Genomic DNA, 115,500 nt, shown 5'->3' with positions numbered 1-115,500 from the left:
CTAGAGGAGAAGATGTATATAAAGGGATTATCACAGCGATGTAATTAATACCATAAAAGATTTGAGAAAGGCACTTCAAGAGGATTAACTCTTCAAGAGGACTAACAGAAGCTCTGTTCAAAATTGTACTTTGAATACTATGGAGGTTTGAGAGAGCCCAACTGATAGTGTTCTCTTTCCCTGCCTCTGAGCCAATAAATTGATATTAGAGAATGTGACCTAAGCCTATGGGCAAGTAGACATTTTCATCTTCAGAATTAGACCAACTTACCCTTCTGGTCAGTTACAGGCAACGCTGGGTTTTCACTGCCCACAATGTACCTGGACCCACATTGGGGTCTGGTCGTGTCAAACTTGATTTTTGGAAAAGCCAAGCAGAATGTGTGCTTCCTGCAAAGTAGACTGCATACCAGAGAAAGAAAGAAGAAAGGATTGAGATCCCCATTCCCAGTTCTTAATCCCAAATTCACTAGTCAAAAATTCAAAAAGCCAGGAATCATAGCAGAGCTTCTCCCACGTGGAAAAACATCAGAATTGAAGAAGAATCCCCAGTGTGCCCTGCTCTCCATTTAACAAATATGAAGATCTTGTCCATTTCTATTCCCAGCATTAAACCATGAGCAGAGACCATAACTGTTCTTTCCATTTTTTTTCCAGTTTCCATCACATTACGTGGCACATAGTAGGCACTCAATAATTATACTTTTTAAAAATAATGATTAAATGTTGACTGAAAAGCTCAGAACAGGCTTCTAGAAAGGAAATGACATTTGAGTTAAGCCTTAAAGAATCAGCAGCTGAGACAGAGCAGCGACGGAGGGGAACAGCAGGGAGTTCAGTAGGGGCAGCCGGATCTGTGAAAAGGAAAGCAGGAGGTGGCACGGGAGAAGCCAGAGCGTAAAATGTCTCCTGTGCCCATCAAAGCAGTATTGGAATAAAAAGAAAAGTAAACAAGGATTAGCCATGGATTAGTGGAGTGATGTCTGGGTTAACATGACAGCAGTTGAGAATTTACAGATAGGCTTCCTCCAAACTTGCTCTTCAAATGCCCATGGAAATGCACCAGAAGACAAAATCATCCTCAACAGAGTGGACAAAAGATAAGCAAAGACTGTAAATTACATAATTTCCAGGAGATGTTCCACCCTGCCCTTTATGGAAGGAGGGGCTGCTATAAAGTACAGTCTGGAGCTTTGTCCTGCATGCTCTGCCTTAAACCAGAATAGCAGAGCCCCTAAAAGGCAGAAACCAACACTCTAACCCACTCATACTGCCTTTCCCCATGGGACCAGAAAGGGATGCCTCTGGCCCAGCTGCCCAGAAGCTGTCTGCCAGGTTAGCCAGAGCCCTGGTCCTGTTCCCACTCACATCAGCCCCTTCATCTATAGATCCTTCCTCCCAGCATAGAACATGGTACCATCACGGGATACTTGGGTGCACTGCAAATAAAAGGAAACAGAGCTATGAGAGGAATGCAGACAAGAGGGAAGGGCAGGGTGGTGGGGGATTTCTCATGGCCTTCACTCCTCAAAGAGGAGTTCCAGAGCGCCTCTAACTCAGACAGCCCATCAGTGGGAGCAGGAGACAACCACTCTGGCTCAGGCTTATCCACACTTGAAGAAGGGCAAACCTGAGGGTGAGGTTTACATCCAGAGGGGCCCCTCCTAGTATCCAGAGGAAAGTAAGTGGCACTAAAGGTGTTTCTTTCACCAGCCCTCTCGACTGGCAAACTTCAGGCTAAGCTAAGCCTCTCTCCAATGAAGGAAAAGCAAACAGAAAGAAAAACTGCACATCTAGGGAGATTCTGTAGCTTAAAGGGGAGGAGCAATGTGTTGAAGTCTAAAATTAAAACAACACTCATAATAATTTTCGATGAAAAATATCAAGTGTTTAGAAGACATCTAGCTGCTTGGCATCCTTACAAGAGGACATGAGGAGCAAATGAACTGAGATGAAGACACAGGTGGAAAGAAAGATCGTTTCTCATTGTTCATTCATCAGATATATATTCAGCACCTACTATGGGCCAGGCACTGCCCCAGGCAGGATAGAACAGTGCAACAAATCAGATAAAGATCCCTGCCCCACAGAGCTTACACTCTAGCCAGGGAGAGGGACAATAAACAAGATTAATTAATAAGGGAATTATTTAGTAAATTAAAAGGTGATACATGCTATGAAAAAAAAAGAAAGAAAAAGCAGAACTAGGTAAGGGGGATCAGAAGTGCCATGATGTGGGATAGTGGGGATGGAGCAGGTTACAAATTTTAATAATGTGTTTAGGGCATGCCTGACTGAGAAGGTGGCATCTGAGGAAAGATTTGAAGGAGGCACGGAAGTGAGCTTGTGAGTATCTTGGGGAAAGAGTTTGGCAGGCAAAGGGAACAGCCAGTGCGATCAGGGATGTGCCTGGTTGTCCAGGGAGTCCAGGATGGTTGGGGTGCAGTGGTCAAGGGGGGAGGAGCGGAGGTGATGAGCACAGAGGGGAAGGAGGGACCATCCTACTGCGGCCTTGGAGGCCCTTCACTCTTTCTCTGTGGGAAACTGGAGCTTCCAGAGTTTTAGGAGATGAGTGGCAATGATATAACTGACTCTTTGAAAGGATCACTCTGGATATTCAACCAAAGGGGTGAAGAATGGAAGCAGGGAACCAGTTTGGGGGCCATCACGGTAACCCAAGTACGAGAAGAAGCAGCTCAGACCACGAGGGCAGCAGTGGACATTGGCCTGACATACCATGAAGGAAGATCAGCACGATTTCCTGAGAGATTGCTTACGGGTGTGAGAGAGGAGTCGAGGATGACTACACAGTTTTTGGCCTGAGCAATCAGGATGGAAGGATGGAATTGCTATCAAATGACTAAGCTTTGGAAGATCTTGAGACAGCAGGTTTAGGAGCCAAAAATGTAGTTCAGTTTTGACATGTTGAGTTTGAGAAGTCCGTTCAACATACCGAGCAGAGATGTCAGGTATAAAGCTGGCTACTTGAGTGCAAAGTTCAGATGAGAAGTCTGGGGTGGAAATTTAACTTTCAGAGTCTTCAGTATATGAATGGCATTTAAAGCCACGAGGCTGGAAGGGATTATCAAGGGAATGAGTGTAATAAAGAAGAAGAAGTCCAATTTTTAGGGCTCCACAACAGCAGGCGAGGAGAGGCCAGCAGAGGAAACAGGGGAGGGATGTGACACCCTGGGAGCCAAATGAGGAAGTACAGTGATCAGCTGTGCAACGTGCAGTTAACAGGCCAGGTAACATAAGAATTAAGAAGCAGCCATTGGATAAGATCTCAGGTTGGGCTTTGGGGACCCTGACCACAGCAGCTTCAGTGGAATGATGGGGCAGATTGGAGTGGGTTCAAGAGAGAATGGGAGGAGGGGGCGTGCAGACAGAGTACAGGCTATTCTCTGAAGGAACTTTGCTACAGAGAGAAGTAAAGAATAGAACGTCTTTGGGAAAGTCAGGTCACAGGAAGTTCATCTGTTCTTAAGATGGAAGGGATAACAGCACGTGCGTGTTTGCAGCTTAGGGCTAGCAGAGAGAAAGACTGCTGATGTAGGAGAGAAGGGAGAGCTGCTGGAGATATCCTTAAGTGGCTGGTTTTAGACTGAAGCCAGAGTAGCACACTTACAGTAAAAAGAGGGCAGGCAGAGAAGGTGGGCCTGGACGCTGGTGCGGCACGGACGGGAGGCAGAACTGTCACAAAACGAAAGACTGGCTGTGAACATGGACGCTAGCGAAATGTGTGAAAGTACCTGTGAATAACTGTTGTGCACATTCTAATTCAAAGTCCGAAACTATAATGAAAAATAAGATGTACATGGTTTTACAAAAATATATACAATAAAACAACGGTAGGAATAAGAAGCAGCAGCTGAATCTATAACTCGGCTTAAAGGTTTAAAAGATTAGGAAATGAGTGGTGAAGGGAGGCAGAAGATGAAAAAGCAAACGAAAATCCTCCGATATTCAGGGATTGTAAGTCATTGTTTGGCCCTTGAATCTGATAATTGGAGAAATATAGATTTCAAGACATGTTTTATAATCTTAAAGACAACAAAACTAGTCATAGAATATCAAACAGAACTCTTAGCCTCCAAATCATTACTGAAGATAAGTAGCAAACAAAATCATCTATGTATCACCTGGAAAAGATGAGGAAGGGGGGGATAGGAGTACGTAAAACTCAGAGAGCGTATATAAAATTATACCCGTAATACCAATAACATCAGCTACATAAACAAACTTAATGTTTAAATTAACCATATTAAAAGACAAAGACTTTTAAGGTGCATAAAAGAGGGAAAAGTTGAACTATGTGATGCTTATAACATTTTTGCCTAGAAGGAAATGGCCTAAAATGGTTAAAAATGAAAAGATGGGTGAACAGATTGTTGACAACCGACCTGGAGCGCCTGGACTAGGGCAGGCGGGAGAATCGATCCACGAACACTCAGTTTGACCCCACAGCAACTAACTCCAGAGAGAATCATAACCAGACCCAGTGAAATCAAACTACCACAGTCACTGCTAATCTTTCCCTCTCCCTCCGGCTCCTTTCTTTGCCTCCTTCCACCCGTGGACCTCCTTGCCTGCCCCCGGGACCCTGGCCCACCTGGGCACGCTGTCCCACTGCTAAGGTTGCAGTCAAAGCTCTTTGACTTAGAATTGGGCACAAGCTCTTCCTTGTACAAGGCCATCCTCTTGTCCTACTAGTGTTCTCTTTCTGCCACAAAAGAGCAATGAAGTACGTGGGAGTTGTCCAACCTCGTTTTTTCCCCTACAAATCAAACTTTTAAATACATTGTCCAACCCAGAACCCCTGGGTGCTTAGATACAAAGGCAGACATGAACAAAGAGAAAGCAGGGGTGCCAATAGCCACACCAGAGGATGCAGAAAGCAAAGCAAAAGTGCACTATATATGGGACAAAGAGGATCATTTTTAACTGATACAAGGTAAACTCCACTACAACGAAATCACTGATTTTGTGGACCCAGTGAAAGAGCATCAATATTCATAAAGTGAAAACTGCCACTGCATTATCTCTGTCCCTTGCATTTCAGTTTGTATTGGGACAGCCTCCCAGCTGGCCTCCCTACCTTCCCTCCTGCCCCTCTCTAATCCCCTCTCCCTATGGAAGCCAGAACAAGACTTGTAAATGCAATCTGTGAGCGTCAGGCCTGTGATAGCAGGACTTATACCTTATACTGTTACTGCTGAACGCTCAGCACCCAGCACCAGTGCCTGGCACCTGCTAGGCCTTCAGAAACGTCTTAGAGTGAATGAGAGAGATAGAGATGGGGGGGGAAGAGGGAGGGAGGGAGGAAGGAAGGAAAGAAGGAAGGAAGGAAGGAAGGAAGGAAGGAAGAAAAAGAAAGAGAAGTGAACCACTTGGGAGAGGCGAGGACAGAGAACTAGCAAAGATCTTCAACAGGAGGAAAGAAATGGAGCAAGACCCCATCAGGACAAGGGGGAGAGTCGGTAGCTGAGTGTTCTATGAGTCTTCTGTTGCTCCTTGGCTCCCAGGAATCTTCCAAGAACAGGATAGACCTTCAAAGGGATGGAGACAAGCGAGAAAGGTCCAGTGAATGAACCAAGTATTTGAAATCAGGATACTGTAAAAATCCAGGAATTCTTGTCCCTTGTCCCCATAACCCATGTGGGACAGACCAAAGCGTACCCAGAATGAGGCTGCAGAAGTTCAAAGGGCCCCAGTGGAGAAGCAAGATAGCTAAACAGCCTATTTCACTTTCATTTTTTTCCTTCAGGGGACATGAATCATTTGTGAGACTTGCAAATTTGAAGAGAAGCAGAAACCTCAAGGATCCACTAGGTAAATAAGGACAAGTTCTGTCACCTTGGGGCCACCATCATTGCCATCCAAGATCATGATCTTGGGGCATCCATGGAGGACAGGCTGCAGGAGCATTTGGGCTCCTTCTTAAGGACAGGAAGAAGCTCACATTCCTCTTCTCTGCTCCCCCCACCCGCCCTCCCTCCCCTTCTCCCCTCCACCCTCCGTCCCTCCCTACACACACACACATACACATACACACACACACACAACCCAGCCCCACTCCTCCCAACAAACAGCTGTGTTCTCATGACTGAAATGATATGAAGTCTATTTATTTGAGGTTAAGAAGAAAATGTTTATAATTCACAAAGTCAATGAATGGTTTCCTAGCAACTTCTTGTGTAACTGTTATGAAATAATATTCTTTTGCACGTGCTCTCTCTCTCTCTCTCCCTCCCTCCCTCCCTACCCTTCTCTCATATTTTCTCCCTGACCACTGAGGATTCTTTCTCTGTTTTAAATAACAGAACGCATTGAGGGTTTGATAAAAACTGCAAACCTCTCCTGAAAAAAACACACATAAATATGCCCATCCTCACTCACACTTCTGTGCATACAATTCAAGAAGTTTATAGCACCCCTGAAACCTACCCATGGAACCCAGTTAATAACCCTTTCCTACACACAGGTAACATCCCCTTAGTTTGAGCTGTCTCTCATCCAGGCCAGGAAAAAAAAACGGCCATGGGGTGGTTATCCTTGCAAAAATTTGATGAACTCAGCTCACTTCAAACTATCTCCTCCACCCAGCCCCAACATTACACATTCTAATCCCAAAGCATCAGTGCGCCTGCCTCTCCCTGTATTCCCCCGACTAGCTAGCCAGCAGTTAGGAAATGGGAACACACTTTATGACAGTCTGAGAAAATGCTATTAACATGAGGCACCTGCAAATCTTTCCAAAGCCCAGTGCACATGGCACTGGTCTCCTCCCCAGGCTTCATTCCGCAGCTTCAGCCACCACTGGGCATTGGCCATCTGAGAATGCCCGAGAGCCATGGCCAAGTGCAGATCCTGGGATGCCCTCCTTTCCCTCATCCCTTAACACAGCCCAGGGTTGACTTCATTGCTTCATGAGGCCCAGGAGCCTCATAAATGTCAGCTGGTCTGAGGATAGCCCTAAGTTCCTGATCACTTCAATATCATCAAGTTGGAACATCTCCTTGATCCAGTCCTTTATGAGAAACAAATGGAGTAAAGGAAGATATTAACAATGATCACTTCGTATTAATTATGATTACATGCCAGGCACTGGGTTAGATGCTTGCCCTCCATATCCTTCTTTAATCCTCATAAACAGGCTTCTGAAGTATCCCTTCAAGGAATCTGTATGATGTGGGAATTAAACAGGCAACCTCTAGAGACAGAGTAACCTGATTGGAAGCCCTTCTCAGCTACACACCAGCTGTGTGACTTTGGACAAGTTGTCTAACCTCTCTGTGCCTCAGTTTCTTCATCTGTAAAATAATTCTCCTTTTACATTCTTTACATTGTTATTTAATAATGTTTAAATAAATATCTGTTATAGGATTGTCATGAGGATTAAGCAAGCCACTGCATGTAAGACATGTGGAGCAACCTCTGGCAATAGTCAAGTGCCCAGGAAAGGCAAGCCAGGACCACTCTACCCATTTTGCAGATTAGAACACAAAGCCTCAGAGAGGTAAAGTGACTCTCTCAAGGTCACACTTCTAAACTGCACTCTAGCAAGTGATTCTAAGGCCTGGAGTCATAACCACTCTGTGATGCTGCCAATCTTTACAACACTGCATCTTTCCTGTGATATTCCTGCGCAAAATGCCAAGCTGCACCTACTATAAGGAAATAGAATGGTCCTCCAAACTGAGGGCCATTCTAAAAAATAACTGGCCCATACTCCTGACAAATGTCAAGGTCACGAAAGACAAAGCCTGAGGACGATTCCATGTTGAAAGAAACTAAAGAGACATAACAATTATACTCAACACATGAGCCTGGATTAGAACCAGAACCAGAAAAAAGGTTTTTCTTTTGCGATAAAGGACATTATTAGGTCAACTGGCAAAACTGAAAAAGGTCTGCAAGTTAGAATTGATGTAAATTTCCCAATTTTGATCATTGTAAGAGATTGTCCTTGTTTGAGGGTGAAATACACACTGAAGCACTTAAGGGTAAAGGGATGTCATGTCTGCAGCTTCTTCTCAGAAAGGTCAGAAAAAGACATGATGAGATGTAGAGAGCGGGGGAATGATAAAATGAATGTGGTGAAATGGAAACTTTTGGGAAATCTAAGTGAAGAACCTTTGGGGATCTTTACACTATCCTTGCAGCTCTTCTACAGAGCTGGAATTACTCCAAAATAAAATGTCTTAGAAAAAGAAAGACAAAGAATCAGTCTTTTCCCTGCCCATGACTGCCTCGGAGCACACGAACTGTGGAGTGCACTTTCTCTATGGCCTCACCCATAGACACAGCCTAACTCCAGAGAAGGCTTCCCTGTTGATATTAAGACAGTGGATTTGCTTTTCCAAGAGAGAGAAAATACTCTTCAATCAACCATTGGGCCATTTAAATTAAAGAGAGACTTGTAAAATTAGAAGGCAGTGTTCTCTCTTGTCCGAGAGGATGTAGCAATTTCTCATCCTTTTCCCCACTCCTAAAAATACGTCCATGGCTATGCTCATCATCTGACACCCACTCACAAAACCCTTTTCTGTCTGCCAGATTTACACAGGCTCCTAAAGAATGCAGTGAATTTGCTGTTGCTGAATGTGGTTCATTTGCACAAAATTCCTCAACTCCTTTTTCCATCCTCACTTTCATCATCCGCGCCCTTTTCTCCAATAGGCCACTTAAAAACAGAACCAGAGGGTGAGGGGAGGAATGGCAAGGGCTTGAGGGGAGACTGCAGTTCATTCAGTCAGCAAGTATTCATGTAGTGAGCACCTACTGTATGCTGCCGACAGGGCCAGGGACCCAGGAGGGAAGGAGGCAAGCCTGACCTGCCCTTATAGAGCTTGCACTGGGGAAAGGAAGAAGGAGCTGCTAACCAAAGTGTGGAGAGAGCCTCAGAAGGGGAGGTACAGGGTGCTGGCAGGGCATGGAGGAAGGGAGCCAACTTACTCTGCCCAGGTCAAGGGAAGTCTTACGCCTGAGGGATGACCACATGTTAGCTGGATCAGAGGGAGTTAGGTGGGGAGCAGGGAGGAAAGAGAATGCTTTGCACTAATAAAAATAAACATTCATACTTTCTTAAGGCAAAACAAAACAGCACTGTTGGTGGGATTGTAAAGTGGTGCAACAGTTACGGAAAACAGAATGGAGATTTTTCAAAACATTCAAAATAGAATTACCACGTGATCCAGCTAGTTCATTTCTCGATGTATATCCAAAAGAATTGAAATCAAGGTCTTGAAAAGGTACTTGCACACTCATGTTCTTAGCAACATTATTTGTAATAGCCAAGAGGTAGAAGCAACCTAACAGCCCATCAGTGGATGAATAGATAAGTAAAATGTGGTGTATATGTATCAGTGGCCAATTAAAGATAAAATGAAAAAGTACAGTGAGAGGTAAGATGGGTATAGTCAAGACCCACAGCCTGGGTAGGGTAGGTGACCTACAAACCAGAGGAGAATCACAACGGCAGAGGTCCTCCCCAAAGATCAAGGGGTTTGAGCCCCACATGGGGCTCCCCAGCCTTGGGGTCCTGGAACATTTGGCTTTGAAGGCCAATGGGGCTTGCATATGGGAGAGCCAGATGGCCGTAGGAAAGAGAGTCCACTTTTTTTTTTTCCGAGATTCCACTCGTTAAGAGTGTGTGCAAAATCTCACATGCTCCAAGTCCCAGCTCAGAAGCGGTAATCTGAAAGAAGCCCAGTCAGACGTGCTTGCTGATCTTGGGGAGCCTCCTAGAGAGGCAGGAGGCAAATCAGCTTAGACATCAGTGTCTAAACCCCAGAGTGAGTCTGCGGTTTAGACAGTGATGACAGCCATTTGGGGAGCTCACTCTACCGTAAGGACACTGGTGCTGGCAGTCACCATTCTGGGGTCCACCCTCTAGCCTATCAGCGCCCAGGGCTTGCACAGCCATCGCTTGCACACCCATCAGCAGACTGGCAGCCACCACGTGAGGCAGGGCCAGGCACCCACCTGGCCAGTGGCCAGCCCCACCTACAGACACGCCCGCAGTAGTCAACAGCACCACAACAGAAGGGCCTGTGAAGCCCACCTAGGGGGCACCCTGAGGCATATAGCTCTGGTAAGCAGAGGGGAGTGTGTGCCTGAGCCCCATAGGACACCTCCTATACAAGGCCACTTCTCCAAGATTGGGCAACATAACCAATCTACTCAATACATAGAAATCAACACAGAGAATTAAGCAAAATGAAGAGATAGAGGAATATGTCTCAAACAAAGGAACAAGACAAAATTCCAGAAAAACTAAGCAAAGCAGAGTAGAGATAAGCAATCTTCCCAAGTTCAAGGTAAGAATTATAAAGATATACAGCAAACTTGGGAGAAGAATGGATGAACCCAGTGAGAAGTTTAACAAAGAGTTTGAAAATACAAAGAAGAACCACACAGAAATGAAGAATTTAATAACTAAAATTTAAAATACACTAGAAGGGGTGTATTTTAAATCTAATCTACAGTAGATTAGGTGAGACAGAGGAACAGATCAGTGAACTGAAACAGTGGTGGAAATCGCACAAGCTGAACAGAACAAAAAGAATTTTTTAAAATGAAGATAATTTATGAGGTCTCTGGGACAACAACAGATATCCTAACATTTGCATTATATGGGTCCCAGGAAGAGAAGACAGAGAGAAAGGGGCAGAAAATTTATCTGAAGAAATAATAGCTGAAAACTTCCTTAACCTGGGAAAGGATACGGACATCCAGATCCAGGAAGCACAGAGAGTCCCAAACAAGATCAAACTAAAGGGGACTACACCAAGACAAATTATAATTAAAATGACAGAAAATTAAAGACAAAGAAAGAATATTATAAGCAGCAAGAGAAAAACAACTCTTACATACAAAAGAAGTCCCATAAGACCGTCAGCTGACTTTTCAGCAGAAATTTTGCAGGCTAGAAGGGAGTCGCGTGATACATTCAAAGTGAGAAAAGGAGAAAACATACAACCAAGAATACTCTACCTGGCAAGGTTATCATCCAGATTTGAAGAAGAGATAAAGAGTTTTACAGACAAGCAAAAGCTAAGAGTTCAGCACCACTAAACCAGCTCTACAAGGAACATTGCAGGGGCTTCTCTAAGTGGGAAAGAAAAGGCCACAACTAGAAATACGAAAATTATAAAAGCAAAAATCTCATTGGTAAAGGCAAACATACGGTCAAGACAGTAGATTAACCACTAATAAAGCTAGTAGGAAGGTTAAAAGACAAAAGTAATAAAATCATCTATACCCTCAATAAGTAGTTAAAGGATGTACAAAACAAAAGATGTAAAATATGATGTCAAAAACACTGAGTGTTGGGGGAAGTAAAAATGCTTGGTTGTTAGAATGCAATCAAGCTTAAGAGATCATCAACTTAAAATGATAGATACATAGATAGATAGACAGATAGACAGAGGTGTATATATATACATAGTTATATATGAACCTCATGGCAATCACAAACTAAAAATCTAACATAGGTAGACACAAAAAACAAAGGAATCCACATATATCACTATCAGCACAGCCACTCATTACCTAAAACTAAATTGTTGTCCTGGTAGCAAGTACAGAGGGGGAAGAATAGCTGTTGGGTAGGAAACTGCCAGTGCCTGGTGCGTCCTGGTCCAGTGCCTTCTCCTCTCACAGCTCAGAAAACCTGAGCACACACCATGGCTCTAGGGCAGCACTTCTCCAACTTCAACACGTACCATTGTCACCTGGGGACAGAAGCTTCTGTGCTTGGGACCCAAGCAGATTTTGCCCTATGTACCCCTTCATCTGGCTGTTCTTTGGTGTCCTTTATCCTTTAAATAGTAATCATAGGTATAGTAATTTTCTGTTAGGTTGTTCTAGCAATTTATCAGACCTGGGACATGGGAATCATGGGACCTCCTGAATTGTAGCCAAGGCAGACAGAATGTAGGCAGCCTGGGTACCACCACTTGCTTCTGACATCTGAACTAAGAACAGTCTTGTTGGGAACCTCACGCTTTAACTTGTGGGATCTGACGCTAACTCCAGGTAGTTAGTGTCAAAATCGAATTGTAAGACACCCACTTGTTAGAGAACTGGTGTTAGAATACATTCAGTTAATCATTATACAGTTATTTTATATACATGTATATATATATATAATTTTATATATATAAATGTGTGTGTGTGTGTATATATATATAAGTCATCCCCATTTTAGAGATGAGAAACTGAGGCAGAGAGTGGTTTCACATTGCCATGATCATGTAGTAGGAAGCCGTAGAGCCCAAATTTACACTCAGACCTATCTCCAGAGCCTGATCTCTAAGTCTGGGTGACAGTTTGGCACAACGCTGGGGGTACCACTTACAGTTTGTTTATGCAGACAGTCCTCCTGCGCGTTGCACAACAGCACTTCCCCCGTGTTGGCCAGACTCGCCTGATCATCAGAATCACCTGAGGCATTTATAAAACAAGGATTCCCAGCCCCTCCCTTTGATGACTCTGATTAAGTAAGTTTGGGGTGGAGCCTGGGAATTTTTATTTTTAACAGCTCCCCAGGTGACTCTGATGGTCAGGCAAGTTTGGCAAACACTGCTCTGTGCTGCAGTTACCAGCTCCTCACTCAGGGGTGTCCATCGGCCCCAGAACCCAGCCCTTCTGCTGCCCAGTTTTTGTCTGGGGACCTGACACATTCCTCTGCAGAGTTTCTAAGAGCTGGATATAGTCTTTTCCAATCTCCATACTCTTGCTCAGTCTTCCACTTGGAAGAATTTGAATGAATCAGGCCAACTCAGCAAGGCATCAGCAGCCCCACTCCTGCTTCCTGCTCTCCCCTCTACGTTCCCCAGCTCGGCAGATGACCCAGCAGCCGCCCAAACAGGAATCGTTGGCACATCCTTGCTCCACTTTCTCCCTCACTCATTTCCTGATCACCATTGCCCAGTGAATTCTACCTCCTGCATGATACAAATCAGGCCCTCCGCTTCATCTCTTCTTTCTTACTGCCTATAGGACATTCTACTCCACTTTTCACCCAGATCAGCTTGCAGACAAGGCTTTCTGCCTTCATCCTTTGCCCCCATCTCATTGGAGGCAGATTGTACAGTCCAAAGATGATTATAATATCTCCCATCTCATACGTCCTTCTAGAATCTTGCCACTACTCCATCAAGAGGTAGGGTTTAATATCCTGTCTCTTGAATATGGGTGTGCATCTATGATTATTTCAATCAATAGAGTATGCAGAAGAGATAATACATAACTTCTGAGGCTAGTTCCTAAAGGTGACTCAGATAACACTTTGCTCACTGTGGCACTCACTCTTGATGCCTTCAGTCTCCATCTGTGCCTTCACACTGGCAGTCAACTGCCAAGAGACTGCCATGCTGGGAGGAAGCCCAAATTAACCCACACAGAGAGACCCTAAAACTACACAAAGGAAGAGAGATGTCTGACCAGCCCCTAGCTTCTCCCACGCTGCACAACTCCAGCCAGCCTCTGCCGGCAACTGCATGAGAGACTCCAAACCAGAACTGATCAGCCATGCCCCTCCAAAATTCCTAACCGAAAAAAATCATGAAAAATAATTGTTTTAAGCCAGGGAGTTTGGGGAATGACTTTTTGTTGCCGGAATAGCTAGCTGGAACCCCATTCAGTGGGCACACAGCAGCCAGAACAGCGTGAAGCAGAGCTACTCAAAGTGTGGTCCCTGGCTGAGGGCTGGAGAGTGAACTGTGTGCTGTGCTCAGCACTGTGATCAGTGCTGAAATTCAGAGTAAGTGTTTAATCACAGGGTGATTTTATGTTTGTTGAATCTAATCATTAAAAAAAAATAACATTTGTGTTTTGTCTGGATTTGGGCAGACCTGGGTTCAAAGAGCAGAAGGGAAAGCACTTTTGACTGGTTGGTCAGACATAGCCCCTTCTGGAAACTGCAGAGCACTGAAAGGGCCAGGAGAGGCCTTGAGTGAGGAGAGGGAGGGGAAAGTGGGCCAGGTAGAGGCGGGCGTAGGAGAGGAGTTCCTATCTAATGCAAGAAAGAGTGGCATGCTCAGGGGACTGAAAGAAAGTGAGGTGTCTTTAAACAAATGCTCACCTTGGGAATCCTTTCAGCTGCAAATAACAGACAACCCCACTCTAGAAAAAACTGTGGTTTATTCTTCTCATTGCATCAGAATCTTGCTGTGACACTGCTATATCTTCTCGGCACTGTGCACCCCGGCCAGTCTCCCAGAAGCTGGAACGTGTAGCTCTTTGAGGGCTTTCTCCAAAGTTGCAGGTGGTCAGTCACTCTGCCCTTGTGTGGGTTGAGAAGTGCGTGTTCCACACAGGCTCCTGCAGTTCCCCAGCAGGACTAAGTTCCAGGTGCCCAAAGAGATCGTACTTAATAACTTACTTTTCATCGCCTCCTTGTCTCAAGTGCCATCTCCCTTGTCTGCATTTCCTGGGATCACTTGCTGAATAAAACACCTGCATTCTAAAATAGCCTGAGCAAGACAGAGAATAGTAGGTGGCAATGTTACCGAGACCAAACTTGTTCTGCTCACCCCACGACAGGCCAATAAATTGGGAGACAAAGTGTTGGAGCGAGAAGTAATGACTTTACTCGGAAAGCCAGAAGACCAAGAAGATGGCAGATTAATGTCCATCTTCCCCAGGTTAGAATTCAGGCTCCTTTTATACTTTTTAAAAAGGGAAGGGGGTGTGGTTGGTTGTAACAAACATCTTGGTGTCAGAATCCTTTGTTCTTGCAGCTGTCCACCTAGGTCAGGTCATGAGGTTCCTATAAACCTCCAACAAGATACATATTATTCTCTGTTCTGTAACTCTATATGAATGGAAAGGTGTGATACCCTTAAAGGTCAGAGCCTTGAGAATGGGCTCTCCTGTATATTTCAGGTTATAGGCAACATTCTTTTACAAAAGGTGCAGAACCAGCATGACTAAGCACCAGAAACAGAGCACAGGGTTAGAGCTAAAGAAACGGATCTAGTCTGGGGTCAGATTTGTTCTTCCTATTATAGCAATGCTGGAAAAGTAGACAGGGACCAGAGAGACAGAGAGGTGCAGACTTGCCTAAGGACACACAGAAGTCGCGACCCAGCGGGAGATGGCACTCCCGGGATGGCGGGTCTGTCCATTTTACTAGGCTGCGTTGTGCTCACTAAGAAGTCAGAGGCAAAATCACCGACATCAGATTGTCTCCAAAATGAACTTGGTGATTCTTCCTGCAATGATCTCAACTGAATTTTTACTCCTCATGGCTTACTCCTTACCCACCTCAGAGCATTTCTGATACTGAGGCTATCAGACCAAAACAAACCAAAAAAAGACTTGGGGGAGCTGGGAGGGCCCCTACAAGTATATCCACATCAGGCAGCTTAAAGTGGAAGAAACGGATCACTTCAAGTCACAGACTGCTCTGCATATGCCTCCTCCATCTGCTAGCTGTGTGACTCAGGATAATTTTCCTAACATCTCTGTGCCTCTCCTGCAAGTAGACGTAAGCTCATAATGCTACCTTGCTGGATGATTTCGAAATAAAGCATATAACGTGGAAAAGGGCCTAAGTCATGGCTGACACACACAGTAGGTGCTCAGTAATGATCAGCCTCCTCTCATCTCTTCCATACACTCTCTCTTGCACAATAGATCAAAAGATTAAGTGAAGATGTATTGGCCAAATAATCAACTGCGTTTGTCTGCATGTCTCAGCCCAGTTGCTTCACATGATTATTTCCGTCAGGCTAATACCTCATTACAATAACACTGCACTCTAATACCAGTGGGCCCATAAACAGAGGCCCAACTAAAATAAAACCATTATAATCACGGTCCAGATTTAATCACTGGCTAGTGAGCTCCACAGTGGTTTGACCAAGAGCCAGGCAACAGTCAAATAATCAAACTACAGAGGCAGGGATAGCAAATCAGCTTAAATTGAAGCAGCGGCAGAGACCCAAACTAGAGAGAGGGGGAAAGAGAGATGAGGAGGGGGAGGCGTGGTCTTACACAATGTTGGCATCTCCCCTCCATGGCCTCCCAAGTTAACTGTCCCATAAAATAACCAGGCTTGTTAACGAACAATAGGCTCATTCCTGAGAGGTACCTGGGTCAGGCGGTCACTTGGGGCCTGCTGGCTGTTGACTCTGCTCTTGGAGTTGAAAGGAACCCCCGGGTGACATGAAGACAGAGGCACCGTGATCTCTGTCCTACTGACTGCCCATGGGTGCTTTGCTACTTGGAAAGAGGATTCTAAGTCATGGAACCAATCATGAGAGAGAGGGAGAGAGGTCAGTTTGGAGAGCCTGCAGCTTACACAGTTGGGGGCTCTCTTTGAGAAAAGTCAAACAAAACCATGTCTACAATATATGCTCATCCATCCAATACCACCTGGAAGGAAAGAGTGGTCACCCCAAGCCTACCCAACCCAAGAAGTGTGAGGGAGGGGATGCGGGGTGGAAAGAGCCTGCAGATTCAGCCCACTGCAGCTAAAATAACTTCCTTTTCTGAGGATTCTAGGGAGGATGTGTAGTTATGGCTTCCAGCAGCCATCTTCCTCCATCACAGGGAGTTAACCTCTCTGTAGGAGGAGAAAACAAGGCCAATGCAGAGAGAAAAGAGCAAAGGTTGAAGAAAAAGAAGATGAGTGAGGCCTGGATCCAACTATGCCTGAAACCTAATTGGACTTCCCAGTTATGTGGGCCAGCAACTCTTACTTTTTCCTTAAGCTAATTTGACTTAGGTGGGGTTTTTTTTGTCACTTTTATCAAAAAGAGTCCTAATACACTTGCCATAATATACAATCTTGACTGAACATTTTTGGCATCATTTGGGCAGATGGGTCACCATTGGGCAGCATTCTCCCACATTGCTCCATACTCAAAAGTGGTCATTCTCCTTTGTTGTCCAGCCCTCGGCTGCCAAGTGGCATGGGTGGCATCACGCCTACAGCCCTCTGCAAAGTACGCTGCCCACACCACAGCATTTAAAGCAGGAAAAGCCAAGTTGAGGCTACTCTTCTTCAGTCTATTCCAGGCACCTTTAAACTTAACAAAGGTAGTTACCTGAGGGAGTCTGCCAGCTGAACAGGTTCAGCAAGAGGGAGTGGTTGAAAAGTTCCTGCCGCCCCCATAGCTGGCTTCCAAAGCTGGTACTACATGTCTGGGGTTTGCTCTGGAGAGAGACACAGTTCATCTGTCTTGGCTCCTCTGTGCTGAGGGGTGCTTGGGGGAGGAGGAGCCAGCACCTCTATTCACAGGACACAGAGAAGTGAAGTCAGCTTGATTCGAAGACTGTCCAAGCCTTCTGACTTGGGGCCAGAGGGCACTGGCTCCTGGGGGAAACACATTCCCACGTGTTTGTTTGACGGCCCAGTGCAAATGAAACAGAGGCACTGCTGGCCCCCCGCATCACCACCCCAGCCTTGTTGGTGACAGCACATCTGGGAAACAAGAAAGCAGAACTGGATGGCATTTCCTGCCCTTTTAACCTGTGAGAGGCTTTCACAGATGTCAGCTCAACTGTGTCCCCCCACCAAGCTTAAGAACAGGAGGAGGGGACTGGGCAGGGGTGAGTCTCTTCCACGTTTTACGTGGGAAGTCGGAGGTCACAGAGATTAAAAGCCACACTGCCAGGCCCGTGCCTCAATTTCCTTGCCTCAGACCTTCCCAACTGTACCTTATCTTGGCCCACTGATCCATCCACCCCGAAACCCATGAAGGCTTGAGCAATCCCTGCAGTGTCCTGCCTGACCAGCTTGGCATGAGGCAGGAACTTTTCCAACACACAAATACCCACACACATGCACACACAGGTATAAACTCATTCCACGTCCATATGCGTGCACATATACACATGCATTCATGCACCAGGGCTTATCACAGACACATATGCAAATACCCATGCAGATACACAACAAAAGATACACACATTCTCCTCTGGTGGAGTTAGTCCCCTGGCACGCCGCCTTAGGCAACTTCACAACATGGACCCCTGGAATTGATGCCTGCTTTCCTCCAGTGAGCTGTGTCTTCCAGCCTGTGACCCCCTCCCCTCCACCCTCAAATTCCAGTGATTTCATCTGGGATTAAGATCTGAGCTGTTATTTACTTAGAGTCTCTCCCTGAGGCTCCAGGGCTATAGTTCCATCACAACAGACGGAACAAAATGTGTCACTAACATGTGTGGAAATGAAATGGAGAGGAGGTGTGATCCAGTGGAAAGACCAGGACCTCGTTCACTTATGCCAAAACCAGACAAGAAGAGGATGTGAATCAAAACCCATGGTCCATATTCACTAAAATAGATGATAAATTCCAAATAAACGTTAACAGATCAGATTTAGCTCTATAATAAAAGAAATACAAGAATCATGAAGTAAGATGTCTATTATTGAAATTCATTACATGAACTCATTCAAAACTACTTATTGTATTATTTGAACACTTACTCTTTGCCAGTTGGCTCAAGAAGAGAGCAATAGCACAAAATAGATGGAGGAATACGATCAAGCCTACAAATGTATTACTGGCTCAGGAGACTCCAGAGACAGACCCATATATAGAAACATACATACTTTTTAGATAAAGGTGACAATTCAAATCAGGAAGGAAAAAGACTATCCAATACATGGTATTGACACAATTGCTCATTTACATCGGAAAAAATAAAGTTAGATCCTACTTAATGCCACTCAAAGTAATAGATCCCAGATGCTTTAGACGTCAACATAAAAACCAAAACTACAGAGTATGCCCCAGAACAAATGAATTTAGATGTAGCACAGCCAGTGATTGGCAGTTAATCCTCACCTTCAGCCCAGCAACACCAACCCCACGTCTTAAGTCACAAAGTTTTGGGCCCCGTTTCCAGGATCATGGGGTTTAAGTATAGCAGAACAGAACACAGGAGAATATTTTTACAACCTTGAGTTGGGGGAGAAGAACTTCATAAATAAAACACAGAACACAGAAGCTCTAAAGGAAAGGCTGGCAGATATGAGTACATTAGAATTTAACGTCCTGTTACATTAACACCAAGTAAAGTTCAAAGGCAAAGAGCTATAAATAATCCAAACATTTTCAATGGAGAAATCTCTAATAAATTTGATTACATAATTTATCATACAGTCATTTTATAGAATCTTACTAGTGGTTACCAAAAAAATGATGCAAAGTTATTTATATACAAGTATGGAAAAATGTTCAAGACATAGGGCTATGTCAAAAATGAGTCACAGAACCGGCTAGATGGATAAAGAGATAGAGAGATGACAGATCCCATTCACGTTTTTTAAGTGTGGTGAAAATTAATACGGAACTCCATAGGAAATGGACAACACTCACTCATGATGAACTTAATGTTAACAGTTGTTTATGTCTGAAGAAGAGAGTGGGGTCAACAGGTAAGAGATAAATTTCATTTTTCACTCTATATGCTTCTGAATTACTGAGTTTCTACAAAAAGAATGCATTCATGCATTTCATGTAATACGTAAGAGACGAAGAAAGTCACAACGTGTGGAATCAGTCATCCCAGCTCCAACGTGTATCAGTTTTGTGAGCTCAGGCAATGGGCTCAGTCAAAATGGTGTAAGAACGCCTCCCTCATGATAATGTTCTGAGCACTGGATAAGTTATAACTATTAGTTATTGAGCACCTACTGCATACCATGCTTATTAAATGCACTATTGCCTTTAAGATACAGTATCACACTGAACTGTAGAAACAGCCTCATAGCTATTGTTCTGCATATAAAGAAACTGAGGCCCAGAGAGGTGAAGTAATTCGCCAAGGTCACAGAGCCCTTAAGCAGCGGACTTCTAGGGAAACCTAGATCTTTTCAGCTCTAAAATCAATGCCATTTCCTCTCATTTTTGCCACTCGGGGCCCTTTTGTCTTCTCTCTCAGAGGGGTGGTGCTTGCGCTGGGCTTAAGCAACACTCTAGAATAAATCTCAGCCCAGCTCCAGGCCAGCCCCCAGCCTAGACCCTGCAAGAAGAGGACCAGGAATTACTGACTCACAGTCGCAGTCGATTGCTCATAGGCAGTGTCTGGAAGCGCCCAACTCCCACTTCCTCTGAAACAGATAATGACAGCTATTTTAGCCCAAAAGGCCCCTGGCACAGACACACAGAATGGTAAACCTGGACTGAAAAAAACTCCTTGTAAAATAGCAGTCAGGGACTTGCAGTGCAAACCCCCTTACCCTGCTATAGCCAGCTGGGACCCCTACTCTGGAGACCCCCTGCCAAAGAAAGAAGAGGAAGAGCTGGAGATGGAGACCCCAGACAGAACTAGGGCTAATTAGAACCTTTAGTGGCAGAAGCTGAACAGAGGTAATTAGCCGGGAATGGCTAACTGGATACTTGAATGGTCTACGGCAGGGTACAGATTTCCCTCTATGACCCCAAAATTTTCAGTAGACCTACACATATGAACTAACCCCTTATTATCTGCCAGGAACTGTTCTAGGAATTTCCACAAATTAATCCATCTAATCCCCACAACAACTTCATTGTTATCTCAATTTTCCAGGTGAGGAAACTGAGGCACAGAGGAGTTAAGTAAGTCATCCAAGTTCCCTAAGCTAGTAAGTGACAGACCTAGGCAGTCTGACATCAGAGTCCGTGCTCTCACCACCAGGCCACGCTGCCTCTCAAACACCTGGCATGCGGGTGGGGAGGGGGTGTGCTCTGCACTGAACTCAGAGTAGGAGCTGAAAGTCAGTAGGAGCTGAAAGTTTATGTAGCTCAGGGAAGTTAGTCTCAAGGCAAAAATGCCCTTGAGGGTGTTAAAAATATTCAGAAGTCAAGAGAAGAGAGTTGGACTCCCCAGGGAATGGAATGATGTTTCAAACTGATCCTGTCTGGATCTTATTCCAGAAACCCAGGTGTTGTCTGAGTTATGTTTCTGGAGGGCTTTACCACTTTCTCTACCCCAGGTGTCTTTGGGGGTCAAGAATTCCTGACGTGCTCGGGTCCTGGCATCCTCTCATCCTTGGCAGCTGGACCCCTCCCTCCCAGTTCCCCTTTTAGCTCCCACTTCTATTATACCATTGTCCTTGCTTGGCTGTGTTAGGATTCAAAGGGATCCACCTCACTTCTGCTCCACTGCTCCCAGGGCAAAATACATCTAGAACTGTTAATATAGAAGTCAGGTGGAGACTAGACTGTCAACTGTGTTACTGGTATTGTCCAGCTGGGGAACATGGCTGATCCTCCTTGGCTAATGGGATTCCTATGACATCCCCCTCTGGCCAGCCTGGTGCTATCTGATCGAAGTTTTTATGATGATGAAAATGTCCCAAATCTGCACTGTCCAAGAGGTCACCACAGGCCACATGTGGCTATTGAGCAGTTGAAATGTGGCTAGTACAACGGAGGAAGTAAATGTCCAATTTGTACTTAATTTTAATTTTAATAGCTACATTCAGCTAGTGGCTACTCTGTGGATAACACAGCTCTAGACCTTGGAGCACAACCCATGAAGAAGAGCCAGACACCACGGCAGAAAGAATGGGAATTGCTGCCTAAGACCAATCGAGTCTGTATTAGTATCTTACTGCTGCTGGAACAAATTGCCAAAACGTTGTGCCTTAAAGCCACACAAATTTATCTTACAGCCCTGGATGTCAGAAACCCAACATGTATTTATTTTATTGGACTAAAATCATGTTGTCACAGGGCTGCATTCCTTTCTGGAGGCTCCAGAATCTGTTCTGCTTTCCTTGGCTCACAACCCCTTCCTCTATCCTCAAAACCACCAGCATAGCATCTTTAAGTCTCTCTTTCCTCATTACATCACTTTCCGTCTTATAAGGACCCTGTGATGACATCGGGCCAACCCAAATAATCCAGGACAAGCTTCTCATCTCAAGATCCTTAACTTAATCACATCTGCAGAGTTCCTTTTGCCATATAAGGTAACAAATTCAGAGATCCTGGGGATTAGGATGTGGACATCTTTGGGAGTGGGAAGCCATCATTCTGGCCGTGAACAGAGTCCTATACTGGTATAGCAAGAGATGGACTTCCAGACCTGCCTCTAAAAGCTGTCTCTGAACCCTACTCCAGGGCTGTTTACTCCAATGGCAGCTGGAGTTGAAGGAGAATGCAAGGCTAGCACCCTGCTCAACTCTAGGGTGTGCCTTTTCCCCCCTTTATAAAGGACCACATGGAGTTTTGCAGTGTACAACGTGAGCAGCTGCATGTGGAGGCGCTGGGAGAAAGCTTCCATCCTGCATGTGAAAGGAGAAAGAGAGGAAGAGGTGAGCGTACACAGCCACTTCCTTCTCCTGGTCTGCCCAAACAGATTAGATCCTTCACCCCTTGGGGGAAGATTCAGTGAGCAAAAGACAGGAAATTCATTTCCAAATACTTTCTCCTCCGGGAAAGTGGGGCAAAAGTTCCCCATGGAAAGAAACATGAGGACAGAGGAAAAAGTTTCTCCTGAAGGGATTCATGGCTTAAAGCATCCAGCTGCTAGTTGGCCGCAGCGGGATTCCACCCCTCAGCCCACATACCCAACACTTCCACACCCCAAACGCTCCTCGGACTGATGTAGCTAGAAGACCAGTAAGTCCAATAGTCCCTCGACGTGGCTAAGAGAGTGCAATCTGCTTTGAAATCAGCTGGCCCACAAAAACGTCCTGTGGCGTTGCCTTTCCCCACTGCGGAGGGCTGAGTGAAATCAGCATTCCTCAGAGTGCTCTCCGCCTCAGTCCAGTTCATCAGACCCCACCTCCCTTAAAGAAGAGGATTGGTCACTTTAGCCACAATCTTCCCCTCTAGCCAGTACCAGTAACAAACAGAATTTCTCTGGCTCCGTCCCTACTCAGTCAGGGGAGCTCCAACCACCATCAGATTCCGCGCAGTGAGCTGCCAGAGTCCTCAGCGAGGTCTCAAGTGTGCTCACCAATGTCCCCTCCCAGCCACCAGGTAGCAATGGCCACTGTCTTTCTCCTGCTCCTGCAATGACATCTGGCCCTCCTGACGTCTGGGGACATCACATCCTCTCCTTCTTCTCTGACTGCGTGGCCGACTGGAGCAGCTCACAGCCTGATTCGCTCTTTGTTCCAGCCCCTCTCACAAAGGCTACAGCGCCGAGCTGCCTTGAGTCCCTGGGGTCTGACGATAGTTATTGACATGGTTTCCTTAACATTTCCCACTATTTTGTTCCACGTCCTCTCTCTAGGGCTCTGCCTTAGACTGTGATGAGTGTTAGGAAGATGATGAAACAGGGAGATGCTAAGCGTGTGACTTGAGGGCAAAGGGAGGGCAACTTGAGTCACATGGACATGACGGACATGATGTCTTCTCTGAGGAACAAGTGTGGAGCTTAGACCTGCCTGAAGGATGAGAGGAACATCCGAGCAAAGTGCTTGGAGAAAGAGTGCTCCTCGTAGAAGGAAGAGGTTGTGCAAAGACCCTGAGGCCAGGTTGGCTTTTGTCTTAGGAACAGAAAGAAGCCCAGTGTGTCTGGAGCTCAGTGAGTGAGGAGGAGAGAGCCAGAGACAAGGTTGGAAAGTGGAAGAGTAGAAAGTGATCAGACAATGTGGGGCTTTGTGGACCATGGCAAGACATCTGAATGACTCCTAAGTTTGGGGACCTTAGAAACTAAGTAGAAAGGGAAACATTTACTATGATGGAGAAGTGGGAGGGGAAAGGAGTAGGTTTGGGATGATTGTGAGGTGGAGTCAAAAGTTCTGCCAATGGAAACAATAGGGACTGACCTTCAGGAGACTGGACACTTGGGATCGTTTGCCCAGTAAGAAAGATGGTCACCCACTGTCTGCCCCCATGTCCCTCCATGAGTAGCCAGATAACATTCTGGATGCAAAAATAGGATGAAACCCACATATGCACTGATAAATGAAATTCTCACTTGCTTCATTAACCCTAGTCCCTCAGCTAACAAACTACATCCAAAATATTAAATCAGCCACAACCTAAGTTGAATCATATTGTGCTCCTGCTGAAAATCTTCTAATGGCCTTCCATGCACTTTAAAAAAAACAAAAACAAACAAATAAACAAAACCCTCCATGCTCCTTATCCAAGTGTTAAGGCAATACTAGCAGCTATATCAAGCAAACACCCAAATCTCAGTGGCCAAACCCAATAGAAGTTTAATCCTTGCATATATGCTATGGCTGAAGGTTTGTGTCCCCATCCACCCATCCATCCAAATTCATATGTTGAAGCCCTAATCATCAATGGGATGGTGCTTGGAGGTGGGCCTTTGGGAGGTAATCAGTTTTAGATGAGATCATGAGGGTGGAGCCCCTGTGATGGAATCACTGTCTTGCTAAGAAGAGACTAGAGTCCTCTCTGCCTCTTTCTCTCTCTCTCTCTTTCTCTCTCTCTCCCCCCCCCCCACCCTTCTCTGCCATGAGAGGGTACAGCAAGAAGGCAGCCATCTGCAAGAGAGCTGGCCCCTGATCTTGGATTTTCCAGCCTGCAGAAGTGTGAGAAATAAATGTCTCTTGTTAAAGCCACCCAGTCTGTGCTGTTCTGTTGTAGCAGCCCAGGCAGACTAAGACAATATATCAAAGTCCAGACAGGTGTTCCTGACCAGTGGGTAGCTGGCCTGCAAGCTCCTTCCATCTTTTGTTTCCACCATCTTCAATATGTGGCTTCTACGGTGACCGTAGTGAAGAAAGAGCATCAAGTCCTGGGAGAGTGGGAGTGCCCTGGGCTTGAACTCAGTCACATGGCCACACGAGAGGTGCGAGGAGCCAGAGCACGTGGGGCTAGGAGACCAGGAGGAGGTGGGACTTTGTTCATGGTCTTATCAGCACCTATTATGTTCTGGGCATTTTACAGACAGTATCCCTTTAAATCTCGCAGTAACCACACAAAGTTGGTGTGATGACCGCCTTGTCATAGATGAGGACAATACGACTTAGAGAGGTTACAAGATGTAACTGAATCCCACAGTAAACAGCAGAGCTGGAATTTAAATCCACATGTGTTGGACACCAAAGCCCGTGCAGCTAACCACTACATCACGCTGGGTAAAAGGATAGGATTTTAGTGGTTACAGGGCCTCTGTGTTTTCCCCTCTCCTCCCTCCTCTTCACACCCCACAGCTGCCGGTCCCTCCCCATCCCCCTACCCTACTCTTTCCCTCAAACATCTATGGTATGTGAACAATCCGAGGGCCAGGGCGAAACAGCCTCCCTGGAACTTTACATGAATCTTGCTGCCCCAAACTCAGCATCAACCAGCAGTTCTGACGACCAGAAGGAAACCTTCCTCTCCCTCCCGAGAGTAACACTCTCAGCCTCTCTGGCCCCCTCCCTCAGCTCCCCCCCAAGGGAAGAAGGGGGAAATTAATCTGATTGGTGAGGTTGAAAGGAAGCCGTTTCCCCTTCCCTTCCTCTTGGGACCATGTGGCCCACATGGAACATCCATTCTGCTCTCCTGCCTCCTGGCAGGCTCGGACCGCACTGGGGTAGGTGGTCCGGAGCTGCCCTTGGCTGGTGGAGCCTTCTGCTGCAGGGTGAGTATTAGCACACCCTTTTCCCGCCCACAAACAGATCCAGGGACTTTCTCCCCCATTGTATCTAAGCCAGGACTTCTTAACCTTGGCACAATTGACATTTTGGACCAAATGATTCTTTATTGTAGTGGCATTCCTGTGCATTGTAGGAGTTTAGCAACATCCGTGGCCTCCTCTCATTAGATGCCAGTAGCACCCCCAGAGCTGTGACAACCAAAAATGTCTCCAGACCTTGACAAATGTCTGCTGGAGGAGAAAAAGTCATCCCAGTTGAAAATCACTGATCTAGACCAAAGCCATGAATGTTCAATCCAGCAAGTAAAAGTTGGTGGTAAAATGTGCAGCCTCAAACCCCAACATTGCCGAGGACACAGGATATTGGTGAAGGCCGTAACGTGGGTAAAAATTGGAACAAAGCTTCCAAAGTCATCATCATCTTCCTCCTCCTCCTCATCGTCCTTAAATGTTGACTGAATGGATACAGATTACTTATGAATTGCATTCAATTGCCACTAACACAGATGGACCTTCATAAGAAAGAAGTTTATTTCCCTCACACACTAAAGATGTCTAGAGGTAGGCAGTCCAGGGTAAATATGGTGAACCCATGGTCACTGGGGACACGGGCATCTATCTGTCTTTCTGCTCTCTCATCTTGCTCATCCGATGGCTTGCATCCTCAAGGTCACTTCATGGTCCAGTATAAATGCCAGAGTGCCTGCCATTTCATCTGCATCTGTGTAGGCCAGATGAAGGGGGAAATGTGAAAGACCAGAGGGAAGGAAAAACGATTTGTCCCCTCCCTTTTAAGGAAACTTTCCAGCAGCATCAAACAACACTTGTGATTACATCTCATTTGATATAGCTGGTCGCTTGGTCACACCTAGATGCAAAGGCCCAGGAAGAGAAGCTGGGAGACATCATCTTTCATTCAGGATGAGGTGCCCAGCTAGAAGTCAGGGTTTCTTAATAAGGAGGAATTCCTAACAGGAGCTGGGTGGACAGCTAGCGTTGTCTGCCATGGGAAAAGGAAAGTAGGCTTTTTGAGCAAAAACCATGTGCTAGCTGTTTTAACAGATTTTGCATGCCTGTTCCATGGCCATATAGCATGGGATACAATATGCAAATGGGTCAGAACTGTGTCTGGCCGGCCGCTGCCCCCATTCAATCCATCTACCCAGGGTCATCTCGACCAAGGACCACATGGGGTCCACCTGCCTCTTCTTTCCTTGGAAGGGATCTGAACCTTGACTTTGACCCAGCTGAAGTCACAGTGGGGAGAGCCCGAGTCATATGCTCAAGACTTAGGTGCCCTGGCTTCACGTTTTATCTCTGCCCAGTGCAAGCTCAGGACTCAAGAAAGTAGCTTCACCTCCCCAGGGCCTCAGTTTCCTCACCTGTTAAATGGAGACCTTTGTAGCCCCTGCTGGCTTATAAGGTGGATGAAATGAGATGAGGTAGGGTGATTTGTCACTTGCTGTGGGTCACTTTCTGGCTTCCCAGCCTCTGAAATTTCTAGGCCTATGACCCAGGACAGAACAATCAGACACACCTGCCCAGGATTTCAAATCTCCAAGTGAGGATCCACAGAAGCAGGGAAGGGGGAGAATTCATTTTGGCAGCTCTGACCAAGGCCATCTCATTTTCCAGGGCAGCAGTGCCCAGTGGTTGGAGGGCAGACCTGGCTGTGGTGGCAAAGCCAATGTGAGGGCAGTGCCCCGTCATGGCTGTGGCAGTCTCTCAGAAAACGGGCTCCATGGCCTGCTTTTGGCTGAGTTCTGGCTACGCCGTGTCCCTTATGTTCCCAAGCCTCCAGTTTTCCAAGCCTCATCTCCCAGACTTTCTGGAGATTCTGGGAGCTGCCCCATATTCTTTCAATTCCTTTTCTGTTCAGATGAGCTGGAGTTCCTTTCTGTTCCATGCAATTCAGCCCTGCCTGCCACAACAGCGGCAAGACTTGCCAGGTGCCTGGTCAGCTGCACGTACGTAGCGCAGGCTCACTTCCCTCAGAATCAGTCATCTGGTCATATTAGTTTGCGAGGGCTGCCATAACAGAGTACCCCGAAGTCAAGCACAGCACTCCTTGGTTAGGTGCAACTCCGACGCCCAGTTGTTATCTCATAGCTCTGTAATTCAGACGTCTGGCTTGATGTGGCTAAACTCTGCTCAGGGACTCAGGAGGCTGAAATCAGGGTATTACTGGAGGTGCATTCCTTTCTGGAAGTTCTGGGGAAAAGCCCCCTTGTGAGCTCATTCAGAGTGTTGACAGTATTCAACTCCTTGCTGCTCTAGGACTAAGGTACCCATTTCCTTGACCTGTGGTCTCCTCTACCTGCAAGCCAGCAATAACTGTTGAATTTTCATAGTTCAGATCTCTCTGATTTGATTTCCCTTCTGCTTTCTCTTTCTGCTGTTAAGGGTTCATGTGATTTATACAGGGCCCACCTGGGCCCATCTCTGTACCTTAAATTCTAAACTAACTAGAATCGCATCTGCAAAGTCCCTTTGCCTTTAGGGCTGGAACCTTACTGGAGGCTGTAATTCTGCCCACCACACCCTCCTCCCCTAAGCCACTCTGCCATGCCTCAAATTTCTCTCCTTGCTAATGAAACAGCATGTAAAACATGGACAAGCTTAATCTGGTTTTGCCTCCTTAAATAGCTTGATGGGTAAGTCAAACCTTGAGTTATTTTATAGGGACAGCACTGCACGTGGCAGGAAGGGAACCCAGGTCTCCAGGATGACCCGGAACCAAGAATCTTCAGTCTACAGAACTCAAAGAATAGAAATAGTGCCACAAGAGCCCTTAACGAAACAAGAAGTGCTTCAATAAAGAAAATCTGGCTTCCCGCAGCCCGAGTAGCTAATAAGGACTGATTCACGGATAGCCAATCAGCTTCCAAGTTTGCACTGCCCCAACCCCTTAAATTTCACCCTAGACGCTGGCTCAGCTGGCTCGGGGAGATACACTTGGGAGCTTTGCCTCCTGTCTCACAATACAGCTCCTTAGCTCCTTCTTTTCTCAAGAGATGGTGCCATGATGTTGGCTTCTGTGCATGTCAGGCAGGGAGCCCTTGCTAGGTGACACCAAGACTGTTGATATCTCCCAGAAAATGTTCTGAAGCAAAGTCTGATCTGCGTTTTAGAAAGACAACTCAGGAGGCTGCATGCAGGAGGGAGTGAGGGACTGGAAAAAGAAAAAAGCAGTCAGGGAAATCGGCTAGCGTGAGAGACAATGAGGGTGAAAACCAGGGCACTGGCAGTAGAAACAGACGTGGCGTGGAGAGTGATGGGGAGCCCAACTGGAGATGGAGGGGGAGGTGGGGGAAAGGAGGGGGAAGGAGAAAGCAAGACCAGCTCTTCCCAGTTTCTGTTCTTCTCATCTGGTGCCACTAAGTGAATAGGAAGCATAAAAGTGGGGGGAGGGGGAGGCGGGAAACAAGGAAGAAAAGTGGGCTTTAATTGAAGTGCATTTTGCATTTGAGAGGTCTGAAACATATCACCAGGAAAATGCATCCCCAGGCCCCAGGAGGAGGGTGAGGGACCTTGAGAAAACAAAAGCTAAAGCCAGAAACGGTGAAAGCAAGGGAGAGAAAGGGAGGGAGGAGGATCTCGGAGGGAGTGAGAAATACAGTCAAGGGAGGGAGGACAAGAAGCGTCTCAAACACACAGCCGGCGCTGCTGGGGAGTCGGGTAGCTGGCTGTGCCCACTCCTGCACGTGACTTAAAGTTCCCATCTGCTGTGTAATCTCTGCTTCCAAAGCACGGGGCTCCTAAGCTTCCCTGTAAAGCTGCAGCCCTGCACGGGCCTGCTGTCCTGATTTTGCAGAGATAAAGGCTGCTTTGGGGTTTTATGGAACTCCAGATGGCACTCTGGAATGCCTGCCCACGTGCCTTATGCTTCCCGGGCCCAAGAGGGCTACCACAGCCTGAATTCTCCTCTGTTCCTGCCAACCATCTCCAAACGTCCTCTGCAACAGCCCCTTCCTTATCTCTCTCATTTCCCGTCTTCCTCTCCTTCCTCATGCCCCTGCCTTGTAATACAGTAGAAAGATCACAGGCTCTGAAATTCAACAGACTTAGGTAAGAATCTTAACCAGCTGTGTGGTCTTAAGCAAATCTTCATTTCTGAGGCTCAGCTCCTTTACTCATAGACTGAAATCAGAAATAACCTGTCTCAATAGACCTCTCACAAGTCAGTTGCCTAGTGTACAGTGCAAAGTGGAAATCCTATCAGGGTCAATCCCCAGCTTCCAGCCTGGCACACAAGCCTGTGGATCTCTTCTCAGGCAAAAGGGCACAGCCAAAGGCCCTGGGGCCAGAATGACGAGGGCAAGCACAAGCTTTACAGTGGAAGGGACTGAGTTGCCGTCTGTCTCTGCCACTTCTCATTGATAGGCCCTTGGGCTCATTATCTATCTACCCTCTCTGAGCTTTGGGCTAGAGAATAGGCAGTAATGGCATGTACCTCCGAGGCTCTCCCGTGTGCCCCTCCAAATACACTCTTCACCTGTGCCGTCTGCTTTGAGCTCTTGAAAGGTGTCAGTAACATCAAAAGAACTGCCCTCTGGCTCTCGTTGAAGTTTAGCTGGGGGAGGTGGAGGGCACTGGCAGATCGGAGGAAGGAAGAAGAGCCACATAGTTTCCCAGGTCCTTCCCTGCAGGGTCACCACTGAGCAGAGTACCATGCACCAGCTGCCGGACCCAGGGGAGGGCTCTGAACACTTCGGCCAACTGCTTGGTATCAGCATTGCCAAGAAGAACACAGCACAGTCAAGAACTGGATGCAGCAAGGCTTTACTTAAACACAGAAAAGAGTCAGGGCAAGATCAGCTTCCAAGGGTGGGTGTGGGTCCCTCCTGGCCAGCAGGGCTGTCCCGGTGGCTAAAGCAGGGCAATTGGCCTATGGGCACCCCTCTGCCACCCCTCTGTGGAAGGAACCTGTCCCCTCCCTGTGGAGGATGGGTCCAACAGTGGGGTTGGCCAGTTTTGTGTGATGCACATGCTTTAGACAGAAGAGCACTCACTGCGCCTGAAGGCGGGGATGATAATCCCGCACAAAGCCGCGACGGGCCCAGCACAGCTGGGAAGGGCACTTATCTCTTGGTCAGGAAGCCTTCCAGGCCCAAGGGGGCCCGTCTTATGCAGCTGAGTGGAGGTTAAAAGACTGGGCCAGAGACTGACTTTCCCAATCGTCACCTCCAGCTGGCTGCTTCCCCTGGTGACAGCTCCTGTCTTTCCAGAGCTGGGGACCTGCTCCCTTCCTCACACTGTCCTTACTATCCCCAGGTACTTTGGAAACTGGCCTTTGATTAAACATCTCAAGTTATCCCGTTTCATGCCAGGACCCTGCCCCAAGCTGATAAGAAATGAATTGATTACTACATGCAAAAGCTTAGAAATTTTTCTGGTATAAACACTAAGTGTTACGTAAGTGTTAGCTCTTATGTTTATTTCATAGGGTTTCTCATGAAAATTCAATGAGGTCACTTTTGTCAAGTGCTTAGTGGTGTGTCTGACACCACAATTAACAACTGTACGAGGGGAATGTTTATTCCTCTTGTTTTGACAAAGGGGAGGGAACTTTTCTACTTAACAGAAGGGAATAATAGTAAGAGGGACCCATTTCATCTTTCTCTTTACCCCTTTCTGTCCTGCGGCAAAGAATGATTATTTAGTTGGTGAGACCACAAAAGGGGCGTCGGGCAAGCTCACCCGAGGCCATTTTGGAGTCACTCTCTTGCTCAGCATCTGCCCACCAGAGTCCCAGGCTCTTCCCTCGATCCCAGAAGAGGCACCCTGGGGGGACGGTAGTGGGTGGGCTGTGTTCATCCAGCTTCTCTGTCTCTCACTGCTAGGCAAGTTTACCTGAATGAGAAGGAGCAAAAAGCCCCACATGATCTAAGGGCCAAGCTGGAGTCTCTAATTTTGCTTGATCATCTATAAAGCTAACACCTGGGTCAGTTTCCCAATAGACTCAGAACCTGGAGCAGAAAAATTAAAATTACTTGTTACCCTAACAATCCTAAACTAGAAGTTGATTTGGTATCGTTATTAGCCTACTAAGAGAGAAATTGCAAACAAAAGAGAAGCTGCATTCATTGCTTGGCCTTTTGAGGAAATAGGCCATATGAGCCTCTTCTGCAAAACCTGTCCGGCCTGGGGCTTCCCATGCAGGTGGGAACCGAAGAGGCTGTGTGTTCAAACTTAACCTTCCCTAATATGGTCAACACTATGGATATTTGTCATCCTACCTGGCTGCCTAACATCTTTGAACGTTTATCCTTTGTCCAAAGAAGTCCCCCTCTTATGAGGCTTGGTGCCAGGAGAAACCAGATAATCACTTCCCTTGCCATTGGGTACAGGACGTGACCCAGTCCCCAGCAATTAGACAAATCCAGGCCTAGCTTTGATCCAGGTGCAGACCCCACATAGTCTATTCTAGGGAGGGAGGTGGCAGCTACCTCCAATTTTCAGAGGTATTTGTGACAAATATTGTATCGTTAGTGGTCTGTTCCCAGCATCACCCTGTTAGATGTTGGCAGGGCAAGGGTCAATGTCTGTGACCACTGGGGCTGGCCCAGGGAGTCTCCACCAGACCAGTTATATGACAGAATTCTGTTTCTGCACCTGCAGTCTCAAAGTCTGGCCCTTCTGAAGGTTCTGTGTTTACCAAATAGCCTTTAATTTCCATTTCTGCATAAAAGAACCAAAACTTGTTTCTAATGTTTGATGCTAAGAACTCTGACTGATACAGCCATTGAAATGACAGCCCCTTGGACTGTGAACAGCATGAGGGCAGAGGCCAAGTTTATCCTAATCACCACTGTATCACTGAGAGTTTCCTTTGGCTTTTTGTCCCAGGTCATGCTCAAAAACTGTATCAGTCAAGAATTCTTTGGTTGCAAGTGACAAAAATTCAAATCAAATTAATTAAGCCAAAAAAAGGGACTAACTCTCATAACTGAAGTTTTGGGTTAGTGTTGGCTCTAGGGACAGCTGGACCCAGAAGTTCAAACTGCTACAGTGCACAGTTCATTTGCTTTCTTAAGTTTTTTTTTTTTTTTTTTCCTTTTTCTCACTTGGCTTCACTCTCAGGTCATCTTTCTTCTCACTTGGTTATAAAAGTGCCACCATTCATTCTAGATTTATATCATTCTCATGGTAATACCAAAAAGAAAAGGAAAAAGAGCACAAACCCTTTTCCACCAGTGTACACACCTGAGGGCCCAATGGCACTGACTGGCCTTTGGGTTTGGGAGTAAACCTCGGGCCAATCATTAGGTCCAGAAGAAAGAGAATGGCAACCAGTTAGAGTGGATGAAGAGCTCACCCCTGCATTGTAGAAGGTAATTAGAGCTGGGTGATGCCCTGGTGTCACAGTGCACAGGGAGGACTATTCCCCCAAAAGAAGTGATGCAGAACATGCAGAAATGACCAAAACAGCAGATTTCCACACCAGAACCGTAAGCGGCACAGAGTTTGTGTTCAATAAAAGCTACTAGAATGGCAACTAAGTCTTCTAAGATTAATACATTTCTCTCCTTCCTGTCTCGCTATCCCACGTACACACAGAAGGAAGAGGATTCAAGCAGCCCTGGGGCAGAGGGTCAATCCCACTATTACTCAGGGGACAAAGCTAAAGTCTCCTGTTACATCAGGAGGAAAAGGAAAACCACGAACTGAAGCATAAACTTCCTAATCGTGAGGACCATGATTGGCAGGCAGTGAATACCTCCTTCTCACTCTCAAATAGACCATAAGCTTCAGGAAGCCGTCAGTAAATATCCTATTATACTGACATGAATAAAGTTGAGAAGGGGTGGGCTGTGCTGAGGCAGTAGGGCCTGAAAGAGAAAAAACTTATTTCTGATGTCCCTTTGTATCTCACTCTCACCCAGATACTGAAATTGAACCACCACCATGAGCCAAGGATCATATTCCCCAAATATCTGCCAGACATTCTTGCCATTTCAGCTTTATTGAATTACTACGTAGTGCAGCCTTAGAAATATAAATCATGGAGAAGCAGGAAATGCGTTTATTTCATTAACCCATCTAGCCTTTGTTTAAAAGGCCTGCTTAAGCCTCCCTTAGGAATAGCTTTGCAACCTCACCCTGCAAATACACTGCATTTTGTTTTCTAGCATCAACGAACCTGATGAGAGACTACCGTTTAATTCCTGCTTCTCCTCCAAAGTCCTTTCTTTCCCATTTAGTAGCCCAGATGGAGTGCAGAGATTTAAGATGAGACCATCTTTGAATGTTTTTGTTCATCATTTCTTGGTCTCCTGGGCAGTGTTGGACAGACTGGCTTTTCACTTCCATTCCATTCAGCCAGTCCCAAAAGGGGAAGAACTCACTCCCAAGATCGGCAACAAACATCTGGATGACACGCAAGAGCCCGAAAGACCTTTGGCACAAAACTTGGTGCTCTGTGGAGGGGTTGCACATGAAAAATGCTCAACTGATTGCATGAGAAATGATGACAGGGATCATTCGGTCATAGCAAGCAACTTTGCACGCTTGGATGACAGCCGAATTTAGGATGGGGAGCCCTAGGGTTAGATGGCCTGAGTCCAGATTCAGGCCACGCACGTACCAGCGGGATGACTCAAACCCATGACTTCCCTTCTCCAAGCTTCCATCTCCTCAGCAATATTTACCCTAGAGTGTTTACCTCCAGGAACAATTGAGAGGCAACTACAAGTTAAAAATGAGTATGGGGGGAGGGGGACCTGTAACCTACCAGACATCACTTATTATGAGACCCAAACCCAAGAAGGCAAGGGACACATAATTAAGTGGCTCAGCTTGAGGCAAAATTTCAGAGCATCCCTCCCACTTTCCCTGGGAGAATTCCCTTGCTTTCTCATCCTGTCCCATTTCCCAAGGGGCCTATGTTCTCCATTCTTACTCTCGGCACTTAATATATCCCTCCTGAAACACTGATGCCTGGCTAGGGTTTAGCGGCTTACTGTGTGATTCCTCCCAGGGGTACTGACATTTATTTTAATAGGGAAGGAGGCCCTAACTTCTCCTGGTCACTACAAGCTTCACAGAGTCCAGGGAGACATCCCAAAAATGTCACCATCATGGCCTTTTCCACATGATCACATTCAAGGTTTGGGAGAATGAAAGCGTTGAAATGCAACTCCACCCTTTCCCCATACGGTAAACAAAAGTTACCTTAAAGCGTATCGTGCATCTAAATGTAAAAACTCAACGCTCCCAGAAGAAAACTTAGAATCTTTGCACCCCCGTCTCCTTGTCCTGCTTTATTTCTTGGACTCATCACCGTTCATCATATTTCTGTTTGTGTATTGCCTGTCTCCTCCGCCCACTACTATTCTGGATCCCAAAAGGACCTGAGCGTGCAATAATGAGTTGTTTCTCTAAACGGGAAGGCAGCTTTCCCCAAGCCCTTCATGTCTCTTAGCTCATCATCCTGGTGCCCCAAATGGTGTTTATGAGGACTCAGCCCAAGTGGTACCCACCACCAGGGACCATCTGGACTTCACAGGGATTAAACCCACAACCACGGCCTCTCCGGAGCGAACCAGCAGGCCTGGTTCAGCGCTCTGCATCTGGCTTTCTGCTTTGCACACATCCTTTTGTCTGCGCTCCAAAGCCTAATGGCTGAAGCTTCTGGAACGCCCTAGGCACTGCTGAATCAGATGTTTTTCAGCTTCAGTGATTCACAAATTCCAATTTACAGAACTTTCTCAGGATGGCTATTTTTAGGGAGCTCCTTTTCTCCGGCTGCCTCCAAAGTGAACTGTTCCCCACCCTCAGTTTCAGCGCACAGTGAGGTAGGTGTTCCTCTGGAAGACCGGTTTGGGGCCAGGCCTGTGTGATTGCTCTAGGCTCGGAAGACATGGCGATGGTCTGCTTTTTTGTGTGAGTGATGGAAGTTGCTTTCGCAGTGCCTGACCCCAGGCAGCCCAGCCCGGCATCCCATGTTTCCATATGGTTCCAAGAAGTTGCTTTGAGCTCTCAGCCCTCTAGAAGCAGCATTCCCCTGAGACACAGCAGCACAGGAAAGAATGTGTGGAGCTCTTTGTGGGGGTGCATGCGAATACACAGCTTTTGGGCAGAAGGGACCCAGCCACAGAAGGCTTGACTGTCCCCTCCACTGGCGCACTAAGACACAGCAGGTTCCGCCCCATTCCACCTAGAGCAATTAAGGAATCAGTCAATTCTATTAGTTCCGTCTGCTGAGATTGGGTCTTCAAGAACCTGACGCCAGTGTTAGAGGACTGTTACTCTTCAGTCTGCATGTGTTTGGAGAGTGCGTGGGCTTGGGCCAGGATCTTCATTCCTGACGGTATCTGCTTAGCCTCTGCAAGAAAATGCCGTTTACGGGATGGCAACAGGATGGGACATACGGTCAAGGAGCCTGACTTGAGGAAAGACCATCCCAGGCCCACAACAGAACAATTGTCTTGGGCTCAGAAGCCGGTCAGCCTGGCCTGTATTTGAATCCAGCTCCACATTTAACTGTTGAATGACCTGGGCAACTGTTTCCAACTGTCTCCTCATCTCTAAAAATGGAGATAAGGGAACATAAGGAACATTAAAAGGTGATTTATTAAAGGGTAGGCCTGCCTGCAGCTCAGTCAGCACTTGGCTCCTACTAACAATGATGATTTTTTGTTTATGCTGGGACCCCCTCATCCATGATAAGCAGACAGAAGCTGTGTCAGAGACATTGTTATATGTCCATCTGATTCCGTTTCAGTCTGTTGATAAATTTCAATAAACTGGCAGCCAGTGGAAATATTCTCCTTTAAAATTGCATGTCTTGGCATGTCTCGTCTGGGGACCACCTGTCAAAGGAAGCAGGCATTTGTAATTAATGGTACTCAAAATCATAAATGATCACAGCCAGTTCACGCTAGAACATAGCCACATATGTTTAGCAAAACACCAGACTCCCTGGATCATGGCTTTCCTATGCCAAAGGACCAGAAATTAACCCCATAAAGTTATGTTTTGAAGACACCATCATCTTTGCACATGCTGTTCCCTCTGCCTGGAATGCTCACTCATCACATAGCTGGTTCTTTATCTTCAGACCTCTACCTAACAGTCACCTCTTCAGAGATGCCTTCCCTGACTACTCTCTCTGTAAGAGGTACTCCCTCCCTTAATTCTGACTCCTTCATAGGTCTTATTAAAATCTGTTATTTGGGGGGATTTTGTTTGTTGACTTGGTTTGTCATCCATTTCTCCCACTAGACCTAAGTAACCATGAAATATACCCTAACTCTAAAATTCCAAATATATGTGCTAATAAAGCCCCTGCGGTATTTAAACCAGTTTCAGCTGTATTTTCTGATCTTATACCCGATTTTACAGCTAAAATTTTCCTAACAAATGTATTTTCTCTCTGTAGGGTTATATTAGTTGTCTTCCTATATTTTCTACATAAATCTTCTATGTGTCAGGTCTTGTATTGGGTGATTCATTTCATTTTAATCTTCACAATAACTCTGAAAGTTAGGAATCACTTAATGCTACCTTACAGGTAAGGAAATTACTGCCCCAGAGTTGTAACTAACATGGGTTACTTTTTGTCAAGTCTGCATCCATTCCTTTAGGAGAGCTGCCCTCCCCAACTCTGATTCTGAGGGAGCTGTCATTCAAGTGTACTACAAGAGTAGACATGTGATCCTGGCAGGCCAATCAGAGCATCTCTGTGACTGGACTCTGTGACAGGGCCAGAGAGATACGTGACCTCAGCAAGCCAATCACAGTCCTCTTGGCACTTAAATGCTAGGCTAGTAAGAATCTCTCTGGCTCTAGGGCCATACACTAAAAGGACCTCATAACCCTGTTACTACCAGGAGCTCCCTTGCTGCCATGCAGAGAAAGCTTGCCTAAGAATGAAGCCCACATCCAGCAAGAGTGAATGAAAAGGAGGCCGATGGCATCACTTGAATTCCTGGATCCAGCCATACTTGAGATATACATCTTGGACTTCTCAGTTGCAAGAAGCAATAAATTCGTCTTATTACTTAACATGGTCTGAGCTGGGTTTATACCACTTGCCACTGAATAGGATGAAGTGAGCACCATGCAGGAGCTCGATAAATATTAGTTCTCAATTTTCCTCTTTTAAAGGGACTACTCCCATTAATCTCACCTACATATCAGTTGACATATCAGCTGTGCTGATTCGGCCACGCCTACTTCCTCACTACCTCTTCTATGTCACATTTGGTCCAGCTTCTAGAACAGGCACATGCTATTCTATCTGGCTGCTAAATTATTTCTTTCCAAAGGGGTTCATGTTTAAGTGAACTTCTCTAGTCCCTTACCCTGCAAATGACTTGCTGGCTCGTTTGCTAACAGCAGCAGGGACCACAGCAAGAATTAAGAGCCTCCAGACCAGGCAGGTTGCCTTTAAAGTGAATACTGCCCTGTGAAGAAAGGACTATGGTTTCCCACTCATAATGAGTTTTACTCTCAGAGTAACTTCGTAGAAATTCTCTCCTTCTTCACAGCCCTGTTAAGAGTTGGGAAAAGATAACAATTAACATACCTATGAAGCAGATGAGAAACCCAAGGCCCAAAGAGGTAAAGTAATTTGACTCAATAGCAATTGTCCAAGTCCAGACAGGCAAGTTGCAGTTTCTTTGAAAAGTCAGACTTCCTTGCATGGATCCGTAACACTGCTATGCAGTGCACAGCATGATTCTTTCATGTTTGAGACTAGGGGTGGGATTTGATGTCATTTGATATTGTGACCAGGACCCGGGAACTCCTCAGTCTTACCCTATTATTCATCCCTTTTTCCAAGAGCTTCCTGGAGGGGCTGCTCACACAGAAACAATGGCAAATGGGACGCAGGATGGCATTTTATTATAGGCAGGGCAGGGGTGGCCTTCCTCATTAGGAAACACAGCCCCGTGATCTCAGAGCAGTCATATGAGCGCATTGTCTGCCCTTGGGATAGAAGGAGCGCTGGGGCAGGCCGAGGAGGCTGAAGTGTGGGGGGCAGGTGTGGCTGAGGGTTAACCTTTAGTGCTGACTCTAGTCCAGACTGCAGAAACTGGGTCAAGATCTCTTTTGGAAACCAGAACTGAGAACATGTCAGTTTGGAAGCTGGGGTAAGCCACAGTGGGTCATAAAACCAGGGAGGAGAAAGCGAGGCTACGAAAGGAACAGTCACAACTGGCATGCAAAGCGGGGCAGAAAAGAGGGCCCGTCATCCTCCTGGACCTACTATTCCAGTTTCTGGTGCCACCTGCACTTACTTTTCTGAGAACATCGAAGAAATTCCCCTTTTGTGCCTAGGCCAGCTTGAGTGTATTTCTGTTGCTTACAACCACTCTGTCATTTACTGAGCTAAGAGAATAACAACCAAGTAAAGAAGCAAGGTCCCAGTTCAGGTCAGTTCATGGCAATTTATTTAATTTAAAAATAAAAACAGAAACAAACAAACAAACAAAAAACAGAAAACAAAACAAATCAGTTTCCAATGAAAATACAAACATTTTGGGTGGTTATCCAGCTTTTTTCTTTTTCCCCTATAGGCTGTTCTGGGCTCAAACCAATCAAATGAATGAAAACCAATTTTGACTGGAACCATAAAGCATGTTGCACCAATTAAATTATACCAATATATTATTATAATACCTTTGAAATGCCTTTCAGACCAATAAATAAAAAAAGACAAATTCAAATAAAAAAGTCAACTTTTTATTACCAAAAAAATAGAAATTAAATAAAAGTCACAACATGGATTAAAAAAAAATGTGCAGTCAAGTTTCTCTTTTTTTCTTCTAGGAATGATACCATGCCAGTAAATCCCTACAGAACATTTCCAGTTTGGCAATAAGCAGTCAGTCAGTCATTCACATTTGTACTCAAGACAGCAGGCCTGGCCAACACTCACCTGAGTTTCACCCTGAAAGGTGCTCCTTGTCATCTGCAGAAGCAGCACCTTAAAACAGGGACGGGAATTCAGAGAGTACTTAGCATTTTCATTTCACCTGGGGTCTTGATGCACTTCCTGAAAACTGATCATGCCTTGAAATTTACCTGTAAAAAGAAGTATAACTCTACTCCTTTGGCAGATGTGTAAACTAAGACACTGAAAGGCCCACAGAGGCAAGGAAAGGACCAGGAGGGCTGACCTCGAACCTCCTGCTTGGTCCACCAGGTCATCAAAGTGTCTCTCACTTGTAATTCCATGGAAATGAATCAAGCATGCCTTCCTTGGATGGGATTGGCTGGTAGGGATGATAGGACTTAATCAGGAAGCAAGGGAGCTGCTTTGAGGGTTTTTCCCTCTATTCTAAGTTTTTCCTTGAAAGGACACATCTCGAATCAGAGGATGTTAGCAGAAGGTCGGAACTAGGCAGGGCCTGAGAGACCAGCTAATCCGCCCCTCCAGCCCCCACTGAAGGGAAACCACAGTCCCCAAAACACCGCAGGTGCCTAAGGCCACCAGCTGGCTAGCAGCACACCAGGACTCAGAGTCTCTGCCTCTGAGTGGAGGACCGTCTTTGCCACGATCCACTGTCTGGGTCTACTGACAAAAGAGAACATACATGTGTTTTGGGAGTGGGGGAGGAGTAGGATGATTTTCCTTAATAGTATTATTTTTACTTAAAGACTAGAAGGATGGAAAATCACTGAACAGACACAATCACTTGGGCAAAAGGAAAACACGTCAACCAGTAGGTTGATGTTATACGTAAGTCCTACTGACAGCTACCAACTAGGCCGGCTGCCATGCACGAGGGGCCAGCAGTGCAGCAGTATAGGCTGTTCAGAAAAGGCCGCAGATAATGAGACAGGGAGTAGGGGGCTTAGAGGTTGCAGAGCGCACGCACTCCCTGCACCCACATACCCCACATACAATTTGCTATCTACAGGTTTTTTTCCCTTTGAACCTATGCTGGCGTTCAGGAAAGAAGTGGAACTGGATGAAAGGAAATCAAGAAGCTTCCCATGTTACACTACTCAGCTCAGCCTGAAGGAATGCAGAAGCCAAAACCCCAGAGCTGTTGGCAAGGGGAGAAATGGGGCCATCCCCTCAGGGAAAGGGCAGTTTCATTCTAGTTAATGTTCTTGGTGCCTGAAGGTGAATTCTTTCTCATCTCCCTATGAACTATTATCTGTTGGTTTTCCCCAGGATACCCACAAGACTAGCTCTCCTGAAATATCCAGGTGGCTATCAGAAGTCAGCCATTCTCGAAACAAGTTTCAGTTGGCTGGGGCCAGTAGAATCTGAAGTCATCCCAAAGTCCCAAATAAAACCATCAGTTCCAAACTCAGTATCTCAAGATGTTCCATTGTGGAAGCGACGGCTTATCACCTGTAATCTGGATGTCTAAGAGTTAAATACCTAGTTATGTTACTTTTTAAGGTAAGAGTCCTGTCACACCTCTTTTCTGCCTCCTCCAGAACCACCTGGATGAATCCAGGGAAGTGTTCCCTCTCCTGTATGCTTCCTACCAACCCACTTTGCTCTCTAGTACCTTATTCATTTGAATGGATGGAACTTCTTCCCCAAAGCCTAGGAGTTTAAACCCATGACACAGAATACCTCGATTTGGGGAGAACACCTTCTGCCTGACTTTCCTCATCCAAATATCCCACCTACACACTAACTACACGCTAGAAGCAAACTCATCTACCTCTGAGGATTCTACACTTGGTGGATGGGGAAATCGTTTACTGTGAGTAAGCAGGATAAATGGTTGAGCCAGTTACTCCTTTGGAAACCACAGCATCACGTCCAATTCAAAGCATTCATGCAGGTGAGAACCCACAAGGCAGCATTCCAGTTAATATTGAGACGTTAAAGAAATCGAAAAGTTGCCCCCTTGCTGGTGTGGATCGATTTCCATTCAACTGCACAAAGACCACAGAGGGCCTCAAGCTCTGTTATATGCCAAAGTTTTGACCTCAGACACCACCATCTTTTCCCCTGTCCACCCTCAGGAGGTTGTGCTGAAGAGCAAGGCAGACACCAGGAAAGAAGAGGTAGACAAAAAGAAGCCAAAAAATCACCATGGGCTGACTCTAAGTCCTTAGCAGTGTTCAGAGCATTCTCTCTCTGACCAAGGCCCTGTCTCCATTCAAGGTAGAGTAGCAAATGAACAAATGCCACACTGGTGGCATGAAAGAGATAACACAGATCCCACAGGATCTATACTAACACTCCCAGGGCTTAGCCAGGTCAAGGATGGCAACTACGTGGCATGAGTGCTACTGCCCCGTTTCCCATCCCCACGGCAGCCATCACTATTCAATCACAGCACTCCTTCTGGTGTGTCTGGGCTACTTAAACCAGCACACCCAACAGCCAGTATCAATCAATCACTGATTCAAGCTCATGTAGCTGAAACCTACTTGCCAACCCCATGCAGTCAGACTAAGCCTGCTAATGTGAGGAGAGAAGGAGCAAGCTCTGAGTTCACTCAAAGCAGATGGCCCCAGTCTCTCTTGCCACTCCTCCAGAAGCATGTGGATGACTTCTAGGGAAATGCTCCCTCTCCCATATGCTTCCCCCCACGCTTTAAGTGCTGGCCAACACCACCTCCCCTGGACAGCTGGTCCTCTAGGGATGCTATAAAGCAAATGCCAATTAGGATCTGAATTCTGACTGGCAGTTGGCAGGACTGGCAGAGAGCCCACTTCTCCCTTTTAGCTGCTGGCCCAAGGCTGCAAACTTGGCCAAAGCAAGACAGCACCAATCCTCTTTCAGTCTCTTGTCATGGCCAGCTCCTTAGCAGTCACTGCCCCTACTCCTCCCTCGTACCCACCCCAACCCGCCCCTGTGCCTTGGGGAGCTAGTTGAGTTTGTTGCAGATCTCCAGCGCTTTCTTGTAGACCTGAGTCACGTCGTCCATGTCTGTGAGGAGGGAGAAGCTGCTGTCTCCCAGCCGGTTCCGGTACCGCTTCAGGTACTGGGGCCGGGGCCGGTTCTGGAGCCCCTCAAAGTCCTGGATCTGGAGGAAGTTTTCGGCAGAGACACAGCTGCGGATGCGCTGGCGGGCAGGGCGGTTCTCCTGCAGATCAAGCAAGTCAAAGGAGTCGCTGGAAAGGACACTGTCATCGCTAATGACGCTGGAAGGCCGGCTGTAGCTCCGGGAGAGGCCCTCGGCGGGGACACCGGGCTCCAGCAAGGATTCCAGTGTGGGCATTTCGGGGCTGGCCAGGGCCGGGTCTGTGGTGCCTGCCGAGTACTTGCTGCTATGTTTCAAGATGCCCTTCCTGCGGCAGGAGAGGCTGTGGGAAGTCACCCTGGCCGGGTCCGGGGGGCTCGGGGAGGGGATGCTGCCACCCAGCCCTTCGTTACTGTCCAACAGCTCCGAAGACTCGCTGCGCTCCGGGGATGAGTAGTAACCCGATTCTCTCTGCTGGGTCTTCTTCAAGATGCCTTTCTTAGGCATCGTGGCCGACTGTTTGGGGCTGAGTTTACCTGGCACCTCTGCCTCGGGGGAGCTCGGGAGGGGCACAGCAGTCCGGCACAAGTCCTGCTCCATCTTGAGAGCAGGGGGTAAGGCAGGACTGACAACGCCCTCAATGAAGCCAGTGCTGTGAGAGCGATGCTCGCTGTTGCTCCGCTTCTTCAGGATCCCTTTGGGCCGCTTGGAACTCAGCTTGGATGGGCTTTCGGGCACCGAGTCCTGGCCGGACTGAGCAAAGTCATTCTCTTTCTTGGACTTCTTCAGTGACCGCTGCCGCTCCAGCATGACCTCAGTGGCCCCAGGTTTGGCCAAGCCCTTAATTTTGGCTTCAGCCTCAGCCTGCAGCCCTGTGGAACGGTGGTGCCAGTCGATAATGCGGGCCAAGAGAGGGGACTCAGAGTTGTGAAGGGCATCACAGTCGCAGACACTGCTCTTGTAGCCCCAGTTCACCCACCAGTGGTTGGCGATGTCCTCAATGGTGGCCCGGCGATCGGGGTTCACCATCAGCATCCACCGAATGAGTCCTCGAGCATCTATGGGACAAGCAAAAGGAACAGTACATCATACAGAAGCTTTGGGCTTTGTGACAGGGCTGAGGCTCCAGAAAGGGCTAAGGAGATGTGCTCACTTTAGGAAAAGTCCAAATGGTCCAGCCACTTTTGACCAGGAAGCCATTGCCTGTCAGACTGTACATCAAAAAGCATCATGAAGACTCTGAGCCGCAGGCCAGTGCACTGTCACAGCCTGGTGTGTTTCTCCATGTGAGTGAAGAAATATCACGAACCGCCAAGCCCTCCGTCAACTCAGATCTTTATAAAATGGGGAAGGCCAGGGAACCGGGAAAGAATCCAGACCTGACCCCAAGCAGGGCCCCACCATTCCTTTGGTGGATATCATTTCACCAAGAGGGAAAACAGGTGTGGGCTACCATGGCTTTCTTCATCCTCCAAAGGTAGGTTTGTATAAACACACAGCACTCAGGTCCCCAGAAAAGCATGTCGGCACGAAAAGGAAATTTGGGTCTGAGATGGTGAGAAAAAGGCTTCTCATCAGAGAGGGAGAGGCAGAGAAGGATGGAGAGGAGCGCATACCTGGGCAGTGAGAGAGGCTGTCCCCAAGGCTGGCCTGACTCAGGCCTTGGCCAGGCTCAGACCCACACCCAGAGCTCACCTCCTCTCCCCACTCTGACATAAGCCGTAGCCTACCGAGCTGTCAAATCCAAGAGCTGATCTCTACCTGCTATCCATTTCCAGCCTGTCTGAAAAACTCCATTTGCAAATTTCTGCTGCCAAAGAATTAGGGGAAAGCCCCAAAGGGATGTTGAGGAGGCCACAGGAACCAACTGACTCTCACAGCTTATAAACCGCCTTTTAAGATCAAACTGTGCTCCCCCAAAGGGGGTTGAATTATACCCTGGGAAGGCGCCACCTCCCCTCAGCCACTTACACAGGCTAATGAGTAGCTGGCAGGAGCCTGGCAACGACACCAGGGGTGAACTGCACCCCTGAAAAGTAACAGGATGTTCATTCATTCAGTCAATAAATATTTCCTGAACCCCTGTAATGTGCCAGATACTATGCTGGCACCAGTTAGCTGGTGAGACAAAAAGACTGCCACAGAGGTCACCCTGAAATTCCTCAAAAAAGAAAAACCCTGGCTAGCTTATTGAAAAAAAAATACAGACATAGAAATCTGCATATACCTATGTCTACAGTTTACACATATAAAACAGTCCATCTTTATTATTTAGATTTTGTAGCTGTATATTTGCCTTCTTACGAAAATATATTTGTAACCCCAAAATCAATACTCAGGGTGCTTTTCCAGTCACTTGCATATCTTCTTCCACAGAGCGGAGAAAAAATGTGAGTTGCCCCCACGTGTGTTCTCAGCTGAGGGAGAACCTCGGCACTTCCTTCTTGTTTCTTCTCTCAGACTGTAAACAAGTGTCCTTTTCAGTCTGTTTAGTCCATGCTTTTCATCTATTTGCACTTTCTGTTGGTGATGTGGCTGTTTCAAATGAGCCCCAGTGTGACGCTGGTGATTCTAAGGGCAAGAGGGCGGTGATGTGCCTTACAGAGAAAATGTGTGTTAGATAAGCTTCGTTCGGGCACGAGTTACAGTCCTGTTGGCCGTGAGTTCGATGTTCATGAATCAACACTATATTTTAAATGAGGTATCTCTAAGCAGAAATATCCATAAAGCAAGGATATGTATTGATTGGTTGACAAAATACGTGCCCAGAGGCTCACAGAATCCAGCCCTGTATTTCCCTAGGAGTAGTGCTTCCATATTCACTGACTCGGTGTTCATAGCAACCTTATAGAACATAACTGCTGCAGATAATGAGAATCAACAGTGTGTGCGTGTGTCTATGCACATGCATAGCATGCACGTACATGAGGTACATTCTGAAGATGGTCCCCTGTGCAGACCTCTTCTGTACCCACATGATGCCCTCCCATCAGGAGATGGAGTTTACGGCCTTGGCTGCTTTGACCAATAGAACATGGCGGCAGTGATATCATCTGGCTTCCAAGCAGACAGTAAGAAGGCCGGGCAGCTTCTTCCTCCTCTGTCTTGGAGCCCTGAGCTGCTGCATAAGAAGTCCAGGCTCCCTCCTGGAGAGAGAGACCTGAGGAGGCAGCTCATGGAGAGAGAGCTTGCACAGAGGTATCCACCACTGGCCCCAGTACCCACCGACTGCAACTGTAGGAGAAACCCAAGCAAGGCCTGAAGAGCTCTAACCAACCCAGGGAATCGAGAGATACAGTTAATGGATGTTTAAACCACTGAGTTTGGAGAAGGCAGGCGGAGGATGGGATGGAGTTGTTCTGCAGCAGGAAGTAATGAGACCGCGCCCACACGCTATATCCCCTGATGGGGCGCCAGAATGGAGAAGAGCAGCCGCCATCCTTATGCACTTACAGTCTAGTGACAGGGATTTGAGCCAGGGATTTGGACCATAAGGGATTTCACGTAATTCTTTTTCCAAAATGGGAATTTATAGTGGAGAAGCTGAATCCAAACAGGGTAAGGGACTTGCCCAAGTTCACACAGCAAGCAGACAGGACTCCCAGTCCACCGCGTGGAACAACTGTTCTGAAAATGTCACTTGGGAAGGTTTGGAGAGAGCAGCCGAACAAGCAGCTCTGCCAGAAGGCAAAGATCTGGGGAGACGAAAGAGAAAAAGCAGGCAGCTCCTTACGGACAGACGAGGACACAAGCGGAAAGTGTGAGCTGGGCAGGTGAGCTGACCTCTCCCAGCTCAACCGCTGGCCCGCGCGGGCACACACCTGAGGGCTGCGTGGGCTCCCGGTACTCTCCGCTGCTGATCTGCCGTATGAGGTTTTTGTGATCGAAACCATCAAAGGGCATGGTTCCATAGACGAGGGTGTAAAGCAAGACTCCCAGGGCCCAGCTGTCCACCTGCAGGAGAGACAGGACATACAGGAGCTGGGAAGTAGATTCCAGGATGCCTTTCAAACCATTAGTCTCACAGACCATGAGCAGCCACCCTCAACGACCCCAGGAACTGAGTGCAGCACCTGGCAGACAGGTCCCACCGCAGTCTGACACCTGAGATGCAATGCACCTGCGGCCTGCTTCAGGGCCTGACCTTTCTGTTTCAAACCAAGACCAACAGTTCCAACCTGGAGAAGAACTTTCTTGAATAGATTATCTTCTTTGATCCTCACTATAATTTTGTTAAACATGTAGGGCCTGGGTTATTTTCAGCCCCATCTGACAGATGAGAAAACTGAGGCCTAAGGAAGCTAAATGGTTTCTCTGGAAGCTCCCACCCCAGTGATGGAACTAAGACTGGGACACTAAGGCTCTTGACTCCTAATCCAGGAATCAGTTCCTTCCTGCACCTTCTTCAAATGGATCAGGGGTTGCCAATCCGAGTGCTTACAAGAGCCAGGGAGACCACAAACATGAACAAAGAGAGAAGGTGGGCTACAACGAGGAGTGCTGGGGATGGAGACAAACTGTAGAGGGCAGTCACCCGTTGCCTCCTCCGGCAAGTTGCTGCCACACAGGAATATAGGCCCAGCACGGCGAGCATCTTTGGTTTTTCAGAAGTCAGAAACCAGGGTTTTATGTGACAGCTCCCACTTATTAAATGTTTGTTAAATTTTTCTAGAAGGACTAATGTGGCCAAAATGCAGCATGCTTGTTGGCCAGATCAGAGGCTGCCAGATTGTAACCTCGGAAACAGATCATCAGAGACTAAGGCAGCATTCATTATCCATGACAAATTTACAGTGTCGAGTTTCTGCAACTTTGTAAACTGAATCTTAGGCTCCTCCCCTACATTCTTATTTTAGGAAGACTTCCTCTTCACTGTAGTTGATAGAGGCTCTTGGCATCTTTCTCTTTACCCTCCAGCCCTGCTCCCAAACACTCTCAAATAGATAATTATTTGGAAGGAAACATTTTAATCCACTGAGAGGCTGCTATTTAAAGGATCTTGAGTGGATGAATCTCTCCGTAAACAGAACTATCTTTTTTAAAATGAATAATCACGCACAACTCACTCATTTTCAAAATGACGTTTTCACATACACACCTCTAACAGTGGCCCTGAAAGCTCTGGGCATATAGAGAAATGAATTTCTCATGAATCAGAAGATGCAATTAATACATTTCCTTAAACAAAGATGCATGCTTTCAAAAATATACTCAGAAGATATTTACTGCAGAGTTAGGTTGCTCGCTTTCTGTGCTGCCTGTTTTATTATAATATGAAAAACTGAAAACAATCTACCTAAATCTAGGGAAATGACTAAGTACAGTCCATTCATACAATAAAAAGTTACGTCATCATTAAAGACCATGTTTTAAATAATACCGAATTCAGAAAATCTAACTATAACTTTAAGCTAATAAAAGGCAGATATACACATACATATACAGTGATCTCAATTACTTTTGAAATACAAAGATCTACATTGGAAAAATGTCTGAAGTCACATAAATATTAAGTGGTTATCTCTCATGGGGGGAGACTGAAGGCAACTTTATTTTCTCTTTTAGATTTTTCTGGATTTTTCCAATTTTCTTTCAGGTGCCCCAGGTATGTATATTATGGTTTTTATAATCATATAAGGAAAAGTTTTTTATTTGCTTGCTTTTGTGGGGTTTTTTTTAAGGTATTCCTAGGTCCAGTTCTTGTCTCCCCCACCAAGCGCTCTCCCCCACCCCCATACACCAGGCAAGCTGCTCACCTCTGGGCCTCGATAAGGTCTCCCATTGACAATTTCAGGAGAGGCGTAGAGTGGGCTCCCGCAAAACGTTTGCAAGAACTTGTCCTTCTGGTACAGGTTGGAAAGCCCAAAGTCGGCAATCTACAAAGAGACACAAGACCCAGGGAGGCCTGTCAGCATGGAGGTCAGTGTCTGCACTGGCTCAGCTTACACGACCCAGACTAAAGCAGCTGAGGCGCCCTGGGGCAGCTCTGCCAGCTGGGTCCCCCTTCTCTCTCCAGCCCTGAGTCTTCACAAAATGACCAGTCAACACAACCGGGCCACTGATTCCCGACTGCAGTCCTTGGCATCATCACAAGTTCTGCTGTATCTGCACACAGCATGCTCTATTACTCACTTAAAATCACTCCATACATAATCTCTGTTTTCACTTCAGTGTAGACCTGCCCTGAGAAATAGCCACAGAATCACATTTGTGATGGTCTAATGAACACTGTATATAAACTATTCATCTGAAAACTGTTCCTCTGCAGCCTATCTAAAAATCACACTGCATCCACCCACAGTGGTGTGTGCACCACTCCCTGGAAAACCCTGACCTACCTGTGCAATAGACATCACTGCCTTTTATCTGCCCACAAACTCATCGGAACTGTATTTTGGCCACCTCGTGACACTAGAGAAAATGGACCCTGAGCACTGGGTTTGAAGAAATCATATTGCAGCCCAAACCCTGTGTGGCACAGAGCAGACCACTTAGCTACTCTGAGCCTCAGTTTACCCACCAGAAAACAGAAACCCATGATCCCTATCCTGTTTGAGATCACAGGATTATTGGGAGAATGAGAAGAAAAAAATTAATCAAGATGAGTCCATGGATGCAAAAGTGCTTTGTAACATTGAAGTCTTCAAGTTCCATGCAAATGTTCTACCTGACCTTGCTTCTCTTGTATCACAAACCCTTTGGAATCACTCTCTTTGATTTCTTGAAGTATTTTATAATCCTTTAAGGCAGCATTCTTCTGCATGTGCGTGTGTGTGTGCACCTATTCATATATCATGTAATGTATATATTATACATGTATATGCTTATTATCATATACACATGTAATGTATATATTACATATGCACATACATATCACATCACATATATATGTACCTATGTATATACAAATATATATTCACCTTGCCTTCTAGACTGAGTCCCCCGAGGCAGGTGGCAGGTTCCACATCTGCCTCTCATCTTTGCAACATCCACTGCTTAGCACCTGCCCTCACCCAAGAAACACTCGTCATCAGAAGAGGCATTATATTTTGAAAAGCATAAGATAATTAGTCGATGATACAAAATAATAATAAACTTAGTTACCACTTGCTGAACAATCTACAATGACCAGGTACAGTTCTAAGCACTTTACAGTCTCTAACCCTATCTACAATCCCATTTACACAGTGTGAATGTACTTCATGCCACTGTACTGAGCACCTAAAAACGATAAAAACAGTAAACTATGTGTTAGGGATATTTTATCACTCCTAACAGATAAGGAAACTGAGGTTTAGGGAAATGAGGTTATTCATCTCAAGAGAACTAACTAGCCAGCAACAGTGTAACCCAGGTGTCTTTACAGCTTCAAACCACTGCCCAACCTAGCCCCAGGGTGATCTGCAAATTTCACCCAGTCTAAGCCAGCCTTACACGCTGAGCCGCTGTGGACTTCTGCCATCCCCAAAACCGATTGCCACTTGAGGCTTCTAAATAGGACGAGTGAATCACATACGTGCCCAGCTAAGGCCGTTTTGAATGCGGTGCCCAGAATAAGCCCATCTTGTAACAGGCGTCCCTGAATGAATGGAATGGCACTGAAAGCAGCTGGTGAACAACCGCCCTCAGAAAACACATTCTCAGGGCTCAGATTGCACTTAATTGCCCTGAATTCCATTTTCTTATCAAAGCCCCCAATTGGCTTGCAGGAAGTTGGCTGGAAGCTTTATGAAGTGTGCCCTGTCAATCAGAAGAGGCAAGGAACGGCTGCAGCCCTGAAACATCCCGAGAAGGCCCTGGGCTTCGTCCTCTCAGCCCACAGCTAAGGAGGCACTCACACAGCACAGCGCACGTCCTGAGGAAAACACATTCCCTTCCCACCCTGCAATGTCAGCGGCATCTGGGGCACTGCGTGACCCTACACACACACACACACACACACACACACACACACACACGTGAGAGGCACCCAGCACCACCACGTGCAAATCCCCACACACCCATGTCCACTGGAAGTGCTCCAAGTCTTGGCACACTTGCTTTCTTTGTAGGCCTTCTGAGAAGCGTGTTTATGTTATGGCCCACTCCCATCCTCACAGACTGATGTTTATCAGCCTCTCCCAGTAAAACTGTCATTGCCACTGACATAAGATTAATAGAAATCTAGATTAGTCCATGTGCTTGGCACTTCAACGGAAAAGCAATATTAATCAACACACACACACACACACACACACAGACACACACAGTTCTCCATTCTTGAGCCACTTAAACTTGGGCTGAAGCTCTAAGATTCCACTTCATATGGAGTTTGTAAGAACTGTAAGATGGGAAATGGCCACTGGTTATAAAACTTCTCAAAGCCTCCATTTCCCATCTGTAAAATGGGGGTAGGAGCAGTATCCACCCCTATCGTGTCGTGGTGAAAATTAAATGACAGGAAGTATATGAAATGCTTAAAATAGTAATTGGCACAAAGTTGGGGCTCAATATGTGTCCCACCTTAAATCCACGTAAGTAACTTTATTAACGTCATGATTCTCAATGATTCTGGTTTTTCACTGACGGTAATTATGTCAGGTTTCTTTTTCAGATACATATAATTTTTCAAAGTGAATTAAACTAAATAAAATTAAGTGAAATAGGATGGAAGATACTGGGAAAAGGCAAAATCGATGAAGAGATAAAAGAAAAGAAATTTAGGAAGTTGGAGAAAGCTGAAATTTGGGAAATAACAATTTTTAAACATAATAAAACAAAAAACCAAATCCAAGAAGTGGTTCCAACCTGGAAGAGTCTTACGGGGTGAGCTAATCCTGCACCTCACCCTGTAAGTGAGGCACTTGAGGGTCAGAGGACTTGACCTCTGCCAAAGGTCACAGAGATAGAACAGCTTCAGGAATGTGAGGTTCAGTGCGGTTCTCTAGAACAGAACATCAGCTGTGTGTCAAGGGCGACTCTCCACCAAGGAGGCATCCAGCTTTGCTTTCAAAGTCGGGTTTTGCTGGCACACTGGTAACCTTTGGAGAAAGATAACTACCTTTTTTGCTGGTGAGAGACTGTTCTACTGCCCTGTTCAGAACCCTCCTCTGTCCCCACACTGGGGCACTGTGTTCAGCCTGGACTCCGAGAAGGAACCTGGGATGTCAACACTCATGTCCTCAGTTTAAGTTTTTGTCAGCAAGCCTTTCTAGAGGTAGGCCCCACTGGATGAAAATCAGAGTTAGAAAGAAAAACTGGGAAGCGATTATTCACATGTCAAAAGAATTAACCTCACTACAACATGAATGAACTATGGAGACATTGTGCTCTGTGAAACAAGCCAGACACAAAGGATAAATATGATATGATTCCACTCACATGAGGTACTTAGAGGAGTCAAGTTCAGAGACAGAAGGTAGAAGGGTGGTTGCCCGGGGCTGGGAGTGGGGGGTAATGGGGAGTTAGTGTTGAATGGGGACAGAGTTTCCATTTGGGAAGATGCAAATGTTCTGGAGATGGGTGGTGGTGATGGTTGCGCAACAATGTGGATGTACTTATGCTACTAAACCGAAAACCTAAAAATGGTAAACTTTATGTTACATACATTTTATCACCATTTAAACAAAAGGGATTAACCTTAGATCACTGTGAATAATCACTGCAAGCTCATCCAATGACAAAGGAAGTCAGTTTGCTGATGGGTAACTGCTGGGAAAGGATGCTAATGAGACTATAAGCAATGGTCTGACAGTCATGTGCAGGGTCTAAAAGGAAGCGCAGTGCACTGGACAGATCAGAGGTCAGAGCCCCGAAGAACCTGGGGCTAACCTTGGACTTGGCCCTGCTAGGTGATGGATGGGAACTGCCACCAACTTCCTCCTCAGTAAAATGGGAATAATATAACAAAAAGAAGGCATTCATGGATGTACATGTACACACACACACGCATAAATGGATAAATGAACAAACAGATGAATGGACTCATTACTGCACGAGTGCAGCAACCTCACATTCATACAGTTGGAGCCTGAGCTGCCCACAGGTCTTGTTAAGCCTTGGGGGTTTCTGTCTCTTCTTAGCCCTGGCCATTCAAAGCTGCTCTTCTCCGCAGCAGCGGGCATTTCCATTGTCATCAGGAGCCACGGGCCGCTTCCCCCAGGTCCCTCTACCCTGAGCCCTGGGAGTGCACCAAATTCCCAGCCCTGTCTGTGGAGGTCAGCTGACCCCGGTGCCTGGCTTCTCACCATCAGGCCCTTTTACAGGAGCCTCCTATGGGAATTGTCGGCATTCCATTCTCCCAGAGAGTGGGACGTGAATCTGGTCCGTTTTTATTAATTGCGAATTAATGCTGTGCTGGGTGTCTATTTTAGTAGACATGCTTCTCCGCAGAGTACGGAATGCAACCCAAAGAAGCACATTGTTCTCATTCTTTCTGCCAACTGACTGTGTGAATATTTTTAGAAGCCACACCCTCTCGCCGTGGCCAGATGTGCTCTTTGCAAACCAACATCAGGCAGGGAAGGAGAGAGGCACATGTTGCACGGCTCACACCAAAACGGCAGCGACACAGGACAAGTTCAAACCAGGAGCGTTCTTACAGGCTTTCTGGGCAAAAGCCCTCCACCCTGGAAATAGGGGAAACGCACCCACATTTTGAGAGGCATCTCACTGCTCATACTCTGGGGATTGGTAACAGACCTCCAGGGGCAATGGTCCCCTGGTCCAGACACTGACGACATGGGCTCTCAAACGTGGAGGCCAGCTTGTGGCCATGTGTCTGCCTGCCTTTGCTGCAAGTGCCCTTTCTCAATATGTTTTCAGCAAAATGCTGAGTCAGGAAGAGCTGAGCATATCCAGCCGGAAGACAAATCAACACCAGCTGAAACACATTTTCCAAAACCTTGGAAGTGGGTGTGAGATGATGAAAAGAGAATTTGCCTGGAAGTCAACCATGTGAGTTCTAATCCTGGCTGTCATCCCTTCACTCCAAAATCAAACTGCTTAAGAAACCCTACTGTGTGACAAGCACTGTGCCACATTCCAGGAAAACAAAGACGGAATGACATGCTGGTTCACTGTGTATGATCTGGGGCACATCGACTTTCTGGGCCATAATCATCAAAACAAGGGGTTGGAAAATGACCCTCAAGTTTCTTTCAAGCTCTAGAATTCTCCAATCCTTGTAGCATTCCTTGAGCGAGCAGAAGGAAGGAACAGCATCAAAGAAAGGGAAGGTTTGGATGTGTGTATGTGTGTTTTACTTTGGTAAATGCCAGGAGGAGAAATTCTTAAGGATTAAGAATCCTAAGGGAACAAGATCTTATGGTAGCTCACAGAAAAAAAAATGTGACAATGAATATATATGTATGTTCATGTATAACTGAAAAATTGTGCTCTACACTGGAATTTGACACAACATTGTAAAATGATTATAAATCAATAAAAAATGTAAAAAAAAAAAAGAATCCTAAGGGAAAAAATAAGACCAAAATCTTAATTCTTATAATGTTCTACATGGCCCCTATTTCCCTCCATAATGGACAGGGCCCCCGGATGAAGGACTTGGTCCTGGGAGCCAGGAGGCCCAACATCACTGCCCTATTGCTTTATGCAAATAAGCCGTTCTCCTGGGCTCCTGCCCATTGTTCCAGCACAATTGCTTTCAGAATGCTAACCATTCTTCTCCTCCATTGGGGAATTCAATGACTCCATAGGAAGCTATGTGCCTTATCACTTCTGGAACTACATCATGGAACTAGAGGTCAAGCTGTACCATAGAACCCAATCCCCAAGTGAGAGGCTCACATTCCAGGCCTTGTAAAGAACTCCATTTCATTTTGAGAGCTCTGGGGGCAGGTGGCAGGAAGAGTTCACAGAGAAAGTTACCAGAGTGGATGACACAAGCCCTCAGAATGTGCCCCTCAGACCAGAAGCCAATTCTCCAGCCGTAGCCTGACCACCACACACCTCAGGCCCCGAGCACTGTCAGAGCAGCTGGCTTCCTATTCAACTTCCCTAGTGGCCAGCCATGTAAGCAGGTGCCTTGGGTATTAAAAGTTAAGTGCTAAGTGCTTTGACTATATACTGTCTAAAATCCTCACCTTTGTCATGAACTCTCCAGGACTGAGCACAGAGCCTGCTGGCACAGAGTAACTGCTCAGCAAATACTCATTTAAAAAATGACCAGATCAACAACCTCCCCAATTGATGGAGACTAGACAGAGGAGGAAACTGAGGCTTAGATGCGTGAGTCATTCATCCAAAACACTGCCACTAGTAAGGGGCAGGGTTACATTTCAAACCCAGACCATCCAACTCCAAAGCCACTGCTCTTAACCTTGGCTCACAGCACAGTGCTCAGCACTTGATACAGCTAATCACGGAGCATATCCTTTAGTCTTCAAAACAAGCCTGTGGGCACTGCCGTCTCCCCATTTTATGGTCAAGGAAACAGGGTGAAGTGGCTCCCCCAATGTCAAGCGGCTAGTAAACCACACAGGATGGAATTTTCTAACTCTGCAGCCACTACTCCTTCTAGAATAATCCAGCCACTTTGCCAGAAATGCAGAGACCCTGAGATTTCACTTCCTGTTCCTAGAAAGGCTACTTTGACCAACTGTTTCCTCCTTACTCTGTGGACTGTATAGAAATATGTGATCATGGTCAACCACTCACTAAAAACTAGGTCTCCCCAACGTGATTTCCAGGGTCCTTTCAGAGGATGATGGTGACTAATGGTTGCCACCATGATCTGGGGACAGAATCCAAACACAGGGCAGCCCCATTGGTCCCAGCAAGGAAATAGTCTTGTGATGCACTCCCTCAACTGAGAGCAACCACAACAGCAAAAAAGGGGATGATGCAAGGTCATTCCCATGCTTGGTCTGGGGACCAGGGACGAGGCACTAACGTCACCAGCAGCCAATGAGAGGGACCCCTGGTGCTGGGAGTACGGAGGCCATTTCATAATGAAACCCATGCAGTGAGCTCTGTTTATTTTGAAACCGTATTTGCTTATTCTGCAGCCATGATCAAAAGGCCATTTGGAGTGCTCTGCAGGAGGCCCTTGAACTCCGTGGCCAGGACAGCTTTCTCCAGCCCTGGCAGCAGCCCGCAGTAATACTCGCCGCCACTTGACGGCACGCTCCTTCCCGACAGCAATCACCACCACCTTTTCAGTCAGCTTCCCAGTTCCAGGGCTGCTTTGGGGGTGGGAGGGGTGGAAGGGAGAAGCAGGAGACGCAGGGTGGGAGCAACAGAAGTGGCAGGGATAGGGTTCCAACTCCAAAATAACTGGGGACCCTGCTGGCATATCCAGCAGAGTGGTCCAAACTTGGGCTCAGTGGGTCAGAGAGACATGGGTTCAAACCCCCACTCCGCTGCTTACCACTGTGTTACCTTGGGAAAGTTACTTAATGTCTCTGTGCCTCAGTTTCCCTATCAGTGAAATGATGTAAATAATAATATCTATCTCATACGGTTGTTGTGAAAATTGAATTTAAGTGACATCAGGCTAACGTGATACAAGATACAAATGCACTGTTACTGTATTTTTATGGTAAAAACTGTCAACTATGAGTTTCCCAAGGACAGGGACTGTAGTTTGGTCATCTTTTAGGACAATGTCTAGCACGTCGCTGAAGATCGATAAATGCTTGTTGAATTTAACTGTTTGAACTGAGCAGAGGGCTCAAGCCCAGTGACTCTCCCCACCCGCCTGCTGGGAAGGAAGGGCCGCCTTATTTGCATGCTGCAGCTTGGAGCAGCAGAAGCCCCCAGCCAGCTGCAGTCCCCAGGTCAGGCATATCAATCAATGAGGCAAGAGCTTTACCTTAATATTACAGTTGTCATCGAGCAGTATATTTTCCAGCTTCAAGTCCCGGTGGACCACACCATTCTGAAATGAGAAGACAGGCAGGGAATTGAATGGGAGCAGTTGGGATAAGAGAGACAGAGAGGGAGAGGAAGGAGGAGGGTGAACAAAGGGAAATCTTTGACAGATTAAAGAAACGCGCCAGCCCCGGTGGTCTTCGCCCCCATCCTTCAGGATTTCTCTCACTGTCATGAAGCTCCCCGCCAGCGACCAGGCAGGAGAGCATTAGTCACTTGCTGTGTGGTTAAGGGAAGAATGACTGGAATCCATTCTCCCCCAGAGCCTGTAAAACAGCGGGGAGACTCTTTGTCGGAATGTAATTCCACTGTGTGAAAGCAGTATAATCCCAGGCAGTGGCAAACACTGTCTGCCTACAGACAGGATGCGATTCCCAGGGAATCAGCAGATGTCTCTGCTGGCAACTCAGAATGTGGGGCTCACAGACCCGACTTGTCTGTCTGCCGGTCTACCTGTCTCCCCAGTGCCTAGCTCAATATATTCTGGTCCATGAAGCCATGCAGACCAGTCCCAAGGAGAACAGAAGTACTCCCAAGGGTGTTTCCCAAGCAGCTGGGAGAAAAGGCTCTCAAAGTCCCTCTCTGCTGGGTAGGGCACAATGCGGGGTGAAGGGTGAAGGTGCGAGAGGCCAAAGAGACCAAAGCAGGTCGCTCCATACTGTGTGACCCTTCCATTCAAGCCAACTCTGCCAAGGCTGTCCGCTGAGCTGCAGTGACAAGCAGGCAGCCAGCTGAATGGTGAAAAGAAGTCGTCAAGCAATAGGTTGTTAGTCTGTACGGCAGTAACAACAGTCCTGCTCAGTTCCTTTCAAACCCCCACGATCTTCTAAGGGAGCGAGTGGGCACGGGAAGAGAAGAGGAACTGAAAGAACCAGCTACCTGGGGCCCGGCAAGTAGCAGCAGGGAAGGACGTTTTTAACATCATTCAGCATAAAGGAAGCTGCTCTTTCAAGCAAACCAACTGGCTCGGAATTCTTTCTTTCATTCAAGATTTCTTTAGCTTGGAATCTGCATGTGTACAGCTGGTGCTTTATTGCTTATTTTCCTTTCCACCTGAGAGTTCCTAGTATCTCCAAAAGCACTGACTGGAGAGGTGGAAAAAAACATGTACTTCTAGTGCTCCTTCTAATCCAAACCTTCAAGGCTATGTTTTGAATTCAGAAATGCACAAACCAGGGCTCCTGGAGGAAAGATTCCGAAGACAAGGTAGCTGCTTTTGTTTGGTTTTAAGTATTGGGAGCAGTTTGGTTTACACTGCTGCATTGCTCGTCTTCACAGTGAGATGGAGTGAGTCTCATAAAGCCCCGTTCACACAAAGCCCAAGGACTCACACTTCAGAGAGTGCAAACGGGGCTGTGGTGCTTACAATGATGGTCAGATTCCAAACAAATGCAACACATTGTGCGGTCTGAGTCATCACTGTCTTCTGAGTCAGCAAAGAGAAGTCAAATAATGTCCACATGGGTTAAGGGTTTTAGACTGTTATTAATGAGAAGATGATTATTCCAGACTCACTCTCATCTAACTAGACTACTTAACAAACCAGAAGGCCCCAGGCTGCCACCGTCCGAATGAAGAAACTGACTCTGTTTTGGATGCTATGTTGGCTTCTAGTCACTGCTGTCTTCAAAATGAATGATTGTTTCAGGTGTGACAGTTCTGGGGAAAAGTATAAATGGGATGGAAATCATGACTCAAATGATAAATAATAAATTCCAAGCCATATTTCAACAAATGATCTGTGAACTTCATTCCCTCTTCCAGAGATGAAGGGTAGCTAAACTGGCTGTGTTAAGAGCACGTCCCCTTAGTTGTGTTGCAATAAAGTGTAGGTGTATGTACGTACCCTCCATGAATGTAACTACGCAAGGAAAGGGAAAGAGAGAGGTTCAGAACAAAGGGCCCGCTAATTCCACTTCTGGAATTTCTCTTAAGTAAATTACTCAAATAAGAGGAAAAAAAGTTAAGGCATAAAAATGGCAATCACTGTTTATAATAACCAGAAATTGGAACCAGCCTAAACGTTCAACAATCCCATTAACTATAGAGAATTTTTAGTAACACAGGAAAATGTCTGAATCCTGGAAGGGGGAAAGGTTGTTGGTGTAAAAACTGGTGAAATCTGAATAAAATTTGGAGTTTTGCTAACAGCAGTGTACTAATGTGGGTGTCTTGGCTTTGAGAAATGTCCTAGAGTCCTGTAAGATGTTAGGGTTAGTTAAACTGAGTGAGAGGTACCTGGGAACTCCGTACGATCTTGGAAACTTTGCTGTAAATCTAAAATTACTCAAAATTAAAAGTTAAATAAATATGAGGAGTAGGAAGATTGGAAAGAAACAAACAAATGTCAACAGCAGGTTACCCTTAGATTCTGGGATTATGGGTGATGGTGATTTTCTTCTTTCTAGTTTATAGATTCTCCATATATACTACAATGGACTGATGTCACCTTTGTAATAGGAAAAGAATCACGTGCTGCGACAAAAAGCGATCCGTAGCAAAAGCTGTGGCGGGGCTGGGCCGTACCTTGTGACAATAGTGCACGGCGGAGACGATCTGCCGGAAGAAGTGTCTGGTCTCCCGCTCGCTGAGGCGACGCCGCTCGCTGATGTAATCGTACAGCTCCCCTTTGCTGGCGTACTCCATGATGATCACAATCTTATCTTTGTTCTCAAACACTGCAGGGGGGACGGCAATACACAAACACCCTGTTTATCCGACAAGCTCATTTGTGACTCCAGAGAGCGCGAGAGGGGACGACGGAGATGTCGCTGGGCAGGGGGCACACAAGTCAGGCCATTCAATGTCACGAGGAGATGGGCAAGTTTCCCAGCCAGGTGGTCAATGACATCATCACTGCCGCTCCTAGACATGCCTCTGGAACATTAGGGAAAACGTGCCTCTCTTTTCTGAGACCCCCACTCTCTTTACCAGGCTCATTTCTCACAAGCCCCTCCCCTGTAGGTGGGATAACACAGAATAACAAACACAGCTACCATTATTAACCATCTGATTATGAACCAGCTACCCAGACCCCAAAATGGGTGGCTGACCTCATCACCTCTTTGCTCAAAAACTTCCAGATTTTCCATCTAGCCCAAAATAAAACCCAAAGTTCCAAATGTGGCCACCAGGTCCTCCATGTCCTATGGACCCCTTTTAGTCCTATTACACATCTATTCTGTGCATTTATTCTGTCTCCTCTACTAGAATGCAAATGAGGGTTGGTCTGTTTCATTCATGGATGTATCCCCAGCACTCAATGCTGTTTGGCAATATTTATTAAATGAGGGAACTCAAAGCTTCAGAAATGCATTCTGGACCATTATAGGAAATAATTACATGGCACAAAAGGCTTCTCTCCCCAGCCTTGATGTTTTCTAGCAGTGATGCTCAAATGAGTCCTAGGAGTTCCAGGCAGATACCAGTGGGGGCAGGTGAGGGGAGGCTACAAAGGACAGGCTTTGGGTCCTCAGCTCCACCTTACCCAAAGTCACTCCACTGTTCTGCTTCATGTTTGAGGCTTTCACATAAGATGTCCCTTGAGCGAAGACAAAATAATAATTGTGTTGAAATCCATCACTCTCAAGGGATAAGGTATATAAACCTTTATAGCGTACCCAAGACCCTCCTTCTCTGAAGGACCTCCACCTACCTCCCTCCATCTCATTAGATTCTACTGCTCCGTCAGGCCCCCCAAGCCCACCAACGCCGGCCTATTCACTGTTTCTCACAATCACACACACATTGCTGTTTCCCACCTCCATCTCTACCCTCTGCCTTTACTCCTACCTGTCTTACCTGCTGGAAACTCCAACCCATCAGTCAAGAACAAACTGAAATACGGCTTCCATGCTGCCTCCCTTCTAGCTCTCTCCGTTATTAGTGAATACTCGCATCATAGCACTTTCAACCTGCATGAGTGTATTTGCTGATTTGCATATTTATTTCTTCTGCCTGGACAGTAAGCCTAGACTTTGAGAGGTAAAAACTGCAGTTTTGGAATCAGACACTCCTAAGTAGATTCCTGGATTTGCCTCTTACTGTGTGACTCCAGGAGAGTTGCTTGCCCTCTCTGTGCCTGCTTAGTCAACCGTAAAATGTAATATGTAAGTACTTCCTAGAATCGTTGAGAGGATTTATTGGTATCAGGTACATTAAATGCTCAGAACAAGACCTGCACTTACGACATACACTCAATAATATTAGTTATTATTGTTGGTATCAATACGATTGGACCCCAGGGCCTAGCACTGAGTCACACACACAGACACACTCAGGGAACTGGAACGTGCTGCTGGCCTATGTCCGCTGCACTCCCACACCTTGTCATTGGCTGCTAGAAGCTCAGGTCCCTCCAGTTCCTTTTTGGCTCCTTCAAGTCCAGCCAAATCTCTCTGATAAAATGAAGGGAGAAGGAGGGCAGGGAGGAAGAGGAGAGGGAACAGCCAGATAAAATTGGCTGCTCCTGCGTCTGCTGGCCTCGGTGTACCCTGTAGCTTTGGCTCTTGCCAGGGATTTCAGCCTCTTGTGCACTTCTCATTAACAATAAACTTTGCAAACTGGAAAGGCTGCCTCAGAATGCATGGCTCAGACTGTAAAAATGATAGAGTGACAGGCCCTGGACAGGGCAGCGGGTTTTCTAATTTTAAAAGAAGGTCAGGGGGTTGGGGAGGAGAAGGAAAGTATTTTGGCAGAGAAATAAACAAGGAGCCTCACACGCCTCAAAAGTTTGATGTATCCCTAAAGGAGGCCAAAGCCACTGGTCCCTTTGGTGACTATCAGGAAGTGTGGGTCACTTGCAGACAAAAGGACTGTATCAGTGACAGGATTCGTCCCTTTCTAACTGGCTAACTTGGTATCAAAGAGATATAAACATAGATCAGTTCAATATGCCAAATGTTTTGCTAAACAGCTTCCATCAGTGAGTCCTGCTGGTTCTACCTCTAAAATAGATCCGAATCCTGTTCACCTGTCTCATGTCCCCAGTCATCCTTTTCTGAACAGTCTCCACCCCTACCCCCACCTCCACCCCCACCCGCTGCCCCTGCCTGCTCACTCTTGCTCCTCTGCTGACTGCACTTGGAGGGGCGGGGGAACTGTTCCAAATGCATGCTTCACAGAGCACTAGTCTCACAAGACATCCTGGAGGGAAAAAAAGGGTTCCACAGTCAAACACACGTAAAATATTCAGAAAATGCTAATACTTGATCACCCTGGGAGAACCTGGTCTCTAACTGAGTTTTGCATGTTGATTTGGCCATTTCAATACTCCCTCTGAACTTACTTGGAGCCAGCTGGGGAAACAGGCGGGTCGGCAGCCAGGTGAGACAACTGTCCACGTGGCCAGGCTTGGCTCTGGGACCCCAGCCCCAGCCCTCCAGCAGGAAGCAGCTGGAGACTTACAGTCAAGGCCTTGACTATAACCAGATTAGCTAAATGCAAACAATAGTTATAGACTTGGAGCATCCATGATTCATCAAGGAGGCCATTTGGTGTTACACGTGAAGCTTCTTGACCCTTTCCCAATAACAGCAGTATCTACTAAAGGCCTACTATGTGCACGCACTGTGCCAATAGCATTTTGCATGAATTATATCATATGGCTCTGGTCCTAGGAGTATCCTGTTCTAAAAAGGCTGGGTACAGTGAGGTTAATAACAGCCATGGCCACAAAGCAAGCACCAGGCCTGGACCCGCAGTGTGATTGCACACTCCACACTCCTAGCCCTTATACTATTATCCACACATATTAACCCTTCTGAACATCAGTCTCTTCATCAGTCAAATGAAGCTAACAATTTACGGGGGATTCTGTGAGCGTACGGGTCCAGCGCCCTCAGCATGGTGCCCAGGCCGGTGCTCAGTCAATAGAAGCCATTCTCATAATTACTTCATCTGCCTCTTTGTAGCTCAGGCCAAACAAAATCCTAAGACTTTCCTCTCCCTGCCGGCATCACTCTTCTAAAACATGCAGTGGCTGCTGCAGAATCACAGGATTTTTGAGCAGGAAGAACCTTAGCGATCAGCTATTATTTTTCCAGAATTGCCCAGGATTTATAATGTAAAAGAGCAAGGCCTTGGGAATTGGTCCCAAAGAAAGACCGGCTTCCGCAGCCTTGGGCCCCGGCTCCTCGCCCGCGGTCAGGTCACTATCAGCGAGGTGGTAGGAATGCTCTCAGCCATTCTTCTGGCAGAAAGGACTGCTTCCCTTGGGCACTTTTACAACTGGTTATTTATAAGCCCAGAAATCTTGTCTGTGTTTATGTTATTAGTCACTAAGCAAAAGCTTATTTTCCACCAGTTGGGAAGGGTTTCCTTTCTGAAAAATGAAAGCCTGTGTCTCTTGGCCAGACGGTTTGACCCAGAAGCCCGGTGGCTCCAGAATGGTAAGGAAAACTATGGCCCTGGACGTGCCAGGCCTACCAGGCAAATTAAACCCCAGATAGAAACTTAGCTCAGCTTGAGTCAGCCCGCAGCACGGGGCCAGGTCCGTCTGGTGCAGATCCAGGTTTCCAGTAGAGCAACACACTTTTATAAAGCACTCACTATGTGGATGGTACTGGGGATACTAAAGAAGTCTTTACCAGAGTCAGAAGGAGAGGAAAGGCAGGCCCGACAGAGGGGGCGGCATGAGTGAGAGCAGAAACAGAGCACCGTGAGCAGAGCTACCAGCAGAGGGCAGGGGCCGGGGACTGAGACAAGAGTAAGAAGAAAGCGACTATGACGAAACGCAGAGGCCTTGAATGCCCACAAGGAGCTGGTGAGGAGCGAGGGTGGGGCGGGGGGCAATGACGGTCAGACTCATAACCAAACGTCACTGGGAACCATAAATGGATGGAACAAGGGTAGGGTAGCACCCAGGACCCTGGACCCAAAAAACGGTGTAGGGCTCACTCCACCCCAAAAGCCTCCCCAGACAATAATCTCTCCTCCCCTAGAAGGATGATTCACAGTCCTAATAGTTAACGTTTATTGGACAATTACTTCCTGCCGTGGATTGTCACATTCAATACAGGATAGGTATTCACAGTATCCCTACTTCATAAACAGGCAACCAGGGCTCAGATCAAGCAGCAACATGGCCAGCGCCCTGCAAGTACCCCTCTACGTCCTCTTCTGACACTGAACATCTCCCCAAGGACGTGTACATAAGCCAGTATCATAGATCAGTCTTGGATTTTGAGTTTTCTAAAAATCGTACAGTATACAGTATATTATTTCGAGTCTGGCTTCATCCATTCAACATATATATTTGTAAGAATAATCCATGCTGTTCCATGCAGTCAAAGACTGTCCACCCTCCTTGCTGGAGAACACTCCATTTTGTGGATGTATCATGGTTACTTATCCATTCTACTGCTGAGAGACAGCGGTGTTGTTTCCAAGTGAGGGTACTACGAAGCATGTTGCTATGAACATCCTTGTGCATGTCTTTCAATGCTCCTCCGTACACATTTCTGTTGGGCAGATATGAGTAAGGATTTGACTCCAAACGTGTGTGACTCAAAAGCTGATGTTCTTGCCACGACTCTCCACCACCTTCCTCCATCATCTGTTTACCCTCCTTGCATAATACTCATAAGGAGTCTCCTTTATCAGAGAGAACCAGCATCACTACCTTTTCTGAAAATGCTTTTTTATCAGCCTATCTGAAGCATTTATCTGAGCATTTTGCCATGTGATAAAGGGGATACCAATGTAGCATAAGACTGTCAAGGAGTTGGCTACCTAGTTGAATAAAACCAGTACTTATCAAATAAACCAAGTGGATTTATTTGTGTGATACAACCCGTGTGATACACACTTTGCTACGTAGGTGATCCGAAGGCAAGATGGGTGAGGTAGTCTGAATGGTCCTGAGAAGAGTCCCAGAGAAAACAGGCATGGAACTGAACCATCAAAAATGACATGGGCTGTCTGCATGAGCTGGTTTTACCATTGTCTCGGCATATCCTAAAATATCCAAATTCTCTCTTTCTTCTACTGATCTGCAGAAAGGCCTTCTTCCTAGACACCAACTTGAATTACTTTTCTTGTTTTCTGTTTATTTTCCATTTCAAGGGAGAGTGGGAATTGGTTGCTATAGTAACAGCTACTTCTCCCAATTCTGAATTTCATCAGATGTTCAGTTTGACAGTCCAGTTCTGTCTTCCGATTGTCTGGCTTTCACAACCACACTAATTATCCGACTCCTAACCATTCCCTCCTGCTGCCCTCGGGGTTAATAACACAACTCGTATAGCTTGAGAAAATGTGTATGATAAAAGCAACGCTCTGGCCTGGGAGCAGCGTTGATGGGTGAGGAGAGCTTGGGATGCGAACCATCCACCAGCCATTTGAGAGCCAAGTACAAGGCCATTTAGGAGGAAAATGGACTTGGGAGAGGAGAGGGTAGGGGGCAATTAACAGGACACTCCAGGAGGAGCACATTATTTAAAAAAAAAAAAACGGAGGCTATCTTTCTGCTTTACATGTAACCTCAAGAGAGGAAGACTCATTTGTTGGTTTTAAGCAAAAAGGCCAAGGGCCTGGAGCGGACCCATCAGAATTCTCTTCATGCCTCTGCCTCCTGCCAACTTCATCTCCTAAATTAGTTCCAGGATGCTGCCACCCCTTCCGTGGTGTTGCCTCCCCACGTGGCAGCATTTTAATTACTTTCCTAAAACCTCCGACAGAAGTACCATGCCACTCCTCAGGGGTGCTCTTCTATTAAAGTTCAGGAGGACACTCCTAGAAAGTCTCTTTATTTTTCATTTCAGAAATGGAGTGATCTTTCCTTTGCAAGAAATGTTTGCAGCCTAATGAGGTCATTTAGTCAATACAAGATTCATTCTTCAAGAGTTCCCTCCCCAGAACTAAATTTCAAACACCTCATGGGCTCACAGCTTCATAAAATAGTCCTCTAATCCCTTATGTCTGAAAGCCCAGGGCAGTGAGAGTGAGAAAGTTAAACTTGACTGGCAGCTTTCCCATCGTCAATGAGTTGGTCAAAGTTGACTCAATGTGTTTCCTGGTTTGGACAATGAAAGGCTCTTTAGTTCCCTAACTGTCTTTTCTTAAACCAGAACTCTTTCTGGATGTTGGTTGGCATAGCCAAGGAGAACTGTAGCCAACCAGGCCACCCACTGCCAGCAGTGGACTCCACAGAAGGCAAAGGAAAAGAAAGAAAGTATATAAGCTACCAGAGGAAGAGGGGGTGCAAAAGGCGAGCCGAGACCCATTCATTAGTGTTTGGGAAGATCAATATCAAATGCTGGGAGGGCAGAGGACACGGCCAGGATGGAGGAGTTGTGTGGGAGAAGGAATCAGGGCACCATGTTGGACCAATCATTGGCCTCCACCATCCTCCACAGTGAACTTTTGAAAAAAAGCACGTTCCCCCAATGTGGGCAGCGAAGGGGTAGAAATCCCACCCTCCGTGAAGACAGCCTTAGTCTCCCTCTCCTGAAAAGCCCGCAGCGGGGCTTTGCTGCAGTTTCACCCCACCCTTATCACTTTGGGTGGAAAAGCCAGACTTGTGGTTATCACACCTCTGGTTCTAGCCACTGTTTGACCCACCAGGTACAGCTCAGGACTATCTCACCAGCCCTAAATTCTAGTCTGCTTCACTGGGCAACAGGGTGCAGAGCTTAAGAGCTTGACTCCCGGAGCCAGGCTACCTGGGTTCAAATCCAGGTTTTGCCGTTTACCCAGCTGAGTGACCCTGGCCAGTTACTTAAACTTTCTGTTGCCTGTTTCTTCATCTGTGAAAATGAAGCTTCTATCCCACACTGTGAGAATTACCCCAGTGCACAGTAGTAAGCACACGTGTTAGTGTCAGCTGTTATTGTCAGGCAGCAAGTCTTCATTTAAGAAAGAAGAACAAACGAAGAAGCAGCCTGGGTCAAATTCAGAATTAGTATGGATATGTGTTGGCAGAACCCACAGTTGAGATTGCATTTGTGCCCTTGAGGGATGGGAGGGTGTGGGGGCGCGGAAGAGAGAGTGAACTACACCGAAGGGCTCAGCAAAGCCAGAGGTGGAGGCAAGCCTGGCTCTCTTAACAAAGGAGCATTCTTCAGTCCCCAGTGGTGTTCTTGAGCGTGGATGTCAAACTCAGAGCCGTACCTACCAGATGAACTCACTGTCAGAAATCAAGGGAGAGGGCAGAGCACAAATTCCCAAATCAAAAAAAAAAATCCCAGGCTCTGAAAGTTAGAAGTTACAGTTCATCGAGTCCAATCCCCCTTTCAGTCTCCAAAGCCCCTCTGAAGGGTACAGTCATTGTAAAGACCCCATTCCTACACTCCAGGAGCCTTCCTAGATGCATGCTGTTGACGGCCTTGGCAAATTAACAGAGCCATCCCACTTCATTTCAAAGGACCCTATGTGACATGGTAATACAGTTCTCTTTCCCTTTTCTTTCCTTTAAAAATTACCTTCAAGTACAAGTGGTATTATTTGAGGCACTGGAAAATATTGAATTCCAGGAAACCCAAGAGGGTGAGGCAGGACAGCCAGGGAGTAGCATTCATTTTCAGTTGTTTTATTTCTAATCTCCAGCCTCTAGAAAAATGACTTGGGTGTAATCAAATGAAAACAATGGAAATAATACACTTGAAGGTCAAATAGCTAACTTCATAGGAAGCTCATTAGAAACGTGACTGGACGGATTCACATTGCAAGAGCTCGTTCGCATGATTATAAGTGAACCCTCTGGTGCTGTGTGATTAGCAGAGGCGGGGGCCTTTGTTTGGATCCAGTCGGAAGAGACTTCATGTGGAACTTGGGAATCTGGCAGCAGAGGGAGTGTGTTAAAATGCTCAGCGATTCGCCATGGGTTCAAAAGAGTAAACACAAGCATAATACACCGCTTTGCCAAGTTCAACAAACTGTTTCAAGGGGCTCTGAGTCCCTGATGAGGGCAGCAACCAAATGGCCAAGGAAGGAAACCCAAGCCCGGAGGTATCGCCCACGGCTCACTGGTGACGGCTGCCAGACACACGTTGTTCTCTGGAATTAACTGTTGACAAATGATCAGACCAAGACAAGATTCTAAAGCAGGACTCATTTCCTCTCGGTTGGGGGATTAGGCCCATCTTTCTCAGTCTGGTCAATTAAATTGAAGTCCCCAGGGCTGAGACCCAGGCGTCAGCATTTTTTCTTATAAACACCCCATGAGATTCTGACGTGCATCCAGAGTTCAGAATCACTGGAATGGGCAATCTGGCCTCAATCTTCTCTTCTTCTACCTCCCGATAGAAGTTTCTACTCCAGCCAGAAAGGACCTCTCAGGTCCCTAACATCACATCAGGAATAGTCAATGTGGTTTATTGAGCACGTACCCGGGACGATGCTTAGCCATGTTATTCATTATCTTGTTTAATCCTCACAACCTTATCTATAAAGTAGTTGGCTATTGGTCCCATTTTAGAGCTAAGGGAACTGAGCCTCAGAGAGTTTGTCACTAGCCCAAGGTTACACGGTAGCAACTGGCAAAGCAACTGACTCATTCAAATCTAAGCCCATTTGGACAGTAAGTACAAACTCGTCCTGCTAGAACACTACCTGGAGCGTAGATGCTCACTACATTTTTGTAAAATGGATGAATGACTAAGCAAATGAATGAGAACAGTGGGTAGTATTAGTGACCCACAGACCCTGTTAGATCAATTCAGCTGTCCCCTGTCTTCAAAGGGGTCTAAATCGGGATCTGCTTGCTGCCTGAAAACCCTGGATTAAGGCACTTGAGCCAGAGAAGAAAAATGTGTGACTGCCTCCCCTGTTAAGTGTTTCCAAATCACTGATGCTCGCAATGCAGCCCTGTTTTGGCTTTTAACCTACTGAGCAGGGGTTTTTCTAATATGGTGGTTCTCAAACTTGAGAGTTCATCAGAGCTGCCTGGAGGGCTGGTTATTACAGAGAACACTTGGCCCACCCCCAGGGTTTCTGGCTCAGTGGGTCTAGGGAGGGGCCCAGTGATGCTGATGCAGCTGACTGGGTCCTGGGTCCCCCTCCGAGAACCGTGCTCAAATGCATTATGACGTAGTTGATTGGGTCCTGCCATCCCCAAGGGGCTCTCTTCCTGGGGCAGCAATAGTTTCTGACTCCAGGATCTCAGCTGGGTTCTATGGAAGCATCCTGCACCCGCCCCACTGCCTCTGGCCAAAAGCTGGGAGGGAGGAGAAAGCAGGGATGGCTTGTCAAAATAGTGATGTTCATCAAGAGGCAAGAATTATATCCCTTTCCAGAAAGAACTATCGGAATTTCAGGAGGTAAAGGTAGCTTGAAAAAGCATATTGTAATGCATGCTTCTAGGAAGATGGGAAGAGCTTTGAACTGATAGTAAACTCATCCAAAATGTCTTCATGATAGGAATTCAGAGAATTTTCTAGAATGCAGACTATTTGACATCTTCTCATGAACAGCAGGTTTAAGGCTCGTGGAGCTAGGGCATGTGACTCACATGATTATTCAGAGAGACACATTTGCTTGCTATTTTGTTTCTGAAGTTTGAGAAATGCTCCCAAAGGCAAGAGATCACAGCTGACAAATGTCAAACTGCTTTCCTACTTTGTTCCAGAAAGCCAGGCTCACCCTTACCTGAGATGAGGATGTGATGAAAGGCTGGCCAGTTCCGGCATATCACAACACAAAGGGCCAAGAAAGAGATGTAATCTTGCAGGGCCAAGAAGAGAGATTTCCAGGAACAAAAAAAAAAAAAAAGGAGTATAAAAGTGAAGGCACCAGCCCAATCTCCCCACGCCCCACCTTTTCGCATTTACGTGCCAGACTGTTACCAGATGGGGTGCTGTTTCCCTAAAGTGCTGTGCAGCAAGATGCCTGTTCGTGGTTTTGCAGATTGAGTCTCCTAGGCTTTCAAAGGGGAAATGCGGGTGAGACAATGCGCCTTTGATGTTTGAGCTTGGGTCCTGAAATCAGAACCCCAGGCAAAAACTGTTTTTATCTCTTCCATCCGAGGCAACCAAGTTGAAAGCTCTGGCGGGCACTTCCTTCTCAGCTGTTCTTTCCATATTGTCAATCACCTCCCTGCTGAGAGGATGGAATTCCTTTGACTGGAAACAGGGGTCCATCTCGAGATGGTGCCAGAGATTTCTTCCTTCCTCTTCTCTCTTCATTAGGTTACCCTTAGTCTCACGCTAGAGGGTGTATGTCTATTCTCTTTTACTGACTTAGCATTCAAAGCCAGTTTGGATTGTGTTTACACAGAGTTGACAAATTTGAGGGTCAATCACCTTCACCTACAGGTCAACAGGAGAGTAACCCCAGGGTCTGGATGGAGAAAGAAATATTCGAAAGGAATTATTTTTGAGATTTGGTGAACAGAAGCAATGATTCAGTGAAGTCACAGATTTTATGAGCCTGCGGGTATTATGAGTAACATACAAATAACTTAACACGTCCATGAACTGCAACTTAGAAAATACTTGACCTATAAGTTTACCGGATGGGAGGCCCCAAACTTCTTCCTGAGATGTATGCAGAACTGTCTTCTAAAATACCCACCAAGGTGGGATTTAATGCTCTCACATATTTAAGACAGTGACCTGTAAGAAGGCCAGGAATTCTCTGTATCACAGGGTCTAGGACAATGCTTGCCCCAGTTAGAGGTCACCGCAGACACCAACCGACCTGCTCAGTTAACAGGAGCACCGGCTGCAGAGAGTCACTGACTGAGTTAGACTCTCAGATCCACCGCTGCTTAGTAGTTGGTGTAACCCTGGATAATGCACTTCAGCTCTAAGCTGAATTTTCCTTTCCATAACATAGGGATGTTAACAATTAGTACTTCATGGATATAAAGATTAAATGAGATAATAACGTGCACATATCCTAGCACAGGGGAAACATTCAATAACTTCTAGCTATTATTAGGATTATTTTCAAGTGTCTTAAATTTAAATTTTAAAATGTTACTTCTCTCCTCAAAACCAGTGACTTTCCTCTATTCCTGTTATAAAATCCACACTCTCTCCTTTAGCCAATATGGTCAAAACCTGGCCCTCTCCAATTTCCACTCTCCTGCCACCCTATCGGGTCCCTCAGCCTCACAGGCCCTTTGTCACTTCTACCAAAACAAGCTGTTTTCCTCCTCTGAGCATTCGCACATACTCTTCCCTCTGCCTGGAATAAAGGACTCCTCACTCCATTCAGGTCTTAGCTCAAAAGTCACTTATCTGTTCACTTGCCTACTCACTGAATGTCAGCAACATGAGCCCAGAGTTTGTCTTATTCATCTTTGCCCTCCTAGCGCCTAGAACAGGACCTGGCACATAGTTGGTACTTAACTAGTGGGTTTTTTAAATGAGTGAATTAGTTTTTCTCTGAAACTAGCTATTTCACTATCCCCAGATTACACAGTCCAAACTGGTGACTTCCCCTCATGAAAGCCCAAAGGTCCGAAGCATAACAGGGTTAGGTGCATCACTGATTTGTCATGTTGCTGCTGCTGCAGTGTGTGTGTGTGTTTGTGTGTGTGTGTGTTTAAGTCACAAAGGTCCTTGTTGAAGAAGAAATTGTAAACTTCATTTGGTTAAAGTCCAGTCACTTAAATGCCTGGGCATTGATTTTTCACCAAGCAAATTAATACACTTCTGCACCAAGACTCCTGCTTGGCTTGTCAAACAATCAACCAGCTTCCAGAGAGAAGGTTCCCCTTACAAAATGGGTAAGAAGACCTATGTGCCAGGGCCACCAACTAGCCAGCATAAGCTGAATGTACCTAAAAAAAATCGTATGTTGAGGTCCTAACACCTAGTTCCTCAGAATGTAGCTCAATTTGAAGATAGGGTCTTTAAAGAGGCAATTAAGTTAAAATGAGGTCATTAGGCTGGACTATAATCCAATATGACCAGTATCCTAAGGAGGAGAAATGTGGACACAGGCACATACAGAAGACACAGGGAGGAGACGCCATCTACAAGCCAAGGAGAGATGCCGTATTTTTATTTATTTATTTACTTTGGGAGGGGGGAGGTAATTAGGGTTTTATTTATTTTTAATTGTGGTGCTGGGGATTGAACCCAGGACCTTGTGCATGCTAGGCATGCCCTTTACCAAGGCCCCACCCAAGGAGAGAGGCTTAGAAGAAACCAACGCTACTGACACCTTGGCCTTGGACTTCGCCTCCAAAACGGAGACAAAATAAATTCCTATTGTTTAAGCCAACCAGTCTGTGGTAGCAGCCCTAGCAAACTAACACACCTAGTGAGTCACTAACCCTCCAGAGCCTCAGTTTCCACAACTACAAAATGGGAACACCTGGCCTGCCCACCTCCCGTGTGTGCTGTAGGGATCAAATGAGACTAAAGGTGGGAGACCTTTGTAAATGACAGAGTTCTACACGTGACGTTAGGATGTCTAACTTCACTCCGGAAGTGGCATCTTGGGGTCCTGGGTAGTGAAGCAGATAAGAGTCATAAGACCTGGCGATTGTGGGGTCCCAGTTAAAGGTGTAAGAGCTGAAACAGTGCCTTGGTCACTGCCTGTTCCCAATCCCAGAGGACGGGAGGCGAGCTGCCCTCCTCCACAGTTATTTAGTAGATGTGGAAGACAACTTGCGTGGGAGAAGGGAAAGAGAACAGAAAAGAAACTGGAAATCTCTAAGAATTTGAAAGAAAAAGAGAGCCACATTTAAGTCCCTGGGAATTTTCTGGATTAAAACAATTCCTTTTTATTTGCATGGTACTCTTAAGGCCACAAAACACTTAAAGGTGGTGGGTTTCTTTTTAACCTGTTTGAGGTCAGGAATCCCTCTGAGAGTCTGCTAAAAGCTAAGCATTCACCCCCTACCTAGAAAAAAATAACCCATGAACTTATTAACACATTATACACCAACACAGTTCCATCCTGCAATGACAAAAATGTTCTATATCCACACTGTGCAGTATGGCTGCCACTAGCCCCATGTGGCTGTTGAGCCACTTGAAATGTGGCTAGTGTGACTGAGGAACTGAATTTTTAATGATTTTATTTCAATGAATTTTAATTTAAATATCCAACTGTGGTTAGTGGCTTCTGTATTGGGCAACATAGTTATATACTATTTCAAAGGATTTACAGACCCCTGCAGCACAACCACGAAATACCCTTGTCAATGCACCCAGGTTAAGAACCACTTATGATGATTATGGGGTCTTCATCACAATGACCTTTCTGAGCTAACCAGTACTTGTATCAGCTCATTTAATCCTACTGAGAACCCTAGGTGAGGGGTACAATGCTTATCCCCATTTATAGGTGCAGTAATTGAGGCACTGAAAGGCCCACCATCTTGCCCAGAGTCTCATGTCTGGTGTGAGAACTCAGGCTCTTTCTTGACTCCCAGTTCTAAGGGCTTTATGAACTGAAGCCCAAGCTCTCTCCTGAGGCCTTGGTGGAAATCACTTCTAGTCACCCAAAGAACTTTAATTCATGCTGGTACCCATCTTTAAAGTTATAAGCTAGGGCTTCTCTTCTTGAGCCTCCAGCAAAGGCTGGACTGAGGCCAATTTGTTCTTGATAATAGAATGTTTTCCCATTGAGGGTCACCTCTGGCCTTTCCTTGGGTGGGAGACAAATTCCTGTTCCCCATTCGGCCTGAAGGATTCCCAGGGCCAAAGAGGGCATGATGCTAGTGAGGAAGTCACTCATCAAGTCACTTCTCGATGCCAGACTTCAGTGACCAGACTGACTCCCAAATAAAGCGCTGGATTTACAGTCTCTCTGCCTCCCTGGTAAAGAAGCCTCCTGCTTGAGTGAGGCCAAGAAATCTCAAATACAGCAGTGCTCACAGAGCACATGACCCACACTGGTCCACACTGTGCACAACCACCTTCATGTTTCCAGGGTACTGGGCCACAGAGAGCAAAAACACCCTGAATTTAATACAACTCACTCTCATTCTCTTAGTTGGTATCTTGACTCACTTCTAACTTCTAGAATTTCTCCTCAATTATCAGGCATATTCAGATTTGTTTTTATTAGCCTAGAATTCTACTTTTGCCAAATCTTCCTCAAAAAGACTCCTTCAAGGGCCAGCCTGGATGCCATGTATTTCCATGGAAACTTCTAAGCTTGGGCCACCACGGTCACAGAATGTGTCACTTACAACATATTCTGTTGTATTACAGCAGGTCTATTCCAGCAGGTCCTGGGTGGGGCCTGGGACTCTGCATGTCTAACCATCCCAGTTCATGATGACGCTGCGGCTATAAGCACTGCACTTTGAGACCCACTGCATGAGATGTTTGTGGAATGAATAAAAGACTGACTGAATGAAAATTTCCATTAAAAATCCTATCCCCAAGGGACCCACTAATGAGCTTTGGAAAAATCAAGATAAAAGATATTACCAGCACCTACTTCTCGATGAGGAGCAAAAATAGAAACAGCAGGAAAAAAAGAATAGCCAAACCAGCAGAGAACCAGAAGAAGGAAAACCCGAACTATCAGAAAAATTTTAGAGTTACCATCTGCTTTCCTCTTGGCCTTTGCTATATAACATGACGCTCAGACCAGAAACTTAAAATAGGTTTACTTGTCTGACTCAACCGTATATTAAAAAATATTCTGCAGAAACATTTTGACTCAATAAGCTCAAGACTAGGAATTTTTCATAAGAAAATAATCAGAAATGAATGTAAAAAATGATGTACAAGGAGAGCCACTAAAGCCCTGTTTATAATAACCAGAAATTTGAGACGATTTATATATTTGACAAAAGGAAATAGATTCAATAAATTATGGTATGTCTATAAATGGAATACTATAAAACTTTTTAATATGTCCTTATAGAGGAATATTTATTGACATAGGAAGAGACGCATGGTATAAAAAGTGGGGGAAAAAAATCAAGCTAAAACCAGTATAAACAGTATGGTCTAACTTTGTATAAAAAACATATACAGATATAAAGAATAGATAAAAATATAAATATGCTTAGAGAGCTATTTATCAAACTGAGTGTTAGAACAGAGTTTTTTTTTATTTTAACAGTTATATTTCCATCATTTCTGCCATAAATACATATTGCTTGTGTAATTTTTTTAAAGGATTCTTTTTAATGATAGGCTGTGGGAAGTTTATACTCGCCATTTCTTCCCATGGTGGACCAAAGAGTTGAAGCATGAGCACTTTTACAAGCTTTTCCCTCCCTGCCCTTCTACAAACACCAACAATTTGAACTACATTTGCAAAGCATCTGTCACACCAACAGATCCCTCTTTCTCAGTATTGCTTGGACCTGCTGGAAGCTAATTCCTAACTCAAAGAGGCCAACTTTGAATAACTTATGACCCCACCCCTGAAGCCTCAGCTTTCGGAAATGACACTGACAGTGGATCCACCATTCCTTGGTCACTCAGCAAACTGTCACCTTCCAGAAACCATGGCTGTCTCACATACTGGCTTTCAATAAGGTGGGTTGCTTAGCAACCGCCAAGGAACTGGGAAGACAGAGGAAGGCACCTGGCAGAGCTATTTTATGGCCAAAGTGAGCTGTGCTATACGTGTGTGCTTGCACTCAATGTAACCAAATAAGAGATCACACCCGGCTATTTTTGCATCATGAAGAAAAATACTTGGCTCCTGCCCAGAAGGGCAATTACCTAAAGATCTTGGCAAGCCCCATGGTATGAGAAATGGTAACGGATACGGGGGTGAAAAAAAAAATCACTGACCTTCATAAATACTGATGATATGAGGATGGTTGAGGGATGACATGATCTCAATCTCTCGTCTGATGTGAACCATGTCTTGTTCATCCTTAATTTTGTCCTTACGAATGGATTTTATAGCAACCTATAAAGTCAGGAAATGAAATGTTACTCAGAGAACTAAACAGATGCAAATCAGTCATTGGGAGAGTTTGGAAAATAAATACAGATGTTACATGTTGGCAGAACCGACAATAACCAAAACAAAGCTTTGAAATACCCCGTCACGTCTTTCATTTATAGCAAAAACACCCTTCTCCAGACAACAGAAAACATCAGGTTTTAACAGCCTGGGGTTTGGGATGGTGGGATTTTTTTGTTTTTTTGTTTTGTTTTGTTTTTTTCATAAAGCAGGGGGCTGCTTCATGGGGCCAGATTCATTTACTCTAGGAATCCTGATCTTTTGAAAAAAGAAAAAACGAGAGCTCAGTTTACAGGATGTCGATGACTAAACATAGATAGGTGAAATTAGCATCACTCAGCCCCACTATGCAGCTGCCACAGCAATGGCTAGAAAAAGCTTTATTGCGTGGTTTATCTCGAGACCAGCTCTTGGGTTCCGAGTCGCCGGCCTATGCTGTGCTGATGCCATTGCTCAGAAGCCAAATCCTCCCTACATCCCTCCTTTCACTAAGGTACCTTTGCTAGCACGTGATGTGACGGAAAGGCTCTGCTAGAGAAAAATCAGTCAAACAAGGAAGCAACAGCTAGATCCCCTGCTCAGCCCCAACTGATTCCAAAAGCTCCGTGCCAATGTCGTCTGCAAATCCAAACTGCAGAGAATTGCCAGGGCCAAGACACAGAGCAATTACTCAAAAGAAACACATAAATAAAAAGGCATTAAATGACAATGGGAATCTAATAAGGGAAAAATAGGCTTGCCAATGGATTCATCTCTGCTCATAAACAAGCTGGTTGGTAACTTAATTCGCCTTGGCTCTAAGGAGGGCAAAAACTACTTTGGTGGGGGAGTTATCCACAAGTAACAAGGAAGCCTGCCAAGCAGTCTACTGCCAGCTCTGAAAGCCTGCTTAGTTCCCTCCAAACTGATCCCCTTGTGACCTCAGCTCTCACCTTAGCACCCTTTCCTGGATGACAGGAAGTAAAAACCACCCCTCTGGATTCCCAAGGCTTGAAGTGCTCTGGAGAAAAAAGTCCCTGTTATCAGCAGCCCAGGGCCACACCTCGACTATCACAGGGTCAAGCACAGGCGGCCCGGCAGGAATGCAATCCCATCTGTGAGCATCTGCAACTTCAGACTTGCACCAGATCCCCGTGCAGCACTATACATGGAAATGTTTCTAAACTACCATCTGTCCACCTATGACTCGACAAGAATTGGGAAGTTCTTCTTACTCTTGTTTTTGCTATCTGCTGATGAAATCAACTATCGGGTCCCTGTATTTCTCCTTCACAGAACCTTCCCCGGTTGTCATTAAATCCATATTGGCATCATTCCTTAACTCTGCAGCAGTGGGGCTCTTACTCACTGCTTCGTCTCCAGTGTGTCACACAAGGCCTGGTGTGTGGCTGGCCTGAGAAAACATGGAGTGTGGGCAGGCAGGAAGGTAGATGGAGAGGAAAAGAGAAAAGGCAGGAAGGAAGGCGGAGAGGGGAGGGGTCGATGGTCCTGGGTGATACTGGCCAGACCAAGGAAGTGACAGTGGAATTGGAGCAAAAAGAACAGGAACCACTGCAGTCAAACCACACTGCCAAGGCAGGCACGTCAGGAAGATGACTTAAGACTTCTCTGGCATCCTACCTCCGTGGGCAACAGAGAAATAGAGGAGGCAGATAGGAAACACAGGACGCCCTGCTGTAAGCCCAGGGCCAGGCGGCATCCTCCCTCAGCCTGCGGGTGGACCACGTGGCCGGATGAAAGGAGGCTGCACAGAGATGAATGAGCTTCCAGGCTCAAGGCCCCTTTTCAGGAGGGTGCCAGGCCCCCCAGCTACCCCAGGCCCTCATGACAACCCCATTCAGCACTCAGCAAGAAAAGCCTGCCTTTGCTTACGTCAAATGTAAAGATATGACTGGAAGGCTTTATTTCCTCTGAGTAGGGCCTACGATCCTGGGAGCTTGTTCTTAGAGGGAGCAGACAGTGAACACACACAGGCCGTGGAGGATGTGGGTGGCTCTTGGACCCACTCCTGCATTCCTCCATGAACCAAAGATGGGCAAGGGGAGAGACCACCCCTTTGATTATGCAGCCAGCTGAACTTGGCCTTGGCGAGGTCTTATTGTCAAGTGACAATAGAAATCAATTCTTTTCACCATCGAGGGCTCAGGAGAGGGTGGCAACATTCTTGGGGGGGTAAGAAAATAACCCACTTGTCAGTTCCCCCCCACAGTGGAGCAAGAGGCCAACGGTCCCACGGTGTATCTGCCAGGGGGCTGCTTGCAGCCCAGTCTGAATAGGAAAGCGTCCACATTCTAATAAAACCTCACTCGGCACTGAGGAAACTGAAAGGGCTCCACAAATGTTAATAACCCTGGTGGTTGTCCTTCCACAAAAGCTTCCCTCTTCAGACAATGAATCTTCTATTGAAAATGTAAAAGAGGGCTCATTCTGCCCCCTATTTCAAAGGGATGGTGGGAAGTCAGGAGGAGACAAATGCTAGAAATCACTTAGAACTGGGCAACTGTCAAAGCCAGAGGGAGACATTCAACTCCCAAGAGCGGTGAGATAGCTCGCCCAAGGTCACAGAGCCAATTACTGGCCAACCACAGGAACAATAAGCTAGAAATAACAGCAGGCAATCGTGAGGCACTTAATATGTGGTACAGACACCGTGCTAAGTGCTTTACATACCGTGACCTTACGTCCTTATCACTCAAGATTCAGCTCCATGGTCCCTTAGGGAGGCCCTCCCTGACCCCTCAGGCACATAAGGCCACTCCAGGCCTCATACTCTCTCTATACCGTTCCTGCACCATTTGAAATCATCCTGCTTCTTTGTCTGCTGCATATTCAGCCTGAGGCCAAGTCCAGTTCCCAGTTTGTTTCCATAGGACCCAGAGAGCTGAGAATGGCTGTCACGTTTTTGAAGCGTTATTTTAAAAGGAGAATGAGTTCTACACATGCAACTCCTGTGACATAACACAGGGCCTCCTTTGTGAAGTTGCAGGAAGAACTGAGCCAGCACACAGTGAAGCAGAGTGACATGATGGTTAAGGACATGGCTGTGAGTCCTGGCTAAAGCCACTCAGCAGCTGTGCCACCTTGGGCAGGTTGCATAACCTCCCTGTGCTCCAGTTTCCTCATCTGTCAAGTAGGGAAATACAGTACCTGCCTCATGGGTCCCAGGGAAGATTAAATGGCTCAGAACATGCCAGGCCCACGATAAGTGCTCAATAAATGTCAGAATGTTTCACCCAGAGAGAACACCCCATAAATAGGGCTTTCCTTCCCTCCCTCCATCCTGGGAACACACTTGAGTTCCTCCTGATGGAGACCACATTTGTCCCCCAAGGACATAAAGGGCAGGAGAATCTCTCTCCTGGGTCTTTAAATTGTACTTGCATTGGAAATGTCAGGAAACTCTGAGCAGCTGGGGCCCACATGAGCATTAGGGCTCCTGATTCTGAGACCAGACAGGAGGATGAACAAATGGAACTCCAAAAGCAACCTCAGGACCATTTTCCCCCTCCTGCCTCTGATGGTTGTCAGGTGAACGGGGGATCAAATGTTCCCACTTAGAAACAAAATTCTGACTCAAGATACCCACTTCAGCCTCTCTGGATTTTGATTGTTCGTTCACACACTCAATCCTTTAGAGCTCCCACCAGGTACTAATCACAGGGCCGGGATGGCATGATCCAACATGATCCTGCACCAGACATCAAGGTGGGGGCAGAAATGAGAGGACAAGGACAAGAAGCAAAAATTACACAAATAATTACATCCTTGCCCTTGTTGGCCAAAGGCTACCAAAGAAACACACAGAGATGCCCAATATCGTGGAGAAAGCCTCCTCTCCAGTTTTCCTCAGTCCTCACCTACATCTACAAAGAAAGAGGGAAGGAAAGGACCCAGCAGGAAGGGATTACCAAATGTCTGAAATCAGACACCCTCAAAAAAAACAAAACGGGTCTAACTTGTTCTTGCACGAGTCAGAGAGGTTCCACTCTGCCTTCAAAATGACTGAAGCTGGGAACTCAGGCGTCTGAGCCCAGCATGCTGCACAGCCACTTCCATACGTGTTCCTAAGTCTAGACGGCACCGTGTGCCTTATAAAATGGTCTGCTTTTAAATAAGGCCACCCTACCGTTTAATGATTAAACCTTATGCAGCAGCAGGTCTGGCTGTGGATCTGCGAATTCTGCCCTGCGGTGCCTGCCTGTTTAAGAGGCAAATAGCCCAGTCAATTCCTACTCCTTGTGAAATATAAGAGGCCCAGCCTTCTCTTCTGTGGTGGTGGTTTTTCCTTTTGTGAATAATCACAAAAAAACACCTGCTCTGCAGCCTTCTGGGTGTCCTTTTCACAGTGTGAGTGTTGATAGCTCAGGGATCTGGGCAGGGTTATGGGGAACAAAGCAGTATGATGAAAGTGCACGCTTTTGCTGGCAGGGTGACCTCAAGCAAGCCTGAACCACACAGGTCTCAGTTTCCCCATCTGTAAAGTGGGGTCAACAAGTCCTAACTCTTGGACCGTTGTAAGGAGGGAAAACTATTACACGGTGACTATAACATGGCCTGTCAAAGGGTCCTCGGCCACATATAAGGGGGTGATGAGTCCACAGCACATCATCCCATAGGCCTCTCCCCCCGCCCCATTCCTTCCACACATGCTCCCTTTCCTGGCATTTACACAGAAGCAAGAGCAGGTTAAAATTAATATCCAGCCTTCATGCCTACACAGAGCGGGCCCTGCCTGGCCTGCTTTGGGGAGTGGGGGAAATTCCAGGCAGACTGTGTGTATGTGAGGATCCAACCAAGTGAATCACTGCCCTCTTCCCTCCACAGCCACCTCCCATGATACTCATTTACTGACATACGTCAGCCTGACGAGAGGGTTCCAGAACAATGAGTGCCTCTCAAAGGGGTCCTGAGTGTCTTGCCAAAATGAAGATTCTGAATCCAAAAGTCTCAGGTGGGGCCTGGGACTCTGGCTTTCTAGCAAGCTCCCAAGTGACGCTGAGGATGTCAGTCCAGGGACCATACTTTGAGCAGCAAGATCTTAGCGCTGTCTTTGGCCCTGACATACCAACATTTTTACAGCAGCAGCAATATTCTTCATAACAGTAGCAAATACGCATTATGTGTTAACCAGGTGCCAGTGGACCTTATCTCATTTACTCCTAACTACAACTCCATTGCACAGGGGCACCAAGAAGGTAAATACTGCCCAAAGTCACATAGCTTGTAAAAGATGGAGCCAGGACTTGAATCCAGGTGGGCTAAGCCTAGAGGCTACTGATTCTTGAGGCCACGGATTACAATGGGAGGGACAGCAAACATGGCAGGTGACAGAATCTCTCAAAGGATCCCAAACAGTCTCCAAAGCCCAGTGTGACAGGCCTCCTCCCAGCAGATGAGTCATTTACAGGGTCACATGTGAGTCCCAGAAGGCAGGACTGGGGGACTGAGCAGCAGGGAAGAAACAGGGCCATAAACACAGCATTAGCATCACTTAGTGAGAACAAGTCTACGTTCTAATCCCAGCTTTCAACAGGAGCTGGCAGCTTCCCCGCCATTCACAAGGTGTGATCTCACACCCGGCCACGTTCCACAGGAGCTGCAGGGCACTGAGTCAGAGGCGGCTCAGGGATCTTTTCTTAACCGAGGGGCCCGGAGGCCACTTGCAGTGGGAATGGTTAGCCAAGTCAAGATGGAAGCCAGTGTAAGGGTTCCTGCTCTTGTCTGGTTGGCTGACAGTCAGAGTTCAAGCGAGGCAAGGCACAGCTCCAAATGGGACCCACAGGTCTAAAGCTCCCCAGAACCACCAAAAGGCTTTCACTCAGAAAGGCTGTACCCGGCCACCACCACGGTGATGCCAGCCAGGAGACCACCTTGCAGCCAAAGCCCCTAATCTGTTAAATGATGCCCAGCCCTTTGTGAGAAGTCTGGCCAACTCAGGACAACATTCTAGCAAGTTGCCACGATGTAACGAGCCCCACAGGGACCCAAGCCAGCTCTGCCGTGAGGCCCGTGGGCCTCTTCCTCTCCAGCCTGCTGATTCATGTCAATACAGGGGTGTTTTTTCAGACAGAAGCAGGTTGGAAGCCAGGAATTGTATCAACAGGCTCTGAGGAGAGGCACCTCGATGCCAGGGAGCACAGCATGCGTTAAGAAAGAGCTTTTTCTTCAAAGAACAGCATCCTACCATCTTGTAAGAGATTCAGAAAATACAATCCTGTTAACTCAGCTCTCAAACCTCAATTTCCCAAAACTCCCCGTGAAAGATGGTGTTTCCTCAGATGATACCAATTTTCTTTTCTCTTGCCATGTAAAAATGTGTTCTATTTCCAGAATTTAAATAGCAAATCAGATTTTTATTTGACTGGGCCAGGGCTCGCTTCAGAAGACCTCAGAGAGGCCTGGGAAGTTGTTATCTACATGTACAGTCATTCCTTGTCCCGCACCCACGCCTCTTCAAGGGCTGAGTGCAGACTGTCATTACTGCCCATGGCGGTGCCACAGGGGAAGTGGAATTAGTGACTAAGAAATCACAGGCAGATTTACATTCTCTGTACAGTAGTGCAGTTGTAAACAGGAGATAGTGGCCACAGCTGACCGGGCAAGAACCAAAAGAATGGGAAAGAAAAGGGCCAATGGAAAGTTCATGCCAGTGGCCACAACAAAGCAAGCCGCGAACCCGCCCTGAGTGTGCAGTCAGACTCAAGGAGAGAGCACTTTGCCAAAGGCTGGTCAGTGTGCCACCTGCATCAGATACCCTAGCTGGGGAGGAAGGGGGAATGCTGATTGTCAAAATGCAGATTCCAGGGCCCGCCCCAGATCTATGAAATCTGAGGATGAGAACAAGCTGGGATCAGCACTTTTTTTACCACCTTCCCAGGTGATTCTGCTACACTCTGAAGTTCGAGGACTGTCACCTGAAAGCAGAGTCAGTGTGGCTGTGATGGCACATATTCTGTAACTTAAATATTAGGCAGTCATACTAAATGTTAGGTGATTAATGAAAATTAATGAACTGCCCATCTATGAAGAGGGGAAATTAAAACAAGCTGCTTCCTTGAGGGGACTCAGTGATCTGGATAATCTGCACCTGGAAAACAAAAGGTTTGTTCCCAGGGGACATTAGGCTTGTCCTAGCCTGAAGCAGGTCCATGGAAGCCTTGAGGCCACAGAAGCTGGCTGCTTATGGGTTACTCCACGCTCCACAGGCAACCTGGGGCTCCCATGCCTGGTAAAAGTGAAGGTCTCTGGAAGAGGAGAGAAATAAGCTCTGGAGCCCACGTCCTGCCTGCGCTGTGAGAGGGGGTCTGGGTGAGGCTGCAAGGAGCCTCCTCTTACCTGGATCCTTGAAATCTCTAATAACCAATCCCAAGGCCCCTGACAGGAGAAGGCCGCGGGTAGCCCGAGAGATGCTACTCGGCCAGAGTCACAAAGACTGAAAATGCAAAGCTCGTTCAGCTGGGACTCGGATGGCCCAGCAAGGGTTTCTTTCTAGATTTTCACATTCTCGAAAGCCAGATGCAATACCAGCTCAGAAACCTAAAGTGCAAGCGCTTTTCCTCCAGGTTACAACCGTCCTGGAGAGAAAGAGGACAGACCAGGGAGCTGAGGTTGCTTGTAAGTTGGACGGCCTCAGGTAGTAGCATCTGATGGCTCTGACACTTGTTTGTACCACAGCTTGGATAAGCTTAGGGTTGTGCAACTTGATTTATCAACTTCCAAGCCCAGCCGAGCCCCAGCCAGAACTGCTCAGAAAGCCACCCTCAGCACCTTCGCGCTGTCACCAGTCACAGGAGCTTGGCCCTGGCTCCCCCTGCACGGGGAGGTACTCGGGCAAGCACGTCACAGCCTCAACGTCCTCATCTGCAAATGAGGATGACAAGAGTAGCAACCCCACAAGGTCGCAGTGGGGATCACACAGACTGTGTATATGGGGAAGGGCGGAGAAGGCATCATCAGCATCACTGTCACTGGCAGATGTCAGAGCTGCAAGAACCCCAGAATGTCCTACGCCAACCTCCTCATTTTACAGATGTGGAAACCCAGTCCCAGAGAGGTTAAAGTGCAGGCCTGAGTTCATGAAGTTAACAGCAGCACTAGAATTGCAGCAGGCGTCCTGCGTCCCACTCCAGTCTGGGATGTGTTATACCCTGGGCAAGGATTTCTAACCAAATTCCAAACCACAGCTAGCAGCAGGACTGAAACTGCTGGGGGTGGGGGGAGGGGACAGTTAACACTTACACGGAAGGCAGGCACCAGTGCAGCAAAGTCCCCAGAACTGTTGCATTATTAATAAACCAAGATGGGGAGTGACAGCTACTCCTAAGTGTGCTGGCAAATTAGGACCCGTTTCACAGCATGAATTATTTCGTTTCCATCTAAGGCCAGGGAACTGTCTTCACACAGACACTCTGGGGACACTGTTTTTCAGTCCAATTCAGTCCAAACCTTATTCCAATATCTGAAACCTGATTTGATATCACACATGAATAGGAACACCCGGGAGGTTCTTATCCCTTTGTTTCTTAATTCACTGAAAACATTGCTTTTAAATATTAACTTCAGGCTGCCACTGAATCACTGACCTTGAGAACAATGAATAAGGGACACAAAAGCACTAAGAAACAAAATTAGTTTTCCAAAGGGAAAGGAAATTAGCCAATTGAGTTCAGTTGATGCAGGTGAGCAGAACAAAGGAAAGACAAAGGTTTTAATTTCTTAAGATGGTAAAATACATATAACACACACAAAAATTTAAGGGCATTGCTTTAAATTTTATTTCACATTTTTACCGTGGGTGATTTTATAGATAAGAGAAAGAAGATTCTTCAAAAGTTACTTTTACGCTGACAGAATCCCTTTCAGTCAGGAAACTGATTTATAGCTATTAAGGTGTGCACAGACACACCAGACAGGGAAGGGACAATAGCCCGGGCTGCATTCCCGCTGAGGTCTCATCCGTCATCTCCTCACAAGCAGCAGCTTCTCCCTTCCAGGGGAAGCTTTCATTGTCCATTACCCAGAGAATTAACAGGCTGGTCCCTGTTCCTCAGCCCCTCTGCACAATTCATCTGGATGCTTGTCAGCCCACTAATGACCTCCCCACAAACCTGCCAGGGACCCTGTCACAGCAGCACCTCTGGCTACAAATGCACAGCCCCCACCCAGCAGTGACAGCCTGATCCTCAAGGAGCATGTCAGTCCTAGGAGGGAAGTTCCTGCCACTCCATCAGGCAGGTTGCCTCCATGAGCCTTACCCAACAGCTGTCATGGGGAGATTGGGGCAGGGGTCTGTGGCCATTACTGGGACCCAAGGAGCAGGCTGGGTGCGTTCGTGCCCCTGGACGTTTGTGTCTGCCATTTTCTCGTCCAGGAGCCCTCCACACCCTACTGTTTGCAACTAACTTCCCCAGCCGACCACGTCCTCTGCATCCAACCCCTGCAATGAGCCCCCTTATCGCACACATAGGTCCTCTTTCATAACCTCCTTGCTATTTCTTAGAGGCTTCCTTCACTCAGAGACCATTTCTGTTTTGTTCACTGCAGCATCTCCAGTGCCTAGCAGGTGACTGATGTTTTGTACATGCCAAAAAGCTGTTGCTGAAATGGACCCCAAGTACTAAAAAGGACCTTTATAAAACCAGAAAACAATAATAGGACATCTTATTCCACCCAACCTGAGCCCCAGCCACCCCTGCCACTGAGTCTTCTTTTAACTTGCTAATCTCTCAAGTAATGAATCTCTACTTGTCCCCAAATCACTGAGCCTGAACTTGCTTATCTTTAAAATGGTGTCATAACAGTGCCCACCACAGAAGGGCCAGGAGATCGTTCACGACAAGAGTAATCATAATAATGACCAGTTATCAAGCCCTTACTCTGGGCCAGGCACTGGGCACCATCCTGTTAAACCCCTCAACTGCTCACTCATTAAATTCTTGCTAAAACATTCTTATTTCTGCTTTCTCAGTGAATTTAAACTGAGTCTGAGGAGGTTAAGTAACTGGCCCTAGGGCACACAGCTAATGAGTAGAAGAGCTGGGTCTCGTTAAACCCAGACTCTGAAGCTCTGGACCAACCCTGACAAAGCGAGTAACACAGTGCCTGGCATTTGGTGGATGTCTGATTAGGAGGGGGAAAAAAGCTGAATCAGAATCTCTAGAGATCCAAGCCCCACCAAAGCCATACTGCCTCGTCCCCACCCTAAGTTTTTTTTGTTTAAGTCACTCCCATCTTCAAAAGCCCATCCACTGGCATTCCTTGCTGCTGTCTGTGGGGTCGGCCAGTGCAGTTAGCCAAACAACAGAATAGGGCGGGAGGTCCTGGGAAGCATATCCCTAAAATGATAGGAAATCTGCTCTGCATAAGGCGCTGATCTGGGTCCTGCAGAACACGGACCTACCCTTCAAGTCACTTACAATCCCACTGGAGAGGACAGTGGACAGGCGGGCTCCTCCCTGCCCTGTACCCATGCACACTTCTACTAGTTAGGAGCACCCTGACTCTGCTCTGGGCACCACGCCTTCCCCACTGATGCAGTTTTACAGGGACTGTCAGTCAAGGTACTTCACTTTCCCTATGCCAATGGGTAGACGCATGACCTAGAGCTTAGCCAAGGAGATGTTCTTTCTAGGACTCTGAGATGCCCCCCAGCAAAGTGGTCTTTTGTGAGATCGCAGGCAAAAACTGATGGATGTGTGCAGAGGTATGACCTCCTGAGAAGTCCTTCTGTAAATCACTCTCCCACTTCCACCCCTGAGACTCACTCACGCTCCTAAGACCAGAATTGAGCCCCACTTTGCTCAGAGTATTAATCTTCCCATCCCTGACAAGAGCCAGGAGAGAGTCTCCCCTGTCCCTATTTTTTTTCCATCTTTTTCATTCCAGTTTTATTGAGATATAATTGACATACAGCACTGTATACTTTGGGGGGATAGGGGAGGTAATTAGGTTGTATTTTTTTTTTTTAATGAAGGCACTGGGGATTGAACCTCATGCTTGCTGGGCACATGCTCTGTCACTGAGCTATGCACTTCCCTGCCCTGTCCCTTTTGCCCATTCACATCATGTGCCTTCCACTCTGTCATCTCCTCCACGAGGTGGGCCTATGACTATTTCACTTGACTGGTACTAGTCGAAACACCATGTCAGGACCCACTCAGATGTAATTTTTACAATAATTTCCCTCCACACCCCAACAAAGCCATAGTAAATTATTGTGGAGTGTTGTCCTTTTTTTCTGGCTGATGTAATTTTTACAATAATTTCCCTCCACACCCCAACAAAGCCATAGTAAATTATTGTGGAGTGTTGTCCTTTTTTTCTGGCTGATCAGTCAGCTCATTTTGACCTATCTTGCAAGAAAGATACAGGAAGTCTAGCTATATTCTCTGCCAAATAATGTTTGCACCTGTAAAATATTTACCTGTTGTTATAAACTGAATTGTGTCCCCCTCCAAATTCACATGTTCAAGCCCTAACCTCCAATGTGACTGTATTTGGAGACAGGGCCTTTAATGAGGTCACTAAGGTTAAATGAGGTCGTAAGGGTAGAGAGTCCTGATCCAACAGGACTGGCGTCCTTAGAGGAAGAGCCATCAGGAGCCTGTGCTCACTGAGGAAAGGCCATGTGAGGACATAGGGAGAAGCTGCAGCCAGGAAGGGAGGTCTTGCCAGAAACCAGCCCTCCCAGCACCTGATCTTGGACTTCCAGCCTCCAGGGCTGTGAGAAAATTAATTTCTGCTGTTTCAGCCCCAGGTAGTGGTACTGTTATGGCAGCCTGAGCACAGTAACACACCTGTCATCATCCACCCACCCAAACGACAGTCAGCACATAATCTAACAAGGGGAGGAGTCATCCGTGGTCAATACCAAGGCACAGCAAGCAGAGACTGGAATCCAAACAGGCTCACTCACCCATGTCCCCAACATCTAGGAAAGAGTCTGGTACCACAGCAGACATTCAATAAGTATTTGTTGAGCTGAATTGAATCAAACATGATGAATCTCAAGAGTCGTAATTTTTATAAGAATGCTCACCCATCCACCCACTGCCACCAACCTGGGCCAGTATCAACAGGCTGTTGAAGTCAGATTCCCAATTCCACTCTTGTCCACACTGATGGTGTACTTGCAGGTGAGACCACAGACCCATGGCTGCAATACCATCGTGTGGATATGACTCCCTACCACGTATACAATGCCATCCCACTTTATTTTACTCTCCTCACCCATGAGACAGGGGACTTATTTTGTAGGAGAGAGAAACTTCTACTGAGGAAAGGAGCAACCTAAGTCCCCACACCTCAAGTTCCAACCCAGGTAACTGGATTCTGGGGCCAATGCTGGGCCACTCCTGTCTCCAAGAATCATCAAATCTATGGAACCACAGGGTAGAGAAGCAGCACCCCAAGTCCTGGCACCGTGACACTCCCTTCCTCTGTCGCTTCTGCCTTGGGGGAAACGAGCTCAGAAATCGAACTGTTAAAATGTCGTGGACAATCTGGCCGAGGAGTGAATCAGAACTCGAGTGTGCAGTTAAATGAGGACACCCCTTCCTGGACCCAGCCCGCCTTTATGGCAACACTTCATAAGAACCATTCTCTCACAACAAAACTGTCAAATCCAGCAACCGCAGGCCAGAAACATCCCAGCCGAACCCCGCCAAGCTGCTTTCTGATGTACTGTCCACACACATACCAATATTCCCCAGATGTTCTCTATGTAAAACATTTGGTTTGAGACACAGCCCTCCTTTCCCCCAAACTCTTACATTTGTTTAATGGACTCATACAGTTCAGCTAAAATATCCTGGAGCCGACATCTGAAGCCAGCCGGGCTCTGATGCAAGCATCCCATCTGCAGAAGAGACGAAGAAGTAAATAAGACAGTTCTTCCCAAGACTGATGCTCCCTGCATCTTTAAGCAGGTCATAAAATGTAAGCTATGTACAGATAATAATGTAAGTTGCTTTCAAGTGTGTTTCTGAGTCCGTTTCGGTATTAATCCAAGATGGATATTCAAAAAGAGAGTGGGTCTGGCATGACGGAGAGAGGGGGCCACATTCTGCTTGTTCCTCCCTCAGAAAAGAAGTTAAAAACACCTGTCATTTGAACAATTTAGATGACCGAGGTGAAAGTAGGTTTTTTTCCTGGTTTTAGATTTCCACATGTAGCAAATAGCTCCTTTATTCTAAAGCCACTTATCCCTTAAGCCACAATCAGACCACAGGTGAGATGGGGAGAAATGGGAAATGCACCGGACCTTGAGTCAAGAGACCCAGCTCGGCCACATATCAAGTGACCCTGGCCGGGCCCCCTCCCCCGACAATGGCTCATTCTGTTACATGAGAAAATGGAACTTCCCTAGATTCACTGTCAGGCCCCACTCATTTGTGAAGACTGTATGAGTTAGAGAAATCAACTCTTAGAAAAGCCACCCCAAGAAATGGCATGGAATCCATCCACCAAGCCCCTGAAGATGGTCACCCAAGGCTTCCCTGCTGACACAGTGCTAATAAGCTTGGTCGTGACAAACCTGTAGGGAAGTGGAAAAGTGGAACTAGAAAGCCGTGGAGACAGGCTCACTGATAGAATCAAGGGAGGACAACTCAGTTCACCTTTCATCTTTACCTTTTCTGTGTATTGTGAGTTTCCAGTATTGAGCATGCATTATTTATGCTATAGAGAAAAGAAAATGTTATCATTTAAAAGGGTCACAAAAAGGAATGGAAGCTGGAGTAGGAGCAGATAGACAAACTATAAACAGCAGGTTTGAAAACTCCAAAATAAGTTCCCGAAAGATGTCAAGAAAAGGTTTAACTACCTTCAAGATACTTTGTTTTAAGAAGGCAAGAAAGTGTGCGTCCACTGGAGAAAGATTTCCATAAGAAATGGCTGTAGATTTTTTAAAGATGGTTTGTAAATGGGGGAGCTGCAATTACCTGGAAAAACATATTTAGAGTTCTCTATAACTTACTAGTATCTCCACTTAACCAACACATCAGATCAACCAGAATTCTCCATTTTCTTGATGGAGGTTCATGGCAGGTTGACCCCTAAGGGCTGTTGGCTGCTCTCTGCTTTTCCCACACCCCTCTGTTCCACTGGCCAACTATCTACTGCCATCCCAGCCCAGCCAACTGCCCCAGCATGGTGGCCTCTACCGTCCCTGGGACACCTCATCTTCCAATAAGCCCAGCAAATCTCATGGCACAGTTGTAACTTCCTCCATTCAGGGATAAAGATCCTCAGATTTCAGGTTTGTTTACTCTCATCACTGCCAAGGAAAGGCAAAAAGCAACGAGACATACAGAAGACCGCTATACAGGGCCCACTAGGGCCCAACATACAGTATATGCTCCAAAGCTGCTTTTTACAACTATTATTATGAACAAATAGGCCATACAGAGATGTGTGTAAGTAAGAATCCTACAGAGAGACCTTCAAAATACAAGTCTGAGAGGACAATGTCAGAGGGCAAAGTGAGATGGGGCTTGGGAGAAAAGGAACAGCTGCAGCCTCTTTTGAAAGAGGACATTTCGGGTCACCCCAGTAAAAGAAGTCCCTCCAAATGTACTTCTGTAGCCCCCAGGGAATCAATTTTGCAGGATGGAATTATTTCCCTGAAATAAACAGACACACAAAGGTCGCTACAACTGGGGCCTAAAAAGAAAACAAGCCGGCTGCCGATTTACGGGCAGCCGCTGATGCAACAGAGCAAAAGGTCCCAGCTCAGGTCCAGCGGGATGCTCTGGACGCACCAGCCCTCCCTGTAGGTAGCACGCTGGGGACAAGGTAGGGGAGGGACCTCACCTTCCTGTGGGCAAGGTCCCAGGTTGACCAGGCCTGGATGGGGACACATTCAGGAGTGCAGCCAATTGGGCCTCTGCAGTCGCATGCTGCACTGTGGTTTCAGCTCCAGCCGTGTGCATCTAGGGGCCTACTTCAAAATGGGGCTGCCCGGACCCCATCCCCAGGGAGCTTCCAAAAGGTCCCTAGGTTATTCTAATGCTCATCCGGGACTGAGAACCAGCGGTGTCGCAGGAAGAACCCACAGTGGGTCATACAGACCTGAGTTTTTAACTCCCAGGCAACCTTGATTACTTGAGCAGATCAGTTACCCTTTCTGAGCCTCAACTTCTTTAACTGCGAAGTGGGAATAATGGTCACTTCACGTCACAGTGTTGCTGACACAAGATGATGCAGATAAGTGGCCTCAGTGAGGGTGTCCTGCACACACTCAACAATTATTCTAGAAATGTTCCCTCCTCTCCTCTCGCTCCCCTTGTTTCAAAGTTCTCCCAAGTGAGTCCCGAGTTCTGGGCATCTCCCAACTCTACAGGGTTTCCTGCCTTGCTAAGTGGTGGAAAAAAGGGCTGGGGAGGGAGACACAACTTTCTTTACGTTGAACCAACCCACCACACATACAAAATACACACACTCAGAACCCCTACGGGGTGAAACAGACATGTTCTACAGCAAAATTATATAAAAAATGGAGAGTCACAAGCAGCAAAATGAGGAAACACCCAGCTTTTAAGATTTGCTTTGCTTTTCCCATCTAAAGGAAGACCTCTGTGGGGTGGGACTCTAGCTCAGGAGGTCTCTGCCTGTGCCTCTGCCCACCTCCCATTAGCTGCAAGCCTCTTACCTGTGGCAGCACCGCACAGAGCTGGCACCTAGCAGGCCCAAGGAAAGGTCTGGCAAATGAATGAATTATGCTCCTTGAGGCCAGGGAGGGGCATCTGCAGAGCAACAGAGCTCATAATGTCCACCCCTGTTAATCCCCTAAACAGGCATGTCATAAATATCCCTGATTTTTGATTCTGAGCAACTGGCAGAAAACAATATAGAGGCACATCCAGCATGAGGCGTGGGGAGGCAGTGGGGGTCGGGGGCAGCAGCTCAAAGTCCAGTGACTGTAAGCAGCGGCACTGCAGCATTTCAGGGTTTGAGTTCCACTTATAAGTAGTGCAAATATGGGCAAGTGGCTTAATTTTCTGTGCCTCAGTTTATCCACTGTAAAACGGGGACAATGCTGTGCATTAAATTTAATGTGCTCTTAAAGTTGCCACGAGGATAAATTAGGTCTGGGATTCAATGTGCTTAGACTACCACCTGGCACAATTCCTGCTATGTCATTGTTTGTAATATTATTACTCCATGGGAAACTAACAGGCAAAGAGACCTCAAACTACAGCTCCATTACAAAGGCCTGGGGTTTTAGGGCCCTCTAGTTATCACAAGAGAAGGTGTGGACTGAATCAAGTGGGGCGGTGTATCCTCAGATGAACACAACTAGCTTCCCAGGGCTGTGTTTCCCAAGTATGGACCACGGACCAACCCCCGACACATTCCCTTACGTCGCTTGGTTAAAATGCAAAAGATTCCCAGGTCTCCCTAAGTCCCACCCCAGCCCTGCTGGATCAGGCTCTCAGGGGTGGGTGCCAAGGATGGTGCATTTTAACAGGCACACCCAGGAGATTCACACATTCCCACAAAGCTAAGAGCCATTAGATCAGATAAGCTCATGTCCATTTGCTCATTATCATAGCCTGAGAGCCTCGCACCACGCCTGACACATACTCAGTGCTCAACAAATACCAGATGAATCCATTCAAGAGTCCCAGCTCTATAAATATTCAGTCCTTTTTTTTTGAAGGCCTGCTATGTGTCAGGAGCATGCAAAGCCATGCTGGATCATTCATTCATTCTAAAAATCTTCATGGTGCTTACTATATACCAGGCACTGTTTTAGACACTGGAGATGCAGACACGATGATGAATGAGGCTGCTCAGAGATCATTACAGATGGTGACAAGCGCTACGTACGCAGCTAATAAAGCAAGGACAGGGTGGAGCGTTTCACTGCCATCATTAAACTCAGTGAGAGCAGCGCCTTCCTTCAGAACTTTCTATGATGATGGAATGATCTTTTCTGCACTGCCCGATGGTGGCCACTAGCCCGGTACGGCCATCGAGCACTTAACATGTGGCTAGTATGACCAAGGAACTTAAGTTTTTAATTTTAGGGGCTGAAGCTTTTATTTTTATTTCATTGTAATTAATTATAACTTTAATAGCCACGTGTGTCCCTGGGAGATACTGCAGGTCAAGAGGCAGAAAGAGATAAGTAAACTGGAAATTACAACACAAGGCAATCAGTGCTACGGAGGGGAGGCGGGGTAGAGCACGCTGTGTTATCAAATGCCTCTCACCCAATTACCAGATGCCCTAATGTTCTCTGGCTCTGGGAACTGAAAGAACGAGATCAGGTACGAGGTGCTGTACTGGGGATGGGATTTTTATAGGCCATGGTCAGCTGGAAGCGGTATGCAGCCCAGCCAAGGCCCGGAGACTGCGGTTCAAGAACACACCACCGTCCACAAAGCCGGCCCACAGCTGCCAGCGTCATTCCGCTGATGGTCACTTTGTCCTTGGCTAGAACGTCCCACTGGGCCCTGCACGGATTTTATGAGATTTTTTCGCTTCAAACCTAAGTACGAAGACAAGCCTCCTAAATTCCACCGGAAAATTGGTGGCTAATCCAAACATTTCATAAAATTAGAACTCATTGTGGGGCTGAAAGGAATTCAGGCTGTGCCTGCCGCCACCAGAGAAATGCAAAATATTTGTTATAATTTTTTCCTTCTTGAGCTGTTTTAAGCAGCAAGTGCTTTTTCGGCTTGAAGTTAAAGGGGAGAGTGGGAGGTGGGGGAAGGAAGGGGAGAGTTTTTATTTTTGTTTTGTTTTCTCTGTGGTTTCCAAAACGCATCATCAGATGAAAAACTGAAGAATCCTGCCTGACTCCCTAATCCCTCAGCTAGCAGACAGAGATAATAAACTTTCCCAGTCTCAGCTGTATCTTGCCTTCATAAAGATGGTGTTTTTCCTGGAAAATGATACTTTTGCTTCTTAATTTTCTTCTTGGGCTTTAGCCCCAGAATAGTTTATATCCTGAGATTTCATCAGCAAGAGAGATACTGCAATCACTCTTTCGGGCGTGCATGCGTGCAGGGTGTGAATATTTGTCTGCTGGGCCCCATGCTCAGCACTTGGAACACACCAATAAACAGAACTGACGAGACTCCGTGCCCAGGTAGAGCCTGCCTTCTAGTGAAGGAAGACAAACAAGGGAGGAGTCAGTGACTGCCACTTTGAAGCAACCTGGGGACAATCCCCAAAGATTCACCAAGTGCAGAATCTGGAAGGGGCTGGAATGTGAGCTCCAAATCAGTCCCAGAACTCTCATCTTACAGATAAATTAGTTGAAGCCATAGCAGGGACATACCTCGCCCAAGGTCACACAGATCAAGTTGTGGCAACGATGGGATTGGCCCCCAGGTCTCCTGACAACATCCCCAGACCCCTGACACTCCGCAGCCATTCCACAAACGTACTGCCTCCTTGTTGGGCACCAGGCGCAGAACAAGGCACCGGGATGCCAGAAAAGACACAGAATAATTGGGATCATGAAATAAAGTTCCTCCAACTGCTATTTTCCCAAGCCTGGAGATGACGTCTCCGAGCAGTAAGTCTGGGTTCAGTGGGAGCCCACCACCCAGCGTATGGGTGAAGAACCAAAGAGGAAGCTGCAGAAGCTTCCAAGGATCTGCACCTGTGAGACGCAGGGAGCCCAGTGGTTATGACCTTGACCCTGAAGTCAGACAGCCCAGCCCTAGATCCCAGCTTGGTGACTTTGGGCAAGTCCTCTGACCTCTCTAAGCCTCTCCTTCCTTGTCTGCAAAATGAAGGCACTAATAACACAGGCTGAAAGGAGAGAAAGCATGTAAAGTAGTTAGGACACACTCGTCACTCAATAAATGCTTCCTGCTATTGTGACCGTTAGGGAAAGCATCCTCCTCCAGCTCTGGTCCTTCCTACACATTCAAGGAGGTGGATACAAGTCAGTGGAGATTTCCACTCCATTCTCTCCTCTCTAGGATTTCTGCCACCAGCTGCCTGCACGCCCACTCACACTGGTTCCCTCCCCAAGCATTCCATTTGATTCTGCCTGGGAAACAGATACCAATTAACCATGAGGAAGATGCAAAGTGGGGTTCTCCCTGGAGCCAGGGCATCACTGCCCTGCCTTCCCATCTAAACACTTTCACGTGCTGAGCTCTGAGCTCTCCAGGTCAACCGAAAAATCAGCCTCTTCCCTCCCACGGCTTCTGCTAGATGGAGAAAGAGTTCATTTTCAAATTTACCAAGCACTATACAAGGCAGAAATGTTTTATCAAGGACCACTAAGAGCTTCTCAAAGTTTGCTGGAATCTCTTTTAATTGATACTGAGAACGTCAAGGCTGCATAATGAATGTATTTGATGTAAAGGAATGAAATTATAACAGAGTAAAACAGAAAAAAAATACAATGGGGAATCAGACTCCTTAAATGGATCAGCAAGGAGGGGTTAAGTGTGGATCACAAAGACTGAGGATCTAGAAATGACAAAGGGTAGATGAATGTTCTAGAACCAGAAGGTGGCTGAGCTCCTTTGGGGGAAAGGCTATATCCTGTACTCTGTTGTCCCCTGCTGCCTACACAGTGCCCAGTACAGAGGAGAAGCCCAACAGATATTTGAATAAATATGCCTAAACAGGCTCCCTGGGAGAGGCAGAAGGAACATCGACCATCAGAAAAAACGTTATCTCTACTTCTTCTTGGAAGCCATCTAGGGTCGTAGCCAAGAGCTCAGACAGACATGAGTTTCATTCCTGCCACCACCATCAGATCACAGAGAGTGTGTCCTGGGGCCTCAGTCCCTCTGCAGTAAAGTGGGGGTTGTAACAGCATCTCTCTTCTAGGAGGAGTGGGGTCTAAGAATGACAAGGCATTCAGTGAGATGATGCAGGTAACACACCTACCCCAAGGCCTGGCCATTACAAAGTGCTTCATGGAGGTGAATTGATGGAGTGATTTCATCTTGAAGGATGAAAGAGTAGTAAATCTATTAATCAATTCTTCCCTTTAGATGAGGTTGCCAAAAACATGCCTTCCCCCAGGGGAGAGCCCCCTCTTTAGACTCTTCCTCATCCCCGGAGGCTTGCCTCCACCCACCCATCCCCAGGACGAAGGAGCTCCCTGGATGCAGAATCCCCCCATCACTGCTAAAGCCACCGGGAGACCCAAATGCACAGCGAAGAGGCGAGGCAGCCACAGGTCTCCAGCCTCACCTGGACAAAAAGCAAAGCCCCCTAGACTCTAAGTACCTAAGAGATGAATGAAGATCCCTCCAAACAGCCCAGCAGAATATGAGTTTGCCTCCCTCTGAATCCCAAATAATCACAGCTAACATTTGTTGAGAACTGGCTACGTGTCAGGCACTGTTCTTGGCACCGTCCCTGACAACCTAGGAGGCAGGTTCTGTTATCTCCCTGTTTTACAGATGAGAAAACTGACAGGTTCTTTGAAAGTGAGAATCTTCTGTCTCACACACAGCCTAGTTCAGAGCCCACCTCACTGACGTGCTTAAAAAGCAGGGCCTGCCTTGAGCTGAACAGGAGTTCAGACTCTCCTTATACTGCACCAAACAATCTGAAAAGGGTTTGGGAGCTAAAGATACTTCCACTTTCCCCAACAAAGAAACCTTTTGCCAAAACCCAGGCAACAGGAAACGAAGCCTACATGTGAGCTGGCAGGGACCCTGGAGAGCATTTTGTCTCAGCCCCTTGATTTACAGGTGAAGAAAGGAGATTCAACACCAGGTACCTACTCTGTGTAGTGCCCTGTGCCCTGTACCCAGGCCCCCCGAGGTACAAAGACGGCTGAGTCCCAGGCCTGCCTCTCCCAAGAGGGCTCCTTCCAAGACTAACACTCACTGTGGGCCACATACTTTCCTAAGAACTCCATGTACACCCCACTCATTTATCCTCCCAACCAGTTCCATTTCACAGATGAAGAAACTGAGTTGAGCTGCCTGTCTCAAAGTTACCCAGGAGTTTGGAGGGGGGCTCTCCAACGCAGGCACCTGGCTCCGGAGGCAGGCTCCAAACCACCTCATGCTCCCTGTTGGATTCCTAGTCTGGAGCATCCATTTCCCTTCTATCCTCCTGTAGAAGACAGAGATATGAGATCCTTTGGCAGTTGGGGCAAATCGTACACGGACTGAGCCCAACTTGCAGTGACATGACAACAGCCAGCAAGGACCCCTTCTAACCTGCACCCGTAAGCTGCCTTTGTGGCTGTTGAGCCACGTGAAAGACAAGGAGCTTGACACCACTGGGAGGGAATGGGGCCATTAGGAAACACCAAGACAAAGAATCAGCTCTTTTTTTTTTCAATTGAGATATAGTCAGTTTACAATGCTGTGTCAATTTCCTGTGTACAGCACAATGCTTCAGTCATACATGAATATACATATATTCGTTTTCATATTCTCAGCTCCTTTTTCAAACTGGGAAATCGTTCTTGGGCCACACAGATGCAAGTTGTGCCCTAAGCCACCTGGACACCGCCCTTCCCCTCCCCTTCCAGGGAAGGAGGGAGCCTACCACAGCGGCCTCTTAGCACATTCCCACTGGAAACCTCAAGCTGCCTCTCAATACCTCTAATGAAAGTAAACGAAGTGGAATTCTTTTCTCATGTTTAAAAGGCAAATCACGATGGTGTTTTTTCCAGACATACATTAACTGTACTCCAGTTGGTTTACAATTCTTTAAGTACCTGATTTACGACCCAGGGTGAAAATGTTTTGAAAATCTTGCAAATGCATTTTGCATCTAAAGCTTGCCGACTCTGCAGAGCTGGTCACCAGGGATTCTCAGATGAGGGGCTGGAGTCTCCGGAAGTGTGGGAGTGACCCATGGAGGCCACAGAGCTCCAAAGAACTGTGGGGAGCAGCCACCGAGGGTGGGAATCGGCTTCCCTCCTCCTCCCAGCCTCAGGGCAGAGCCGCGATGGAGAGGCACCTGGCGATGCTGAGCTCTGCACAGCTGTCCATGCAGTGAGGAGGAGTGGGGTGACCCGGAAAAGGAGGAGGAGGGGGGCCGAAGGGGCCTTCCCTGCTGCCTCCCACCTCCACAGAACTCTCCCCTCTCAGGACTGCTGCTGCACCCCTCTTCATGCAGCTGCTCATTCATTCATTTTTTCATTCTTACTGAGCACCTACTATATGCCTGGTACCAGGCTACAGGCCAGGATGCAGTAGTGAGTAAGACAGGGGCCCTGTCTCTCTTCTATTCGGGGAGGAAGGGGATGCAGACAAATCATCAAACCCACATGGTTCACATGCTCTGAAGGAAATGACACAGGGCCAAGAGGGGGGAATAAGGAAGTGGGAGTTTGGACACCTAGGCAGGACTTGAAGGATGTAGCAAATTCAGAATTTAGTCCCCATGCAACCCACAGGAGGGCTTGAAGCAGGGACAAGAGACCACCAGGTCCTTGATGCTAGTACATCTCACCAAAATAGTAATCCTAGCTCTCGTTTTCAAGGGCCTACTCTGCACAGGCTCTGCATCGGAAGCTGCCAAATCCTATTTCTCTTGGCGGTCCCACTGGGTAGGCTATCGGCAGCCACACATTCTAGATGAGAAAACAGAAGCTCGGAAAAAACGTGCAACTTCCCCAGGATCATCCAGCTGCCGAATTGCAGGGAGGACCTGGAACCCAAGTCTGGCTGATTCCACACCGTTACTCCTTCCTCTGCTCCTCATTCACACACTCCCTTCCACGTTCTCAGATTACTCCATGTGTGTTCACTGCACGGCCCCACTAACTTCTCCGTACCTCGATGGCAGACTTGTCCTCACCCGCTCTGAAATGTCCCACTGTCCTGGGCACGTGAGGAAGCCCTCATTAAATACACCCACTTTATTGCGAGATTGAAAGGAAACAGGTGCCAACCCCAGTAGAGGCTGCGTCTTTATCCTGGGAATCTTCAGCCACAGCATGGTGACGAGTGGTAGCTATGGAGAGCAGTGAGAGCCGCCATCAGGGCTGTGGAATGGGTGCCCAGGGCACCCAGCCCACACGTTCCCACCCCCTGGAGCCGCCAGCCAGGGGGTGCTGCTGCGTGGCGGGGAGACCAACCTTTTAAATTCATCCACCTAGAGAGGGGCCTTTTCCTAATAGGCACAGATGTGCCTAGACCAGCCATGGCTCTCGCTGCGTGTACTGTGCACCTACTATATGCCAGGCTTAGGGCTAAAGGCTTAACTACATCATGTCACCTTACTGAATCCTCTCATCCATAAAGAACTCCTTTGGGCCCCAGAAAGAATTCTATGAGGCCCCAGTGAGAACCCAGAGATTTAGAGGAAATGAGACCACACGGCTGTCAAGGGGTGGGATGGATCGGGGAGCCTAGCAGTCCGGTCCCAGGGCGCAGTCTTGACCTCGGCACACTGGACAAGGCTTTCCACTCCTTACAGAACACGGGAGCTCTGAAGCTGGAATCTGGGGGGCCTGATAGACACAGGTTTCTGCCTCCATCCCCACTTCCCAACCTCTCCCCAAGCCTCAGTTGGTTTCCATAGCTTTATGGAGACAGAACTCACATATCATACAATTCACGCATTCAAAAATGCATAACCCAGGGGTTTCTAGCGTATTCACAGAGTTGTGCAACCATAATTACAATCAATTTTAGAACACTTTCATCACCCCAAAAAGAAACCCCGGCCCCATAAGCAGCCTCTCCTCATTTACTTCCAACCCACTCCGGCCCTAGGCAACCACTCATTTATTTCCTGTCTCTATGGATTTGCCTACGTGGGGATATTTCAGAGAAATGAAATCATCCAACATCTGATCTGTGACTGGCTTCTTTCACTCAGCATACTGCTTTCAAGGTTCACCCCTATTGCAGCATGTAGCAGTACTTCATTTCTTTTTATTCCTGAGTAATATTCCATAAATAAAATTATGGAATTGATCATAAATGTTATCCTCTAAAAGGAATGAACCCACCACACTCTGTCTGTCCACCCATCAGTTGATGGACATTTGGCTTGCTTCTACTTTGGGGCTCTTAGGAATAATTCTGCTACAAACATTTGTGTGCAAGTTTCTGTGTGACATGTGTTTGCATTCCTCCTGGGTAGACCTAGGCGGGGACTTGCCCAGCCCCAGTTTAACATGCAGTTAAAAGTTTACCAAAGAGCCTCGCCGTGAAATCAACATCTGGCTACTCCTGGGCTGTTTCCAGAGAATTTTATCGATACAGCCAGACTCGACTCACGGGTAGGTCATCTGGCCTACCTCCCCCTATGCCGGGGCCTGGGATCTTCTCATTCCTGGGCTGTATAGTGTTGTCTGGGCCAGCGGGATGATAAATGCATTCTGCTTTAAAGCAGATACTTCACAAATCATAACTTACAGATGCTCCAGGACTTTCATGTGGGAAAGACAAATGAGACTTAGGCTGTCTGACTCTGGAGCCACTGAGGACAGGAAGCCATGGCCAGGAAGTCTCTCTCCCCCTAAGGAGTGCAGGAGTAAATGGAACAGAAAGGGAATTCGTGCAGGGAAAGGTCTGCCTGTCTTTGCAGACTCAGCTACGTAACCCGCCATTCATTTCCAGCCGTTGTTTTTTCTTGCCCACAAGTCTCAAAGCTCCTTGAGGTCAGGGATGGTGACCCACAGCCTCTATGCCTCCTAAATAGTCTCTCACTCAAGGTATTCCTTTCCGTTCCATCCCACAAGCCTTTGCTCAGGACCTACTATGTGCCTGGCACTCTGCTAGGCACCGAAAGTAGGTCCAAGACAGTTAGACGGGGCATCACAGTGGACAAGATACCTCAATTCATTCCTTATGTCCTGCAGCTTCGCAGGAGGAAGTGAGACCACGTCCTGGAGTGGGGTGGGTGCATATCTGTCTGCAGGCAGGAAAGTAAACCTGCTCACCTCTCGAGGCCCCCCAGGGATTCCAGAATCTGAGGCTGCTTAAGGAACAAAGAACTCAGTGTGTGTCCAGGTGGAGAGCTCCCTGACCTGCTTCATTAAAACATGCTCCTGGCCGAGGAGCAGACATCTCTCTCCCACAACTCTGTTTGATCCTTATCTTCTCATACCACAACTCTTGTGAAAACCTCCCAGCAGGCCTCCCCGCTCCAAGCCAGCACCCAAGACTGATGGGCTCAGAGCCTCACTGTAATCAGAACCCAGCTCAGCCCACCCAGAGGACGGGAGATGGTCAAGGTCTCTGCATTCATGCTGCCGCGGTCCAAACCCTGGCTCTGCTGCTGCATGTGACCTTGGCAGGCTAGTGAACCTCTCTGTGACTCAGTCTCTTCATCCAGAAAATGATATGATTACAGGTTTGTTACGAGAATTAAATTAGTTTAATGTACCTCGCATGTTATAAGCACTCAAGAAAATTAGCTGCTATTATTATTATTATCGCTATTAAATATTATTATTATTGCCCTTATCCCATCTGACCAACCTTGCCTCCCACTGCATCCCGGCATAAGCCCTACATCCAAGCAGTCTGGCCCACTCACCCTGGACTCTGCCCTCTGCCTGAAAGGCTCCATGTTTCAGTCTCAGGAAACCCAAATCAGGGGCCATCTTCAACAGCCCTTGCCCTCCCTAATCCTGCAGTATGCCACGTCCCCTTCTCTAGCCCCTTCCTGAACAACGCAAAAGCCCCAGGAGAAGAATCACCCATAGCTAGTCTTCTGGCACAAGAGCGAAATTCCACGCCCAAATCCCGAGGTCACCCGCTGTGCATCGTAAAGAAAGTTCTCCCTTTCTCTAGCGGCGATGGGTCTCAAGCTAGGTAAGACTTGTTTGAAACTGTCTAGCTGTTTGACCCTGAGCAAGTTACTTAACCTCCCCAAGCGTTGTTTTCCCCATCTGTTAAATGGGTCCAACGAGAGTGCACACCTCTTAGGGCTGTAGTGAGGATTAAGTGAGAAAATGTGTCTGTCAAGCACTTAGCACAGCGTGACACACCCCCAAACTCTCAAAAATATCAGCTGGTAGTAATAATAGCAGCGGCGGCCATACAGGGAGAGGTGCTCCTATCCAGGACTGAGCTCAGTTTAATGAACTGAGCTTCAATGAGCTACATTCCAACTTGAAAATCTCTGAAAATAATCAATTTCTGTGTAAAAGAGGTACCCCTGGCCTAGCGACTGCTCCCCAGGTCTCTTCCACCAGACTATAAGTTCCTCGAGTCTTATTCATGTGTATGTCCCAGAATTTAACATGGTGAGAAGCAGATGGTAATAAATCTTTGCTGACTTGAGCAGAATTAGTTCAATATTTGTAAGTACACTTTGTCTTTGCTACTAGATTACAAACTCCTTAAGAGTGAGGATCATGTCTTACGCTAGTACAGATTTATTAAATGAGTGATGGAAAAATACCAAACCAAGAATCAGGTGTCTTAGACCCAACTCAGTCACTTACCAGCTGTGCAGCCTCAGAAAAGTCACTTAACACTTCTGTGCCTCATTTTTCCCACTGCAAGGATAAGGAGTTTGGACCGCATGTCTGCCGAGGTCCCTTACTCCCTGAAACCAAGTGTGGGCCCTAGCTGCAACGTGGAACCTCACCTCAGCCACCATGCAGATGACAGCCACGCACCCCTGGCTCGGCAGGCCAGCTCACTATTTTGCCCCCTGATCCGTAGTTTTTCAGCACCAGGCTATGAATAACTTTGGGCCAGTGTTTAAAATACCCATTTTTGGTCAAATAGGTTCCACTGCTGCGTGAGGATGCCCCATCACCCACCCAGAAACACCGTGACAAATTGGGGGCACATTGTGCCCACAAGCCCTGCCACTCCCATGACGGACCCCTCCCAGAGACCTGCTTCCTGCTCATGCCAAACCGTGCACTGCTCACCAGAGATAACCCGGTGCAGAGGGAATGCTGAACTTAGCCCTTGATGGGGCGGTGATCGCATCACACCTTTCCCCAAAACATTGTTTGCTTTTGCTCTTGGTTTTTTGGCAATGCTGGGTGCAGCCTGAGGGTCCAGGGAGTTTGGCTCAAAGATAACACCATGTTATCACACAGAGGCTTGCTCCACTGCCCTGCCCAACACCGTATTAAAGCAAAAGTTGTGCAATAAACAAAGCCCAAATTCAAGGCTTTAGAAATGTTCTCAGCTCCTAGCAGAATCTGGCTGGCTCTCTGGGCTTCCTAGGGGTGCACTTCCCCAATTAACCTGCAAAGTTGATTATGTCCCCACCTCTCTTGGATGGACACAAGGTTAATTGTCCAATGCATCATGTATAATGGTCTTAAAATATATATGAAAGTCCAAGTGAGAGGAAAAGCATCTTCTGAAAGAAGGAACAAAACTTGCTAATTTCCCCCTTTGAGGCTTTCCATAGGTTGTTTTATTCAATTCTCACAAGTCCATGAAGTTGGTACCATTTTACAGATGAGGAAGCAGAAGTTTCTGAAAGTTACACAGCTTGCCCAAAGTCACAAAGCTAGTAAGAGACTGGTCAGGACTTGGATGTAAGCCAAGACTCTTAGCCCTCCTGCAAGACTGCCTCATTGTGGGGTTTGTTAATCTCTGGAAGAAGCCAGAGATTAGAGATCAGAGTCCTTTCTCGTGGACATGCTTAAGCAGTGGTAGCAAGACCACATTTAGGATTCAGAGGGGAGGATGCCTGGATCAGGCAGAGGCTGGACCAGCTGACTCCGTGTTCCTGATTCTACAACTCTCTTTGGAACTGCCTTTCACAGAGCGATGATGCTGCATGGTGCGTTTTGTTTGATTCACTAGGCCCTTCCAGACGTGCAATTAAAAGCCACAGCACTCTCATTCTTAAACACTTCTCCAACTCAGGAGTGCTGATTTCACAGCATCTCATGCAGCCTGACGCCCAGCACCCGACTTCAGCCACAGGTACTGGCAAAGCAGCTAAAAGGCACTGCTCCCCTCGGGAAGTGCTCTAAAAGGCGTGGGTACAAATGAAAATAAAACAACTCTTCACAATCCTACTCAAAGATCTAAAAGGCAGAATTGAGACAGCATGCTCTGAATTCTCCTTAACTGCACCTCAAAAGCAGGTTGTGAATGTTTAGTGCATCCTTGGAACCAAAAGAAAACTACGAAAACTTCAAGTTTTTCATACTTTCGATGAAAATTCTTGCTGCTTTTGACAGCTTCTGAGTCACCACGTACTGTACAGGCAAGAACAACTTGTTGACCAATTTTGGGGGTGGTTGTTTTATTTTCTGTTCAGTCAGGCACAGGGAATTTTCCACCTGACAATTCCTGTTTCTCACTCAAGTTTTAACACCATCTGCGAGCACTGTGCTCAGCAGGAGGAGGACTCAAGACCAAAGAGGCCTTCCCTTCACCCAGTCTCAGTTTTCCCATCTGCTTAATGCAAGGTTTTCACCAGATTTTGCTAACATCCTAAGCTTATCTATCAAGTCGATAGCAGTTTGGTGACTGCCTGTTTCTGGATGTGGATATGCTACCAGATTCAAACTCTTTGCATAATTTTTGAGTAAAACAAGGGATGTAGCTGAAATAAATAGCACAATGGGAAACTGCACTAGGTCTGGACAATAACACAGCCAGACTCAAATCTTGTGGCTGTTAAATGAGCCTCTTCCGTTCTCAGGGCGCCCCCTAGTGGCCATTCTACTAAATCCCGACGGAATGTTTCAGAGTTTCTGCAAATAAAGGGAAAGACACCCACAAAAAGAGAAAGGCAGGCTGCTGTCTATTGATGCAGTCCCCTTCACTCTATCCTAGTCGGTGGATCTGAGAGCTAGACAAATACCTGAAGCCCCAGTGATGCTCAGAAAGATGTCAGCCATGAGACAAGCTTTCATTCTTTCAGTTAGCGGCAGATCCCAGCCTTCAGGCATCTGTATCCCCTTACAGATTCCAGACACACCCTTACCACTCAACCCCTCACAAGCTCACATCCTCAACCTGCAGCTCAAACCGCGTCTGTTTTTCATTATTCCGCTTTCCAACTTCCCAGCGCGATTCTTCAACAGCTATTAAGACAACACGAGCAAGGAGCTAGGCTTAGATTTTGCTTATTCAACATCCAGCCTGGGGAATATCACCTCAGAAGAAAAGCATGAATGAAGCGCACGTTTCTCAGCCTCCTCTCCCACAAACCAGAAAGTGTGCTCCTCAAAGGACATCTCTACAACCATCTCCTCTTGAAGCACCTGCCCCAGAGTGCACTCTCAAATGCTTGCTATAGAATTTGTTGATAGGAGACAACTTAAAAATACAATGTATAATGTCTCAAATTTCCAATTAATCCGTAACAGATTTTTTTAAGCTGTAGGATAAAGCTGTATCAACTCAAAGGGTGAAGCTTAGAGTAAGGGAGTAATCCAGGTATCCAAATACACAGATGCGAAAGAAGAATACCAACACCAACCTACCACTTCATTTTGTTTTTTCCCTGTGGTCATTTGTTAAGTTTATAAGCAACCTGAGCCCCAAAACATCCCCAAAAGTGCACATAATTAGTTCCTGACTTTGGCCCTGAGTCGATTAAAATCCAACTGACATGCTTCAAATCAAAGAAGCATGTTAATTTTCTGCCACACACCACACAAAATCTTTCTGCAACAGTCAGTCACTTTGAACCCAACCCTCTAGCCACAAGCAGTGTGGATTTCAAGATCCTGTTCTGCAGAAAGAAAAATGACAACAAACCAAGTTTGGGACAATACAGAGACCCCAAAGCACTCAAGGCACTACTTGGGGCTGTGTAAATGGTCTTAGGAACCTGGCAGGGTTTCTCTTCAGCTGTCACAAAGAGTGGGTCAGCTGAGCCAGACCCCTTAAGCAATGGAGTAGCCCTGCAGCCAGGGCCTGAACTGCAGTTGAGTCTGCAACTCAGTGTCTGTGAGGCTGTCCATGCCCTGGGCATTTCAGTCCTCCCAGAAGTCAACCCAAACTGTCACAACCCTCAGGCATGCAGTAGCCTTTATTTTTGCCCCCTAACCTCTCTTAAAAACAGGCAGGAACCGGCCTTCCCTTGCAGCATCAGGGTGATGGGAGGATGCGGGGTGGGGGGGTCTCATTCATCTACAGGACACCGGACTTGGGGGACCAGCTCCCAGCTGAGGATGTGGGTCTGTTTGGAGTTAGAGCAGTAAGGCATTCCAGGACATGAATGCGTGCCCGCGAGGGAGACCCCAACGGTCCTGCCGCTGCAAAGTGTTTGCAAATCATAAACACTACTTTGCTGCTGGGATCAAAACCCCCAAAATATGCGCAGACAGGATGTAACAAGTGTTTCGGGAGAAAGACACGCCTGAGCCACGGGGAGCTGGGGGGAGAATGAGGAATCTGTCCGGGGGTTCCCGGGAAGCCCTCTCCAACAAGAGATCCCTTCCGCGTCCCAGACCCCGTGCCCTCGGTCCCCGGCCGCGTCTAGCCTGCGCCACCCGGGTTTTTCCCCAACTCACCACTCGACCCGAAAACCTCTCGGTAGCCCTCTTGACTTTGCCGTAGGTGCCTTTGCCCAGGGTCTCCTGCAGCTCGTAGCGGTGCTTCAAGTTGTGCTTGTGGTGATGCCGCTTCACCCCGTGCGGCTTCCTGGGCTCTGGGGCCGCCGCCGCGGGGGCTGCGGTCGCCCCGGCCACCGTCTCCAGGGGAGAGCCCGGCGCCCCCGGCCTCAAGTCGGGGCCGTCCCCGGCCGCGGGCGCAGCAGCCCCCTCCATGTCTGAACGCGGGGCGAGCCGGGCTGGAGAGGGCAGGACCGGGCACAGCGCTCGGGTTCTCGGGGTCCCCGCCGAGGGAAACCGAGGCGCGCTCAAGGTCGCCCCCGCAGCATTGGGGAGGCGGCCCAATCCCGCCCGGGCTGCGACTGGGTCACTGGCCGCGGCGGGGACGGCACATCTGGCGCCCCCCGCGCGCACAGTCCGCGCACCGCCCACCGGCCGCGGCGAGCTGCGGCGCGTCGGGCGAGGTGGCGGCGGTGGCAGGGGAGGCGGTGGTGTTCGCGGGAGGGAGGGGAGAGGGGTGGCTCCGAGCGCAGGAGGGGGAGTGTTATGTGGGGCGCCGCGCCCCCCTCCCGGGCAGGACGCGCAGACGGGGCGGGGGCGGGGACGGCGCGCTGGCCGGCCCCCGGGGAGGGGGCGAGGGGCGGCGCGACCGGGGCTTCCCCCACCTCCCGGCCGCCTCCTGGGGCCCCCGGGCCACCCCGAGCTGGGAGGGGGATGGGTGCGTGTCGCGGCTCGCCCTTTGTGCCGCGCAGGGTAGGCCGCAGCGGAGGCCAGGGGGCTTTGTCCTCGCTCAGCCGGGACTGGGACCGCGGGGTTCCTAGCCCGGGCGCCCACTCCCCGGGCTCTCCCGCCGCCGCCGCCGCCGCCGCTATCGCGGGCCCTCCACCGCAGCCGCCGCGGTCTCCGCCTCCTGCCGCGGCCGCTCGGCCTCCCTTCCTGCTCGTGCCCGGGCGGCGGCGGCTCGCCGAACCCCGGAGGCGGGCTGACGAGAGCACTCGGAGCCGGGAGCCGCCCGGGGCCGCTCGCGATCCGGCCGGGGGCGCCACGGGCTTGAGCGCCCCTTCATTTTCTTTTGGGTTTCGCCGCGGCCGCCAGGCCGGAGTCGGGGGAGAGGCTGGGGGAGGGGAAACAGGCGGGTGTTGGGTTACAGGCGGTGAGTCACGGCTCCCCTACCCCCACCGCAGTGCGCACCCCTTCCCGCCCCGCCAGGGCTGGCACCCGCTCCTTGCAGGCCCCCACCCTGAGGGCTGCTCGCCTGGGGCAGTTGCAGGCCCTGGAGAAACCCAAGAGGGGCGCATTGACCCCAGCCCGGTGCCCTCCCAGAAGAAAGGCGAGTCGGGAGGAAGGGAGGCCCGGAGGCTGAACCTGGGGCCTGCCGCCCAACTGCCGACACCATCCAGGACTCCAGCCCCGGGAGCCGCTGGGAGAGGAAGAGAGTTGGGGCGCTAGTAGCTGCAGGATGGAGCTGGGCGCCCACCCTGCCCACTGTTTTTGGAGGTGGGCAAACCAGGGACTGTGGGAGGAGCAAGGCCCGGGGCCTGCTGGGCTAGAGGCGACGAGCAAGCCTCTTGGCCTCTAGGGCCTTTGGAGTTTTCCCTTAACTGAAATGACCAAATCCTGGAGATGGTGCCAGACACCCTACCCCTCCGAGCGAGGGTCAGGCAGGAAGGGCCAACCGCTGCGGCGAGGCTGCACGGGTTCTTCTAAGAAACTGCAAGATAAAATAAGGAAGAAAGCGAGAGAAAAAGAGACCTTAAGGAATTTTTTTTTAATAATAGTAAGTGCAGTATACCAGACTGGGATGGGAAGAGTGAGGTATGAAGAATGGTGCGTTCTGCACATCACCTAGTGATTCTTTACTTTTTCACCCGTGAGCGGGGTCCACCCTCCTCTGCAGCTCTCAGGTTCATCCCTTCTGCATTCCTGCTGTCTTCACTCCTGTCTACCCCTTATCACCTTACCCGGACTCCAGCTACAGCGTGTCCCTGTAAACCCCTTCCCTGCTACCAGAGTAATGGCGTGTAACACCACAGTCGTTATATTCCCCATAGGTATGCCTCTGCCACACTCTTGTGCTTGGCATTCTCTGTCCAGACTTCTCTTCTACTGGTGCTTGACATAAGCGCCTCTGCCCCTTCCTACCTTCCTCAGGAGCACACTGGTTATTGCATTCTACAAACACAAAGGCCATGTTTATTCAATTCCTGTTCTGTCTTCCACACTTGCAGGGCCTCCCTGCCCCCATCAAGCAACTATTCTACTTTTATACAAAATCAGTAGACATTGTGTATGTAGATTAAAAAGTCAGAGTGAATAACATGCAGGTGGAGCCTGGCTCCCCCAAGGGTTAGGCTGTGTGACCTCGGTCAAATGACTTAACCTCTCAGAACTTCAGTTTCCTCTTCTTACAGTATAGATTAGTGGATCTATTTTACAAGTAAACAAGTTATGTTTGTAGTGGTAATTAAAGCTGTTCAAATATTTTCTGGTTCTTTCCATCCCCAGGGACATGGTAGCAATCCACTACTCCATCCTCTTGAAATTAGATGTGGCCATGTGACTTGCATACGCCAGTGGAATGAGAGCAGATGTGAGATGCATTGCTTTTGGGCAGAAACTTTTTAGGGCCAATGGGCAAATGCCCATATCTGTCAATCCTGAAAATTCAGTATTGGCAATCATATCTTGACAACCATGAAATACAGAGATAGAGCCTCCCTCATCCAGCCTGGACCTCTGTAAAGATGGCAGAACTGTCCCAGCTAACCTACACTGAGAAAGTCGTGTGAGCAAATGTTAAACCAGGGAGATTTGGGGGTTGGTTGTTACAGCAGCATGACCTAGCTTTTTCTGGCTGATAGTGTTGCTCCCAAGTGCCTGGGACTTAATTAGTATTTGTTGAATGAATAGCAGCTACCATATGCTGACCCTATTTTGACAGTAAACCCTGTTTTCAATTGAGGAAACCATATCAGAAAGGTTAAGTAATTTGCCTGAGATTACACAGCTTGTAAATAGCAGCACCAGGATGTCAACCCTATCTGTCTAGGTTCCAGAGTTGGTACTCTTCTTCTTCCACATGTGCTGTGCTACCTCTCCTTAAATGGGAAGGATGGAAACACCCAGTACAATGCCTGGCACACAGTCATGCCCAAGCACAGGGAGTTCCTCCAGAATGAATTCCTATAGCATTTATAGTTTGAACCACACTTCAGCACAATGTTATCATACCTTGTGCTCAAGTGTTTTCACATAGATAAAGTGTTTCCTCCAACACGATCCCAGGCTCCTTGATTAAGAGTTTGAGTTCTGGAGTCAGACTGCCTGGGTTCAAATCCCTGTTCCACCACTAGTAATTGACTGTTTGGGCCAGTTCTGTTCCCTCTCTGCCCCTCAGTTCTCTCATCTGCAAAATGGTGATGGTAATAACATAGTTGATCTTGGCGGTGGTAATAATATGTCCCAGGGTGTTGGTGTGAGGATTAAGAGATATAATGTATACACTCAATAAATCATGGCTATTAATATTATACTTACTTTTCATCTTCCATGACTCCTACTAGAATTCAGGCAATTATGAGCAGTTTACTCATATACTCATACTTCCTGATTAGACCCTGATTTCTGGCTTCATTCTGGATATGGGACCGATGTTGTAACATCTGCAGTTGGGAGCGTGACATCTACACTGTCCTACAACTTATATTTACACAAGGCTCATTACTTGCTCTTTATTACACTTTCTATTTTGAAAGCAATTTAAAAGAAAGAAAATGTGTTTACTTTCTTGAGAAATCTTTGTTCAGAAAACATAATAATGCCAGTTAATGTTTACTGCTATCTACTGTCTGCCAGGACCTTTATATGTATTACCTCTAGTCATTGTGAAATTGCAAGATGGGTGCTGTGGTCCCCATTTGGCTGTTACCACTGAGTCTCAAAGAGGTTGAGTTGCCTGTGATCAGGCAACTTTGCTCTGACCCCTGCTCCAAGCTGCCTGACATCTCAGTTCACATCAGTGAATGCCTGTGCTTTGGCTGACACTAGTCTTTCCTTTTTCTAGATGAGGTTTTAGAAAATTACCTAAGGTTGTGACCTTTCTAACTCAAGTATGTTGTCTGATAAACATTTTACAATAAAAAGCAAGCCAGCTTAATCTGGCAAAAAAAAATATATATTCATGCTTCTCCTTCCCCAGGTGAGCTGACAGACAGCTGCTCAGCTGGGCATATATTTCACAGCCTAAGAGTGGCCATGTGACTGGTGATATCTGATAGGATATGAGCAAAAGTGATGTTCATGACTTCTATACCAGGGTGTTTAAAAATGAGTGTGCCTTGCCCATGTTGCCTAGTTGGAAGCAGAGGACACCAAGGCCCCAGAGGATGGGGGAGTCACTAGATTAAAGAACCCTGTGTCCTTGCATCACCTTGAGGAATAAAAGCTATCCTCTGACCAGGACCCTGGACCAGTCCATGAGTGAGAAATAAATTTTTTGTGTGTTAAGCCCCTGAAATTAGAGAGTTTCTTTGTTACAGCCGCTAGTAGTGCTCTAATACATACAGCTTATACTGTCTGTATTTGACATAGAAGAAGCAAGATGGAAGATTGCAGCAGCCATCTGAAGAGTTGGAACCGAAAATGCCACTTTCATGTTCTCTGTCCACTTGCCTATTTAAAGAGAAGACTTATTACTTGGAGCCAGAGTTTTTCCTTTAATTTTTCCTAGATTACATGTATCAGAGATTAAATAAGAATAGTATTCAATAGTCACAAAGCAGTAAGAGACAAATGTAGTCAATCAACAATATTTCTTGGGTTTTTTCCCACTACAGACCAGGCATCTGGGGCTGAGAATGCTCTGTGACAAGACAGGCCTGGTGTCATCTTCCTAAAGCTTCCAGTCTGTGGGTAATAAATACAATTTACAGCATTCAGCTGACCTCCAGTCACCAAACTTCTTAGAAGAGTACAGGCTATTGGAATGTGTAATATATACTTAAAAAGTAAAAATATCTGAGTCCGTTTTTTATCAAAAATCTGAAAAGAATATGAAAAGGAAAATATATATGTACAAATGAATTACTGTGCTATACAACAGAAATTAATACAACATTGTAAATCAACTATACTTCAATAAACATAAATAAATTAAAATTACTCATGGATGTAGCTCAGTGGTAGAGCACATACTTAGCATGCACAGGGTCCTGGGTTCAATCCCCAGTACCGCCATTAAATGAAGAAATAAACCTAATCACCTCCCCCACACCCCCCTAAAAAGAAAAAAATTACTCATAAATCAAAGCAGAAAGCTATATTTCTTCCCCTGATAAGTGGCTAGAGAAGCAGTAAAAACAGTGGTTAAGAGCATAGACTCCAGAGTCAAAACCAGCTGAATTCAAATCCTGGCTCTGCCACTTTCAGGCTGTGTGATCTTTGTGTCTGTTTTGCTTCTCAGTTTCCTCATCTTTAAAATGTGGACACTAATAATATCTAGCTCAAAGGGGTTTTGTTGAGGATTAGTTAATTGAGTTAATGCAAAAAAAACCACTAAGAATAACACGAGATGACACAAGATAGCACCCAATTAATGTTGGCTGTTAATATTTTTGCCACCTTCCCATTGGTGTTACATTTTGTGCATAAAAGCATACAAGAGAAGTCCTTTTCATGGGGGCTGACAGAAGACACCAAGAAACACAATTATCAATAGAATCAGTTGATGTTACAAGGATTCAAGCAAAATAACCCAGATTAAGATCCTACTCTGAATTCTTCTCAACTGTTTGGTGATTGAGGGGGCAGAAGGTTCCTGTTGGGAAAAGCGTCACTTTGGGTATCCACTGTAGTATGGGGACAACCAAGTGGGACAAGAGACAGGGCTCCCAGCCCCCTCTGTACCCAGAGATGGTACTTTGGGCAGGTGCCTTCACCTCTCTGTGGAATCATGTCAGGTGAGATGATCCTTGGCACTGACAATTTGCAGGCCCTTTGGGGGATTTCAGTTTTATGTTCCCTGCACACTCCCTGTTTTGCTCCCTTCTTTGTGCAGGTGTGAAGTGAATGGCGCAAGCAGACAGTAGGTAGCAGTTCCATTTGCTTTGTTTTCTCTGTCCTAAACTTTATACTGAAAAATAAGATAGCTTCTTCCTGTGGGAATACAACAGCAGGGATTCGTTGGAAGGTTCTGTTATCGAGAAAAGAAACTGAAATGTGATAAATTCCCCATCAACAGGGAGAGCACTGGCAGGACTCCAGAAGCAGAAAACAACACCGTACCACCCTGGAAAGAGTGGCTGCCAGAAAGTCGAGAGAGTACCCATGTCATGTACAGGGATGTCATGTGGGAATAGGTCTGGCTGGCTATAGTGGAAGAGCCTTTGGGTTTCATTGAGGTTAAATGAGTGTTGGTGGGGGTGGTTCTGGGCAGCAGGGGGAAGGGGGAGATATTAAGAGCTCTTGTCTACATTTTGCTCCCTGTATGGCTGAATGTACTCGGTCGTATTAGCTAAGTGCTTACCAATCATGATTCTAGGTACTGGAGATACAGAAGTGAACAAAAACAAAGTCCCTACCCTCATTAGGTTTACAGACACACAAATAAAGGTCAGGTAATGGTAAGGGTTCCAGGAAGATTAAACAGGATAAGGAGGTGGAGAATGATGGTAAGGAAAAGATTTTCTCATAAAGTGACATTTAAGCAGTGGCTCCAAGGAAGCGAGAGAATCTACACTCCTGGAATCTGGGGGACAATATGGATACCTGGGGGACGAGCCTCCAAGGCATAGGGTCTAGTAAGTGCAAAGGCCCCGAGGCAGCAATATTCTTGGCATGTTGATGAAATGATGAGGAGGTCACTGTGAGTGGAATCAAATAAGAGAGTAGTAAGAGTTGAGGCCAGAGAGTTAACAGGGGGCCCAACCCTGCAGGACTGTGTAGAGTGATGTGAGAACTTTGGGTGGGTTTTATTCTGAGTCAGGCAGGAAGTCACTGGCCAATTCTGATTACAGCAGTGAATAATCAGACTTTGGTTTGAAAGTCTCCCTCTAACCACCGTACTGAAAATAGAATTGGGGAGAGAGGGAAGTGATCTGCGGAGGGGAGGGGAGGGGGCTCTGACAAAGGCTGAGGAGAGGCACCTACAAGAATTACAATCTCAGTGCCATCTTTCCTCCACGTGGTCACCATACTTCATTCCTAAAACATACATCTACCTGACCCTGTATCTCCCTCCTCCAAGATTCTACTGATCTCCTGTGGCCTTTGGAATCAAGTTTAAACTCCTTAGCCTGACACACAGAGCAGCTTGATACGGTAATGAGAATTAGCATCAGCAAGAACTGGATTAGAATCCTGGTCCTACTGATCACCAGCTGTGTAACTTTACCCAAGTGACTTGATCTCTCTGAACTTGGTTTCTTCTCTTTCCTTCTTGCCCTGGATTTTACTGTCTGCATGTCAGCTCCTTGAGGGCAGGTACTTTGTCTTGTTCCCTCTGTATATTCAGCGCCCAGAATAATATCCAGCACATAGTTGATACTGGACAAGTTTATGTGGGGTCAACGAATGAGCTGATAGAGGGAAAAGCATCTGGCATAGTGGCTGGCACACAGCTACCCAGCAAATGCATCTTTCTCTTGTTAAGTAAGGCTTTGCTTTCCTTTCTCTGCGTGGTCTAACTCTCTGATTGGTACCCACACCACCTCCTCCCACTAAGGGCTCATCGTGCCAGGGACAGTTCTCATTGTTTCATGTCTCTCCACCATGTGCTATGCCCAATGCCCAGGACACCCCCTTCCCTGTCCTCCAGATGGCAAACTCCTCCTCCCCTCAGAGACCTAGCTTATGACCTCACCCCACCTCTGATCCTGTGCCAGACGGAACCAAAGGCTCAGCTCTCTGTCCTCAGAGCACTCACTTCCTGGGTCTATCATAGCACTTACTTTGTGGTATCACGATTGTTTGATTATGTGCCCAGCTCTGCCCAGTTCCGTGAGAGCTCCAGAATAGTCAGTCTAGAACAACACCATCCAATAGAAATATAATGTGAGCCATGTATATCGTTTAAATTTCTCTAGCAGCCACATTAAAAATGAGCTAAAAAATAAGAAAAATTAATGTTAATAATGTATTTTACTTAACCTAGTATATCCAAAATATTATCATTTCAATGTGCAATCAATATGTAATCAATATAAAAAACTCATTGCTAAGCAATTTTACATTCTTTTTGTACTAAGTCTTCAAAAAACCTCTTGTGTAATTTACACTTAGAGTAAATCTCAATTCGGAGCTAAGTTTTCAGTGGTTAAACTGAAATACAACCCTAGCAAAACAATAAAGTTGTATTTGACAAGAAAATATTTTCCACTGCTCCAAGGTTTTTAAATTTAAGTTTTAGTTAATTGCATAAAATTAAAATTTTACTTCCCCAGTCACATATCCCCAGCCGTACAGGGGTAGAGCTTAGTCTTCTTTCTAATAGATGTATAGATCTGGCTTGTAATGGTTGCCATATAAACATTGGACAGATGGACGGATGGATGGATGGACGGATGAATGGATGGATTTTACTACCTTTACTTCCTCTCTAGTTTACCCTCCTGTTTCTTACTCTGGAAATGCACACTCCAGGAAAGAAAGAATGAACTTAAGGGAAAGATGAATCTGTTGAAGTCTTCCTTGGACTCCACTTTTTCAATCTGCCCCACTGGGCAAAGCTCAAAACATTCAAGTTCTACTCTCTCCCCCACGTCCATGCAGCTCAGCAACCTAGCCCCTTTAACTCTTTGCTCAGATGTCACCTTGCCAGTGGGGTCTTTCCTGACCATCCTGTTTAAAATTGCAGCCCATCCTCTCCTCCCCCATCTCACCACCAGTGCTCCTGACCCCCTTTTTTCTTCACTATTGCATTAACTATCGTGTAATATATAGTCTGCTTTGTTGTGTCTGTCTGGACAAGGCAGAGATTCTTATCTGTAATTATTCACTCATGAATCCCCAGTACCTGGTAGAAGATAAGTGCTCAATAATTATTTGTGGGCTGAATGAATACATGGATAAGTAGCTTGCATTTTAGCTCTTCCATCTGCTAGGTCTCTGACCCCAGTAAGTAATTAGAGATTAAACTTCAGTTCTCTAATCTGTAAAATGGGAACCGTATTAATACTTACCTTACAGAATTGTGTGATATGATCCTACAAGGTTCATCCTTACCTTCTAGGACTAAAGAAGATAATGTCTATTAAGTGTTTAGCATAGTACCTACATAGGCTTGTGGTAGGCACTCGAAAAAATATTATTAGACTTATTTTATAAGTTGTAACAACCATGTAAAGCAATTACAATTTCCCAAGGAATTCTGTCCCAAACAACAATAACAAAAAAACTAGGTCAGGGAAAATTAGTCTTGGGATCTAGATATCCTACATAATTGCCTATGTTTACCTGTCCTGTTTTTATTAGTATTTCTAACCATGGGCTACGGGTCCCTCGGCCCTGCCCTGGCAAGATCCAGGACAGCTCAGTGTCAGGCCCCTGCATCCTTTATGTTTACTGTCACCAGGGACTTAGGCTTTAAAAGCAGGCACAAGAGGGAGGGCATTCCAGGCGTGTCACCAGCCTGCCTGTGACAACAGAAGCATTTGACCCACCTACACTAGAGCAGTCACCCAGGCCTCAGATGGCCCAGCACCTGGCAGCCGGTCCCCACTGGAGCCAGGCTGCCGAGGCAGCCAGCTGGTGAGGGATGCATTAGCTGCCTTCCCAGATGAGGCATGCGCCCCACATTCTTCTCAAGGGTCTGCTGCTCCCACTCCCTGCCCAGGCTCATCCTTTGAAACCCTTAATTTACCAGGCAGATTTCCAATCTACCCTTCCCTTCATGATGCTCTGCCTCCACCTGATTCATTCATTCATACAACAAATGTTACTTGAGCATCCGTAAGAGGCAGTCATTTTGCCAGGACTGGG

At 46.9% G+C, this 115,500-nt stretch overlaps 1 protein-coding gene and 1 long non-coding RNA gene across 3 annotated transcripts; both read right to left on the bottom strand.

The window, feature by feature from the left end:
- Positions 1–36,076: 36,076 nt before the first annotated feature.
- On the bottom strand, positions 36,077–37,956 carry LOC140700448 (uncharacterized). Its single transcript, XR_012078840.1, has 2 exons — positions 37,827–37,956; positions 36,077–36,332 (listed from the first exon to the last, which is right to left on the bottom strand). It is a non-coding gene; the product is annotated as an uncharacterized lncRNA (long non-coding RNA).
- A 939-nt stretch (positions 37,957–38,895) lies between these two features.
- Positions 38,896–106,634, bottom strand: NUAK1 (NUAK family kinase 1). Of its 2 annotated transcripts, none has more exons than XM_015240633.3 (7): positions 105,487–106,634; positions 74,945–75,065; positions 58,809–58,960; positions 56,224–56,289; positions 48,167–48,286; positions 46,232–46,364; positions 38,896–43,468 (listed from the first exon to the last, which is right to left on the bottom strand). In XM_015240633.3, the coding sequence occupies exons 1-7, from the start codon at positions 105,739–105,741 to the stop codon at positions 42,315–42,317; spliced, it is 2,001 nt and encodes a 666-aa protein (XP_015096119.2). In that variant the 5' UTR covers positions 105,742–106,634; the 3' UTR covers positions 38,896–42,314. The 2 variants fall into 2 exon arrangements, with proteins under 2 accessions (XP_015096119.2, XP_072829172.1); XM_072973071.1 differs by lacking the exon at positions 105,487–106,634 and adding an exon at positions 87,893–87,974.
- Between the last annotated feature and the right edge of the window lie 8,866 nt (positions 106,635–115,500).

Source organism: Vicugna pacos, chromosome 12 (genome assembly GCF_048564905.1).
Source record: "Vicugna pacos chromosome 12, VicPac4, whole genome shotgun sequence".
Lineage (NCBI taxonomy): Eukaryota > Metazoa > Chordata > Mammalia > Artiodactyla > Camelidae > Vicugna > Vicugna pacos.
The sequence above is the reverse complement of the archived record's forward strand: the minus strand, read 5'-3'. Positions and strand labels throughout refer to the sequence as shown.

Bases quoted from the DNA above. Each gene is read 5' to 3' on its own strand.
- NUAK1 (XM_015240633.3), bottom strand. From the start codon at position 105,741: ATGGAGGGGGCTGCTGCGCCCGCGGCCGGGGACGGCCCCGACTTGAGG. The intron at 58,961-74,944 runs GTCAGTGATTTT...TCCCCCCTGCAG, and splicing joins TATCATCAGTATTTATGAAG to TGTTTGAGAACAAAGATAAG. The intron at 56,290-58,808 runs GTACGGCCCAGC...TTCTCATTTCAG, and splicing joins CCGTGCACTATTGTCACAAG to AATGGTGTGGTCCACCGGGA.